At 35.8% G+C, this 134,209-nt stretch overlaps 1 protein-coding gene across 2 annotated transcripts; it reads left to right on the forward strand.

Moving 5' to 3' along the window:
* Positions 1-42,704: 42,704 nt before the first annotated feature.
* Positions 42,705-118,371, forward strand: LATS2 (large tumor suppressor kinase 2). Of its 2 annotated transcripts, none has more exons than XM_031960805.1 (8): positions 42,705-42,775; positions 61,293-61,841; positions 103,078-103,210; positions 107,564-109,095; positions 110,152-110,734; positions 111,626-111,808; positions 113,197-113,303; positions 116,625-118,371. In XM_031960805.1, the coding sequence occupies exons 2-8, from the start codon at positions 61,512-61,514 to the stop codon at positions 117,117-117,119; spliced, it is 3,363 nt and encodes a 1,120-aa protein (XP_031816665.1). In that variant the 5' UTR covers positions 42,705-42,775; positions 61,293-61,511; the 3' UTR covers positions 117,120-118,371. The 2 variants fall into 2 exon arrangements, with proteins under 2 accessions (XP_031816665.1, XP_031816666.1); XM_031960806.1 differs by lacking the exon at positions 42,705-42,775 and adding an exon at positions 42,845-43,325 and having other exon boundaries at positions 116,625-117,119.
* Positions 118,372-134,209: the final 15,838 nt, after the last annotated feature.

Genomic DNA, 134,209 nt, shown 5'->3' on the forward strand with positions numbered 1-134,209 from the left:
ACACATTCCTTTGGGTGTGTGAACTGACCAAACAGGGCGGAGGCTGGCCTCGGGTGCTGTGAAGGGGCTGCCCTTTTGAATGAAGCTAGTCTCTCATTTCCAGTTGAGCCTGATACCAATCTTTTTTCCCTTGAATCAGGATAAAGCCTGACTCTCAAAAAAATCAATTCTCTTCTGTGACTAATGTTAAAATAAACAAACAACACCCCCTCCCCCAGATTCTGAATTAACAAAATTAACAAAATCATCAGATAAGTCACTGGTGGCTCTCTAGGCTTACTGCCCTCAAGCCCACATTTCTCCTCTCATGGTCCTAGAATTAATACACAATAACTGTTTGGGGATCCCTGGACCCCCAGTTTTTGAGAGCTTCAGTTTATTAGTTCTTGCCAAACTAAACAATCATCAGACTTTAAAGTAGCTCAGAATTAATTCCCCAGCTGGCAGTACTGACATTGCCTGGGGCATAGCTTCCTAAGGTTAGGGAAATTCCAGCCAAAGTCCCCAAATTCTTTTAGATCCTTCTGCTCTCACACAGCGTGCAAAATCAAGCTAAAGGTCTTTGAGAAAAGCAGTGTGTTATCTCTGAGCTCCCAGGCAAAATTGAGCCTTCTTTAGTAATCATCCTAAATTTCTTATTTCAGGATTTTAATTTTTTTTTATTATTATTATTTTTTTTTTGCCAAAGACACAATACTGTATGCTGTAATTGGTAGCATATGGTATTAATTTCAGTAGAAAATTCATTTCCCCCTACTAAATTTGAGAAGATAATTTGATTTGTTGTATTAAAGACCCACAGAGACCAAATAGGATTTATCTTTAGTTCTGTAGCATTACTTAACACATTAAGTAAGCCATACTCACAAATTCTAACTAGGGCGGGCCTACCAGTACATTTTCCAAATTCAGAAGGGGCTAACATTTGGAAGCAGCTCAGTTGCTCAGTGGTTAGAGGGCCAGGCCTAGAATCAGGAAAATCTATGTTCAAATCCAACCTCAGACACATACTAGCTTGTGTGATCCTGAGAATATCACTTAAGCTTTTTTGCCTCAGTTTCCTCATCTGTAAAATGAGCTGAAAAAGGAAATAGCAAAATACCCAGCATCTTTGCCCAAAAAAAATTCCCAAATGGGTCATAGAGAATTGAACACAATTGAACAACATCATTCTTTAGTCTTATGGAAACAGTGAGATTTAACATCTGATTATAGGATCATAAAATAATAAAACTAGAAGGAAAGGTCATCTAGTCCCCAGCTTTTTAAACTGGGGCCAATGAAGGCAAATGATCATTTTTGGGGGGGAGGAGGGAACATTAGGATCCCTGATACCTAAGGAGAAAGGGTGGGAGAAAGAAGAATGAGTAAGGAAGTTGGAAAAGCACATAAACACATTTTTTTTTTCTGTTACACTTAGGACTCAAACCAAATTCTCTACCCTGGCAAGCTTGGCTTTACAAATAGGCAAAGAAGGGTCAGTTCTTATGATAAAATTAGATGGGCACTGAGTAGGGACTACCCCAAATGTCTCCTATCACCTTTGAGAAATCCTGAAATTTATGAGAGAGTCATTCTTTTAAAAATATTTTATTTATAGCTTCTGTTTTTTTATACCACAGTTCATTTTCCTTATTAAATTCTTCCCCTATAAAACAGTTAAGCAACTGGCAGGACATCCTTGTATTACAGGGCATGAAAAATTCCTCACCTATAGCCTACTGTCTCTCTAATAAAAGGAAGAAAATGTGCTATATCATCCATCCTCTAGAAACAGAATAGTCATTGATTTGATCTTGGGTGTTACATTAGTGTAGTCACTGTATATATTGTGTATATATATATATATATATATATATATATATTGTATATATTGCTTTCTCCCCCATGTATCAGTTCATGGAAATCTCCCCATGTTCACATTTCTCTGAATTTTCCATATTAATTTTTTTCTTGAAACACATTGCTATTTTATTACAATCATAACCACAATTTGTTCAGTTATCTTGCAAATGATAGGCATCCATTTTGTTTCCAAGTTTTGTTTGGGTTTTTCTTTCTTTCTTTCTTTTGGCCTTTTTGGCTGAATCTGAACTCAGTTCTTCTTGACTTCAGATTTACCATTCTATCCCAACTAGCTGTATTAGTATATTTCCCATGTCTCCTACAGCATTTGTCATTTTCTTTTTCTGTTATGTTTGCCAATTTAATAGGTATGAGGTGGTACCTAGTATTTTAATTTTAATTTCTCTGATCAACAGTAATTTAGAGCATTTTTATATGACTAATGGTAGCTTTGAATTCTTCTTCTGAAAAGTGACTGTTCTTATCATTTGACTACTTGTCAATTAAGAAATGGCTCTTATTTTTATGTTTGGCTCAGTTTCCTATATATTTAAGATTTGTTTCCCACCTACTCTCACCACCCTGCGGTTATCTGCATTCCTGTTAATTTTGGCAACATTGTTATTTTGGGCAAAGATGATCAAAATTATCCTCTTTATCTCCCATGATCCTCAGTATCTGTTGTTTAGGTGTAAAGTCTTCCCTTATCCATAGACTTAACAGGTAATTTTTTCCTATGTTCACTTAATTTGCTTATCATATCACCCTTTAAGTCTAAATCATATACCAATAAAACTGGGACTCTGATGCATTGTTGGTGAAGTTGTGAACAGATCCAACATTCTGAAGAGCAATTTGTAACTATACTCAAAAAGTTATCAAACTGTGCTTACCCTTTGATCCAGAAGTGTTACTATTGGGCTTATATCCCAAAAAGATATTAAAGAAGATATTTTGATCTGTATGTGCAAAAATGTTTGTGGCAGCCCTTTTTGTAGTATCTAGAAACTGGAAATTGAATGGATGCCCATCAATTGGAGAATGACTGAGTAAATTATGGCGGATGAATGTTATAGAATATTATTGTTCTGTAAGAAATGACCAGCAGGATGAATACAGAGAGGCTTGGAGAGACTTACATGAACTGATGCTAAGTGAAATGAGCAGAACCAGGAGATCATTATACGCTTCAGCAACAATACTATAAGGATCAATTCTGATGGATGTGGCTACCTTCGGCAATGAGAGGATCCAAATCAGTTCCAATTGATCAGTGATGAACAGAACCAGCTACACTCAGTGAAAGACCACTGGGAAATGAGTGTGGACCACAATACAGCATTTGCACTCTTTCTGTTGTTGATTGCTTGCATTTTTGTTTTCTTCCCAGGTTATTTTTCTTGTGCAACAAGATAACTGTATAAATATGTATACTTATATTGTATTTAACATATACTTTAATATGTATGGGACTAGCTGCCATCTAGGGGAAGGGGTAGAGGGAAGGAGGGGAAAATTTGGAAAAAAAGTGTTTGCAAGGGTCAATGCTGAAAAATTACCCATGCATATGTTTTGTCAATAAAAAGCTATAATAATAATATTTTTAAAAGATTATCACTCTGAAATTTTAAAAAACCATATATTGGATTATTTGTTATTTAGGAGAGGGGATAGGGGGAGGGAAAAAATATGGAACATAAGATTTTGCAAGAATGAATGTTGGAAATTATCCATACCTATGTTTTGAAAATAAAAAAAGCTTTAATTTGAAAGAAAAAATTAATAAATAAAAATAAATCATGTACCCACTTTGAGATTATCTTAATGTTTAGTGTGAAATGTTGTTCTATATGTAGTTTCTGTAAGACTACTTTCTGGTTTTCCCATTAGCTTTTGTTAAATATCGAGTTCTTGCTCCCAAAGCTTGACATAGCAAACACTAGATTACTGTGGTCATTTACTATTGCATATTACATACCTAATCTATTCCACTGGTCCATTGCTCTATTTCTTAGCCAGTACCAAACTGTTTTCATGATTACCACTTTGTAATATAGCCTGAAACATGATACCTCTAAGACACCTTTCCTCACATTGTCTTCATCAATTCCCTTGATATTCTTGACCTTTTATTCTTCCAGATGAATTTTATTACTATTTTTTCCTAGTTCTGTAAAATAGTTCTTTAGTAATTTGTGTTCATATACTTCATATAGTTCCTGGATGTGTCTTGACAGGTAAGATATATTTTTGTAAACATATTAAGTAAGAACTCTTTCACGCCCATTTTTAGGGATTTTAAATATAATTCAGAGCTATGTTTTGTGAGACTTTTTCTATGTCTATTGACAGAATTCTAATTTTTGTCATTTATGTGACCATGCTCATTGCTTTTCTAATGTCAAACCATCTTTGCAACTATGCTACATAAGTCCAACATTGTCACAATAGAAAAGTTTTTGGCTATATTGTTGTAGTCTCTTTGCTAAAATTTTATTTTAAATTTTTGCATCGTTAACAGTGAAATGGGTTTATGGTTCCTGATTCTCAGCTTTATCCCTCCCAGTTTGGATATCAATTGTATTACAGAACAGTTTGTAAAATGTGACTCCTTTCTTCATATATGGCTTTCACTCCAGGTAGCATAGTAAATAGTGATAAACTTGCAGTTGGAAGACCTGAATTCAAATCCTGCCTTAAACCCTAACTAGTTTTGTGACTGGACAAGAAGCTTAAGTTCTCTCAGTTTCAGTTTCTTCATTTAAAATGGGATAATTATGCTTCCTACTTCACAGGATTATTGTGAGAATCAAATAAGATCATAAAGAGTTTTGCTAATCTTTTAGTGCAATATAAAATTTTTATACCTATTTGTTAAAGCAGGGGCACCAGAGTGCATGGAGTGTTGGACCTGGAGGCAAAAAAACTTCCTGAGATTAAATCTGTCTGCAGGCACTGTATGACCTTGAGCAAGTCACTTAACCCTGTTTTGCCTCAGTTTCCTCATCTGTAAAATGGGCTGGAGAAGGAAATGACAAACCACTCCAGTATCTTTTCCAAAATAACTCTACAAAGAGTCAGACACAACTAAAAAAATTATTGAACAACAACAAATAGCTATTTGTTATTGGTAAATTAACCCGGCAGAGGTAGTAACTGCTCTTCAAAATGTTTGATATAACTAACTTTCGAATCAATCTGAAAAAGTGTTTTTTCTTTGATAAATCATATACAGTTTGCTTAATATAACTGCTGATATTTATACATACTTTGGTATTTGCAAAGCACTTGATACACTTTATCTCACTTGATCCTTACAACAACCATATGAGTTATTATCTATCATGTTTCACAGGTGAGAAAGCTAAAATTTTGAAAACTTAGGCCTTTGTCCTTAATCATGCAGTCAATGAGGGTTTGAAGTAGGAATGTAACAAAGTCTTCTTGCTATAAGTCCAGAGTGTTAAATTTAAAGAGAAATAGGGGCCCCCAATCCATCAGGATCCCAGGCAGGTCCATATTGAATTAGTTTCTAAATGTGATATTATGTTTTATACATTTTTATTTGTTTTATTAAGTATATCACAACTACAATTTAATCTAGTTTGAGCCACATCCAGAAGCCACACATTTGATTCTTCTTCATTATTCAATATATGCTTGCATCTTCTTTCTGAAACTGGGTAACTTAAGAACTCTATTTTTTCTGTTGTTAATTTGGATGTTTTATGTTTTTTGTTGATAATTGTCCATTTCCTTTAAATTCTCAATTTTGCCATCCAGTAATTGTGTATTGTCATTATAGATATCTATTTCCTCCATTTGTTATAAATTTGCCTTGTTCATTTGTTACTTTTCTCTTAAAAAAATACCTAAGATAAAAGGATTATGGATTTAGAGCTAGAAGGGATTTCAGAGTCCCTTTTGTTAATCTTCTTCCTTCCCAAAGCTTTATAAAAGTTTGTAAACTTTGTGGCAGCCCTTAATCTTCTTCGAGGTGTTCTTAGTCATTATTGCCTTCTTAAAAAAAATTGTGTGTGTGTAACCCCAATTGGCTCATGTACACACTTTTTTTTAAAGAAGATAATAATGATGGATTTGAGTGAGGGAGAGCTGTGCAGGGTCACCTGCCTCACTTTCCCCTCCAGAGCCATCTGGGTCTAGTGGTCAGATGTAGATCAGGACAATTGGAGATGGCCCTCAATGATATGGGAGATTTTGGCCTTTTTAAGCTAAGGTCTTCAACAGGTCTCAGTTTGACTGAGGCCACATCCATTTAGTGATTAAGGGTAGGTAGCAATTGAGGCAAAGAATTTCCTCTTTCACTTAGTTTAAAATTTTTTAAAATTAATTAATTAATCTGAGAGGGGAAGACCCTTGGGGTTTCTGGTCAAGGCAGAAATAATTATTATTTACATTCAATTTGAGTAAATTAGGACCCAAATGATGACCAAATGGGAATTGGCCTAGGACCCATTGGTGGACAATTAGAATCAGATTGGTTAGGCACTAGTAGTTGAGGGAAAAGGTTTTGTGCAAAAATAGGAGCTTGAGCTGAGTTTTTTTTTTTTTTTAATAGTATTTTATTTTTCCAAATACATGCAGAGATAGTTTTCAACATTTACCTTTGCAAAACCTTGTGTATCAGATTTTTCTCCCTCTCCACCCTTCTCCCCAAGACAATAGGCAATTCAATATAGGTTAAACATGTGCAATTCTTAACATATTTCCATATTCATCATGCTGTGCAAAAAAAAAAAAAAAAAAATCAGATCCAAAGGGGAAAAAGCGTGAGAAAGGAAAAAAGCAAACAAACAACAAGAACAATAAAAATGCTTTGATCCACATTAGTCTCCATAGTTCTCTCTCTGGATACAGAAGGCATTTTCCATCTTTTCCATTGCAAGTTTATCAGAATTGTCTGGAATCACCTCATTGTTGAAAAGAGCCCTGTCCATCACAGTTGATCATCACATAATCTTGTTGCTATGTACAATATTCTGTTGGTTCTGTTGAGCTGAGTCTTTAAGGAAGTAAGGGATTCTATAAGGTAGTCAGGCTGGGCTAAAGGCAGATTAGCTAGTTTTTGAGAGCAAAAGGCCACAAATCAGAGCTTGATTTATTATTTTGTTGATTGTCTAGACTTAAGAAAGTGATGGAGAAAATGTTAATAATGTAGATGGGGAGGAATGCCTTTTGGGTTTGGAGATATGGGTTGATTTTTTTTTTGGAGAAGCAGTTATTAAACATTTACCAGCGCAGCCCTAGGTAGAGGTGAGAAAGGAATGCATTCCAGGCACGAGGAAACAGAGAGTACAAAGGCAATTGGGAGATGAGTGACTTGTGTGAGGAACAGTAGATAGGACAATTTGTCTGATCCATAGCATGCAACAAGAGGAGTCAGGCATTAGAAAGTTTGAAAGGTAGACTGCAGCCATGTAGTAAAGAGCTTCAGAAAAAAATTATGATTTTATATTTTATCTTGGGAGCAATAGAGAGCCATTGGAGTTTAAAAAAAAAATAAGAGTGTTTTTGATATGATTTTTCTTGCACAGCATGATAATTGTGGAAATATGTATAGAAGAACTGCACATATTTAACCTATACTGGATTACTTGCTGTCTAAGGGAGGGGGTTGGGGGAAGAGAGGGAAAAAAATTGCAACACAAGGTTTTGCAGGGGTAAATTTGAAAACTATGCATATGTTTTGAAAATAAAAAATAAAAAAATAAAAAAAATTTAAAAGAAGAATCGTATAGTATGTGCTTAATAAACATTTGTTGAATTGAATTGAAAAAAAAAAATTAGGAAGCGACATGATAGACCTGCACTGAAGGAAAATCACTGGGCAGTTGTGGGGAGGAAGATTAGAGCAGACTAGAGGTGGACCCACCAATTTAGGTGCAACAGCAATATTCTAAGTGAGAGATGATGAAGTCCTAAAATAAGGCAGCTATAAGAATAAAGAAAAGGGGGAAAATATGGGAGATATTATGGATATTGTAATGGTAACACATGACTACCAATTTAATATGTTAAGTAAGTGAAAGCTAAGACTTGAAGATATTGCCAAGGTTATGAACCTAGAAAATTGGAAGGAAGGCGGGACCCTTAATATTAATAGGGAAATAGGAGAAAGGAGAAAGAGGGTAAGTTCTTTTTTGGATATGTTTCTGGGACATCTTTTTGGAAATGTCCAAAAGGCTATTTATTGGTAATACAGAACTGAAACTCAAATGAGGCACTGGTGTGTGTGTATGTGTGTGTGTGTGTGTGTGTAAATATATCTATGTCTCTATTTACCCAGATTCACATACATATACATATGTATACATATAAATATATACATACACATATATATAATATATGAGTCATCTTCATAATGACATGTTGGGAGCTCATGAAATTACACTCAGGAGAAAGGAAGAGAAGAACAGGTCTGAGAAAAGAATCTTGGGGAACACCCTAAGTTAGAGGGTCTGATAAGGATGATGTTTCAACTCAGGAAATGGAGGAATAATCTGAGAGTTAGGAGGAGAACCAGAAAGGAAGAAATCCAGGAAGCAAGAGAGTACAATAGTGGTCTTAGAAAGACTTGGACTGGTGTTTTTGAGGGACCCCTAAGTGATGTGTTTGAGGTTCAGCTTCAAAAGTTGTAATTGAGGTAAGCACCAAATGATGAGATAGAGAGCAATTAGCACCAAATGTTGGGGTTTGTCACCAAATATTGAGGCTCAACCATGTGAAGAATTTACAATGGCCATTCTCTTTGCCAAAAAAAGGACATTTATTTAGGAGAAGAGGTTACAGACAAAATGAAGAGGTACAATAGACATTGGGAGTGGTAAATATGAAATAGATTTAGGAGAGCATATAACAATTAATAATGGAAAAGACAAGTTTCCCAATGGAACTCACAATTAATCAGGAGAAAGGAAATACTAACAAGGTGGGATTATGACATTGACTGGCTGGCTAAAGCCATGGAGGAGTTTAGGACCCTAGAAAAGTTTGTTTATTATAAGAAGAAGGAAAAACTTTGTGAGTCAGGGGAAGGGATGGGAAGAAAGATACTGAGAGGCAGAACGCTAGTGGAGAGCTAACTCAAGAGGATTCAGCAAAGATGTTGTGGCCCATGAACAGATCTACAGGGGAAATTTAACCTTGGAGATTTAACATAATTGGCTTTTTTATTAGATCCAGGAAGGTGGGTTTACCTCTGGACCTCCACAGAGGGTGGAACTATAAGATTTAAGTTGATCCCCATCTATGTCCTTTCCGGCTTGCCTCAGGGAGTAAACTTATCAATACTTCAGGCTTTCTCTGACAATCCCACCTAGTGACCCAGGATCTCATCAAAATTTGGGAATTGTATTTTGTATTACATATAAATTGTATATATATGCTGGAGAACCATTCAGAAAGTTCTCCCTACCATTTGACTATATCCTTGTCTGCTTGTTTTGTGTACTCATGATATTTTAAAGGACCTTCTTCTCTCAAATGGAACCCATTTTGGTGGGCCACAGTCATTTTATCCCTCAGGCTTAGGAGAAACCATATTCATATACTGCACATCCCTCCTTTTCTTCTCTCATTTCTTCACTTTTCACAGTTTTCCCAAAGTGTGTGAGGGGAGAGTGTGTGTGTGTGTTGGGGGGGGGGGGGGGGGGGGGGGGGGGGGGGGGAGGGTGGAGGTGGGGTAGGGGAAAGAGGTGAGAACCAAACAAAACACTAAACTCCTAGTTATTTTGAGCCAAAGTCTCTAGCAGGGGTCCTCAAACTTTTTAAATAGGGGGGCCAGTTCACTGTCCCTCAGACTGTTGGAGGGCCGGACTATAGTAAAAACAAAAACTTTGTTTTGTGGGCCTTTAAATAAAGAAACTTCATAGCCTTGGGTGAGGGGTATAAACATCCTCAACTGTTGTATCTGGCCCATGGGCTGAAGTTTGAGGACCCCTGCTAGAGGCAGGAGGTAGGGGTAGGTTTGCATGTTTGATTCTCTATTCCTCTATATTTCTCCAAACCTTTCATTTATTCATGAAGGCATGTGATTTTTAATTCAAGACGTATTAACTGAATTATCCCTCCTCCAGACCTTTTTAACCCTTTTATATCTTTTGCTCCTTATATTCTTTTTTCCCATAGTTTTCTCCATTCTCTCATCTGGCCTCATGGTCTCAACCTAAGGAGAGAAGTTTTAGGCTTTTTGTTTTGTTTTGTTTTGTGTTGGGAAGGAGGGGAAGAGACATTAGTTCTGTCCTACCCTAGATGCTCCAGAGTCTAGATTTCATATTTTAATGTTATCTTGCTAACAATGTTTACCTTTTCTTTCTTTCTTTGTTGGATTTATTTGTGTGTCAAATTTCCTTTTCTTTTCTAGTTTCTTTGGAAGGAATGATTTCCTTCTTGAAAAGCCTTTCCATCTATAAAAACTCTTTAGTAAAAGGCAAATATCTGAAAAAACACAGCGTCTAACACCTTTAATCAACAAGAGCTAACACCTTTGTGGGAATTCCTTGGTAGTTGGTAGAGGAACTGACTGGTGAATAATCAGCTTGGAGGTGTTCATCTGTTTAGTGGCCGGCTGCAGAGGGTGGAGGATAGGAAGCACAAAGTTGGCTTTATTATTTTGCCCAGGGTTAACCCAAGGCCTCAATATTTGTGGTCACATTTAACTTCCAAAAAAAGAGTTGTAGCATTGTGCCCAGGGCTCTGGCAATTTTTAAAATCCAGATGTCCTTAACTTTTATTCCATTTGAGGATATACATTAGAAATTCTTTCTGTGTTGTTCAGTTGCGCCTGACTCTTCAGGACCCCATTTTGGGAGGTTTTCTTGGCAAGGACACTGCTATGGTTTGCCATTTCCTTTTCCAGCTCATTTTACAGATGAGGAAACTGAGGCAAACAGGGTCAAATGACTTGCCCAGGGTCACACAGTTAGCTAAGGTCACAGTTGAGCTCAAGAAGGAGTCTTCATGCTTCCAGGCCTGGCACTGTCCACTGCACCACGCAGCTGCCTCTTTTCCTGGTGCCCACTAATTAAAAGACACTGAATCTGTGATCTGTGAAATTTAACCTTATTTAAATAAAAATATACTTGACATTTAAAAGTATCCTGAAAAGATTATTGGAAGGTACATTCTGAGGAAAGGAGTGCAAAATGACCCAGCCTTTTAAAAATGTTGTGTTTCTGGGACATGGTAGTGCTCTCATTATATTGAGCTTCTCATTAAATTGTGAGCTAATTCTTAGCAAAGTGCCTGGTATGTGTTAGGCACTTAATAAATATATATTGGCTGACTCTGTCTCTGTGCCTGTCTCCTGTCTGTCTCTTTCTCTCTGTCTGACTCTGTCTCTGGCCCTGTCTTGCTGTTTCTGTCTGTCTTTTTCTCATATTCTAGTTTTTTTTTTTTTGTTTTTTTTTTAAACATATCCTTTCTCTGAGCTTTTCCTCTCATCATTCTTGGCTTCTTTTTTTGTTCTTCTGTTGCTTCTTGCCTTCCAGATTTTAGCTGATTTTTCCTACTTCCTGTTGCAGTTTTGTTTAGCATTTAGGTTGGAAAGCATTTATTAAAACTTAAAAGCAATCTTTTTCACCCACCCCTAGGCTCAAAACAGGACTCCATGTGCAACATCAGAGAGGTACATTGAAGCTAACATGTTAGTCTAAAACTCAGCAGTATCTTAGGAAGGATGGAACATGACCTGTCTGATTTAACCAATAAAACTTCATTAGAATTCATTATTCACTCTTTTCAACTACTGGGGACTTGGGAAGTTTGATAATATATTTGTTAGAGATGTTTTGGGGAAGATTTCCATTTTTTCTTTTTGTAGTAGAATCTTGTGTCACAAAATTTAAGATTAGTGGAGATAGCCTTTTTTCTATATGACCACTGACACATAGTAAATGCTTAATTAACACCTGCTGAGTGTTGATTAAAGAGTAAGCTCTTAGAGGACAGGGAGTGTCTTTTGTCTTTTTATATCCCTAGCAGTGCCTAGCACATAGTAGGTGTTTAACAAATGTTTAGTGATTGATTGATTATCCTGAGATTTGGAAAATATAGTCTGTAATTCCAAATGAAATAATAGCTTTTCATATGTTTATAATGCTTTATTGAGAGTTATTGTGGCAATATGGAGAGCTCTAAACTCCACCACTTATACCTATGGCATTGTGGGCAAATTGCTTAATTTCTCTGTATCTCTTTAATATATTTAACATGTATTGGTCATCCTGCCATGTCGGGGAGGGGGTGGGGGGAAGGAGAGGAAAAATTGGAACAAAAGGTTGGCAATTGTCAATGCTGTAAAATTACCCATCCATATAATTTGTAAATAAAAAGCTATTAAAAATTAAAATAAATAAATAAAATTTGTTCCCCCTCCCAAAAAAAATTTCTCTGTATCTCAATTTCTTCATCTGTAAAATAAGGGGGTTGGACTGAGATGAATTTTAAGGTCTCTTTCAGTTTTTAATCCATGATAATTGCTTTAGTGAAGGATTTAGAGTAATAAAAACAGTGAGTAATGAATTCTCTGAAGTTAAATTGGATGAATCAGACAAATCCCTCCTCTGGCATTTTGTAATTGTGACCATAGGCAAAACATTCTTTTGTTCAGTCATACCTGGCTCTTGGTGATCCCATTTGGGATTTTTTTTTAAGGAAACATACTGGATGGTTTGCCATTTCCTTCTTCAGCTCATTTTACAGATAAGGAAACTGAGGCAAACAGGCTCAAGTGACTTGTCCAGGGTCATATAGCTAGTAAATTTCTGGGATTGAATTTAAATCGACCTTAAACTTGGTGCTCTATTCACTTCACCACCTAGCTACTTTCAAGTGTCTAAAACAACTATTTTGCTGGAAGTCATTCTGTTCTTGGGCCAATAACAACTCCCAGGGTTTAGGACTAAAATCAACCAGAAAGTATTTGGTTGTTTTATAGTGTATTTAGGTCTAGAGGCTATTCCTGTTTGTTGTGGGCAGATTAAGTACAGCTCCAGAGAGGCAGATTAGTGTAATTTGGAAGACACAGATTCAGATTCAGACACTCAGCCTATTACTGCCCCAGGAAACTCTCTGGGACTATAAAATGCAAGAAAGGGTGACTGCATCAGATGTGATTAGTGCTTCTCTCTGATCTCCCTACAGAGTTTAATCACAGATCCAATTCATGGAAGAAAAAGTACTTTAGGATTTGGGGCAGAAATTGCAGAAGGACATTGATTGTCGGGCCTGGAGGAGCAAGTTAGGAGGACTTCCTTCTGGGAAATTGTGCCATGTTTTTAGTAACTACAAGCTTCTCTCTGAAACAAAGGCTTATTATTGTTGTTTTCTTAAAAACAATAGTCTCATAGTGGTAGTGTATAGATAGCTTCTAGTGATGGAATATCATAAACTGAAAACTTAAAGTTGCAGATCACACAAAAGTCAATGAAAAGTGGCAGAAAGAACATAAGAAAGTGGTGATATTTTATTTTTATGGTTTGGTATTTTATTTTTAGTGGTATTTTATTTGTCCACATACATGCAAAGATAGTTTTCAACATTCACTTTTGCAAAATCTTGTGTTCCAAAATTTTCTCCCTTCCTCTCCTCCTTCACCAAGGGAGCAAGCAATACAGTTTAAACATGTACAATTCTTCTAAACATATTTCTGTATTTGTTATGCTGTGCAAGAAAAATCAGATCAAAAAGGAAAAAAGCATGAGGGAAAAAAAAAGCAAGCAAATAACAACAACCAGAAAAGAGTGAAAATATTATGCTTTGATTCACATTTAGTCTCCATAGTTGTCTCTCCGGATACCTTGAATCACCATATTGTTGAAGAAATCCCAGTCTATCACAGTTGATCATCACATAATCTTGTTACTGTGTACAATGTTCTTTTGTTCTGCTCACTTCACATAGCATCAGTTTGTGTCTTTCCAGGCTTTTCTGAAATCAGCCTGCTTATCATTTAAAACATATAGAACAATAATATTCCAATACATTCATACACCATAACTTATTCAGCCACTTCCCTGCTGATGGGCATTCACTCAATTTCCAATTCCTGCTGGCAATAAGGAATTGTTTGTGCGTAGTGGAAGCAATATTAAGGATATCACCTGAAAAACAGATAACCAGAAAAGGAATGGGTCCAGTCACTTAATGAGAGCAAATATCAAGAGAGATAAAGGGCTGCTGGCATACCAGTGCCCTCATGCAATATCTTAGATGTGAGCTTAACAAGATAAGAAGAAATTGATGAGTTATGATCTATAACCCCTGGGGGATGCAGATCTATATCAATGAAGTCCTTGTATAAGGATACCCAATTACACAGAAAACATTATGGAAATGAATTCTTTATTGCTACTGTTATTATTATTATTATTACTAATTTGCAAAATGGTAATCTCATCAACCCCACCACTAAGTAGCATCTCAGAGTACTAGACCTAAAGTCAGAAAGCTTTGAATTCAGATCCTGCCTCATGTATTTAGCTTTATGATCCTGGGGCAAGTATAAAACTGTATGTTCCTCATTTCAAAAATGAGGGAAATAATAACATCTACCTCTCAGAGGTGTCTTAAGGATCAAATGAAATCTATTTGTAAAGCATTTAGTACAGTGTTTGGTCCACAGTAGGTGATTATTAAATGCTTGTTTCCTTCTTACCTTCCCTATAATTTCAGGCAAGTAACAGAACCTCTCTGGTTCCAGTTCTAAATTTATGGTCCTGTGAATTATAATATGATATAATGTGTACAAAATGTCAACAAATGACATATGGAAATCCAAGAAAGGGGAAATCAGTTTCAGCTGAAATAGAGAAGACTTCATGAAGGAGTTGGCACCGGAGCTGGGCAGAGAAGATAGTTAGAATTTTTGTTGATACAGATGGGGAGAGGTTATTCCAGAGGGATCAAATGGAATAAAGGTGTGATTGACATATAAAATATAATCTAGGTGCTACAATTTGATCCCCTAGTAATTAGCAAATTATTTCCCCTTTTGAGGAATAAGTTCCTAGAAAGCAGAAATTTTTTTTTTTTGGTTTTTGTAGCTCCCATTTCTAGTCCTATGCCTTGCTAATAAATATTTAATGAATGGAATAGAATTTACAGAATTGTGAATTGTCTCATCTGACTATAGTTTACCAAACCTGTAAGAGAATATTAGAAAATAAACTAATACAGGTAGATTAAAATCAGATTGTGAAGTCCTTTGAATAGGATAACAATAGATCTTAGTTGGGAGACAACAAGGAATATTTTTAATAGGGCAGTGACATGGAGTCATAGACCCATACCACTTTTGAGCTAGAAGGAATTATAGAAACTGTGTAATGCAATTGCCTTTGTTTTTTGAGACACCTGAAAACAAGAGAAGTTAGATGATTTTTTTCAAGGTCATGCAACTGGTTGGGGTTAAAGTCAAGATCAAAATTTAGACTTTCTTATTCTTTCTTCTTTATAATGCTGACATGATCAAAACTTGGCATTTTCGAGATTGACCTGGCATGTAGGATAAATGTAGGATAAGGACATTATATTGAAGGTAGGAAAAACAGAAGACCATTTCAATAATACTTGCAAAAAGAAATGAACATAAGTAGTGGCATTACTAAAAGAAGAAAAAAAGGCAAAAAGCTGGTTTTTGGAATGAAGGTGATGTTGGTTGGTGTTTTTAGCCATTTGGGACATCATGTGCTAGGCCAGTGGCCATTTCAAGAGGGAATATTCACCTAACAGCTGGAAATTCTCTTCTGGTAAAATTCAGTCATTATCATTTTCTCTGTATTACTCTTGAATTTCCTCTGAATCCACAGGAATTCTTCCTCCAATTTTTTTCATTCATCTATTCTCTATTTGCCTTGATGACATTGTCTTATTCAAACCTTGAATGGTAACTCATCTTTACAACATTTTTGCTCATTTCAGAAACAAGTTCTTAACCTCTGTGGATTTGCCTTCCGCATATCTCCACCCTTATCCTATTCTTTTCCAAAGTCCATTTTCTACATGCCTTAAATACCAAACTTACCTCCCTACCCCCACCCCAAGCACCCTTCCCCCATTCAAATATCTCCACCCCTACAACAGATCTTTTCACCTAGAACATTCTATTGGCCTTTGATGCTTATCAGCTCCAGGACATTTTTCAAGTTCCATCCTCAAATCCTGTCTGAGATTACTGGCCTTCTAATATTATCATCAACACTGGCTTACTGACTCCCGTACAGCTTTTTCTCCCCCAATTCTGAGACTCTCCTGAAAGTTCAGTACACTTGTCCATTCCAACTTGATTATTGCCCAGTCTTCTCTCTAGATATGATAGCCATTGTTGCTACATTATCATCATCCTCATCAAAAAACATTTACTGAAAATCCACAGATATCAAGACACCTTATTTTGGTCATCTAATTAGGTTGTTACATTCAGCTGCCTAGATTGAACTAAAAAGCAGTTATTTTATTAAACAAAAAACAAAGGACTATGGAGAAAGAGCACTGTACTTGAACTCAGAGAATCTGGGTTCAAGTTGTAGCTCTAGTATTTTCTACCTGCCTAAGTCACCTCATCTCTCTGGGTCCCAGTTTCCCCATCTATAAAATGACAGTTGGACTAACTAGACTTTAAGGTTCTTTTCCAGTACTAAATCTATGTTCTAATGAGCTAAATCCAGAATGATATCCTATAGTGACCTTAAATATGAGGTTTTTAAAAGTACTAGAAAGTTATTGTAGTTCACTCATACCCAACTTTCTGTGGTCCCTTCTGGGGTTTTCTCGACAAAGATACCAGAGTCATTTACCTTTTCCTTTTCCATCTCATTTTACATTTATTGGGACAACGAGGTAAACAGGGTTAAGGGACTTGCCTAGTAAGTGTATGAGCCTGCATTTGAACTCAGGTTTTCCTGACTCCAGGCCCAACATTCTATCCACTGTGTCACCTACCTATCTGCTCCTCCAGAAAGTAGTTCATTTTATATTCTACTAGTTAAATAAATATTATATGAATTAACTTACATTTCTGAATTTTTAAAAAAAAGAAACTAGAGACAACAAGGTGGTAAAGTGGATAAAGCACTAGGCTTAGAGTTAAGAATACTTGAGTTTAAATTTGGTTTACAAACTCACTGGCTGTGTGACTTCTGTTTACCTTATTTTCCTCATCTGTAAAATGAAATTAATTATAGCATCTACCTCCCAGGGTTGTTCTGAGGACTAAATAAGATAATATTTATAAAGAGCTTTACAAAATTTAAAAATATATTATATTTTATTATATATTATTATTATTATTACATATTATGTTATTTTATTATAATTATATAAATAAATAAAATATATATTATATATTAAAACATTTTGCTAACCACCCTCCTCACACTCCCATTATCATCATGATCATCATGAATTTGTCTGAGGCCTTATCTTACGTAAAACTTACTTTTATAAAACCTTACAATAGTAAAAATTTTAAGAGAGAGAAAGGTTTGAGGTTTTGTGTATGTGTGTGTGTTTGTAGTCATAGATTTAAAATGCAATAATACTTCCCTGTAACATCTGGAAAGTGATAACAATGGCATTCAACTTATGCTTACTAAGGAAGGACAATAAAGTGAAGTTGACAATAAACATAATGGAAAATAACGGGGAGATGGTTGATATTCTTGTCACTCCTAATGAAAACTAAATTAATACACAATAAAAAGAGATCAGTCCTAGCAGACCTTTTCCTTTTTATAGTATAAGATATCAACATAGAACTTCTTTGAATACCGTGTGTATATTTGTATCTTGACAGTGTTTCTTTGAGCTTTTCTGGTTTTAAAAAAAAATTTCTCCTCCTTGTGAAGCAATTCTGCCTTATGCAACCACATACTTTGTTACTCATCTGTGAAGCAGAGAAACAATTCAGAGAATGAGGCCCTGCATGCCCAGCTCCCTGGCATTTCATTGTCTGCCCTCAAATTTGCAGGTAAACCAGGATTGCTAAATAGTCACCCGTATCCTGTTAGACTTGTTGGGAACCAAAAGCCTGAAACATTTTGCTCCCATAGATGGAGGGGTTCACCACTGCGTTTTTTCACACTACATTTGGTTTTGTCGTCCTAACATAGTATTAGGAAAAGTACCAAAACTCAGGGAAATGCACTCTTCAATTTACTATCTTAAGAAAGATGTGATAGAATTCATAGGGAATATGGAGGATAGTTCTTCTCCTTCCCTCAAAGTACTTCATACCCCAATTAATCATTTTACTGTGTCTTTAGCTGAAGCTCTTCATTGGAATGAAGCAATCGGATGATAGAGCTGATATAAATTCCTTACTTATCTCTGCAAGTTCCTACTCATATATTTGTATTCAAAATCAAGGACTTTAAAAGGCGATAGCTGCATTATCTAACTACAACTAGATATTAACTCCCTGTATGACCAAGCAGAAGTGAAGAGAGTTTTTAAATGAGATTTTGAACATCAAAATTTTAGAGCATTCATTTATTTATTCAGGAAACAATTATTGAGTGTTTCCTGCATATACAATGAATCAGGGGATTACTGAAAGAAACAGAAGATATGGTCCCTGCCTTAAAAAAACTGACAATTTAGTAAGGAAGGAAAAATGCATGTTCCTAAAACAATTAGAAAATAATATCCTCTGCCTGGTTTTCTTTTTTTAATTAAATTTTTAAATCACCTCCCTCCTCTCCCTATTGAAAAAGAAAAAATAAATCCTTATTATATACATGTATTATCAAGCAAAATAAATTCACATATTTGATATGTCAAAAAAAAAAAAGTACCTCAATCTATATATTAGCGTGCACAAGAGTCACGATAAAACATTCCAAAAAAGAGGCGAATCCATCTGGAATTGTGGTTGGCCATTGAATTGATCAGAGTTCCTAAATCTTTAAGTGTAGTTGGTCTTACATATTGTTGTCACTGTATAAACCACTGGTTCTCCTCATCTCACTCTGCATTAGTTATGCAAATCTTTCCAGATTTTTCTAAAATCTTATTTCTTATATTACAACATTCCATCACAATTACATATCATAATTGTTCAGACATTCTTCGATTGTTTGGCACTCCCTTGGCTTCTAATCCTTTGCTATATATATAGCTATAGTTGCTATAAATATTTTTGTACATAATTAGCATTTATTTTGCTTAATACTATTCCCCCCTTAATCTACTTTTTTTTTTTTCTCCCTTTCTCCCTTTTCCCTCCTGGTTCTCTGGTTCATTTAGTGAAATGTTTTTCTGTACTTAACTATGATGAGTGTATATGTACTTTTCTCTTTTGACTAATTCAGATGTGCTGTTTCTCCTATGCCTCCCTTTTTGTTTACATAGACTTCTTCTACTTGCCCAATCTAATTATGTGAGATGTTTCCCTAACTTTCATCTCCCTTTTCTCCCCCTCCCTACCTAGTGTATTCCTCTTCCTTTCTCTTTCTATTCTTCTATGTTTAACAAAAGATTCCAGGATCACTCCCAATCCCTGTCTATTTAAGGCACCTGACGATTATAAGGTTCTGAGAAGACACATTATTCATCTCCATATACTAGAATATAAGAAATCTATCCTTTTTTAGATATATATGATGGTTTGATCATATTACTTTTTTTTTTTTAACTTCTCTTAATTCGTGTATTTGCATTTCAAAGTTTCTAGATGGCACCAGTCTTTTCATCAGGAATATTTAAAAGCTTTCATTAAAGATCCATGTTTTGTCTTGTAGGATCATACTTAGGTTTTCTGGATAAGGTATTCTTGGTTATAAGCCCATATCCTTTCCCTTATGTAATATTGTATTTTAAGTGGAGACAGTCCTCTATAGTGGTAGCTGCTAAATTGTATATGATCCTGAATGGCTTCTTTCTGGATTCTTTCTGGAAACTTGCAGTATTTTTCTATACCTGAAAGCTCTGGATTTTAGCTATAATAATTCTGAGAGTTTTCTTTCTTTTCTTTTTTTTTTTTTCAACAGACAACTGGTGGCTCCATTTTGCCCTTTGGTTCTGGAAGATCTGGGCAGTTTTTCATCTTGTTTTGTTTGTAATTTCTTTAAATATAATGTCCAGGGTCTCTCTCTCTCTCTCTCTCTCTCTCTCTCTCTTTGTCATAACTTTCATTACAATGATTCCAAAATTCTCTCTCCTAATCTTTTTTCCAAGTGTTGCTTTTGATATGAGATGCTTCTTATTTTCTTCTATTTTTCCAGTCTTTTGACTTTATTTTAATATTTCTTGTTGTCTCATTGCATTAACTATGAAGAAGTAATCTATTTTAATTTTCAGGGATTTTGTTACTTGGGCAAGGCTTTTGTATCTTTTGTACTAAGTTATTAATTCCTTTTCTATTTTTTCTTTCATAGTTCTAATTTCATTTCATTTTTTCCCTCTAGTACTCTCATTTCATTTATTTAAAAAAAATTTAAAGACTTCTTTTTAAACAATCACTTTATTTTTTCCAGGAATTCTAGTTGAAATTGTGCCCAATCTATGTTTTCCTTTGAGACTCTGCTTATAGATGGCTGGGAGTCATTTTTTCCTCTTACTTGAGTATGTGTCTTTCTAGTTTCTGTTGCCATATAAGTTCATTATGATGGAATTGTTTTTTAATTTCTCATTCTTCACACCTACTTCCTGACTTTAGACCTGATGTTAAAGAAGGGCTCTGTGCACTTCTAGAGGAAATATCAGGACTAATCCTACTATTGTTTTCTTGGAGTAGTGAGTGTTGAGTTATTCCAGGATCTCAGAGACCCTTCAGGTTGTGGACTTGCATCAGTACTGACTCCCAAAATGGCCTGAGCTAGAGGCAAAGTTTACTTTCTGCCCTTCTGATCTGAACTCTAAGTACCTGATTTGTTAAGCAACTCCTCTGTAGGCTTATCCCAGTTGGAGTTCTAATAGATTATAGAAAGATTCAGACATTACTAGCCAGCTGGAAAGCTCTGCTAGTTCAGAGTAACAACATTGTAATCTCCCTTTTGGTTTGAAAATCCTGCCATGGTTATTCTACTGCAAGCTTCAGACTGGACCAGAGCCTGGAACTGAGACCCTATTCTGCTCCTGAGGTCAAAAACATTGCTGATACTTGATTCTGAACTTGATCCTTCTCAAAGGACTAAAGTACCTAGACTAAAGCCCAGGATTGCTGCTCACTCATGAGCTCCAGCCCTAGGTGCAGGTCCCCTCCTCAGTCACTATACTGTGACCTGGAACTGGACAGAGTGAGTAACAGCTGCTAGGTGGCATCTATCTCTGCATCTTGCACAAGGTTGGGTCCTTGTTTGCTGGATTTGGAAACTCTACTTGCCCTATGTAAACAGCATCTCCATATCTAGAATGCTTTGTTCAGTCATTCCAGGCCTACACTGTCTCCCCAGGGTCAACAGATCTCTCGACAGTCTCTCTGTGCTGACCTAGGCTAGAAAAATGATTCCCTGAAGTTTTTTTTTCTCAGATTTCCTAATCAGGATTTTGTCTAGTAAATTCTCTAGATCTATTTGCATTATCATAGAACATACTTTTTCCAGCTCTTCCACCTTGGCTCTACTTCTGAGTTTTCCATGCTCTATATGATCTGGTCCCTCTCTAGGCATTCAGCATGCATTATTTTCCATTACTTTCCACTAGTTGCTCACCATTCTGATCTGACAAATCTGCTTTATACTCCACACATAAAATTCATACCTCTGTACATTTTCTTATGCTATTCCCCCTCCTTTCAATGCACTTCTCTCCAGACCTCTATCAATTAAATACTATTCACATTAAAAGGTCCAATCCAATGCTGTCTCTTCCATGAAGTTTTCACTCACTACTCCTGTATACATTGATGTCTTCCTTTTCTGCATACGTGATACTCTCATGGCATCACATAATTTAGAATTGTTTTGCATATACTGTTTCTATTTCCAAAGGTAGAGTGTGTGCTCCTATGTTGGCAGAAACCATATCTTGCCATCATTTTATACTCATTATAGTGAATAAGTCAACAAGAATTTACTGTGTGTCAGACAATATACTAAGTGTTGGGGATACAAAGGCAATAATGACTGTGCCTGCCCTCAAGGAACTCACATTTTAATGTATTTTTTTTTATTTTTTTATGTACAAGGAGATATACAAACAACTAAGTACACACAAAATGTTAAAAGCTTACTCCAAAGATAATTGTAGAGGGAGCAATTAGGGATAAGAAGAAAGGATTTTAGCTGATTCTTAAAGGAAACCAGAGACCAGGAACAACATGGTTATTCAATGTTTATTGACGTTCCAAGACAACTACAAGACTTTGTTATTGTATGTCACTGAGGAAATAGGAAGTAGAGATTTGTAATTCATCATTTAAAAAAAAACTTAGAGGAAACTAGATTGAAGTCAAGTCTTAAAAGAAGTGAAAAAATTTGACTATTGAATGAATGGCAATGGAATCTTTTCTCAAAAAGGTAATGGCATAATCAAGGTATGGAGGCAAGATTATTCATACTGTTATTGAAGATGGAGAGATATGGATTAGACCATAATACAATTAAATAAAGTCAGCACTAGTTGAATAGATGGACTCAAAGGACACTTGTTAAATGGCTCTGTATCAACAATCTCCTCTGGAGTATTCCAATAATCTGTGCTTGGTCTTGTGCTGTCACTGCTCACAGTGACTCAGATAAAGGAAAAATGTCATGACCATCAAATCTACAGATGGCACAAAGTTGGAAGCATTAGCTAACATATTAGATGACAGAATCAGGATCCAAAAGGGTTTTGATAATCTAGAACATTAGGCCAAACCTAAGAAAATAAAATTTAATAAGGATAAATGTAAAGTCTCTTGGATATTTAAAAAAAAAAATCATCTTCATAAGTACATATAAGATGAGGGAAGCATGCTTCAATAACCCTTGTCCTGAAAAAAAAATCTAGTGTTTTTTAGGAACTACTGGTTCAATATGAATTAGTTATATAATGAAAATCAGTCAATTAGCATTTATTAAGCACCTACCATGTTTTAGGTATTATGCTAAGTTTTGAGGATAAAAAGAAAAGTAAAAGCTAGTCCCTGTCCACAAGAAGGGCATTCTAATAAGAGAGGCAACATACAAATAATTATGTGAAATCAAAATATATAAATGATAAATGTAACATCCAAAAAAGTTTATCTGATCTTGGGCTGCATTAAAACAGATATAAGGAGTTTCAATGTAGTCTATTCTTGTCTGATGTCCTCTGGAATATTGTGTTCAGTTCTGGTTGTCATGGTCAAAAAAGAACATTAATAAAATGCAGAGCACCCAAAAGGGTACTTGGGTAAGGAAGGGCCTTGAATCTTTATCATATAAAGATTTGATGAAGGAACTGTGCGTATTTATAAAGCCTGAAGAAGAAAAGACTTAGGGAAGATGTAAGATCCGTCTTCAAGTAGCTGAAGAGCTGTCGTGTGGAGGAGAGATTAGATTTAGGAAGAACTAGGAACAATGGGTGGAAGTGGCAAAGTTTCCATTTTAAGTTTGATGTTGGAGAAAAAAAATTTTTTTCTAACAATTAGAGCTGTCCAAGAGTAGAATGGGCTGCCTCAGGAAGTCATGGATTGCCTCTGCTTGGAAATTTTCAAGCACTTCTTGGAGAGCCCCATAATATATTATATTAGGGCTTTTATTATTTAGTTTTATTATTTTAGTTTTTTTTTTAATATCTGGGTTCAATTGGATGCCAATCACGTCCCTTCCAATTCTCAAATTCTATCAATCTGTAAGATATATGCCAGAATCAGAAAAGATAGTGACTTCATTGGATGAGAAGATATGTGTTGAAAAATAATTAGAAATGAGTTTGAGAATCAACTTTTTCCAATTCAATAGGTTCAGTTATTTCTTATTCATGAAATTTTAAGCTTTCTTCTGTATTTCAAGTTTTCCGGATTCATAGAGAAAGAATAACATCCCTTTACTCCTTCTATATTCATTCTTCCTCTTACCAGATTTACACACAATAACAAAAAGGATAGAGAAGTACTGGAGAGTCTATGATTGGAATTCCATGGAGCCAATAACTAAAGGATACATTGTGGGGAGGGAAGGAAGGGAGAGTGATACAGTATTCATTTGTCTTTGGTACTTTCCTTTGAAGAAAAAATTTTTTTTTCTTCTTACCATTTTGGTACTCTATCATCTGCAGCACTTTTAATCACCTTGGTTCATCTCAACTAATGCCCTCATACTATATTTTAGCTGCTCAGGGTCCCCTGTTGGCCCATTACCTGCCAAAATATCATCCCTTGAAATCCAAGGATGGATTCCCTTGTTCTATATCTCATTTTATTTGAAATAGTATTTGTAAAGCACTTAACATATTTCCTGGCACATAGCACACAATAATAAATGCTTATTCCCATCTTCCCTTTATTTCATCTTTGTAGGGTCAGGTTCTCTGAGTCTTCTAAAAATCAATTAGTTAACCTAACAAAGTAATCTGGGCTAAATGATGAAAGTTAAAAACTATAGCTAGGAGCTTTATGAAAATTGGTTTGGAGGGATTGTTTCTACTTTTTCTTTTCTAAAATGGAAAAGTCATTCTAATGAGAAAATCAGGCAATGTGGAAAGCAAAGTAATATTAAGCCTCAGAAGGACATATTTGAGGAAAAGGGTGGTCTTGTACATACTCTATATATCTAGAATTATATCATCTAGATTGCTATCTCTTTCATCTTTTACACGACCACCACCTTCATTAAGACATCCATCTTCATTTCTTATCACTTCTCAACCACTTAACTTCTTCCCCCATAATTTCCTTTATTCCAATCTCTGATGAAGAAGTGACCCTTCTCAATAAGGCCAATAGTTGACATGCATGTTTGATCCCATATTCTCTCATTAATTTTCTCTATTGGCTTGCCCTAGCTATCATCCCCACTCCACTTTCACTTCAATCTCTCCCTATTTATTGACTCCTTCCTTTCTTCCTGCGCATATGCCCAAGTTTCCCAATCCTAAACAAAACAAAACAAAACAAAAAGCCTATGATTTTATAGCTTTCTTCTCTTAAATAAGCATAATCATTGAAATAGAAGTCATCTACATTTGGCATTTCCTTTTCTCTCCATTTCTTCTTTTTCCACATTATCAATATTTGAGGACAGGGGATGAAAAACTTTTTTCATCAGGAGTCCTTTGGAATTGTGATAGATTATTTTGCTGATCAGAGTTACTAAATCTTTTATAATTGATTATCTTTACAATACTGTAGCTACTATATAAATTTTTCTCTTGACCCTTTTTACTTCATTCTGCAGTCTTCTGAATTTATCCCCTTTGCCATTTCTTCCAGCACAGTAGTATTCCATCACATTCATATAACTTGCTCAGCCATTTCCCATTTGATGAGCATCACCTCAATTTTCAATTCTTGCCCTGATAAAAAGAGCTACTATAAACATTTTTGCATGCATGGGTCCTTTTCTCTCATCTTTTTGGGATAGAGATCTAGTAATGATATTGCTGATTTAAAGAGTATACATAGTTTAATAGCTTCTGGAGCATCATTCCAGATTACTCTCTAGAATGAATAGACCAGTTCACAACTTTACCAACACTGCATCTGTGTACCTATTTTTCTATATCCCCTCCAGTATTTGTCATTTTCCTTTTCTGTCATTTTAACCAAACCTGATAAATGTGAAGTGCTATTCAAAATAGCTTTAATTTGTATTTCTCTAATTATTAGCAATTTAGAGCATTTTATATGACTATTGATCTTTGATTTCTTTGTCTGAAAACTGCCTTTAACCATTTATCAATTGGGGAATTGCTCTTACTCTTATAAATCTGACTTAGTTCTCTACATTTTTGGGAAATAAGACCTTTATCAAAGAAGTTTGCTACAAAGATTTTTTCCCTTCCTGATTTTTTCTAATATTAGTGATATTAGTTTTGTATGTATAAATACTTTTCAACTATATGTAATCAAAATTATCCATTTTACTACCCATGAACTTTTCTATTTCTTGTTTAGCAACAAATTCTTCCCCTTTCCATAGATATGTAAAGTAATTTCTTCCATGCGTCATTATTTTGCTTATATCACTCTTTATGTCTAAATCATGAAACTATCATATCCCAGTCTCCCCTCTTTTTTACCCTATTTAGTCTAGTTTCTGATCTCATCACTCAGCTGAAATTGCTTTCTCCAAAGTCATTAATGATCTTTTAATAACCAAATCTAATAGCTTTTTCTCAATCCTTATCCTTCATAACTTTTTATAGTATCTGGCACTACTGATGACTCATTCCTTTTGAATACTCTCTAGTTGAGTTTTCATGACACTGTTATCTTAGTTCTTCTTTTGTCTGTCTGTTAGCTACTTCTCAGTCTCCATTACTGGATTATCATCTGTTATACTCATTCATTGTATGTATATCCCAAGGCTCTATCCTAAGTCTCTTTTCTCTCAATACTTTCTCTTTGTAAGTGACCTCAACAGTTTCTACCTGATTGATCATTTCTGTACATATGACTCCCAGCTCTCATATCTTTCCTCAGTTCTAGTGCCACATCATGGACCATCTACCAGACATTTTGAATTTGATGTCTATATTAAAACTGAATATATCCAAAACAGAATTCATTATTTAATCATCCCTTTTTCCAAATCTCTTTTTTTAATTTCTTTATTATTATTGTCACCACCATTTTTCAAGATTATTAAACTTTGAATCATCCTTACCTATGTACTCTTACTCAACCCAGATATCTAATTACTAGATGTTCTTTCTTTTCATCTTTTCTCAGATACAGCACCTCATCATTTCTCAGAACACTACAATTATTACCAACGAGTCTCCCTGCCTCAAATCTCTACTCTAATCCAACATCTACACAGACATGAAAAAAATTTTTCTGAAGATCAAGTCTGACCATATCACTCCCCTAATAAACTTCAATGACTCCCTATTACCCATAGGATAAAGATAAACTTCTTATGTTTTGGCATTTGAAGCTCTTCACAACTAATTTTCTTTTTATATCTACAGACCCCTAATACATTGCTCCTGTAATGTGTAATAGGCTTCAAACCCATCAATGAGTTAGGGGAATGCTAATCCCAAGCAAATGAAGATTTTATTACAATTTGTTTCATTTGTGTTTGATTTATAAACATCTCATATGAGATGTCTAAGTGATTTTGCTTAAGTACAAAATTAATTAAATTACAGAACAGAATTAAGATCAGATTTTTTCAATCTGATCATGTTACTCCCTTACTCAAGAAATTCAAGTGACTCCCTATTACCTCAAGAACAAAATATAAATCCACTATTTAGTATTTAAAGCCTTTCACAAACTGTGCTCAGACTATCTTTCTAGATTCATTTACTTTATTCTCACATTCTTTAGTTAGCCAAACTTACAGATAGTGAACTATCTTCTATCTTTGTGCTTTTCAACTGGCTGTTCCCCATGCCTAGAATACAGTTCCTTCTTACCTAGACTATATAGAATCCCTAACTTCCTTCAAGACTCAGCTTCTATGCAAAGCCTTTTCTAATACCCAAACTATAAGTATCCTCTCTCCTTAACTACATTGCATTCTTAGTGCTTTTATTTTGTATATTGTTCCTGTGATAATAAAGCTATAGTCTCCTAAAGGAACTCATTCTACTTTTGGATATATGTATATGTTGTCTTCCCTACAAAGTATAAACTCCTTTGGAATTGATCATCATGTCAAAGAATTGGAAAGTGAAGGGATACCCATCAATTGGGGAATGACTGAACAAGTTGTGGTATACACTTATAATGGAATATTATTGTGGTATAAAAAACGATGAGCAGTATGATTTCAGAAAATCCTGGAAATTCGACTTACGTGAACTAATGTAAAGTGCAGTGAGTAGAACCAGGAGAACATTATACATAGTAATAGTAATATTTCATGATGATCAATTGTGAATGACTTAGCTATTCTCAGCAATACAATGATCCAAGATAATTTAAAGGATTCATGATGAAAAGTGCTATCTCCATCTAGAGAAAGAACTGTTAAGAGTCCAAATATAGATTGAAGCATACTTTTCCCCACATTTTATTTTTTTTTGGGGGGGCTTCCTCTTTTGTTTTATGTCTTTAACAACATGACTAATATGGAAATATGTTTTACATGATTGTACTTGTATAATCTATATCAAATTGCTCACCCTCTAAGGGAAGGGGGAAATAAGGAGAAAATTTGGAATGAAAAATCTTTTAAATGAATGCTTTACATATAATCAGGAAGAATAAAAAATTATTTAAAAAATGAAAAAATAAAGCTTGACACTCCCCCCCCCCCAAAAAAAAAAAAAAAGCAATGAAAAAATTTTAATTTTGTCAGGAATAGAAATCAAGCTTACTGGTCTCACATAATTAGCCAATCTGAGCTGGAAAAAACTCAGAAACTATTTATTTCAATTTATTTCTGGATAACAATCCCATTCATAAAATACTCAACAAATAGTCATCCAACCTATGCTTGAAGACTCCAAGAAGAAAACTACTATCTCCTGAGATAACCCATTCCTTTTAGGATGGAACTAGTTGTTCATAAGTTTTTCTTATAGCAATCCTACCCCTTGGAGCTAAACAAACTCTGCCTGGTTCCCCCGCTTTTTTTGAAAACTGGGATATTTGCCTTTCTAGAATACTGTGTTACCTTCCCCACTTTAGTACATCTCTTTATTGTGACTACCTTTTATTGTTGTATCATTTTTATTTTTAAATCTATCCTCTCCTTTTACCTAGAGAGTGATGCCCTATAAGAAAGCCTAAAGGAAGGAGAAAACTCAATACAAAGAAAACTATCCAACAATCTATTTTCCCCTCCTCTTCTGTTTTCAGTTTAAAGTCCTTTTAATTAGATTAAACCATGCAGTCAGTGGAAATTGGACTGTATAACTTTTGATCTTGATCCAAAGTTCACTACATCCCCAGAGACAGGTAACTCAAAGATCAGTGACCAATGGCTAAGTGATTTCACTCAGTCAGAAAGGTGAGAAAAGGAATGTCATGTTTGCAGAACAGATGATAGAACAGTTTAATAGAACAGAAAGTACATAAAGAAAAATGTTTTGAAGTAAGGCTGACAAGGCAGGTATGAGCCAGATTGTGAAATGTAAAGTTGAGCAGTTTGTATTTTATCCTAGAGGCAATCAATAGTAGAGAGAATCCCTGAAGATTTTTGAGAATGAAGGTAGATGATATAGTTACATATCTTTTAGAAATATCAATTTGGGGGGGGCAGGTAGGTGACACAGTGGATAGAGTACCAGCCCTAAAATCAGGAAAATCTGAGTTCAAATCTGGCCTCAAACACTTAACACTTTCTAGCTGTGCGACCCTCGGCAAGTCACTTAACCCCAATTGCCTCAGCAAAAAAAAAAAAAAAAAATCAATTTGACATTCATTTGTATGGGGATAGATTAAACAAGAAAGAAACTAATGGCAGGGAAAACAATGAGAAGGGATTGTAATAAAAGAGGACTGATTAGAGTCTGAACTAGGTACTCCTCTACAATGTTTTATTTTTACTGTCTTATACTTGCACAATTTATTTTTTGGATCCAGTGTTTATTCTTACTAAATTTCATCTTATTAACTAGCCCAATGTTCTAGGATGCTCAGGTATTTGTGGGTTATGATTCTGTGCTTCAATGAATTTATTTTTTCCTCTGAGTATTTTTGACAACTAGCATGCCACCAGTCTTCATCCAAATTATGATTAAAAATGTTGTGCAGAATAGGACCAAGGACAGAGCCTCATTGCAGTCTTCAACAGCCCTCTTTGTTGACAATGATCCATTTATTACCACTCTTTGCATTGTCAGTCCTTCTGTTCTGAATTCCCCTAATTGTACTATTTTTTAATCCATAAGTATGTGTCATGTTCATATGAATATTATGATATACTTAGTCAAATGTTTTGCTAAAATCAAAACATGCTATTTCCTAAGCATTACTAATCTACTAGTCCATCAAAAAAGAAAGTTAGTATGCCTTAAGTAAAATGAATTTTTAAAAAATTACAATTCTTCTTTTTACTAAAGTGAACTTGACAAATATCAACAAATGTCAGCATTTTCCTACACAAGATAATAAAAAAGGAGACTTCAAATGAAACTGTGAATCTCCATTCTTTGCCTTTTTGTTTTCTGTTAGTATATTTAACATTCACATTTAATATGGTATTTATAACACTGCTCTGCTTCTCTGTGAGTCCTTTTGAAATTTCTTTTGCTTTCTTCTATTTTAAAATGATTTATTGATACTTTTTTCTTTATTTTTGGAATTATCACTACCTTTTGCATTCCTCAAAAGTTCTGCCTTGCAGGGTATGATAGTCAAGCAAAACAAATTGATATAGTTTGTGTCTGAAAATGTGTGTCCATTAGTCCATCACTTCTCTTCTAAAAGGTTATCATCATGCATAATGATTAGTCTTCTGGAGCTGATTGATTATCACCTTGAACATCAGTCTTTCACAGTTGTTTTCAATATTGTATTGATTTGTATACACTGTTCACATATTTCTTATCCCTTCACTATATATATATGTTCATACAATTCTCCCCCAGTTTTTCTAAATTCATTCTTTTCATGATTTCTTTTTTTTCTTTTAAATTTTTTTCCCTTGAAATAGATCTTTTTTTATTATTATGGCTTTTTATTTACAAGATATATGCATAGGTAATTTTTCAGCATTGACAGTTGCAAATCCTTTTGTTCCAACTTTTTCCCTCCTTACCCCCACCCCTTTCCCCAGATGGCAGGTTGACCAATACATGTTAAATATGTTAAAGTATAAGTTAAATACAATATCTGTATACATGTCCAAACAGTTATTTTGCTGTATAAAAAGAGTCGGACTTTGAAATAGTATACAGTTAGCCTGTGAAGGAAATCAAAAATGCAGGCAGACAAAAATAGAGGGATTGGGAATTCTATGTAGTGGTTCATAGTCATCTCCCAGAGTTCTTTCCCTGGGTGTAACTGGTTCAGTTCATTATTGCTCTATTGGAACTGATTTGATTCATCTCATTGCTGAAGAGGGCCACATCCATCAGAATTTTGATTCATCTCATTGCTGAAGAGGGCCACATCCATCAGAATTGATCATCATATAGTATTGTTGTTGAAGTATATAATGATCTTCTGGTCCTGCTCATTTCACTCAACATCAGTTCATGTAAGTCTTTCCAAGCCTTTCTGAAATCATCTTGCTATTTTCATGATTTATTAAGTGCAATAATATTCCCTTATATTGACAAATCATCATTTGTTCAGCCACTTCTCAAGTGATAGACACTCGCTTTGTTTCCATCTCTTTGCTATAACAAAAAAGTGCTGCTATAACTATGTACATATGAGATTCTCTATTTTATTACTTTGGAGTATAAGCCTTATAATCATATGACTAAACCAAGAGATATGCCATTTGGTTACTTTTTGGATACAGTTCCAAATTGCTTTCCAGAAATTAGAGGGGGAATCAATTAAGAGTTCTACCAACATTCCTCTCATTTCCCCTCTAACAACTGTAATATTCCTTTTTTTGTCTTATTACCAATCTTATTTTAATTTACATTTCTTTTGTTATTAATAATTTGGAGCCATTTTTTTGGAGCAAAGGAAACTAAGGCAAAGTAGTTAAAAGTCAGAGAATAATGATACCTGAAAGCAATTACAGTGAAATTGAGACTGCAAAGGAATAATCAAGAGGAGAAGTAGAAGCAGAGAATATAAATAGCTTTATCTAGGAGTTTGACTAAGAAAGGGAGGAGAGCCTTAGGATGATATTTTGAGGGAAGGGTAGGATCTAGTAAAGGTTGGGTTTTGTTTGTTTTAAGGATGGGGTAAATTTAGACATTTTTAAAGGAAGTAAGAAAAGAATCAGAAAGTCGGAGGGAATAGAGAGAGGATGGATAATTAAGACAGCAAGTTAATAATAAAAAAGGTAATAAACAGGATCAGGGACACAGGTTTGAGATTGGTAAGGAGAAGAGTTACATTGGAAGATGTGTAGGGGTTTTAAGTTGAAGACTAGGGTAGAAGAGGAAGTTCACTCTAATGGCTTTAATTTTCTCAATAAAATACAAAGCCAGCCAGATCCTCAGCAGAGGGAAAGGTGGGGAAGGGCAGGGTTTAGAGTCTTGAGGATATAAAAGAAGTTGTAGAGTGAGATAATGAATCAATTAGTAAAGAATAAAGGGATTGCTGCAGTGAGGACCTACTTGAAGTTCAATAAGATAAATTTATAATATATCCAATCATCAAGGATATATGATTTCTTCTAAATCATTCTTTTTCCTATATATTTGTATCAATTCCTTAAATAGTTTAGCTATCAGTCCTTTGTAGAAAAATCTGTGTGCCTTGATTTTAATGAAGTCATGCTGGTTTATAGTGTTTATTTTTGCCTTTCCTCTGTGTTTACAAACTCTTCAGTAATCCACTCCACAATTTTATCAGGAATCAATTTTAGGCTTCCTAATCTATAATTTGAAATAGCTATCTTTTCTCCCTTTTTGACAATCAGGAAGGACACTTATTTGATTTTTCAATGAAATTTCTTCTGTTACCAAGATTCTTCAAAGATTACTGACAATCATTTAACAATCACATTTATGAGTTCTGTCAGTACTTAAGGGACATAATTAGTCTGGACCCTGTGGCTTAAATTAATTGAAGTCAACTAGGAATTCTCTCACCATCTCCTTACTTAGCTTTGTTTTTTGTTTGCTTGTTTTCATGTTACATACTTTTTCCCCCATTTATTTACTATTGTATTTTTCCCAGTTACATGAATAATGATTTTTAACATTTGTTTTTAAAACTTTGAGTTTCAGATTTTCTCTCTTCCTCCTTCCTCACACCACCTGCCCTTGAGAAGTTATGCAAAATATTTCCATAAAAGTCATGTTATAAAAGAAAACATAGATCTCCCTACCCCCCCCCAAAAAAAAAACCCTCAAGAAAAATAATTTTTTTAAAAGTATGTTTCAATCTTTATTCAGGCCTAATCAGTTCCTTTTCTGGGTGCAAATGGCATTTTTAATCATACATACTCCATCATTGTATTGCTGCTGAGAATAGCAAAGTCATTCACAGGTTATCATCCCACATTGCTATTGCTTTATGCAAGCAATTTCACTTTGTATATGTTTATCATGAAAGACTTTCCAGGTTTTTCTGAAAGCATCCTGCTCATTATTTCTTATAGAACAATAATATTCCATCATAATCACATATTATAATTTATTCAGCTATTCCCCAATTAATGGGTATCCCCTTAATTTCTAATTCTTTACTGTGAGAAAAGTATAACTTTGGTTTTAATTCTCCTGTTAACTACTTTTGTCCTAAAAATCATTCTCTAAGAACTCTTTAGACTCTTTAGTTTTCTTTAAAATAGAAACAAAAGAAATATTGAGCAGTTCTGGCTTTTATTGTTTTTTGTCATTGTCCTTTCCATCCCAAGTAGATTTATTTTTTTTCCTGACTCTTGCTCTCTCTCTTTCTCTCCAAACAGCTAAAAAAAAAAAAAAAAAAAGCCCTTTTTTGTTGTCATATTTGTCAGAAGCTTCAATTGGAAATGATCTTTGGTCACAAAGGTCACAAAGCTAATATGTTTCCAAAGCAGGATTTTAGCTCAGGTATTAGTGATGATTTATAGAGATCCAGCTCTCTATCTTTTATGCTATACTGTCTCTCACCCAATATTACAAAGATAGTTTGCCTCTGTGCCAAATTTCTGATTTGTAAAATCTAATATCTCAGCTGAGCTTGTGGCCAATTTTATGCTCTTAACATTACACTGAGTCATCATCAAAAAGAATTTACTAAGTACCTACTATGTCCCAGGCACTATGCTAGGTGCTGAAAACACAAAGCAAGGCAAAAACAAAGTCTTGCCCTTAGGGAGCTGGCATTCTAACGGAGAAGAGCACATGCAAAGAATTATGTCTGTACATGATATATGCAGTGTGAATGGGAGGTAATCTTAGAAGGGAGGCAGTACTAGTGAAAGGGACTAGGAAAGGCTTTCTGCAGAATGTGAGGTTTGAGCTGAGTCTTCTAGGAAGCCAGGAGACAGAAGTGGGGAGGGAGAGTAATATAGGTGTAGCCAAAGTCAATGATGCTGGATCATTGAGTATGTAGAATGTTTTCCTACCTGAAAAGGTAGAAAAGATCCAGGTTTTAAAAGACTTTTAAAAATCTAGTATTTTATATTTGATCCTGGGGAAAACAGGGAGCCACTGGAGGTGGTCATAGTTATATCTTCTTGTTAAACTCTTCTACTTAATTGTTTATTAGCTTTATCAACTGTATTTGGACATTTTTCTCCTTTTTCCTCTTCATTCCCTTTGAAGTTTTCTTCTGTATAGCAATCCCTCTCTAGACAAATTCCCTGGCTCTCCATTCTTCCAGCTTATGCCTTTACCCAGAAAGCTAAATGCTTTTTTCCAACACCATCTCTGCTCATCTCTTCTCTTCTCATACATTCACTTCAGCAGCAATGATTAAGATATCAGTCATGTCCCCCAAAACCTTCAGTTTCCTGCCCAGTACTTCATAATCCCTAGATATTCTTTCCAAGTCTCTTCTCACAATATCATTTCCCTGTCACATAAATGGTCAACCACTAAAAGAAAGTACTGGGTAGTAGTGATCCTCAGATCATGTCCTGAATGCCTAACCTCAGAATACATCACACCTCCCAACTGTTTACATCAGGAGGAACTCTAAGCTACCTCCAGATCTTTTGGCAAGAAGTTATCTACCACCATCACTCAGATCTCCTTGGTGAGGCAGTAATAGATGTCGTTACTCTTGGTGTATATGTACCTTGTACTTTATTTTATCATTCTATGGATTGTAGGGAGCTCCTTGATCCTTAGAAAGTGTTCCATTCTCTTTGGGAAGGATTTTGTAGCTATTGTTTCTCAAAAGTCCTTCTGATACCCTTCCTTCCTGCTGTGTTACTCTACTACTACCCAAACTCATAAACTTCATTTTCCTTTTTTGGATTTGCTTCTGTTGTTCTCAAGTAAGGGTTCTTAATTTGGAGTCTATGAATCTTCTTTTAAATTTTGATGGCTATTTTAGTATAATTGGTTTCCTTTGAAATCCTATATATTTATTTTATGCATTTAAAAACATTATTCTAAGAAGGAGTCTATAGGTTTAATGAGAGCCAAAAAGACCCATGACACACACAAAAAATGTTTAAGAATCTTTGCTTGAAAGTTATTTTTGTGATGACAAAGAATTGGAAATTTAGGGGATGCCCATCAATTGGGCTAAACAAGCTGTGGTAGATGAATGTAATGAAATACTATTGTTCTTACTAGATGATGACCAGTCCTGATGGATCAGGCCATCCTCAGCAACGAGATCAACCAAATCATTTCTAATGGAGCAGTAATGAACTGAACTAGCTATACCCAGAAAAAGAACTCTGGGAGATGACTAAAAACCATTACATTGAATTCCCAGTCCCTATATTTATGCACACCTGCATCTTTGATTTCCTTCACAAGCTAATTGTATAATAATTCAGAGTCTGATTCTTTTTGTACAGCAAAATAATGTTGTGGTCATGTATACTTATTGTGTATCTAAGTTATATTTTAATATATTTAACATCTACTGGTCATCCTGCCATTTAGGGGAGGGGGTGGGGGGGTAAGAGGTGAAAAATTGGAACAAGAGGTTTGGCAATTTAATGCTGTAAAGTTACCCATGTATATATATCCTGTAAATTAAAGGCTATTAAAAAAAAAAAAAAAAAAAAAAAGAAATACTATTGTTCTATAAGAAACAATGAGCAGGCAGATTTCAGAAAAACCTGGAAAGTTCTACTCAAACTGATGCTGAATGACATGATCATTTGTGCAATGATCAGCTTTGATAGACTAAACACTTTTCAGCAATACAATAATCTAAGACAATTCCAAAAGACTCATGATGGGGAAATGCTGTCCACATCAAGAGAACAACTATGGAGTCTGAATGTAGATCAAAGCATACTATTTTTACTTTTTGGTTGTTTTTTTCCTTTATTGTGTTTTTTCCTTTTGTTCTGATTCTTTTTTTGCAACAGGACTAATGGTGAAATATGTTTCATATAATTGTGAATCTATATCAGATTGCTTACTGACTTGGGGAGGGAGAAAAAATAAAAATAAAAATCTTTAAAAAGTAAATGTTGAAAACTAAAAAAAAAAAAAAATAATAATAATTAATTAAAAGGCCAGGATTGCAGGGCAGAAGAGAATCTTTGCTTTAGAGGGTTTTTTCTTCTTTATTTTTTTTTTTTCCCAGAGGCAAATTAGTAGTAGATGGAAGGCTGATCTTAAAATAAGGTATATAATATTTAGGTTCAAATCTATTCTAACTCATATTGGCTCTGTGATCCTGCTTAAGTTATTCAGTGTTCTCTCATACATCTCTGTAGTTCTATAAGATGCAGACAAGGTGGGGACTTGCATTGGTAGAAAGATGTTCATACCTGGGAGTCTCTTCTCTATACCAAGAAAATCAAAGGTCCCTACACACTATCCTATTTTTCCCCTAGAATTATCTTCCTGACAAGGGAATACTTTCGCCCTCATGATGTGAGAAAGAAATGAAATCTTCTTTCAGATCTTTTCCCTTCTCCTTTAGCATGGAGACTAGTTTCAAGTTAGTGGGTGTCATTATTATTTTCCTATGTCTGGAAATATTGACATATGGCACCAAGGCAGCATAATGTAGTAGAAGAAATATTGGGCATGGAATTAGAGGACCTGGGTTCAAATCCCATTTCTGTTACCATAATTGTGACTTTGAGCAAGTTCTTGTCACTTTCTGGGCCACAGTTTTCCCATCTGTAAAATAAGAGGGTTAGACTGTTTTAGTAAAATGATTCTCAGACCTGAGTTTCTGAACTTTTATTTAAATTTTTTTTTTGATAACTATCTCAATGCAATTGATTTCTTTGGAATTTTATGCATTTTAATTTATACTTTTAAAAATATTCTAAGAAAGGATCCATATGCTTCAGCAGACTGCCAAAGGGGTTTATGGCACAAAAAAAAAGTTAAGAAATTTTGGTGCAGCAGAATAAATATTAGTTGTGGACTCAGAGTAGCCGAATTCAAATCCCACCTCAATTACATTCTTTTGCATTGCTCCTAATGGCAAAACTCTTGACCTTTAACCACTTGGCATTTCATTTCCCACCAGCTTGATGTAGTAAAAAAAAGTTTTGGGTATAGAATAAAAGAGGCCAGAATCAGCTCTGTCACTAAATCACTTAGTAGCTTGATGATCTTAGACAGGTCCCTTAATTTTCCTGTCTTCATTTCTCCCATCTATAAAATAAAGAGGTTGCACTCCATGGATTTTGAGGACCCATACAGCTCTAGATCTCTGGAGCTATAAATAAATGAACTCTGAGTATCCTTCACTCTCTAAATCCATGAAATGATCTTGTTGGTCTTTGGAAGAGCTCTCTCAATCTCACTTTACTTACCTAAAAAAAACTGAGATCCTCTGCTATCTCTAGCTACATCTCCTAATTGCAGTCAGGTTCTGAGGAACATAAAATATTTTTTAATAAGTTTTTAATTAATGCAATTTTTTTCTGTATCATAATTTCTCCCAGTATCCTTCCACCTCCTGTATCAGAGAGCCATCCCACATAACAAATCATATTTTTAAAGACATGGAAAAAAAATCAGTTTAACTGATCAAGATATTGAAATATTCTGACAATATGTTAAATGTACATGAGTGTACATTCATAGACCACCTCCTCACAAATAAGTGATTTGTTTGTTTTTGTTTTTTTTTTTGCTGAGGCAATTGGGTTTAAGTGACTTGTCCAGGGTCACACAGCCAGGAAGTGTTAAGTGTCTGAGATCAAATTTGAACTCAGGTTCTCCTGACTTCAGGGCTGGTGCTCTTTTCCATTTCCTCACTTAGCTGACCCTATGGGTTTGTTTTGATGTGTATGTGTCAGTCTGTTGTTCTTTCTATTTCTATTGTAATCATTGTGAACATGGTTTTCTTGACTCCTCTTACTTTACTCTGAATTAGTCTGTGTAATTCTATTCTTCTCTGTATTTGTTATATACATAATTTCATATCATATAATACATGATATATACCATATCATATACCATAATGGCTTAGCCATCCTGTCTTTCAACAAGCATTCATTAAGTACCCATTAAATTCTAGGCATTGTGCTAAGTGCTGGATTACCAAGAAAGGCAAAAGGAAGTCCCTGCTTTTTTAAAGAACTCACAGTGTAAAGAGGGAGACTGATGAGATATAGACCAAAATCGTGTATAAACAAGATCTACCCAAGGTAAATTGTAGATAATCTCAGAGGGGAGGGAGGGGGGGAAGCAGTTAGAAAGCAGTTGACACTTACAGGAAGCTAGGGAAGCCAGGGAAGCCAGGAGTCAGAGATGAGGAGGTAGGAGGTAGCCAGTGAATGTCATGTGTAAGGAACACCAAAAAAGTCAATGTATGGCTTTTTTTTTTTTTTTTTCCAGAATCCTGAAGTATGTAGCAGGAAATAAGACACCAGAAGACTGAAAAGTCAGAAACTGTACAGGTTATGGAATTTCTAAAATCCAAACAGAGAATTTTTTATTTGCTCCTGGCGGTAATGGAGAACCACTGGAGTTGATTGCATAGACCAGATGTATGTTTAAGAAGATCAATTTGACAGATGGAGGATGGGGTAGAATGGGGAGACTCTCAAGGCAAGCAGACCCTCCAGCAGGCCATTATAGTCTATGAAATGATGAGGTTGCATCAAGGGAGTAGCAGTATCAGAAGGGGGAAGGGAATGTATATCAGAATGTTGGGAGGGTGGAAAAGAGAGGACTTGGCAAGTGATTGAATTTGCATTAGAAAGAGTGAGAGAGAATGAGGATTCCAGGAGTTCACCTAGGTTGTGAGCGTGGGATCTAGTCTGGAACATAATCATAATATTCTTCTGGTAAGCTCCCTATATCCCAGCTGTCCTTAGCATTTATCGACTATTTATTCAGTGTTATGCATAGTATTTAACAAGAGCCTCAGCAAACTGAACTTTAGCCTTTCTAACACCAAGGCTGCACATGCTATTCCTTTGTATTCACTTATGTTCAATTTACTATCCTTGTTTCTTTCTGTATAGGTCACCTGACCCACTGAAGTAAGTGAACTCCCTTACTCCTTTAGAACCCAGCTTAAACTGGTTTACATTACTATATGGGGTCTTGTAACTAAATATAGGGCTCATGAAATGATGATTTATTATCATTAAATGTTTTATTTGTATATCTATTTTATATATCTATATATGCAGGGTCACATAAAAAGTTCTTAAGTGAAAAGGGGTCATGAATGGAAAAAGTTTAAGAAGCCTTGTTTAAAAAAAGACTTATAGGATCCTAGATTTAGAGCTAGAAGGCACCTCAGAAGTGATCTGATTCAACCAACCTTCTCACTTTACAGATGAAGGAACTGAGTCCCCAAAGGTTTAAATTACTTGTCCCAAGTCACACAGGGAACAGACTTGGGATTTGAACCCAGTCCCTCTGGTTTCACATAGAGTCCTCTTTTTATTAAAGCAACCTGCCAATGCCAACCTGCCCACTGGCCTTTCAGGAATGCCCCCTAGTTTTTTATTGATCCCTGTCAATTTACATCAGGGCTAAGCTCCAAAATCCCCTCTTCTACAAAGTATTAGTCCATTTTTTGGATGTTTTTTCACATCTACAGGTATAAGCATCTGTACCAGGTGTCAAATAGTGTACTGAAGAAAAGATATAAACCCTGCTTTTGAAGGGTTTACAATCAGATTAAAAAAAAAAAAAAATCACAAAATACACAACAAAGATATTAGTAAAGCAACTTTTAAAAGATAAATCAAAATCATAATTTGAGGTTTTATTATTCATTCAACTCACTATTATACTAATACCTGTTAGAGTAAACAAATCAAAACTTTTAATCTAAATAAAAAGTAGTTATATGACTTTTCCCATTGTTCCTCATCTTGGGAGCTGCATTCACCCATTTGTGCTCTCAAAGTTCTCCATTTTCACAGTGTCTGGAAGCTTTCCTTCTCTAGCCTAGGCAGAAGAAGAAGAGTTTTCTCTGCTGTCCTAGTTAATCCCCTTTCTTTCAGAAAACTAGCTAATCTAATCTCACTGGCAGATTGTGACCTGTCTAAAATAGGGTAATCATATGATAATCTTAAAGATCTAATCTTTACCTAGTCTAACATATCTGGATTCATCCCAAGTGAAATTCCTGAACTCTTGCAACTTCTTGTAATATCCTTTGCCCCATTTACTGAAATTCTTAACAGCAACTATTTGTTGTCTTCTGGATGAATTCCCATCTCTAGGTCTTTGCTTACATGGTTCTCATGCCTAGAATGCTCTACCTTTCCCAACCCCCCCATCTGCACCCTAGCTTTAGAAATTCAAGTCATCCTTTAAGATTTATCTCCAAGAGTAACTCCTCTAAGAAAACTCTCCCTATTGCCTCTTTTGGAAATTATCTTTCTTTTCTTCAACTTCACAAAGTCCCTTGTACCTGTTGTACCTGTTTTCTGTCCCATTCTGCAACATCATTATTGTATACTATTTATACACTGGATTGTAAATTTTTAAAGGGCAGCTACCATGCCTTAATTATCACATCCCCCAATTCCAAGTGAAGTACTTTGCCCGTAAGACCATGAAAAATGACTTTCCCAGGAAATAATTTACATATTAAAAAAATATTTTTGCTCTCCTAATTATGATTCCTTCTCTCCAGGCTCTCTTTTTATCTGTCTGGCCAAATCTTATAAGTAATCTTTCTAATTCATCCATCTATATCCAGTTTCTTTTACCTGTTTTCCAAAGTTCTTTCCTAAACTCTCTCCACTTTCCTTTTCACATTCACTCCCTTCTTGTTCTTATCTGCTCTCCTATATTCAGTTATCACCTTCAAGAAGATTCTCAAATCTACACCTCTGGAAGTCTGGAACTCTGGTCTTAGATCTTCAACTGTTTGCTAGACATCCATATCTGGTTGCCCTATCTCCAAATGACTATGTCCAAAATTGAATACATCTTCCCCCCAGACCTGCCCTTAACCCCCCCAAATTTTCTTATTAATTTTGACAGAACCACCATCTTCCCAGTCAACCAGGTGTGAAATCTCAAAGTCTTTTTCAGCTTTTCCATTTCCTTCAGCTTCCATAACCAAGCTGGGCCCAAGTATAGTCAATTCTATTTCTGTAATTCCACCTATTCTTCTGCTTACAACTTCTACTGGCTCCTTCTCTCTACAAATAGAAGTCTCAGGTCTCTGTTCCTTTTTTCACTAACATTAGGAAAGCCACTGTTGGGTCACCAGGGGCTGGGATGTTGGATTCTTTTCCTTTTATACCTGAGTATTCAGCATGGACCTTTTTCTAAGGCCTAGGAAGCCTCCCCATCCATTTCTCCACCTTCTTCTCTATTATCACTGTTTAACAGAATGTGAGGACACACAGTAAGTGCTTAAAACATGTTTCTTGCTAAGTAAGCACCGAGAAAGATCCAAATACCATAGTTTTCTAACTATATTCTCAGTACAATAGAAATACAGGGAATTACAGGTCAAGGTAACTGGAATAATCTGATGAAAGAGCATAATTTTGACAATTGAAGGAAGAAAGGCAAATGAAGGATAGCATTGAAATAATCCTGAACAATGACTAATTTTATTATTACTATTATTCCCCAGGGAGTTTAAATGACTCAAAAAATGCAGTAATTTATTGTTAAATCAAACTTCACCTCAATTTTCTCCTAATACTCAATGTGGACACTAAGTCCCACTTTAATAGATAGAGGAGTAAGTTAATATTATATTTCATTCGTGTTAGTGCTGCCTCCCTCCCCCTCCACAACTCGGAATGACAACTCCTCTGTAACTTAGACTTTGAAAGTTAATAAATAGTCAAAATATCCATCAAACTCGTGAAGAACCTTTATTATAGTATATTACCGGTTTTAAAATCGGGTATTATATAGAGAGGCTAAATAATTTGTTCAACTGGACCTAATGGAAGATCCAGGAATAGATTCTAGATCTGACTTCCAGTCTTCTCTCCACACCCAGTTTTCCTGCACAATCGCTTCATTTTCATTTGCTACAAAGTACATAGTCCCAAAGTGCTAACGCAGCACTGTGCAAAGTACAAAAAAAAAAAGTCAAACTCAATACTGCCAGCAGAAAGCACACTGTTTTGTGCATTGTGCCGCAGTTATTTAAACAAAATATACGCGATCAAGAGGGAGTGGAGAGGACTAAATTTCGGTTTGCAGAGACGTCTCCTTGGTTCTTCGCAGGGTCCTGCGGATCCTTTAAGGGGCTAGGAGGGGTCCCTTCCCTTGCGCCATATTTCTGGTGCCTGCCAGCGGCGCGGGCAGGGGCAGAGCCGGGGCCCAGGCCGGGCGGCGGGGACCGGGAGGGCACCGGCCCAGCGGCACGAGTCGGAGCGGACGGGACCGACAGCGGCGCAGCCGCCCCGCCCGGGCTGGTATGCGGGCGGAGAATGACGCGGGAGGCGGGGTCACGTGACGCCCGAGGAATGCCAACAATGTAGCGAATGTCCCACTTGGGTCTGCGCGTCGGAGCCGCGGCGTGAGCGCCCGGGGAAGATGGAGCAGCCGCCGCCGCCCGCTGCCCTGCCTCCGCCGCCGCCGCCGCCGCCGCCCGGGGCGCCCTCCTCCCTGCGGGGCCAGCAGCGGCCCGAGCCGCCGGTGCGCGGCTGCTGCGCGCGAGAGGCCATCGAGGCGCCGCTGGCCAGCGGCTGCCCCTAGACCCCGCCCGTCTCCGGAGGTGAGTGGGCGCCGGCTGCGGAGGGCTGGGCGGCGGGCGCGCTTCGCTGAGCGGGGTAAGGGGCGGGAAGGTGCCGTTACGGAAAGCGGCCCCGGGGGCCGAGCTCGGGGTGCCTCCCCCCTCCGGGCAGCCCCCCCCTCCGCCCCGGGCAGCTCCGCGCCGGCGGTAGGCGACGCTCCGCCGCGTGCGGCCGCTCCGGCCGACGACTGGCCGCCGCCGCTCCGGGGCCGAAGCGAAGTCTCCCCGTGGCCGCCCCGGCTCTGCTCACTTGAGAGAGAGCGCTCCCCCCCGACGCTGTGTCGGGTCCGCGTGAGGACGGTCTGGGGGGCATCCTGCAGGGGGGCGAGCTTGCCCCGGGGAGAGGTGTCTCGGAGTTCCCCAAACTCCTCTCCACTGGCCCCGCCGCCGCCGCCGCCGCGCAAACTAAGTTCGGGACAAGTTGGCAGGGCGCGGGCCGCGGGGACTTTGTCCGGGCACTGGAGCAGCCGCGGCCCGGCCAAGCATCGGCAGCGCCTCTTTGTTGTGGGTCCCCGGGAATGGCTTTTCTAGGGTATGTAAGAAGGGGCAGGATCATCCTTCGCTACCAGCTGGAGGAGTCCGGGGACCGTGTCCTCCCTGGGCGGGGGTGGGGAGATGCCTCCCTCCCGAGGGGAGGAGTGAACGAGAGGACCTAGGGATGTAAAACTGGACTTTTCCTTCAGAGTGCCCCCTGGGTCTGGCCGCTCCGATTCCGCCGGGGCACTGGGGGCCCTCGGGACTCCTGACCACTCGGTTCTGCTTGGCTCAGTTGGGCCCGGCTGCACGTCACTGGCCGGGATGTCCCACGCAGGCCTCAATACCCTTGGGTTTAAATCCAGGCTCTCTCCCAGGCTTTTTCCTCTGTAAGCTTCCCTCCCCTGTTTGTTTCTCCTTTATAAGTTTGTCTCGCTATTTTCACCAAACTCAAGTTTCGAGAACACTTTCGCCGCGGTAATTCTGGTGGCAATTGCATAACATGTCTTCCCTGTGTCCTAGTTTAGCTGACTTTTCTGGGACTTGACTTTCTTAACTTCCTAATGCCACGCGCTCGCACTAACCCGGAGCGTTTATTTCCCTTGACTACTGAGGAAAGCAGCCGCTGAGTAGCCTTTACTTTTTGGGGGGTTTGTTTGTATATTATCATTCTACTTTACCTGTCTTTGGAAATAGGGACATGCAACTTCCCCTGGGGAAAAAAAATGCAGCCTTTGGAACCAGATTGTCAGAAGTTTGGAGAACTTGGCTGCAAAGCCTTTGGTGTTTGATTCTTCCCAAGTTTTCTGTATACTGTATTCTGTATGCTCAGTAGTACTGAGTCAGAGTAAGTCTGTATGTCTTGTTGGTATGGAGACAGCATGGTGTGTTGGTTGGAGTAACCTCCTAGGAGGAAATAGTCCCGACTCACCATGTGACCTTGAGCTGGTAAATACCACCTATATATTCCCTGCGGTGAAGTGAAAGCTAATGCTGTTAAAAGCTCTGTATACGAGATGTTTTGTAAGAAGACATCAAGGTATATCTTTAGGAGTTACTTTGTGTGAAGAAAATATAAGGGCAATAGCTGATAAATTATGGGAGTGGGGATGGCGGGGGGAACAACATATTTAGGACAAACTAAAGTGTTCATTTGTAAGCTATATGTAAGATATATATGTCTGTGCTTTGTAAACGGCACTAAGCCAGAGAACATAATATTAATAGAGAATGTTATTAATACATATAAGTAGAAGTGCAAATGAATCTTTTCAGAAATAATCTTTCATGAATTTGTTTATTTTTAAAGCAAGCTTTGTGAATACTTTTTGAAGTAGGAATTTGATTCCAAAATTCTGTTTGGATCTCTAATACCCTGCAAATTTAAAAAATTTTGAGATTAATGGATAATATGAAGCAAATTAAGAAGGTAGTTAATTGTTTACTTTCAGAAAGGTTATATCTAGAAGATTTTAATACTTATTTCAGGATAAATAGCTGCAGGTTGGATTCCCTAAAGTCTGCTTGAGAGCCATTCATTCTTGGAGAGCTACCAGGAATGAGCTACTTCCGACCTTTTTAGTTTGTTTCACAATGCCTATTGTAATTCAAATGTATCACTAAATTAGAACTTCCAAATTCAGCAGAAATGAACTGTTCTGTAAAGGGCCTTTTAAATTTACATGACAGTTTGAGTTGACCTCATAAAATTTGGTCTAATTAGCTCCAGTTACATAGAGAATTCTGCTTAATGAATATATGAGTATTCTTTTGAAATGAATTCTCTAAGCATTTAATCAAGAAGAGTCAAAGTCAGAAACTCAGGAAATTTTGAAATTGTGTCTTGGATAATAACATATGGAGCTATTCAGGTTAATTAGTAGGATCTTACAAACTTGGACCTTAGTGTCTGTCTCTCTCTCTCTCTCTCTCTCTCTCTCTCTCTCTCTCTCTCTCTCTCTCTCTCTCTTTCTCTCTGTCTCTCTGTCTCTCTCTCAATCAAGTCTTTTATGGAGCATTGGGGAGTCAAAGTTTTTGGGGTAAAATGTCATATTATTTAAAGCAGTCTTATCATTTAAAGCACTAATTACTTATGTCTTCCCACAGATCTGAAATCCCAAAAATTCCCAGCATAACAGTAAATTGAAAAGTGGTTTAGAGAGCTTAAACAAGAGATAGGGAATGGATATGAGATTTTATTGATATAAGAAACTCCCATGAGGAAATTCTCTCTATCAGGGGCAGGTCTGCACTTTCTCTGAAACCAGTTCTAGAAAACTTCTATAAGACACCGAGAGGTTAAATGATTTGCCTAGGGTAACATCTTATAGGAGTCAGAGGCTGGCTGCTTGAACTTTAGTTTTCCTAGTTCTCCCTCCAAAATACCAAATTATATATATATAGTTTTAAGAAGTGATTTTACAATTATTTAACAATAAAACTTCACAGTAATATTCCTTCAACATTTTTTCTTCCAGCTATTACTTTCTTGAAAATTGTCAAAGAGAAATATTTCCACTTTGCCCATAGTATTGCTTTTACGGAGAGATTAAGTTATTTTAGGGATCTATCTACCCGAGTGAACTAAAATGATCTTTTGCATATAAAATACTTTACAAGAGAAGACAATTATTGTCTTGTAATCAAATCAAAGCCAAAAAAAATAGCAAATATTGAAAATAGAAGTTGGTTAAGATTTTAAAATGAAGACTGAATAATTTGTTTTTTAATATTTTCCTCTATTTCAATTCTAATGCCTTTCTCTAGTTTGGAGATGAAGCCAGGTTCTTTCATATGCTATTCCAATTTCATTTACAAATAGAGGAATTGAAGCCCAGGAAGATTAAAAAACTTGGTTATTGTCACACGTTTAATGTCAAAGTCAAGGCTTGACCCAGTTAAGTGACTTGTCCAGTCACATACCTGGTATAGTCTGACCATCTATTCCACTGTGCCACCTAGCTGCCTTTTGTGCCATTGTGTTTTTACTACTTTTCTGTTTAAGACTATGCTAATAGAGTAAAATTCTGTCAGTTATTACTCAATTGAGAAGGCTGGAAGTGAGCAATAAATTGTCATAGGCCAGCCCCTGGAACTATGAAGAAGCTCAAAACTAATGATGATTTTGCTTTTTTGGAGGGGAGAGGGAGCAGACTTTCTACTCTTGAAGAGTGTGCCTAAGGCAGAGAGCAGTGGTAATCTACATAGGTAGAAGGAAGGAAATATTTATTAATCACTTACTATGTGCCAGATCTAGTGCAAATTAAATACTTCACAAATATCTCATTTGTTTCTCAAAACACCTTTAGGATATAAGTGCTATCATTATCTTCCTAATGACCTGACTGACCATAGTACCTGGATAGTTAACTACAAGCACTAATTTGAACTCAAGGCTTCCTGCATCCAGGAATTTGCTCAATATAATGCTCCATTTAACTGCCTGCATAGGAAGAAGTATCCATAACAGTAAACTCAAAAAAACATTGAAACTTAAATTTTTATGTGCTCCCCACCAATGGTACTCAACTAACCAGCACAAGTGAACGAACTTACTGGTGGCAATTGCTTTTTAGAATTAATTACTCTATAATCCTTTTTTTGCTAGTTATTTGATACATATAATATAGCATGTTAAAACTTATTTATGGGAAGACATAAAAATGTTATTTTGCAGGTGTGTTTATCAATTGCAACTATTTTTATGTCTTTCAGTAAAAATCTTCAGGTATACAATGATTTATTATGTATAATATAATTATTATATCTGTACATAACAAAAATATGTATAATATAAAATAAATGTGGGGTTCAGAGTCATTAACTGAATAACAGGCACTTTAATGAAATGAAAGGTCAAGAGTTAGGTTCCATTGCAAAATAATGGAACCACACCTCTGTTTGAATATTGGCTCTCTGCCTTCTAAGGATTAGTCCTTAAAATTTTTTTTAAGGTTTATGGGTAAGTGTAATTGTTATATTATGGTAACTTTCTGGAAATACTGCCAAAATTGTCTCCTTCATATTGAACCCTCTTTTGTTATAAAGGAGAACAATTAAACCAAAACCTCTAAAATCTATACAATATTTTATTCTAGTAGAACCATACCATTCCACTATGAAAGCCAGGGACTTCTCATTATCTCTCTAGTCCTGATTGTCATTGGTTTTCCAGTTACTCAAGAGTTAGGTTTTGTTTTAGGGTGGTGGTGTTTTTGCTTGTTTGTTTGTTTTTTGTTTTTAACATAATTGGAGATGTGATTCTCAACTCTTGGATTATTCTGTCAGTTCATACATATTTTCTTCCATATTTTTCTGAATTCCTTGTAGTCATCATTTCTTACTCCACCAGACTTTACGGTCCTTTACATTCATATACAGCCATTTCCTAGATGTTGGATATCCACTTTGTTTTTAGAGCTTTGCTACAACAAAGAATGCTGCTAACATTATTTAGGGTCGTGTTTACCTTTTGTTTCTATCTTTAGCCTCCTGTGTCAGAGGGAATGGACAACTGAGGCACTTTTCCTGTATGATTCCAAATTAATAGCCAGAATTTTTGTTGACTAATTCAGAGCTTCACCAACAGTATTATTAGTTTTCCTGTCTTTCCACTGATCTCTATCCCTAGCTGTAATTGTTTTTGTCTTATTCAGTTTGCTTGGTATAGCATGGGGAGGAATCTGTTTTAAAAGGCATTACTCTGGGGGCAGCTAGGTGGCGCAGTGGATAGAGGACCAGCCCTGAAGTCAAGGAAGACCTGAGTTCAAATGTGCCCTCAGACACTTAACACTTCTTAGCTATGTGACCCTGGGCAAGTCATTTAAACTCAATTGCCTCAGCAAAGAAAATAAAATTTAAAAAAAGGCATTACTCTGGATCAGTTATTCCAAGGTTCTCCACTGAATGACTAAATCCTATTTTATGGACCTTATTTCATAACAGGCTCCTCTTTTTTAGTGAGAGAAATTATCATCCCTGCTGTTCACCTTTCTTTCCTTCATCTTAGTCTGTAACAGTAAGTTCTGTATCCTTGAAACAGCCTAATCACTTATTCAAGCAACTATAGTCGTTAAAAAAAAAATTGGCTCAGGTTTTCAAATGTTTTTACACTAAAAATATCTAAAGAGTCTAATTATGATACACATAAAAACACATATTTAAAACAGCTGTATGCTACAGGTAATTCATCTATGATTCTAACTCAGATCCCAAGGACAATGTTATAATAAGGTTATATTGTATTCACATGCCATTAGGGTAAAAATATGAGATACATACATGGCGATTTCAGTATTTGAAAATATGTCTTGATCACTGTGGATACTCCATCCACTTCTCAAACCACACCTCCTCCTCTACTCCTTGGGGTTGGTTTCATGGGTTGGCATAAATTGGAGTGGGGGGGAGCCAACTGTTTTGGTCTAGAGCCTTTCCTGTACTTAGATTGTTGAACAGTCTATTGCAGGGATGGTATTTGTAGCTTTTATCTATTTTGTGGGATCTAATGGAAATCTGTTTTATTGGATTATTGGAAACCTAACCTAAACTTGGAGGTACCTTAGGCTCTCTTCCATGCCATGGTTAGTCATCAGAAGAGATTTTTAAGAGGTTGAAATACTATTTTAGTTTTCCATTTAGATTGTGAGTTTCTTGACTCATTTTTCACTTGAGTTATATCCAATAACTTAATGCCTTATGTAATGCCATGCCACATTGGGGCTTGATATAATAATATCATAGTAATTATGGCATCTCTTTTGTATTGAGCATTTTGATTACTATATGTTTAAAGAAAAATTATTTACAATTTGCCCTGCTGGATCAAAGATTGGGAGGGAGTTTTGATAAATTCAAGTTACAGAGCATACTTAAAATACTACAAATGTATTGAGTTCTTGGGACCAAGAACAGACATTTATATTCTTAAATAGTGAGTTTGCCATTTATGTCTGGGGTCAGAAGTGGAAAATGATTTTCATTTCTAGTGAGCTGTTTCATACTTTATAACCTGTGGTATTTGGCATTACCCTTTAAGTGTATTTTAAACTAATTGGTGATGTCATCCAGAGAAATGTAAAAATTTAGAATTATTGGCCAGTGGTTTGATTATGTTTTGTTCCTTAATAAACCAGCACCCACTTTTTAAAAAAAGCACATATCCCAAATGCTTTGGAAAGGATAAGGTTTTAAAAATTCCTTTTGGAAAAATTTTCTCATCCTTAACCTCATTTATTAAGATGATAAAGTGTGTCAGAATGTTTTGTTTTTATTCACTTAATCTTAGTATGACTTATTGCATTCCTATTGTAAATCCTTTCAAGAGTTTGTAATTTGGACATTAAATAAATTGTCTCCAAGCACACAAGTTTGTAGCTGAGAAACTATTCTCTATTCTTTATGAAACCAAAGAAATTTGTGTCCTTTCCAAGCAGGCAGACAGGCGTGAGTGCAGCTTACTATTTTGAAAAAAATAGTTGTTTTCTACTTAGCTGTTTTTAAACATTTTTTTTTTTTTAAAGAAAAATACCTGTGGTGTTTTTTTTAGTCCATAGTATGTACATTTCCTACAAGATTATGGTAAAAGGAGGTAGTTGAGCTAAAACAGTGTATAGCACCTCATTCTTCCACCCTCCATATTAGAGAAAGGTTTTAATAGAGAGCCAAGAAGTCTGTTTTGGAATCTGTTTGGGACATATTAACTCAGCACTTAACCCATGTATAAATATAGACATCTACATATTAATGTTGTCTCACTCCTACCTGTACTGGTTAATTTTTATAAATGGAATTTTTGTGTTATATTTGAAGATTCTGCTACAAAATTCCAAGCTATCTTAAAAGAGTTACTTCATTGTGAAGTAATCCAGCTTTCTGGAATTTTCTTGTGTTAAATGGTGAAGACAATCATTAAGACTTGTATATTTAATATCCGAGCTTTCTGTCTTTATAGTTTAACAGTAGGTTTGGGAATAGAGAATTTACCATGTCATTTACTAGTATTGCCCATTGTTTTTTTTGTTTTTTTTTTTCCCCTGATTTTTATAGTTCTTTTCGAAAGAAAAAAAACTATATTTGGGGGCAGCTTAGATAGAGCAGTGGATATAGCACTACTCCAGAAGTCAGGAGGACCTGAATTCAAATTTGGTCTCAGACACTTAACACTTCTTAAGCTGTGTGACTCTGTGCAAGTCACTTAACCCCAGTTATTTTGCAAAAAAAGAAAAAAAATTGTACTAACAGAATTAAATACCTAAATATGACTGATGGATGAGTAGATATCTTGTTTTTGCCTGTAAGTCTGTATGAGGTTTGTTTATTATAACCTTGTGATGTTATTGCCTTTGTATTAAGTTTATAATTTCAGGGTGCATAAAATATATTTTCCCTTAAAAAAGAATGAACCTCACATTTTGGGTATGTTGCTACCAGGAACTTTTGTTACAACACTATGGTTTGAACAGGAGAGGTTGTGGCAGAGGCAAGTTTTGCCAGACATTTATCTTGGAATCTTTCTTTTTTTCTTCCTCCATTTTTTGTTTCTATTTCTGTTTCAAGCCAAAAAAAGAAAGAAAAGAGTAAAAGACCACATTTCAAAAGTATTCAAACACTGAATTTAAAGAGGATAATCTGTATTAAATTTTTAAGGAATCACTTATATAGTTTGGTACCATTTACATTAGTCATTAATTTATCATTATGAGTCAGGTTCTTTTAACCCTGATCTTATTCCTAAACTTGATTGCTTGACTTCTTACTAACTTGCCTAGAACCTTAATGGTTCAATCAGCAAGCTTTAATTTCCTTGTATGTTCTAAGCAATGGAGATGCAAATACCCAAAAAAAAAAAAAAAAAAAAAAAAATTGCAACAGCTGCTAACCTCCTGGAAGATTCAGCATGCACATGTATAAAAATGTCTTACCTCATATTTAAAAATTGTTAATCAACAAAAAATTTATTTTTGTTTTTTAATTTAATTTTTTACATATTTTGTTTTGTGTCATCCTTATAACTTAACTACCTTTTTATGGATATCTATTTCACCTAAATTTCTTCCAGTTATCTCTCTCTATCACCTACCAGAAAGCTATTCCATGTAAAAAAAAATGTTTTTAAAGAAAAAAAGGAAAAGAGGAAAATAATAACAAGAATCCATCAAAACATTGAAAAAGTCTGAAAACAAGGACTATGTAGCACAACTTGTGAACTTTTGATCATTGTAAAGGAAAAGGATAGAGTTACTTTAGAGAGCAGATAGGGGCCCGATGGATAGAGTGGTGGGCCAGGAGTGAGGAATACTACTCTTGTTGAGTTGAAATGTGTCCTCAGACATTTACTAGCTATGTGACCCTAGGCAAGTCACCCCACTATTTGCCTGTTTCCTCATCTATAAAATGGCAAATAAGTTTCACTTAATTTGCCAAGAAAACCCCAAATGGAGTCATGAAGAGTTGGACACTGCAATTTCTAATTCTTTAATTTACTGTCACAGAGAGAACAGCCATAAATACTTTAGATCTTATAAGTTCTTTTCCTTTTTCCCTAATCATCTTTAGACATATGCCTATGTGAATTTAAAAAGGTTCAAGATATATAGTTTCTGAGTAATTTAGTCATTTTATTAGTAAGGCCAGCAAGTTATTAATAAGAGGATGGTCATTTGGCCATCTCTGTTAGACAACAGTGGTGGCAGACTCACAGTTTATATATCTTTCAATAGAGTTCATCGAACAGCAACCAAATTTAATTGGGTGATATAATTTTGGAGGTAGACTATATTACAGTGGAAGAGCTGAATATCTCTTGGGAAAAGAAAGTATTTCTATGCCAGACCACCTACAGCTTTAACGTATCAAATGAAATCCTTTGCAAGGTTAGATGAGTGATCATGATCTAGGAGCATCAATGCAATCTCATCATCAGTACAGTCCTTCAAGAAAAACTGGACTTAAAAGTCAGGACTTTTGTAAGAAGGTGGAGGAGCTCTTAATCTTTCCCAAGATATTGGTTATTAATATTGATTTCTAATATTTGATTCTTGAGAGGCATGAGTTCTTCAATGAATCGCTAACTGAGATGACAGATACTTCAAGGATTTCTAATTATGGAAGTTATGAGGGGATAGAACTTGAGAGGAAAAGGGGAAAGATGGACGAGGCAATTCCCTTTGATAACATTTGATAAAAATCAAAGACATCAATTACCTTGATAAGTAGACCTTATAGATAAAACACAAAAGAAGAGTAAACAGCAAAATAAAATTCATAGATGTGTCTATCTGTTCCTCTGGAAATATGTCTGATGTCCTGTGGTTTGGGTATGGTTTCAGAGCAGTTCTCCAGCTCAAATCACTTGTAGAAATTCTCTTATCTGATAAAAATTTCCTGGGACAGATATTCATTAGCCTTAGATCTCAGCTGTTGCTTCCATTGAGCTGCTGACTGATGATGTTTCTCTTAAATTGAAGCCCACTTAAGCATGGCAAAGTCACAGAAAACTTCTTTTTGTGTTGCTTCTCTTCATCTTTTAGAATCTAGAAATGATTAAATTAGAAGTTTGAGGTTGAGGAGAGTCGATCTCAATTTATAGATCCTCAGCAAAGGGTTTCTCTTTAGGTGAAGAAATCTTATGAAAACTGCCAATGAGAATGGTGTGTTTCCTGGTCTCCCAGGAAATATCTCTATTTTGCCAGATCTGTCTCTTTTTCTTCTAAAGTCCCTTCCTGATTATCATATCTTTAAAAGGGTTTGAGAGATACAGTCTCTAGGTAATTCAATCATTTTATTAATGAGCCCAGCAGGTTATAAATAAAATTTGGCCCAAAGATCACAGCATTCACTTTTGATAATTTTTCTTTCCCCATTTACGTGTTTGTAGACATTGTATATTTTGTTTTCTTGCCTCTGTTTATATCCCTCTACATCAGTTCATAGAAATCTTTCCATGCTTTTTCTGTGCATCATATTTGTCCTTTCTTTTACAGCACTATAATATTCCATCCATTACATTCTCATTTTCAATGACAAGGTAGTCACTATGATTACTGTATTTATGTTTTTGGGTTTGTTCTTTCCATTATCCTTTATATAGCTTGACTTCTAGGTATATGTATGTTGTCTTAATGATTAGATTGTAAGCTCCTTGAAGTCAGGTCTTTGGTCTCTTTTGTCTCTTTTTGTATCCCAGCACTTTAACAGTATCTGGCTCATAGTAGACACTTTGTAAATATTGATTGATTGTTGCAGCCATTATATGTTTTTCAGGTTCTGCTGTGCTTTTCTGAATTTTTCATAGGAATAATTTCTTACAATTCAGTAATGGTCTATTACTTAAATGAACCCTAATTTGTTTATTCATTGTAATGGATGGACATCTGTTTTCAATTTTTTTTGTACGTATGCATGAATTCACACACATGCACACACACATACAATGTGACCTCACTATTTTGGTGTTTGGGGGAGTTTTCTTTTTACATTTGACCTCCTGCTTTACCCATGGAATTATCCAAGTCAAATTGAAAGGCCATTATAATTGCTTTCTTTGCATAATTCCAAGTTACTTGCCAGAATAGTTGGATCAATTCATATCTCTTATCAGTTAGTCAATTAATAAGCATTTATTAAGTATCTACTATAGGCATGATACAAGATTAAGCTCTGTTGATACAAAAAACGGCAAGACAGCCCCTGTTCTCTGATGAACTCACAATCTATTAGTGGAGACACCTGCAAATAAATTAGTACAGATAGGTTTTACATAGGATAAATAGAACGAAGGCACTAAAATTAAGAAAGATTGGGAAAGGCTTCCTTTAGAAGTTGGGATTTTAGCTGGGACTTGAGGAAAACCAGAAGGTTAACACCAATACCTTATTTTTTTTTTTAAATTATTATAGCTTTTCATTTACAAGATTACATGCATGAGTAATTTTTCAGCATTGACAATTGCAAAACCTTTTATTCCAATTTTTCCCCTCCTTCCTCCACCCCCTCCCCCAGATGGCAGGTTGACCAATATATGTTAAATATTTTAGTAAAGTATAAGTTAAATACAATATATGTATACATGTCCATACAGTTATTTTGCTGTACAAAAAGAATCAGACTTTCTTTTTGTACAGCAAAATAACGTTTTGGTCATGTATACTTATTGTGTATCTAATTATATTTTAATGTATTTAACATCTACTGGTCATCCTGCCATCTAGGGGAGGGGGTGAGGGGGTAAGAGGTGCAAAATTGGAACAAGAGGTTTGGCAATTGTTAATGCTGTAAAGTTACCCATGCATATAACCTGTAAATAAAAGGCTATTAAATAAAAATTAAAAAAAAAAAAAAAACCCAAAAAGAATCAGACTTTAAAATAGTGTACAATTAACCTGTGAAGGAAATCAAAAATGCAGGCGGACATAAATAGAGGGATTGGGAATTCTATGTAGTGGTTCTTAGTCATCTCCCAGAGTTCTTTCGCTGGGTCAATTCATTACTGCTCTATTGGAACTTATTTGGTTCATCTCATTGTTGAAGAGGGCCACGTCCATCAGAATTGGTCATCATATAGTATTGTGGTTGAAGTATATAATGATTTCCTGGTGCTGCTCATTTCACTCAGCATCAGTTCATGCAAGTCTCTCCAGGCCTTTCTGAAATAATCCTGCTAGTCATTTCTTACAGAACAATAATATTCCATAACATTCATGTATCACAATTTATTCAGCCATTCTCCAATTGGTGGGCATCCTTTTAATTTCCAGTTTTTAGCCACTACAAAAAGTACTGCCACAAACATTTTTGCACATACAGGTCCCTTTTCCTCCTTTAAGATCTCTTTGGGATATAAGCCCAGTAGTAACACTGGTGGATCAAAGAGTATGCACACTTTGATAACTTTTTGAGCATAGTTCCAAATTGCTCTCCAGAATGGCTAGATGTATTCACAATCCCGCCAACAATAATACCTTATCTTTTTATAATTTTATTGTTTTTATGTTATCCCATTTGTATCTCACAAGCCGCTCTGTGAAGGATGACAGGTGGATATTATTTTTTCCATTTCATAAATGAAACTGAAGAGAAATTAAATGATTTGTCCAAAGTCACATGGACAGTAAGTGGTAAAGCTGAAACTAGGTCTTCTTTATTTTCTCATCAGTGTTTACTGCCTTAAACTCTTTCTAAATTTGTCTCTTCATTGGGAACTTCAGGTTGGCTTGCCTCAAAAGCAGATTTCAGCATCTTCCCTTTAGAACTGTTAAGCTTAATTAAAAGAACAAAGTCCCAGGAACTTTGATTTCCTTTCATCCCATTCCCATGTGACTAAAAAAGAAAAAAAAATTACAATCCTGAATTGATGCACTAAAAAAAAAAAAAAAAAGCAAAAGTACTAGTTACAACAGTAGCTTAAAGTAGCTTCAGACTTCTTTGCAATATTTTTAGGAAAATGTAGGTAGGCTAAAAAAATCAAAATAACTTCCCATTTCATTTGAAGTTTACTTGGTACAAGTGAGATGGGGCAGATTAATAGAAAGAGCAACTCTTAAACATCAACTCTGGAAACATTTAAGCTCTCTGGATGTCAGTTTCCTCATCTGCAAAATGTGGGAGCTAGACTTGATCTGTAAGGATCTTTCAAATCTTAAGTCTGTGGATTCAATGAATGAAATTATGGCGAAATGATATATTGAGAAATGCATTCATTCCATCTTAGAAAACGTTGTTAAAGGCCACCAGAGGGAGATGTGAAAATTAAACAGGTAGCTAGCGGACTTTAATTTTACAGAATCTCAGTTTATGGGGACATTGGAGATCGAGATCCCTCATCCCTTACCTGAATATGACTTATGTTTTCAATTTTTTCAATTCAATTCAATTTCAATATTTTCTGTATCAATATCAATTCAAATACCAAAAAGTAGTCATCCAGCCTTCACTTGAAAACCTCAAACAACAGATAATTTAGCACCTAATCCCATAGGTGAGCCATTATGATAGTTTTTATTTGCCTCAAACCCTAAATCTGCCTTCCTGTAAATCCTACTATTTCTCTTAGTTCTACACTCTTGAGGCAAACCATAAGGTCAGTCCTCCTTTTAAAAAGTTGAAAACATCTAAAATGTACCTTCCCTCTACTCTCTTCTTCAAGACAGAGATCTCTTTTCACTCAAACCCAACAATAAAAAAACAAAACTGTAATGATCCTTGTATGTGATCATTTGACTTCTTACCATCATCCTGGTCAGTTCATCAATGTCTTTTTTATAGTTGTGGTCCCTCTAATGGATTCTGTGTTTGGTCTAAATTTGGGCAGAATATAGTGAGGATTTTAATCTTCCTCATGGATACTGTTGCTGTGAATACTTCCCACGATTGTCATGCTGTTGATTCATGTTTACCTGGCTGCTGTTAGGTGTACAGGATCTGGAGACCTGGGATGTCATTTAGTCCATTTTGTTCATTTTACAGAGGGAAGAAACTCATGAAGTTAAAATGATTTTTCCATATCCATTCAGGGAATTATTACTACAAATAATGTAGTTTTAAATATTTTTGTACAGATAGATCCTTTTTTCTTTCCAATATCTTTGGAATAAAGTTCTTGGAATTATGAAGTTAAATATTATGATCATTTTATGACATTTCTATATTGAGCTGCAAAATATTTGTTTCACTCTACATCCCCACTAACAATGTTTAAGAATACCTATTTCTCTAAAGCCCCCACCAACATGAAATTTTATCATTTGTATTGTTTTGTCAATTTACTAGGCATAAGATAGCATTTTAAAGTTTTCTTGATGTGTAGTTCTCTTATCTTTAAGAAGTTTCTTATCCTTTTATGTGGTTATTAGCAATTGTGTTTAATACTTCAAAAATTGTCTGTTGATATCCCCTGAGAGTTTTATTCCTGTTGTAATTTCTTTATAGATTGATATATCTATTTACTGTGACTTATTTTCCCAAATCTTTTTTTTTTTTAATTTTAGAAATTATAAATTTAGAGCTTAAAGAGACCCCAGGCGCTATCTAGTCCAACATCTTTGTTTTATTGGTGAGAATATTAAGTTTGAAAAGGATTATATGTGACTTGTTTAGGGTCCATCAGTCGTCAGGATTGAAACATGTCTATTTCTGCTTTTGTTGTCTTGAACGCCTTTCTCTTTATAAACAAAATTGCTTGTGTCTCCAATAACCTCACCTGATTGTTTGATTAAAATATTCTTTTTGGCAAATTGAAGCAAATTTCTTAATTCTTCCAGATTTTCACAACAGAATATGAATTCCATGGAAACTTAAGCCTGTTTTGTTTTGTTTTTCATTTTTGTATGCTTATCCCAACAATGCCTCACAGTCATGCGTTATGTTGAATGCTCTTTGAAGTGAATTAGATTTTTTTAAAAATTTAAATTACTGATCCAGTTAGGGTTTATTAATTGTGTAGTAGATTCTATAATTATTGTTTGCCACAAAATTTCTCAACTATTAAATTGTGGTACCACTGGGTTTTATTTCATGTCCTTGAGTTTTTAAATCTCAGTTTTAGGACTTTATATTTAACACTTTGGATCTGTGATTTCATCAGGGTGATACTTCTATTGATTGCAATCCCTCTCCGTTTTTTTATTCTGAGATTCTTGTCTGTATCTTCCTATAAAGCCTCTCTTAAGAGTGAATATTCATCCAAAGTGCAGTAGCCCTTTTTTTTGTGCTTTTGGCTATCTCTACCCTAACTAAGCAATCTGTGGTCTCTCATTTGTGATACATCACTGGATTGATTTCTTTTTCTGTCTTACATCCTTGAAAATGACTTAATCTGCTACTTAGAGATTTGGAAATTAACAGAGTTAAGTGACTTGCCCAGGATCACACAGCTAGGAAGTGTCTGAGACCAGACTTGAATTTAGGAAGAAGAGTCTTCCTGACTCAAAGTCTGTGCTCTTTGCTGTCTGAAAGAGACCTTAGAGGTCATCTTATCCAACTATTTCATTTGATCTACTTCTCTGGGACCTAGAATGTTGTGTCCTGTTAAAGTGAGTGACAGGGCCAAGATTCCAACCCAGGCTCCCTGGCTTCCAGTGCAATATTTTTCTTTCCACTAACTATACCAACTTTTTTTTTTTTTAAAGGAAAGAGTTTTATTTTCATCTTTAGTATGTTACCACATTAAGTATAAGTTCTGTTAATTAAGTTGAAGAAAAGAAGAATTTAAAAAACTTAACCTATGTCTCTGCACAAAGAAAAAAAGGGGGGTCATACAATGAATGTTGTGGAATAGTATTATTCTGTGAGAAATAACCAGCAATATGAATACAGAGAGGCTTGGAAAGACTTACATGAACTGATGCTAAGTGAAATGAGCAGAACCAGGAGATCATTATATACGTCAACAACAATACTATATGAGGATCAATTCTGATGGATGTGGCTCTTTTCAACAATGAGACAATCCAAATAAGTTCCAATTGATCAGTAATGAACAGAACCAGCTACACCCAGCTACTCCCATTTTACTGGGAAATGAGTGTGGATCACAACATAGCATTTCCACTCTTTTTATGTTATTGTTTGCTTGCATTTTTGTTTTTCTTCCCAGGTTATTTTTACCTTCTTTCTAAATCCGATTTTTCTTGTGCAACAAGATAACTATATAAATATGTATACATATATTGTATTTAACATATACTTTAATATATTTAGCATGTATGAGACTACTTGCCATCTAGGGAAGGGGGGGGTGGTAGAGGGAAGGAGGGGAAAAGTTGGAATAGAAGTTTTTGCAAGGGTCAATGTTGAAAAATTACCCATGCATATGTTTTGTCAATAAAAAGCTATAATAAAAAAGGGGGGGGTGTCATTCAGTGCAGTTACTGGACAGTTGCAAAGAAGTGAAATTTCATTTTAGAACAACAAAATCTCTTTAAATTAAAAACATAGATAATTCAGAGAAAATGGTCTTGCAGTTAATCAATATTTTAATTTTTTAAAATAGCAAAAATAACAACTGACATTTATTTAAGTGAAATTATGAAATGCTTCACATATGTCTTCATTTGATCCACACAGAGACCTTGTGAAATAGTTATTGTCTCCAGTTTACAGATGAGAAAATTGAGGCTCTGTTAAAGTTCCCAAAAGTGGAAGTTCTGGGAAAGGAACTTAGGACTTTTGTCTTAAGTCCAACGTTTGTTATAATATATCAGGTTTCCTCTATAAATTATTTTATGAGCTGGACAATAAGGAGAACTAGGATGCCATTTTTTAAAAAAATGCCATACTAATATCTGGTTCTTTGTTATTTCCTTTTTGGTATGGAACTTCTTTTGTTGGAGAGACTTGAAAATTTGTGAGGATCAGAAAAAATGTCTATTCCATCTTGTGCACACATGATCCACCATTTCCTTTATTTTAAAATTAAAGTGATTAGCTGTCCTTACACTCTTTTTTTTTTTGTCTGAGGCAGTTGGGGTTATGTGACTTGCTAGTCACACAGCTAGGAAGTGTTAAGGGTCTGAAAGGGTTTTTCAGACCCTTAAAGCATATTTGAACTCGGGTCTTCCTGACTTCAGGGCTGGTGTTCTATCCACTGCACCACCTAGCTGCCCCTTTGCATTCTTCTAAATGAACAATAATAACCAGTGTTGCTTGTTTCCATTTCTATCATGAACGTCATCAATGTTGTTTCAGCTCTTCTTTTTGGGGTGTAATTGTACATTAATGTGATATATTTCAAATTCCAGCTCCAGTGTTCATTTCCTAGCAGCATGTCCAACTTCTCTGGATTGTTGTTTCCTCCTATATCTTTAAAAAAAAAAAAAAAAAAAAAAAGGTAGATCTGATGATCTCCATGGTCCTGTCTATTCCAGATGGGCTAAGATTCTATAAGTCTCTTAATATTTGAAAAACTGGGGAAAGATTATGATTGGTGTTTTTCTAGGGAGAGTCAAATTATTAAGAGTAATTTCGTAAATAATAAAGGATTTGTTTATAGAGTGGAGAGAGGTGATTAGCAGAAATAAGGTAGGAAAAGGGGGTAAGAAGAGTAGATAGATACTAAACAAGATTTATTGGCAAGAAAAATAAGCATACAATAAAGCAAACTAATAAACTATACATGAAATTGTAATAAAACGTCATTTAATCAAAAGCTTTGATAGATCCTATCTAGGAGACAATTGATATAAGTGTCCAGAGTGTCCCAAAAGGCTTAGCATAGTTTATAAAAGATGGAGCTATAATAGCTTAAAACTGGGCTAAGAATTTTTTTGGAGAGTACCTTAATATAAATATCTAATATTTGAGGACCAGCTTAATTCAGAGAAGTTAACCATTGATTTAGTCTCAGAATTTTTGACTAGAGTAACTCTTACCATCTACTAGGAATACCCACACCAATAAAATCACAATTCCACATTGTGAAATACAATTGAAATATTAAATATTCCTTTTTCTGTCTTTGCAAATGTAATTAGAATAAATGCAAAAATTGACTATATTCCATTTAGTTTGCATATTATATTTTAATAGTCTACTAGTTGGCTAGAGAACCTAACTTTGAGTCAAAAAGACCTGAATTAGTTAGAATACTTCCTCATAATAGCTTCCTGGTGTATGATCCTAAGTAAAGCATTTAAGCACTCAGTGTCATCTGCCTGTGGAGGGTGGAGACCACTCCTCCCAGAAGCTCCATTTTAAGAGAGAGCTCAGGTTGCTATTATTTTTATTCTAAGCAATTAGCACAATGCTTTACACATAGGCATTTAATAAATATTTATTGACTGACTAATTGAGCCTCATGCTCCTCATTTGTAAATGAGTATATTTAGCTCCCACTTCACTGGTTAGTTATTTAGAATCAGATGAAATGATATATGTAAAGCACTTTGCAGATTAGAAATAGTTGTTGATATTCTAGCACACTGTATTTTAGTAACTTAATCACTCTGATTTTCAAGAAATAGAATTTTTAAAAATTAGCATAAGTTTTAAAAAAATATATAACATTTTTCTTTTTCGTTATCTTTTTCAGATCTGCAAAATGAGGACTCGAGAAATTTTTAGGTTCTCTATAGGAACTATGAAGATTGAAGAAAAAAATTAAAAAGGAAATTGTTTTAAAAGTATGTTTACAATGAACTGATACTATTGACAATAGAGTTTTTTTTAATTTTGCTTTGTTTTATTTTGTTTTTAAAATAAAGTATTTTGAGAAGATTGTATTTATGTTAAAAAGGAAACTGGACTAACAATGAGGCCAAAGACTTTTCCTGCTACAACTTATTCTGGAAACAGTAGACAAAGATTGCAAGAGATTCGTGAAGGGTTAAAACAGCCTTCCAAGTCCTCTGGTCAAGGGCTGCCTGTTGGAGCAGGCAGTGACACCTCCTTGGACACAAAAATCTTGGTAGTAAAAGATGCCACAAGGCAGCAGCAGATGAAACCTACTCCAAAGTTTGGACCTTATCAAAAAGCTTTGAGGGAGATAAGATATTCTTTGCTACCTTTTGCCAATGAATCAAGCACAGTGGATGTAAACCGGCAGATGTTACAAGAATTGGTCAAAGTAGGATGTGATCAGGTAGGTGTATGGGTTCCTTTTGGGTCTTTGGGTTGTGTCAAGTATTAATGCATCGGGGATGAAGTGAAAGTTATGTTTCACTACGTGTTGATGTAGTGTGAGATCCAGATTGGTCATTCATTACAGAAAAGATTTCTGAGCTCTATAATTGCTCCTATCAATTAATCATGTTATATATTTATCTTCTTTCCATTGTGAGTCCTTTAGGTAACATTTGTAAAGTTCTCTTATCTTTTCTGCACTTGAGAAATCAAGGAAGACAGGTACTTACGTGATGGCTTCATTTAGTTTTTAGTTAATAGATTTTTCTATTCATGTGTGTTGGTTTGGTCTTCTTATTCTTTCTCTGCCTGTGTACTTTCCCTCTTTTCTTTGTTATGGGAGATGTGAGATCAGTTCCTTTGAGGTGTATGAGAAAGAATAGGGAAAAAAAGTCCAGAAATCTTTAGACATTGCAAATCGCAATGTACATCTACAAATAGACTCAGTACATGCACCTTTTATAATTTCATATGACTGGGATGTGGCCACTGAGAAAATTATTAATTTTGAGAGGCAGTTAGTCTAAAGTAAAACTAGATGTTACTTTGTCAGATCCTCATTAGTAAAAATATTATTTCCTTGTGAATGACTCCTAAAAGTCATTGTTGTACCATCTGTTATCCTAGTCATGGCTGCTCTTTCAGGATTAGAACAAGCTGGGTGCTTTTGCTAACAGTGCCTTGAAAAATGAGATTTCCCTTTCAGAACAAGGAAGAGTAGTTTGAGTGTTTTAGTTTCTTCAGAACATGTAAGGTGAATACTTGTGACATTTCATATGTGATGTGTTAAAAATAGAAATCATTACTATATTTGGATTCTTCAGAACATAGTATGTATTTGTTGCCTTTCAGTTAACATATAACTTAGTTTGGACTGGAACTGTGATTTTATTGTCATAGGAAACCTCCAGTTAGAAAATCAATTCAGACAGTACCTCCTCAGCAATTTGTTTCAGAAATGTCTTGGGGTGCTGAAAAGATAGGTGACTGCTTGCATCACACAGGTAGGACTTGTGGTCAGGATTTCTCTCTGCTAGCTGCATTGCCTTTCTTGGTTATAGAATTTTAATTTTGCTAACTTTTGTAGTTTTGTAAAACCATGCCTACTTTTTCAGTGCCTCCTTCATCAAGATGCTGAGGGTTGTGCAGAGGACCAAGTGTTTTATGGCGCCCTTTGTTGTATAGAAAGTGTTTTACAAAGCATGAAATCATAAATAATGTGGTACAGAGAGTTTCTAGAAGTGTAAAATGACAGCAGAAGGCATGACCTTGCTCACTGCAAAAATATGAAGCTAAATATGCTGCCAAGTGTTATTCCCCGACAAACAAAGCTTGATGGCTTTGAAAGTACAGAGGGAGCAATCTTGGAGAAACATCAGAGTGAGATCATGGAGAGACTTGCAGGTCAGCAGCAGAGTTTAAAATCTGTCCTTATAAATCACTTGCAAACAAAAGAGGTAATTAGAGATGGCATATTGGGTGCAGTTGTGTTTCAGCTGTGATTAAAAAGAAGCAAGTGAAGCATGTGATCCAAAACACAGGTGGAATCCCACTGTATCAAAATCCATTAGTGATAATTGCAATACAAAACATAATGTAGAGGATGCCTTCTTTTCTGTTTCTACTGCGTGAGATCCTCGTACATTCAAATTAACAAGAATGGGCATTCTAGTCAAGTTCTAACCACCAAAAGTACACTCATTTTAATTGCCAGCACAAAGGGACCTGTTTACCTTACTTAATGCTTCTGAAAAATTAATGTTAAAGTCAATTTATTGTATAGTGTTGTTTTGTAACTCAAAACATCTGTACCTCTACTCATACCACCCACCTCAACCATCCTAGCAAAATTTGACTATATAAACCCAAACAATGGGAGATGAGACAAAGTGATTGAACACCTCTAGTTTTTGTCTACTTCTGCTGGGTAGAGCTGGGTATTATTGTAATTCAAATAGGACACTTAAAAGAGAACCTAATTGTATCTGCACATGTCTTCCATCTTCTCTTCCCCCTCCTCCCTTCCATCTGCTTTGAGCCTTATTCCTTTTCTTCATCATGATGGGAAAGAATTTAAACTCTTTTCCCATAATCTAGTAGGCATAGAGTTTTATTTTAATTTGGCTTTGTTGAAGACTGTACCAAAATAATTGCTTTTGCCACTTATTTCATCTGAGCTTATTTCAAAAAGTATCACTCCTACTACTTTTGTTTATTTTTCTTTGAATTAAGTGAAGACTTAAGGTCTCTGCCCTTTCCCCTCTGCCCTTATATTTTCTATGTAATGAGTCTGTGAATTAAACTTCATAGTCCATTTACTAAGGTCCTGTATAAATACTCTAGAGGGGGAAAAAAAAATGACTCTTGTACCAATAAGTTTATTCCTTGAAGAAAGCTTTTCTTCTAAAGCAAAAGTTTGATGTTTTTTTTTAAGGAGTTGGAAAGATAAGTTTTCTGGCAAAAGTGTAATGCATTTCCAAGTATCAGTATGATTATCTTTTATTGGCTTGTAACGAAGGTTTTGGTCTTAGCTTTAACCTATCTTCTTATTTTTCATTTTATTCCAGGTTTCTTGCATTTTTTTTAATCACAATTTTTTTTAATTTTTTTTTTAAAGAAAGAACAATGCTTTGAGCCTTTTCTTTTTCCTTTTGGCAGTCTTTTAAGAACCACTAATTTGATTATACAGAAATTGTAGTATGAAGAATGTTCACATTTTTCTGCAACTAATACTTTTATAATTCATTTACCAGCTAGTTATGTTACAAATTGCATATTACAGCATGTGCTATGTAGCTTTTTGGTTAAGCATAGTACATTGAAAATGAAGTGTTTCTTGAAGATAAGTGGCTTATACAGAACTGGAGAAGTTAAGGTGGTTTGTTTATTAAGGAAGGGAAAGGAATTCTTTGCATTTTCTAATCTGAAAGGGGAAAAAATTATCTTTCTAAAACGTAAGGAGTACCAAAACTTGAAAAATTAATTAAATAAGGTCCCCAGAGACCCGATTTTCTTACTTTGTATATTATCAAGAAATCTCCAAATGAAAAAGAACAGAAGCCAAGTATAACAAAAATCTAAATCATTCAACCAAGTTTCCTATGACCCCTGGTCTCAGTTCTCCCTTTTATATAATCTGCCTTTAAGACTTATTAATATTGTGTAAAAAATTAAATACTTCAGGAATTGTAATAAACTCATAAACATCAGCTCAGCTGAATTTTTGCATCATCTAGAGCAGAGCTACTTAAGCTTTTTCCACTCGCAATCTCTTTTCACCTGAGAAATTTTTACATGATCCTTGGTATATTAATATAGGCATATAAAATAGTAATACAAATCAAACCTTGATAATAAATCATAATTTCAGGAATAAAACATCTTATATGGGGTTACAAACCACAGTTGAAGAAGCTGGGTTCTAGAGGAGGGAGTGGTTAATCTGTAATCACTTGACCAAGAGTTTATGGATATATTTTAGAGGGTCTGTGAACTTGGGGGGAAATTAAATTTTTATTTTCACTAATCTCCAATTGAAATTTCCTTCAGTTACTTTTAAAACATTTTATGCATTTTTAGAGGTACTTTATATCCAATGTCCTATTTGATTGAAAGCAACCATGTAAAAGTGGTATCACATACACACCACACACAAAGATGAATAACTCCTGACCTAGAATAACTTTGCCTCTGGGTCTCATATAATCTCATGCCTATCAAACTCCAGACTCAGAAGTATTCCTGATACCATTGGGCTTCTGTGGTTTAGTCTCAATTCCAGACTTTATACTTCCCATCCAAAGTGTACCTGTTCTGTGCATAACACCTATACCTGCCCTGGTCTTTTCTCTTCAGACCACTAGTTTAGGAGCTCATTTGACTGCAGTGATGTTATTATTTCTGAAAGGCAAATTTAATGTTCTTAAATTACTTCATTTTTAGTATTCTTTCTTTCAGAAAAAGCAGAATACTATCAGTAGAGCATCAGATTTGGAGTAAGGAGAGACTTGGAATTAAATCCTGTCACTGCCACTAACAAGAAATGGGAATTATAAACTTATTTTTTCATCTGTAACATAGGAAGAATAATAACATTTGTATTTAATAAGATTGTTGTGAAGATCAAATAAGATAATGACATGCCTTAAGGAAAACATATTTGCATTTGGATTTAGAGGATCTGAGTTCAGATTTTAGCTTGCCTCTTCAGATTGTCAACCTAATCACAACCTCCATCTCATCGGTAAAATAAGAAGGCAAAAGAGACATATCCTTAAGGTCCCTTCAATTTCTAAGATTCTATATCAAATGCTTTGTAGATTATAAAGAGTTAAGTAAATGTTTATTTTTTTGTGAGGTTTTGATTATTATTATTCTTAGATACCTCTTTTTCAAGTCTTGGTTATCAATGATATACCTCATTCCAAAATGTTCTTCATTTTCTGGTATTACTTATTAATACAATCACAGTATTTATTCTTCATCATCTTTAATCTCTTTTGCCACAATCTTAGTGTCTAAGTGGGGCTACCTGATGATCAGAAGCTTTAGTAGTTATAAAGAGATAAAATAACTTGTAACTTCAGATACAGGTAGACGGGGTGGTCTGCTGGACACTTTGTGTCTAGGCTTGGCTGCCTGGGAGCTTCTATTTCTCAGAAAATTTTGTACCTTTATACTTAGATATAAAATAAATAAAGGTGAATTTAGTGGAAAGGACATTGGCATGGGGGTGAAAGGGATCAGGAAAGATCTTATGCAGAAAGTCATGCTAGAACGAAATCTTGAAAGAAATGGCTTAAAGGTACCCGTACCACCTATTTTCAGGTCCCCTTATTCATGCTCTCTCTTTCCTATAGTTATCTCATGTGTATGATAATTTACATGTCAAATTCCCTCAATAGGTTGTAAACTCCTTGAATTCAGCAACTTGTCAAATTTGCTTTTGTAATCCTAGGATTTAGCATATGGTGTAGCTTTAGTGCTCATTTTGGAGAGGCTTTCTTTGTCCCTATCTTATTCCCATGGGCCTTCCTTCCTGCAACAAATTAATATGCAGGTGTACCTTGAGTTACCTCTGCAAACATTTTTCTCGGTAGAATTGTTAACGAATAGTTATGAAATACAAGATTGCTAGGAATACTTAAAAGTTCCAGTAAGTCCAATCAAAATAGAAGCCTTATTTAAATAATGAAAGTTAAACAAAATCACTGTGTGTAAATTGACCAATTTTTTCTTTGTTTTGGAGTTTAATCATTAGAGTTTTTTAGCTGTGATACATGTATACCTTATTAATAATAATAGCTAGCTTTTATATATAGCACTTTAAAATTTGCAAAGCATTTTTGTAAGTTGTGTATGTATGTATTATCTGTGCTATATGTAGTTGTTTAAATAGTTATGAATTTATAAATCTATAGTTATATTTATATATTTGAGATTCATAGTAATCCAATGAAATGTATGACATTATTCCAGTTTTTCAGATGAGAAAAATGAGGCTGAGAGAATTATAGTGACTGGTTCAGGATCATATACCAGCAAGAGTTGGAGGCTAGGTCACATTCAGGTCTTCTCTATGCACTGTCACCTGTCTCAATAAAGTAACATTGGAAAGTAGAGAAAACAGTTCACTCATAAATTTATACAGAATCACTGTTTCTTTGTGCTTTGGTAATAAGATTTTATCTAAAAGTTATTTCATTAAAGATATTTTGCAATAATGAATTTAAAATCATTCAGGTAATAATGTTGTTTCTTTGCTTGTTAAAAAAGGAAAGATCTTTGTGTCATTGTCATTTTGTCATTGTCAACTCAAGATTATTGTTAAGTCACCAGTATTGAGGGAGGGAGAAAAAGAAAACACACATAGTGGAATTGTCACTAATGAAAAGGAAATTATGTTGCAATGATATTTGGAAGAAATAGTCATTTCTTCCCCTCTCCCTCCCCTTTTTATTAATAAAAAAAGATAAAAGCTGCACTTGTTCTGCAAGTGTGCTTTAGCAAAGAGTATGTAATTTCATTTTCAGGGTTCTTGTGAAAAGCTGTGTAATAAGGGGGAAAAAGCATTCATCTGAGAGTCAAAGAATCTCGTTTCAAATTCCATTTCTACCACTTCTGTTACTCAGCAAGAACTTATTAAGTGCTTACTGTATTCCAGGAACCTAAAGTAAAAGACAAACCAAAATCAATCCCTGTCCACCAGGAGCTTATATTTATACTATCATACATCCAGAGGTGTTCTGGAGCCAACTTGAACTCTGATAGAGTTGATTGTTAAATTTTCAGTGTGAACATTTACATTTTGGAGATCAGCAGTCACTACAAATCAAAGCTTAATTTATTGTTCTGATGATTAAACTTAAAAGTGTGCCCTGTTATATGTCTATACGAATTTAGGTTTTTAAAAAATCATGTAGTTTTTGTTAAACCTCCCAAGGCTTCTCAGTTGGATATAAAAGCTAATTTGAAAACTGTCCTGTACTCAGCCTTAGTCTCACCCAAGAATTTGCTTGTCCTCTTCTGTCCCTTTCTCCCCCCCTTGAACTGTGTTGATCAGGGAATAAAGCTCTCACGCTTCTGGGTGGTAAAGATTAAAACCCAGGGAGAAAAAGACATTAAAACTGCCTTTTGATGGGATTATGATGTTTTAAATTAGCTTTTAAAATAGTAATTTCCCAATTTCTCTTTTCAGTTATGAAGTATCCCTGTAAGGTCCCTCCTCACTCCAAATCTGTGATGCTGTTTTAACAGTTTAGCATAATATTAATTTGTCACATAAGTTTAGGTGTGAATTGATCCAGTGCAACAAATACATATTAAAAGCAACTACTGTGTATAAGACACTGACTAAATAAAATTCAGGGGATAAAAAAATGAAAAATAGTATACTTTTCCTGTCTTTAAAATTTTTTTAATTTTTAAAAAAGTAAACACAATTCCCTACTGCCTTCATAACTCTATACAAAATCCCTTCTTTATTCTCTTGTGGCATATTTATTAATATTTTTTTGGCTGGCATTTTTGTGTGTTTTTGGTGGGGGGGGGGAAGGTCAGAGGGAATGTCCTTTTCTTTTGTCCATTTATTCTCTCCTTTCTTTCTCTCTTCTCCAAAAACCAGTATTGTGTTTTATACTCAGTAAGTGTACAAATTTGGATTTGGGTGACCAGTTTTCTAAAAAAAAAATAATATAACTGTAGTTATATTATAGAACTATGCTAAGTACTTGAATTGGTGTATCGTGGATAGAATATTGGGGCTTGGGAAACTTGGCATAGCTACTTGAAAAAATTCTTTTGGATAGTATCATTTTACTCTTATGCAACTTCATTTCTGTTCCTCCTGTCCTGTAGAACTGCATGTATGGAATGCATTAATCTCTTAGTGGTTTTGATTTATCATTTGGAGAGTTAGGATGTTAGAAAAAGAATTAGTCATGTGATAGGAATAAAGGTTGCTTTATCCAAAAATGTGCTTTCTCAATCAATAAATATGCCATGTGAATTTAAAATGACGTCGTGTTCTAAAAGCTTTTATTCACGAAAAAAAGCTTTTTATTCATCATAGAGCTAGTCATACTTGGCATCCACTAGGCCAAGAGAAGTGAGAGAACATACTGGAATGAATTGAGCTAGGTGGAAAACTTTAACCATAAATTACTTTGAAGAAGCTTGGAGGACACTTAAAAAGGAAGTGTGTATTTGTCTCCACTTCCAATCCTGCCTTTTTACTAAGGTAATAAAGTCAGTTAATAATGAAGTCATCCCCATAGGAAATCTCAGAAGCTTTTCAAATTCAATAAATTTGATGCAATTTTTTTTCCATTTGACCTTTTCCCTTCAATTCTTAGATACATTGATTTTGTTTGTGCAAAAGCTTTTCAGTTTCATGTAATCAGAATTATTTGTTCTATCTTTTGAAATTATTTCTATCCTTTTTTGGTTAAGAATCTATCCCCTATTCATCATCTACAGCTTGATTTTCAGGGCAACCTGGCATCTCTGTGATATCCTCCCATCACCTTAAAGTCACCCTAAGGAACCCTAGGATATCTGTAGTACTATATTCCAAAGACACCTTAAAATGCCCACTTTCAAGGATTACAGAACCCCTATGATCCTGAGACAATCCATTTCCTGATTCATTTTGAATTCCAAAAGCCTAAGGAAAGAATTCTCTTATTAAAGAGTTAGACCATTAATGCATACTATCACTCCCAGCAAATGTTTCATGAGTGCAGGTTCTAAATTCATCAGTCTTTTAGGAAAGCAAATGAAAGCTTAAAAATTGAATCTTTGCAGGCCAGCAGTATCTATCAGGTTTCAGTATTACTGTGTAAAGAGACACCAGATGTTTCTCCCCTTCTCCTGTTGTCTTCCTTTTCACCTTTCTACTTGTTCTTAGTTTTTTTGAAGACGTGGACCAGTCTTGTTAATGTGGAGTAGTATTGCTTGGAAAAATGTCCTGGAATAATAAAAAACTGAAATTCAGCTCACACTTTATTTTTTTTTTTTAATTATAGCTTTTTATTTACAAGATATATGCATGGGTAATTTTTCAGCATTGACAATTGCAAAACCTTTTGTTCCCATTTTTCCCCTCCTTCCCCCCATCCCTTTCCCTAAATGGCAGGTTGACCAACACATGTTAAATATGTTAATGTATAAGTTAAATACAATATATGTATACACATCCAAGCAGTTATTTTGCTGCACAAAAAGAATCAGACTTTGAAATAGTGTACAATTAGTCTGTAAAGGAAATCAAAAATGCAGGCAGACAAAAATAGAGGGATTGGGAATTCTATGTAATGATTCATAGTCATCTCCCAGAGTTCTTTCTCTGGTTCAATTCATTACTGCTCTGTTGGAACTGATTTGATTCATCTCATTGTTGAAGAGGGCCGCGTCCATCAGAATTGATCATCATATAGTATTGTTGTTGAAGTATATAATGATCTCCTGGTCCTGCTCATTTCACTCAGCATCAGTTCATGTAAGTCTCTCCAGGCCTTTCTGAAATAACCCTGTTGGTCATTTCTTACCAAATAATAATATTCCATAACATTCATATACCACAATTTATTCAGCCATTCTCCAATTGATGGGCATCCAGTCAGTTTCTAGTTTCTGGCCACTACAAAGAGGGCTACCACAAACACTCTTGCACATACAGGTCCCTTTCCCTTCTTTAAAATCTCTTTGGGATATGAGCCCAGTAGTAACACTTCAGGTCATTCTTTTAACACTACATGTGAATAAATATGAAAATAATGGGGAGGTAGAATTGCCTCTGAATTTTCAGATTGGCAAGGAGATGGATTGACCATCCCTTTTGGTGGTACAGAAATAGAAACTGGCAATCAGCTTCAGGTGGAATGCTTTCATTTCTTGTTCAGATTAAAGGGGTAAAGGTAAAATAACACTTCAGGAGGAGCTAATTTTTGCCTTACCACCTCCAAAATTGGTCTCTATAGGTAACATATATCGTAGATCACCTTTAAAAAAAATGTTTAAGAGACTTTGGTTTTTTCTTGTCAGTTTGTTATTTCTACTGCTTTCAAAGTGATATGTAGGTTATATCTGTCTTTATGTCTTTGTAAAGACGGGTTGTCATATCAGCTTTCTATGATTGTTGGTTTTTAAAAATTAATGCATGATCATATGGTAAGTGCCAGCTATGTGCCAGCCACACAACTTTGTGTTGAAGACACAAAGACAAAATCAGAATAGTCTCTACCCTCAAGGAGGAGAAAATTACATGTATATATAAAGAGATACAGTCAATCATAGTAGATGCTTAATAAGCATCTACTATCTCTCAGGTGCTGTGTTAAGTGCTAAGGAAACAAAAATATGTACAAGACAGTTCCTGTTCTCAAGGTGCTCACAATGTAATATTAGCTAGCATTTATATTTTCTTTTTTTTTTTCTTTTTTTTGTTTTGTTTGACTGATTTTTGAAGTTTCATTGAGTTATTCACTTCTATTTGTTCAATTCTAATTTTTAGTGAATTATTTTTTTCAGTTAGCTTTTTAGTTTCCTTTTGCATTTGACCAATTGAGGTGTTTTGTTCATTGCATTTTTTTTTTCCATTTCACAAATTATGTTTTTCAACGAATTGGTTTCTTTTTCATACCTATTTTGTAAGGAGTTCATATGCTTTTCCTATTTTATCCAATCTATTTTGTGGAGTTATTTCCCATTTCATCCAATCTTTTTTTAAAGGAATTTTCTTCAGATAATTTCTGTTGTTCCTTTTTCATACCTTCGTGCAAAGATCTCATTTCCTTTACCCATTTTTCTTCTAAGTCACTTTTAAAATCCTTTTTGAATTCTTCTAAGAGAGCTTTGTGAAATGGGAACCAACTCATATCATCCTTGGGGTTCATCTGGAGCTGATTTGTCTTTAGTATCCTCAGGATTTGAGATTTGTTCTTCCCTTTCTCCATAAAAGCTCTCTGTGATCAGAGTTCTTTTTGCTTTTTTTGTTCATTTTTTTTTTTTTTTTAAGGTTGAGGTCTGTTCTTAAGGCAAAGGGGCTACAGCTGCCTTAGGTTGCCCTGGGACAGGTGTTACTGACTGACTTCTGGTGCTGGATAGGCGTGGCCAAATTCTAGGATTCAGTGAATCCCAGAGTTCACAATTTGCCTTTTGTATTTCCTTTGAGTATCTTACAGCTAATCTGCTGAAACACTGGCTTGCTGCTGATCCTCTGGCTTGTAACTGGACAGAGTAGCCTAAGAACCTCCCAGTGGATTCTTCAGTGGGTGGACATAGCAACATCCTGGCTCCCTGTCTCAGGCTCAGTAGCTTCTCCCTCTGCCCAATTGAAACAGACCTTTTCTTCTGGAAATTTGTTGTACCTTAAATATTTGTGAGTTCTGCCACTCCAAAACCAGTTCAGAGGCTTAATCTATTATTGATTTGAGGGAAGTTCAGAGGAGGTCAGATAGAGATGGGTCTACTCTCCTTTCTAAGCCATTTTTGTTTTATTTCTGTCCTTTTTCTCTGTTCTCTGTTTTCTTTGTTTCTCTGAGTAGGATATTTGCCAAAATCATGCATGCTATAAGGGATAGACGCTCATTTCTAAAGTGTTGGTTTGGGGATTAGTGAATCCTAGGAGCCATGTTTCTGAATGAGAATGCTGACGTGTTTGTGTTAAATATGATAAATATGAGAATAAAAATTATCAAGTGCTTGTTTCTTGTCTATAGGCATAAGTGCCTACAGGAATCATGTTATTGTCTATTTTAAGTTTAGGCGTAAGGATGCATGAGAATAATAATAATAGTTCTTATATAGTGCTTAAAGGACAAGTATTTCATTTTATTCTCACAACATCCTGTGAAGTAGATATTATTGTTATCCCTATTTTACAGATGAAGAAACAGGTCAAATGACTTGTCTTAAGTCATGCAGCTTGTAAATGTCTGAGATAGGATTTGAACTCAATTCCTTCTGATTCTAGTGCTAATGTTTTATCCACTGTGCCAGCTAGCTGCCTATAGGATCATAGAATATATTGCCATCTGCTCTTGGAAAATATCAATTTATGTAACCAATTTACACAAACACTTCCATTTTCAAGTAATATGAAAACTCTTACAAGATTGATGATAATAAAAGGGGCTTTGACAAGTATAAATCAGATTTGCTTCTTTTTCTGAGTGGTTTTGGAATAATAGTATATAAACAATAGATATAGCATGTCCCAGTTTTTGGTTATGTACTATGTTTCATATTCTGTTATGTCTGTCAGAATCAGCAGGTATTGAATCAACTACTTGAGATCTTACTATTGGGGGAGTATGGTGCTCAAAATTTAGTATGGACAATTTAATTTAGTCATTGAAGTCACAAGTGATTTTCTAGGAGCAGCTAAATTGTACATATAATCCATGCTTTTCTCCTATCCTAGTTTATGACAACTCCTCAATCTCTCTACCAGAGTAATCTCCCTGCCTTTAAGCTCCCTCAATTTCAAATTTCCATCATTCAAAACTGTAGATTTCATAGTGGCTCTGGTGATTGGCCCATGAAGCAGAACCCCCGATTATTCTTGGCTCCATTCCATTGTTGTGTGCTCTCTCAAGCTATGCTGGAGATAAATCTGGCAGAATACAGAAGAACTCTATATTTATTCATCTCCTGTACATTCATCAGCAGTGACCTGATAGTAAGACATTCACTGAACTGGAAGTTTGTAGTTTTTTTTTTTTTTTCTCCCCAGTTTATCTATATATTAAAATGATTATAAACTTTAGAACTAGAAGAAAAACCCAGAGTTAAATCCAATTTAGCAAGCATATAAAGTGTTAGGGGTACAAAGACCAAAGCAAAATAGTTTCTGCCTTCACAGAACTTATATTCTACTAACAAAATATACACATAGGTAAATAAAAATATATAGCATTGTGGAGGGGGGAACACTATTGATGGATAGATCAGGAAATACCTTAATGTAGAAAGTGGTTATCTAGTACAGTCCTCTCATTTTGTAAATGAGAGAACTGATACCCAGAAAAGTTAAGGTACTTGGCCAATGTCATGTAGGTATTAAATAATATACATTGAATTCTAACTCAGGCTTTCTGATTTCAAAGCCAGTGTGTCATATTGGCTAATAGATGATTCCGTGTTGACCCAGGAAAACCTGTCTTGTGTTATTCTTACATTTATTTCTGGGCTTGCCATTAATTATTTTTTAAAGTTTGTTCAGTGGAAATATGGATATTATTTTGTTTTTAAAAATAAAAGCTATTTTGATCCAACTTATTGCTGATGCCACATTGAGTAAGGTAGCAGATCTGGAGAATGAAATTGTAATTTTTCAGTGTGTGTAACAAGTTGGGGGAAAAACGGATTGGAATATACAGAGAATAAAGTTGATTGGAGATATAAGCAGAGTGATTCACTTGCAGATAAGTAACTGAAAAAAGGGAAATCATTTCATTACTATAACTGATAAAAGATTAGGGAATCTTGCTTGATCTTTTGAAATGTCAGCAAAGTAATGTTCTTATATTAAAAGCAAATCAGATATATTTGGATATATGTCTGTGATCGAAAAACAAGTACTTAACTCACTTGGATCATAAAATAATCCAGATATAATCAGGATCAGGTCAGGGCACTGTGTCCTGATTTGTAATCCCTATCTTCACACAAATGTATTTATAATCCTTCATTCAGAACACATTTTCTAAGCACTTCTTGTGTGCTATGATCAGCACTATGCTGAGTGCTGAGGATACAGTGAAAAAACAAAAACATACTTTGTCTTCAAGGAATTTATATTCAAATAGGGAAGTCATTAACATAAGCTATCTCTCCGGTAGGTAAAAGGTAATCTTAGAGGAAAAAAGAATATTGGGGGAGGGGGGTGGAGAAACAACTTGGAAAGACCTACAGAAGGTTGTATTTGAACATTGGCTTAAAGGAAGTCTGGTATTCTGATAACAGGTGATGAGGAGGGAGAGCATTCTAAGCTAGGAAGGGCTAGGCACAGAGGGCAGAATTGTTGGAGTATCATGTGAGGAAAAGCAAATGGGCCACAATAAGTGGACCATATGGAGAAAAGTAATTTATAAGGCTGGAAAGCTAGGATGGTAGTAGGTTCTAAAGAGCTCACATGCTACTCAGACATTTATATTTGATTCTATTGAGTCACTATAGTGATTCTAATGAGTTTATTGAGTTAGGGGAACAGTATTCCACTTGTACTTTAAAGAGTCATTTTATTGGTTATGTGAAGGATGGTGTGGAGTGATGAGGCAAGACCATTTAGTAAGCTATTGAAGTAGTCCAGCTTACAGATGGTGAGGACCTAAACTATGTTGGTGTCTGGGTGAATAAAGAGAAAAGGATGGATCTATCTATATCCATCTATGGATGGATAATTGTTGGAGAAAGAATTGGCAGCTCATAAGTTGATGCCTAATGGGAAATCAGAACTTGGGAGAAAGACTAGTCTTTTTGGGACACCCTGAATAAATATGGGAGTCATTTACATAGAGATAATTAAATTCAAAGGAGAACTGATGAGGTCATCAAGTAAGACGATAGAAAACCCAAGAGCCTTGGGGAATGCCCATAGGTACTTGGCTTTGACATTGAAGATCCAGCAAAGGGTGCTAAAGGTAGAAAGGCAAGCTAGGAAGAGAATCAAGAGAAACCAATGTCATGAAAATCCAGAGAAGAGAAATGGAAAGAAAAAAGGCACAAGATTAAGTTAAAAGAGCAGAGTTCAAGTTCTGGTTCTATAGTTATTACTTGGGCGATTTTTGGATAAAGCACTTTATCTCTTAATGCCTCCGTTTCCTTTTATGTACAATGAGAAGTTGTATTAGATGATTTCTGATTCCCCTATCAATTTAAAATATAAGAACGTGTGTTATGTGTCTCATATGTACCAATTTATTTACATTGTGTCTCTAACTTTTAGATTGTAACATCCTTGAGGGCAAGAACTGGTTATGGTTTTTTTGTTTGTTTTTGTCTTACCTTTTGCTCCCTTGCATAATTCCTGATACCTGTTAGTCTCCTGATAAATGCTTGTTGATTTATTTCATTGCTCCTAATATTCTATCTTATTTAGTTTAAGTATGCATGTTTCTGACTATGCTCCTTAAGGGTATGAGCCACATTTTCTTTAACACTTATATTTACAATTCCTAATATTTAGTAGGAGCTGCTCAAGAAATGCTTTTTGAATGGAACTGGAAAGGAACAAAGATTGAAAAAAAAATTAAGAGGATTGCAATAGAAGAAGAGGAAGGAGACTTGAAGAGAGAACCTGGGAAGGTTTAAGATAGGAAAGGAAAGAAGATGGAGAAAGTGAAAATATGATTAAAGAGTCCACAAATAATTGATGCTTAGTTTAACATCACTTCACTCTCTCATGGCAAGCTGTGAATTGTAGATCCCTAGAAAGGAAGGGGGAGGTCTTTTCTCCAGGATCTAAATTAACTATAGTAGTCTAGAAGGTGTTTGCTTACTTGAGACTACCTTTTGTTATTCTCTACATGAAAAGTTAACCACTGGGGAAAGCTTTGTTCCTGAAAGCTCTTCACCTGAATATTGGGACCATTTGAGGAATTCTGGTGTGTTTGTAGATAGGATGTCCAGCAAGAAAGGCTTGACTTGCAAAAAATAGATTGAACATGTTCCCACATAGAGAGCCCATCAGGTTAAACTATTCTAATATTGAATCTCAAATCTGTCTTAGTCCTTACTCAATTTGGTGAAGCTCAAAGTTGGGAAGGGACTTTTAAAAGCCACCTAGCCCAATATATATTGAAATGAAAAAATCCCCTGTACTAGCTTATGGGATTAGCACTCTTTTGCTCTATTATTTATTATTTAGCTTTATTTGTTAGGAAGTTTTTCCTTGTACTAATCTCAAATTCACCTTTTTGTAATTTCTACCAATTGTCCTTAGGCCTGTCCATTGAGACAAAGCAAAACAAGTCAATTTTTTTTTTAGATGCATATCATATTTCTCAAGTTATCTTTTCTCCAGGCTAAACATTCTTATCCTTTACAGCCTATCCCCTCATGGCATGAACTCTAGGCATTTGAAATTCTAGTTGACCCCCTGGTCAGTCGTCAGCTTATCAGCATCCTTAGGTGGTGCCTAGAATTGAATGCAATCTGTCTTCGACCTTTGAAATTTAAAGCTTTGAGGTTTATATCTATTCAGATTACATTTTCCTGGTTTCTTTTTTGATGGAAAGAGACAATAATAATGGGAAAGGTCACTTGCCTCTTCTCAGCCCTGGCAATTTTCCTTACTCTAGTACCCTTCTAAGGTATGCTCTCAGGGAGTAGAATGAACTAATTGACTAACCTAAGAACTATGCTTTAAAAAATCATTGAAATCCATCTTATAGTTGGCTCTGCTGGCACTGGAGCAACCTATCAAGCATTCTTTGTTTTAGTATTGGTTCAGGATTAACTCATTGAGGATAGTGTGATATGACAAATTAATAATAAGTCCTTTTATAGTCCTAGACTAATGCTGGCTCTGCTTGAAACAATAGTGTGGGGGTAGCACTGTAGGAGTGCATTACTGCCTGTTGTGAAATAGTTCACATTCATGAGGACATAACATTGTTGCAGGTTGACCCATTCTGCTTCAGAAGCATGGGAAACTCTCCTCCCCCACCTTTGTTGCCTCTTTTATCCTACCTATCCCAAATCAAACTTCCTACTCCTTCCTGTAACTTACTGGGAGTATGGATATGTAAATCTATATGGCTTTCTACATCCTTTCATTCATTCATTAAACAAACAATTGTCTCCTATGGATTGGTTAGTAGGAAATATAAAGATGAACAAGATGATCCTTACCCTCAAGGAACTTAAAATTTAGTTGGGATAGTGCCAAGGGTGTGTACTTATAAATATAATAATACAACTTGTACTTATTTGTATCTATCCTATTACCTTACTAATTTTGTAAATTCTACGAGACCAAGGCTTGCCATATTGAAATTTTTTATTTTCCCCACAATATTCTATACAAAAAGGTGATTATTAAATTTTTATTGAAAAATAGAAGCATACATATCTGTGTGAGCAAGAGAAAGACTTCATTTTTACTGAGGGAATCAACAAAGACAGGATAATTTGAGCTGTGTCTTAAAGGATTGATAGATTTCAACAAATAGAATTTGGACGAGAAATCTTTCTGGGATGTGAGTAAATGGAGGATATATTTAGAGTATGTTTTAGTAGTCCATTTTGGAGCACAAGGTATATAAAAGAGAACCTCAGATACTAAGAAGATTGGACTTCACCTGATGGGCAATAGGGAGCATCTAAGGAATTTTGAGCAATGGAATGCTATAATCTGACTTTTTTATTTGGAACACTAATCTAATAGTGCACATAAAATGAATTAGTATGGAGGAGGGAGAATGGTAAGGAGACCCAAAAGCCTTTGGGTAGTTATAATAACAAAATTTTAAAACTCATTGAATGGGGAATTCATTGAAAGGAAGATGGTAGGCCAATATATTACTGCAAAGTCAGAAAGAGGATTAAGTTTAGGAATATTGATGTGTGATAAGGTTATGTGGTTATTAAGAATCTGACATGACTGAAATGACTGAGTAATGACAAAAACCATCGAGGTCGCTTTCAGATATTTTGAACTTTGAGGTGCTAGTAGAATATTCTAATGGAGCTTTTCTACTAGGTATTTGGAAATATGGGAGGCTTGGAAAAGTGGATTAAAAATGGAGATTTGGTGATGCTTTATATAGAACTCTTTGTTAGAGTTGTGGGAGTGGATAAGATCATCAAGGGTGTATAAAGAAAAAAGAAAAGAAAGCTGAGGACATAGTCAAGAATGTGAATGTCAAAGGTATGGGAAGAGGAATAAGAAACAACAAACAAGAAAAGAGAAGTAGCTGAAAGAAGCCAAACTTCTAGTATAAGTATCCTAATAATTACAATAGTGATAGCTGGCATTTATCTGGCATTTTAAAGCTTGGCAAATTCTTTGCTTGGGTTATCTTATTTGAGCCTGACAATAAACCTGTTGTGTAAGTATTACAGGTAGCATTATCCTCATTTTAGGAATGAGGAAACAGGTTCAGACAAGTTAAATGACTTAACTGTGGTCACACAGGTGGTTAGTTAGGTGGCAGAATTCCTACTAAGGACTTCTTATTCTGAGTAGAGCACTTTTTTGCTGGACCGTGCATGTCATAAAAGGTACCAACCTATTTTTTAAGTGTATAGTAAAGGTGAGGGCAAATTTTTTTTATTTTATGTCTATGACTTAAGGACATATACAGACCCATAAAGGAAAAGTCCTGCTATTTTGTAGAATTACATAAGAAATGGGCTATAGAAATTTCAATTTTCTTCAAATCAGGACCATCTGTATTTTTTAATAAATCAAAGGATCATTAGTAAATCCCTGTAGTAAGGTAAGGAACATGTTTTCTTCTCTTTGAACCATAAAACTCAAAACCTATATTAAGCCTTAATTTCTCAGAAATGTGTACATAAATATTCATATATGTATATATACACATATATAAAAGCAAAATAATTACATCAAGAAAATCATGTCCTTCTGTTCCATCCCATGTCTTATCGATTTTTGCCTCTCTAATTTTTCACACTCTTTTTCCTCACATACCTACCACCCTAAATTCACCTCTCATTGCCCCTCATCACCTTTCACTTGGACAATAATCTCCTAATCAGCTGATATGCATATAGTCATCTTCTCTAATTTATCTTTCATATAGCTCCTAAAATTTTTTTTTTTTTAAGCACATATTTGACTATGTTATACCTCTGCTTAATAAACTCCAGGGGACCCTTATAACTTTAAGGTTCAAATACAACCATCTCTGTTTTGCTTTTAAAGCTATTCATAACTTGGATCCAATCTACCTTTTATAGTTTGTTGTACAAATAGCCCCTTTAAATATTTGTTTCTCATCTCTGCCTCTTAGAATCTCTAATTTCCTTCAAAACTCAGTTCAAACATTTTTCATTTTTTAAAAAAATTAACAAAAACAGGTTTTTCTCACCCTTCTATTTCTCCTATTAAAAATAAATAAACTACCTTGTGACAAATGTGTACTCAAGCCAAATTCCTCATTGACCATATCGTGTGTGTGTTATTCTGCATCTTTCACCTCTCTATATGGAGATAGGCAACATGTTTCATCATTAGTCTTCTGTGGTTCTTAAGTTTTTAAAATTTGATTGTTTTTATAGGATAATATTGTATTAATTGTTCTTCTAGTGTTGCTCAATTCATTCTTTGTTGGTTCTTAAAAGTCTTTCCAGATTTCTCTGAAATAGTTTCATAATTTTTAATGGCATAATAATATTCCATTATATTCATATACCTTAATTCCTTCAATTATTTCCCATTTTATTTAATTTCTGATTAATTTGTCATTATAAAAAGAGCTGCTCAAAATATTTTTGCAGTCTTTTTTCTTCTGTGCATCTAGATGGTGCAGTGGATAGAGTACTGATCCTAAATGCTTAATAGCTCTGTGATCCTAGGCAAGTTATTTAACTGTGCTCTAGTTTTCTCATCTGTAAAAGGAGCTGGAGAAAAAGATAGCAAACTAATCCGGTATTTTTGTCAAGAAAACCCCAAATGGAGTTAACAAAGAGTCAGACTTGACTGAAAATGATTCAACAACTTTTTCCTCTTTATTTAATAAAGAGACTTTTCCTGATTCCTTACTCGCCAAATACTAGTGTTTTCCCCCTAAAGTTGTTTGTATATATTGTATATATTCTTATATTTTCTACTATGCTAGAATGTAAGGCCTTTGAAGGCAAGCACTGTTGTATTTTTATCTTTGTATCCCTATAGTCCTGCCTGACACATAGTAAGCACTTACATACTTGTTAAACTGTTGTTTGAGATATTACTTTTAAACTTTAAGCAGCTAGACCAGAATCTTCCATCATTGGAAAAGAATGAAGAATTTGTGGAGAAGATTCATAACTCTGCTTTATAGTCTGATGCATATCTGTCCTATTCTGTTATAAATTCCTGCAAGGTAAGGACTATTACTTTTACATCCCCAGCACCTCATAAAAGGGACTATAACTCTCAGCCTTTTGATGAATTCATTTACATTCTCTGTGCTAAGAAACTAAGAAAATCTAGTCAGAACAGTACTTTTTTGTTTATGGATTCTATTACTTTTCCCTACCTCTTAAATAACTGGCAGCTAAGGCACTTTTAAGGAAACTCCCTGTGGTTAAAGATTGCTGCCGTGGAGGAATGAATATACTTTTATAAAGCTAGTCATGCGGATTTCTGGGCTAATATATAACTCTCATAATAATTGCTAGCATTAGTACTTGAAGGCTTATAAAGCACTTTACAAATATTATCTCATTTGATCCTTCCAATAACTGTGGGGGTTGGATGCTATTATCACATTTTTTCAAATGGGAAAACAGGCAATCAGAGGTTGTGACTTGCCCAGGATCAGTAAGTCTAAAGCCAAATTTGAACTCTGGTCTTCTAGATCCACGAGGTAGGACTCAATACACTGTGCCATTCAGTCTGCCTGTATGATAACAGTATGAGCAGATAGAGCACCAATTCGGTGCATAATTTGGCTACAGTAAAAAATGTTAGGTCAGATTAAAAAACTGCTCCCATTGAACCTCAGTATTGCTGGTTTTCTCTGTGTGTAGGAAAAGGAAGGAAGGAGCCAAGATGGAAGAAGATAATGAAGGGTGGGGGCAGGGTATTACTCAATCTTTTTTTTGAGAGGTAGTAGGTATTTGCCAAGTATAGTTATGACACAGACAAGTTTTTCAAACATCAGCCAGATTCTTAGAAGCCAATTGCAGTATTTCAAAATCTTTATAATTTACTAGTACTTGGAAGACCTTCCTTCAAATCCCAGTTCTGCTACTTAATATCTAGATTCTCCCCAAGGTTCCTTCCAGCTATGTTTTTTGTGCCATCCTTATTTTAGAATACACATTTCAGGAGAGACTTAAAGGCTAGTATGCCAAAGTGTTGGGAAAACTAATTCCTCTTCTAGACTTTGTTGTTCAGTCATTTTTTTAGTCATGGCCAACTCTTCACGGCTCCGTTTGGGTTTTTCTTGGCAAAAATATTGGAATAGTTTGCCATTTCCTTCTCCACCTCATTTTACAGATGAGGAAACTAAGGCAGACAAGGTGAAGTTTCTTATCTAGGGTCACAAAGCTAGAAAGTAATTGAGGTCAGGTTTGAAATCAAGAGAATGAGCTTTGCTATCTGCAGGGCTGCTACTCTATCCACTCTATGCCATTTTGTTACCAACCTTAGTGGTTGTGCTTTCATGGGCAGTGCAACCTCTCAGGACTTCAAAATCTTCATTTGTCTCTGCAGGGGTAACAGTACTCTATCTCAGCGATTGTCATAAGGAAAATGCTTTGAGAACCTTGAATGTCTAGGTAAATACGGATAGTCATTTTTGGATTTTATTTTCTTTTATGGCATTTCTGTGAGCTTTTATGAGTTTGGGGGGGGGGGGTAATGAGGTTCCTGTTTATGTGGATTTTAGTTTAGTTTCTATTCATCCCACATATACAACTCAAATCTGTCCCCCATCCCAGTGTATGATGTTCTGTTGATCACTATTTCTCATGCTGATCACTATTTCTCATGCTGCATGGGAAAATTAATTTTTCATTTCTTTGTCATTTATTCATAGCAACTTTTAGTGATGTCATATTTACATCCTTGTGAGTGCTGATACCTACCAGTCACCTGGTGAGTCCCTGATATTTTCTGTAAGATATCTTCAGGGATGAGTAGCCAATTGTATATCCAGATCACAAAGATTCCTGTATTCTATAGATGCCCTCTGATATGACCAGTAATCTGACAGTAAAATATATGGTTTTAAATACTCCAAGCATTACATACTTCTGAATCATTGATGGTTTTCTATTATTGGAACTTGGGAAGAATGGGATGGTGGAGTAAGTGAGAAGAGAACAGCACAGTTTTCTCTGGCTCCCAGTTTGTTTAAAAATTAAAGAGAAACATTGGTTTGTAATAGAGAGATTAGTTAATCAATAGATATTTATTGAGCTGCCTGCTCTGTATTAAAAACCTATAAAGGATTATAGAGAATTAAAAGGGACTTCAGAGCTAATCTAATTCTATACTCATTTATAAATGAGAAAGCTGAAACATTAGGTAAGTGAATTACCATCAGTCACCCAGGTTTTAAGTAGCAGAGCTGGGATTTCAATCTGTGCCTTCTTGACTTAAATCATTACCAAAGATTATAGTTATAGCGGGTGATCTCAGAGAACTTGCAGTTGAATCAGGAAGGTAACATCTGAAGAGAGAACTCATAATTATTGTTGTCCAGTTGGTTGGTTATTTGTGTCCTACTGTTTGGGACCCCACAGACATTTTTCCTTGGCAAAGATATTATAGTGGCTTACCATTTCCTTCTCTAATAACTCATAATACCAGGCCATAAACAAGTATGTTATAGAGAAAGTGTTGGGCTGGAATACAGCTGTGGATGGAGCCCTAGGCCTGCAGTCAAAAAGATTAGAGTTCAGATTTGATCTCCCACACTTACAGCTGTGTGACACTAAACAAGTCACTTAACCCCTGCCAGCATAAAAGGAAGGAGAAGGAAATGGTAAACCGCTCCAATATCAGTTTGCCAGTTGAAAATCTCATGGACAGTTGGTCACAACTAAACAATTGAACAACAACATAGTATTACTGGAGCTCAGTGGAACAAAAGATCATTTCCAGTTTGGGTGCATAAGGAAGGCCCTTTGGAATGAAACAAGATGACTTGATCTGATAAGAGTTGACCAGATGTTTGAATAATTTGGTAGAAAAAAGGAAAAAAAAACCTATTTGGGAGTTTCTAGTGTGAGAGTTTTATATTTCATTATATTAGTTTAGGACTATTAGGTGGCATGGTGGGTAGAATGCCAACCCATACTTAGCTATTTATGTAACTCTGGGTAATTCACTTAGTCTTGTTTACCTCAGTTTCCTCATCTGTAAAATGAGCATGAGAAGAATATGACAAACCCCTCCAGTGTCTTTGCCAAGAAAATGGCAGAGGTCAAAGTCAGACCTGAACAACAAAATATTAGTTTATTTTTACATAGTACTGGAGGTTGACAAGATACCTAGAAACTTTAAATCACTTGATATATATTTTCTTTTCAAGCATTGTATACCTTCACTTTGAAATCTTTTGAGGTATACTTTTGTTTTCCACATTGGACTTTGAAAGTGACAATAGTGAAATACAATTTTTCCCAGGCCCAATAAATCATGTTTTAATTACCTTATTATTAATGGCATAATTATTATTATTAGTGAGTACCTTGGAAGCTATGTGACTGAAGATATTCATGATCTATAGAATTTTTCTAGTCAACTTGCCACACTGCTTTTATATGTTTGTAATTTCTGCTAGATCTCAAATATTTCTTTGTATTCTTTATATTTAAAATGCTTCCTCCTTAATGTATCTTTGTCAGAATCATCCTTTATCTAGATGTCAGTATTTAGCTAATTTTTAGCCATATTATAAAAGGCAGCAGAGATTAGGTTAAAAAAAAAAAAAAACTGTCATTTATCAATTTCACCAGGCCAATGAAGAATGGAAGAATGTGTATGCAAGGTGATTCATAATTCAAGTGCTTACTATGTACAAAGCATACCGTTTTTTAAAAAAATCTAGTCAAAATGTGGCAAATTGATCTATCCTCAGTGATGTTATAACTGAGGTTCACATTCCACTTTTAATGTTACCTCTGTGATATTGGGCAAATCACTTCCCTGGCCTCAGTTTTCTCAGTTGTAAAATATTGGGATTGGACTAGATGGCTTTTGAAGTTCCTTCCCAGTTCCAGATTGATCATCCTTGGACTAAAATTCGATGATAGCAGAATATCTTGCTAAATCTCATCTAAAATAAAACAAATAAGAAATAGAGATGTACTGGCTGGTATTATAACCTCCAAACTTATTTTCTGAGGTGTGAGGGAGGGTGGCTAAGGAAGCAACATTCCATCTTCATCCAAGTATAATGAATTTTTGTGCCACTTTAGACTATTTCCCCTCAGTGATCTCCCCTTGTCTATTTTCTCCAAGCTATTCATATAGTTATAAATAGCTTGATTACTTCATCTGAAAACTGTTTATATCTTCTGATCATTTCTCAATGGAAAAAGACTTATTTTTTATAAATTTGATTCAGTTCCTTCTACATTTGAGAAATAAGGCCTTCATCTCTCTAAGCTATTCTACATGTAAATCCCAGTTCCTTGCTACATTTTATATTTCTTTCAATCAAATTTGTCTATCAGATGTTGGGAAAAGGAACAAGAAAGGAATTTTGAATATGTTGCAGGCATACTAAATGTCAAAGTACAGAAATCATACTAGTGCACAGTAAAGTAATAAAGTGAGGTAAAGAAGGCAATTCCTCAAAAATTTGAACTTGTTCTCTTAACATATAATTAATCAACAAGAGTTCATTAGGCACTGAATATAGGTTTCAAAAGACAAAAATTGAAACATTCCCTGTCCTTATGTTTATATGTTTACATTATTTTAAGGGAACTCTGTGTGTGTGTGTGTGTGTGTGTTTTAAATTTTATATATATATATATATATATATATATAGGATGGGGGTATGTATGTCTTATCCATCTGAGGCCCCCTGGCATTGGAATTGGGAGACCCCCGTATGTAACTATATTGATACTCAGCAGCCATGTGGTCATGAACTCCTCACCTACTATAAGGCTCGAATGAGATCTATGTGGAGTGCTATTTAAATGTTAGCAACCACAACTGTCACTGTTATTGTTACTCCCTTCTTTGTTGCCCTAAAACCTTGCACATGGAAGTTTCTGTTAAACCAAAATAACCCAATTTTCATGGCTCTTTGGGAATCTTTAGAGAAAATTTTCTTATTGATATTGTGAATTAGCATGTTAATTCTTTTTCTTTTCTTTTCTTTTTTTTTAAATTAATGACCAAAGCAATTCTCTCAAGCACACTACTCAGAAAAAAAAAAATAGAAGAAAGTTGTCAGTAGGCAAGAAGCCATAACAACTGATTATAGGCCAATTGGGACTTGCTGAACTCTGAAGCTTACATAACTCTCCAATGAATAAATTGTTAATTTTAACAAGAAACAGTCATGCTTCTACGTATGACTATTTGCGATTGTGTTTGACTAGCCCAATGTTAAAAAAATATATAAGGATTAAACATGATATAATATCATAAGAATTTACTATATTGAAATATTGCAGCTAACAAAGCACCAAAGTGAGAGAATTTAAATACCTTGTAACATTCTAATTGTATTTCAGTGTGAATACTAAATCTAAGTTTATTTTTCATAGTTATAGTGATAATAGGAGTTCTCTTGATAATAAATATATGTTTATAGTCAATACTTAGAGTAAATTCACTGTCTTAAAATTAGATTACTTCAATATATCAGCCTGTCAATTGACTTGCTATATTTTTTGAGGACCTATTATCCTTCTGTTTGAAGCACAAAGTTCTAGTGTTGAAAGTAGGTATTTCTTGATCAAATGGATACCAGCATCTGGAATACATCACAAGCCAGTGGCACTATCCATTATTTCTATATTCTGGCAATCCTACAATAGCCAAACGGAATTTTACCCCAAGATTTCCATGGGACTGGATTTCTTAAATTCCTGTCCTGAGGGAAAACCTCCCAACAGTGGCTTATAATGAGAATACCTTTTCAGCCATCCATCACAGGGAGTCACTCAACCTTGCAAATAGCTGTTCTTCCAGAGACTATAATGATAGAGACCAAGGAAGCAGTAAAGCTTTTGCTGATCTTTATTTTAATATTTCTCTGACACTTACAGACACTAAAACATTTGGGGAGGAAGGGTTAGCTGGGGGCAGAGGAAAAGGAATTCTTTTTGGCAAAGCTTCAGAAACCATAATGCCAAAAATGTGAAATACTGTCTTCAGTTGTATGATGTAGTAGGAGGAAAAATGGGATTGGAATCAGAAAACTCTTAACTGAGGTCCTACCTCTGCCACTTACTAGCTAGGCTCTTTGACCATATATGTCACTTAATTTTTTTTGAACTTCAGTTTCTTCCTCTGGAAAATGGAGATAATGCTTTTGAGGTTTCTGTGAGATGTGTGTGGGAGGGTGTATAAAATTCTCTCTCTCTCTCTCTCTCTCTCTCTCTCTCTCTCTCTCTCTATATATATATATATATATATATATACACACACACACACATTCATTCATTTTTTATATTTAGGAATAGAACTGGTCCTGTAAATTCATTAATACAATAGAGAGTACTCCTGGGTGAGGAAATTTCCTACCACTGCAGATCAGCACCATTTCTGAAACATGGTCTTAGAGAGTGCCTATAAAAACCTGTGTTAGATTCAGATGCACAGTCCTGGGCCTGGAGTCAGAAGATGCATCTTCTGAGTTCAAATCTAACCTCATATACTTAGTAACCATGTGGCTTGGACAAGCCTTTTAATCCTGTTTGCCTCAGTTTCCTCATCTGTCAAATGATCTGGAGAAAGAAATGGCATACTACTGCAGTGTCTTTGCCAAGAAAACTCCATTCATGAAGTTATTAGGATCTCTTCAGGCTGGGTATTGACTTAGAAAACCACATGTTAGCATTATCCATGTTCTATTGTATAGTATATATTTATTTATTTTGTTAAGTATTTTCTAATTATATTTTTACCTGGATCTGGCATCCCTAAGTGTTTGATACTTGTGGCCTAGAAGAGTGACTTGTCAAAAGGCCTGTGTATATGAGGGTTAGGGCTTCAGTCCAGGTCTTTCTGGCTTCAAGGCCAGCTTTCTATTTTGCTTGCCATACTGCCATTGTCAATATAAAAGACTGTAGAAATGAAGTTATTCATCTGTACGGGTTCTTACTTTTTTTTTTATTTGTCCTTTTTTTTTATCTAAGTACCTATGTATATATCCTGTAAATAAAAGGCTATTAAATTAAAAAAATAAATAAATAAATAAATAAATATTAAATTTAAAAAAAAAAAAGAAATGAAGTTATTGTCAGTATGAATGTTAGTACATTATATGAAGGGGGAAAATCTGATTTTGATTAGTTGCATAACCTTGAGCAAACCCTTTCAATTCTGACTTTCTTCTTTTGTGAATATGAGAGTTCAACAAGATGGCCCTTAAGGGTCCTAAGAGCTAGGAAGACTAAGCTTGAGCGATTCCCTGACTTGCAGCCACAGCTTGCTTTTTTTGTTGCTGAGGATGACCTCTTCTGACAACCAGTTTCAGAAGAACTTGAAAAGGGAAGGAGATACTGAACTCTTAATATTGTCAACAGAGAGGGTTAGGGAGAGGAGAATGAAGCAGATTTTAGTGGGTTTCCCTGTGTATTTCTGCTATAGTATATCTCTCTCTAACTTCCCACAATGAATAAATTCCTTATTCTTCCTTCCACTTGGGAAGCAATTATCTCAGCCAGCTTCTGAACCTTGAAGATGAAAATAAATAACTTGTTTTAAACTTGGTTTTTGGAGGGGGTTTATTTGTTCATTTTTTTAATCATATATGTAGGCTTCCAACCAAAGAAAGTGGGGGACTGATGCCATGGAGCTGCCATCCAAGAGCTGCAGTTTATATAGCTTTTTTTTTTTTTGTCAAAAGAAATGGCAAATACAAAATAATGTAAGAACTCTTATAGGAAGTAGTAATGAATAAAGCAGAACCAATGGACAAACCAAGACTTACCAAGCTCTAAAGTCTGCAAATGATAGAGGTAGCTCAGTGAGTTAATTTAATTCTTGGCAAAATTCTAGAACTTTAGTATTCAAGGTATAGATAGCAAACACCTGGAAAAGGAAACAGGAACCAACATTGTATTTTTTTTTTCTTTTTGCTGAGGCAATTGGGGTTAAGTGACTTGCCCAGGGTCACAAAGCTAGGAAGTGTTAAGTGTCTGAGGCCAGATTTGAACTTAGGTCCTCCTGACTTTAGGGCTGGTGCTCTTATTCACTGTACCACCTAACTGCTCTCACTACTACCATAGTATTGTAAAGAATCAGTCATGTCTTACAATCTCATTGGTTTTTTCATAGGCCTACTGGAATGCTATAGAAATAGTTTACAAATTTTAACCGAGGATTTTTTTATGAAGTTTCTCAGACTTCAGAAAAGATTGAAAGTTAAGGCCTAGATAACAATTCAGTTTATATGCAAACTAAAAAAAAATATTTAAATTTTATGAATTCAGAACTGATTGACTGTTCATACTCAAGTGTAGTCGGACTAAATAAATGTCAGCTGGGAGAAAGTCCTATGAAGTGCCATAGGGATCTATGCTTGACCCTATCTCCTTTTTATCTTCTTAATTAATAATTTGGCTAAAGATATAGTAACATACTTAATAAATTTGAAGAAGACTATAAAGGTGGGAAAGATTGCTAATATGTTGAGTAGCCTCAGGATCCAAAAAGATGGTAATAAACTAGAATGTTAAGCTGAATCTAATAGGATGAAACTTAGTAGGGATAAAAGTAAAGCCCCACACTTGGGTTTAGAAAATTAATTTCACAAATACAGGATGAGGAAGAATAGCTAGGCAGCAGTTCATCAAAAAATCATCCCGGAGGGGAGGGGGAGAGATTGGTGGACTGTAAGTCCAGTGGTATGTGGCAAGCCAAAAAGCTAAAGTGATCTTATTCTGCAATGAGATACCGTTTGCTGAATCAGAGAAAAAATGCTCTGCTTTGAAGGACTATTGGTCTCTTGGCAATCTCTACCCATGGCTACTAGTTCTTTCATCCGATGACAAGCAGAATGTACCTTTTTTTTTGCCTGCAATTGGGAAAAGCTCCCTAATAATGAGAGCTAATTAGAAATGGAGTGGGTTATCTTGGAAAGTAGGTAATGAGTGGTTTTCCAGGCAAAAGATAGATGAATGGTGACATGACAGAAGTGTAACAAAGTGTTCCAATTTGGTTTGGATTAGCTGCTGTGAACTTCTATGTACCAGAGATTCTATGACAATTAATGTCTTTGTTGTTTAAAGAAGTTCGGCAGCAATTTATTTTATTTATTTTTTAAATTTTTAAAATTTTTTTTTAATTTTCTTTTTAGTTAGGTAATAAATGGCAGGACTTGAAAGTCAACTCATTTACCTTTGTTACAAGTAACAAAACCAGGATTAAATGAGTTTTTCTGCCCCCAAATTCAGTCATCTTTCCACCATATATACTACTTAAACTTATTATTTTAAATATAATTAAAAATATAATAATCCCAGAGTGGCAAGGACTCCATAATGATTCTTATCCTTTAGACTCGGAGCTGTAGCTAACTGAAACTTATAAGAGACAGCACTGAAGTCATATAAAAGAGGTACATACTTTAAAAGCATTTTTGTCTTTCTTTGGAATCAGTATTTAGAAATAATTTTTTTTAAAAAATCCATCAGGTTTTATAATAAATATGTTGCTAGGAGAATCTATTCAATATATTTTTAAAGAAGGTAGTATATTGAAATATTTACATGTGAATTCTTGTCATTTTACAAGCAGCAATTAATTGTCTAGAGATGAATACCTCCTAATCTTCACATATACTCAATACATTTAATTTCAGGTGCCTGGATTGGCCTATAGCCCAAATGGTTTCTAAGTCTGTTCTTAATGCATATTTCAGAACCACATTTAGATTGTTCCTGGTTCTGCTTTGATGAATGCACTGTTTATTTCTTGGCTAGCTTAAGTGGTTACTTACTGTACTGTACAATGCCTCAACCATAGAGGCATGTATAAACTCCAAGCATATGTTTTTGTTACATCACAAGATATTGACTGGACCATATTTTTCAGTGTGCATGTGTATAAAAGAATTGACATGCAAATGGTGACTATTAGTTATCTGCTTTGGGTAATTCACAAATGTTACTGATGACCCATTTTTTCCCTAACAAAGGAAAAGGATTCTTTCTCGAAGGATTGATTTCCTTGGTACTATTTGAAAATCTCTGGCATCAGTTGCCCCTCACAACTTTTACTGTTATTTCCTTGCTCAGGTCTCATGCAGAGAGACACAAAATGGACTCTAGCTTTATGAACCTCTTTTTTTTTTTCCACCAATCATTGAGTATGAATTAAATTTCCCCTGAAACTCCCCAAGTCCTTCCTTTTTAACTAACATTTAGTTGATGATCTCTAGGTTTGGCACTACCTAAATATCTCTGTTATCCAGAAGGTGAATTGTCTTTATATTCTGCAATCAGAGTATTTCATATTTGTTATCTCTGAATTTCTGCAACATAAGTAAAATTGAGAAAATTTTAAAATTTCATATATTTCCTTGAAATATCTAGTTTGGAAAGTTTTGAAAAACAACAGTATGGGGAGTCTCCAGTCCCACCTTTGAACTAGATCTGTGGCTACACTTCAAAAGGAGTGTTCTGGCTCACACAGTGTGGTCCAGTGGAAAGCATGCTGTATTTGGAGTCAGAGCAACTGGATTCAAAACGGGGTTCTTTTTCTTGCTACCTGAGTGACCTTTAGCAAGGTTTAGAAAATTTCAGAGCCTCCATTTTCTTTTTCATGTGTAAAATGAAAGGGTTAGACTACACAGACCTCTAAGTCCCTTCCAGATCTAAAGGTAGATCCTAATTCTCTTGCCACCTAGAAGACTTTTTTAAGTTTTGTATTTTAAGTAGAACATCATTTGGATCAGACTCTTTCAAGAAGCAGGGGCATTTTTCATTTGTTCTCCTTTTGTTTTTGCCTTTCTTTTTTGAGAGCAGTTTTGTTACCATTTGTCAAGAGATGTACTGAGTTCTACTTCCATCTGTCCTGGCTTCTTTCTGTTCACTCTTTTAAAGTACATTGTTTTGTAACCTAATGGTATGTTTTCTTTTGTTTTGGAAAGCAGGACCTCTACCCCAGCCCTGATGTCAAACTAGTTCCCAGATTTTTTCCTAGAATTCTGTCTTCTTGGGACTAACATCTTTCGTTTCCATAGATTGCACTATTTCTTTGTTTCCAAATAATACATCTGCCAAAGGGCCCCTTTTCCCCCATGACTCACAACACTGGTGCTTTTCTCTGTCTCCTGAAATGCTGATTGTCTCCTGGCATGATCTTGATTGCCTTCGCTATTTCCTTAGGAAACAGTTATTGTTTCCATAGTCTCTGTGGAAGGGGAAGGCAAATGGTCATTTTTTTTTTTTTTCTTGTGCTGTGACTTTTGCTGGCCCATTTAAGTGTACCTGCTGTCACCCTCAGACATGATGGATCTTTGTGGGCATGAGAGAGCTTTTAAATTCTTGTGCAATCTTCTCTTTGAATAATTGTGCTTTGGCTTTTTCAAGTTGATTGGAAGAGAAATACTGCCAGCTAGCTCTCTGGTGCACTGAGAGGATAAAGTATTGCTGCCAAAACTGATGGATGTTGGCCAGGTTAGAGACTGAAACTGGGAAAGCCTTCTGCAATCTTGGATTGTTAAGCACAGAAAAGCAAGTTAATTGTGTGTGCAAGCATGTTCATGCCTACACAAACACAGTCATCTTTACCATGTAATCCTTCATGGGAATTGGAGTTAAGAAGGGATGTTGCTTAGGGTGATTCCCCCCACCAAGACTTTCTCCTATGCAGCAAAGGGGTGCCTTCCTTACTTTATGTAAACCCCAGGGGGCTAATCACTGGGAATTACTCTGGGGCTCCAAGAAGCTATGCCCCTGGGAAGTAAACAAACTCTCCTGCACTCATTGAAAGCCACACCCACCATAGCAGCACATCTCTGCTATTACTGTGCAGGGGTCTTCAAACTATGAGGACGTTTAACCCTCTCACCCAGTGCTATGAAGTTTCTTTCTTTAAAGGCCCACAAAACAAAGTTTTTGTTTTTACTATAGTCCGGCCTTCCAACAGTCTGAGGAACAGGGAACTGGCCCCCTCTTTAAAAAGTTTGAGGACCCCTGCTGTAGGGACTGAAGGAGCATCCAGGTGTTGAAGAGGAAGAAACTCTGAAAAGGAGCCAGGAGTCTTTCTCATCAGCTGCTACCTCTGTTGGAAAGCAGGAAGACTGAGCCCAATAGAACCTGCATCAGAAGGTCCTCTGATGTCTGGGGATCGGATCTGGCTTCCTTCCCTTCTGGTCTTCCTCTGAGTGCCTTGACCCACGAGGTTGGTGCAAAAGAAAAATAGTAGAGTTTCACAACGGGACAATTACACGGTTCCATATATGACCCAAGAATTAACCTTTCTCCTGGTGTTTGAGAGATCCTTTCTTTGACTGGGTTATTCATGTCTCCATGTTGAAGAATGTAGTAAACATATAAAGGAAAAGATTTAAAAGAAAAAAGATAATTTTACTAATCAGACAAGTTAATCAAGCAAATATTTCAGTGATTCTTCTGTGTATAATAAGCACTTTTTTAAAACCTGTTTTAACACTGGGGAAAATCTGTTTTTGTTTTTGTACTTCTGGTTCCCATGAAGCTTTGTGTTGCACACAGGAAAGGTGGTGATTGGGGGAAAAAAATTGTGATTGAGGGAGACAGGCTGGTCACTGGACCAGCTCCTTAAGAGCTGGGACTGTGGCAACAAGCAGGTAAATGCTTATTGACAGATTGATAGTTTTTCCTGCCCTCTATCCATTGCCCCATCAGCTGCCTGTATTCAGGTTTAATTTATATAGGAGCACTCTTACCATAGTCAGTTGTTGTCCAAGGTATGTTAAGATTGGTCCTTTTAGCAGATAGTGATAGAAACAAAATTAGGAATTCAAGGGTGCTTTAGATTCAGCTCATGTGGGAAGTGCTAGTTTCCTTTTTATTGTTATTTTAACACTATTTGAATTTCAAAATTTAGTTCATTTTCTCATCATTTTATTCTCTCGACTATAGGCAAGTTTGAGCAGAAACTGCTTTGGAAACTCTAGGCTGAACTATTTGAATCCTCTTTGGGAAATCAATAGAATGCAAAGAATGGTTTGTGGCTGGGCCTGCAAACTTTGCTTATGATTTATACGTATTCTGCCAGGGGCTTGTGTTTCTTATTAAGGTTTGACAACTGGCTGTATTATTGGTTAAAACATTTTGTGGAGCTATGCTTTTAAAACATAACTTTCCTGGAATCATTTTGCCTTGAAAATGACTAACAGTAGAACCTATGAAAAAATGCCAGCTTCATAGACATCCCTTTCAGTATCCAGGAAGTGTGATTTATGAATGCAGATTCTCTATCCTAACCTCAACAGCCTTTCCTCTCCCTTTACAAAAGTGCTTTTCCACTAACATCATTTATTCATTTATTGAATAACAAACATCTCCACTGTGTGATGTACAGCATTAGTTCTGGAGGGAATAGAAAGATGACTAAGACATAATCCTTGCTTTCTATGGAGTGCAAAAGCTAAGGTCTTTGAGGACAGGGACTGTCTCATTATCACCTTTGCAACCAGAGTATCTGGTGCATGAGAAGGCTGGGTTGGATTTAATTAAGAATGATAAGTCTCACACACAAATTACTACAACGCACTTTAGGTTGAAATAAGTTGTTTCCGAGTTCACCTTCACATGGGAAGTGAAAATGGCTTTATGGAAGACTGTGTTACTTGAAATATGCATCAAAAGATAAAAAATTGGGCAGTAGGGACCAATGTTCTGACTTGGTAGCAACAACTTATAATAACTGCTTTATGTTGCTAATCTTAATCATTTTGACAGAGGTGTTTTATATATATATATATATATATATATATATATATATATATATATTTTTTTTTTTTTTTTATTGGTTAAGCACAGGGGATCATATAGCTAGAAAATATCTGAAGTTTGGATTTGAACTCTGATCCTCCTGGCTTCCGAGCTAGTTTCCCCAGAAGGAATTATTTTTCAAATATTGATATTTTAAAATTATAAACGTAGAGAAAGTGTCATTGCAATAGTTCTTCCCTTTTTTCCTTCATAAGCTAAAGATTTTCAGTTTTGTAGTCTAGTAAGACAGTGAGAAATAGATTTGTCACTGAAAATATGGTGAAGCTAGTAAACCAAACTGGATTATAAATTGTGCAGTTGGCAGAGATTCCAAACATGGTCGCCATGTGAGGACCCTCTGTCCACTGGACCCTCTGTCCAGTGCCCTCTTTATCTCTACCTTCACCTATCTCCTACTTCTAAACTCAATAATAAACCTCTTTTATTAATCTAGCTAAAAAAAAAAAAAAAAAAATTGTGCAGTTGCTTTGTTACCCTGTATGACTGGACAGTGACCTCCCCTCAAGTTTTACTTCGAAACCTAAATTAGTGAATGACGAGATAAGAGTAGGGTGGAGGGAAGATCAACCATACAGATCCAGGAATAAATCCTAAAATGACAATATCTCATGATATAGAAAAGTTTTTCAGCCAAGTTTCCATTGAGAATGTTAAAGTATCAGGATGTAGATTTGCTAACATTTAAGAAATGCTGCTATGCCAGAAAAGAAAAGGGAGAGAGGGGGGAAAACCCTTGTGGGAAATTCTTTCCTTCATACATAATCATTTTTCATTGAATTTAAATTATTCTCAGTACTGTGTTGATGCTATTGAAATAGCTTAGCTATCTAGAAAATGTGAACCATACTATCACCTAACTATGAGTTATGAGTCATACATTTTAAAAGAATATTCAGAATTACTATACAGCCATTTCCCCACATAAGATCTTTGAGTAATGGGGGGGAAAGGCACTATCGTTGGAAGATGACAGCATTATATAGTAAAGCAAAATGTAAGCAGAAATATTCATGATTGGTTGATCTACGTCAAATATCTTTTCATATGCATAGAAACTAGTGCAGGATGCCTCAGTGTGCAGTGGATTTCCATGGAATATTTCTGCTACAAATATATAATGGATAGAGATAATATGAATGATGTTAATTTAAAGTCAACAAATGGAACATAGTAAGTGTTTAATAAATGGTTGAGTAACAGATTGCTTACTGTGTGGCAGGCACTGTACTGAAAATACAAATACCAAAGTGAGATAATCCATGCTCCCAAGAAGCTTACATACCACTCTTAGTTATCTGTTATGAACTATCTCATTCTCCAATAACAATAGAAACAAGTTGGAGTGAGAGGGGGTAAACTGTATAAGCACTTAGATTTATCTCTGTATGTATCTGTTTCCAAACAAAAAGGAAAATAATTTTTGTATCATCCATTGTGTAATATTTATTGTCCATGCTTCTTTCTATACTCTGTTAACATGAATAGTCAAAATTTGGTTCTCAGTGCCTTTTTCTGCAGACAAGTACATAATATTTCACATTGTCATCTGGGAAACTCATATTAGGTCATTTTTCTTTTAGTGTGAATGGGAAACATAGGCTCTGCATGAAATCACAATGAATGTACATTATTTCATTACAGTAAGTTTTTTTTAATTAATATTTTATTTGTTTCCCCAATTTTGTGTAAAAACAATTTTTAACATTCTTTAAAAAATTTTTTTTGAGTTTCATATTCTTCCCCCTCTCCCTCATTCCTCCATTGCTGTGAGTCTTCATGCTGATTAAGCTCATGATCTCTCAATTATTTGTCATTTTATGGGACTAGTAATCTTGTTCCTGTGTTTTATTTTTGTTTTTCATAAATGATCCAAGTACTATGTGGGAAACCTTTTATTATTGATTTTTAGTATCTAGGTAACTAGTCTACAACTCAGATTATCAGTATCATGCAAAATAGTAGTTTAATAAATGTTGAATTACATTGTTCCTCATTATATTATCTATCTACCTTTTCTGGTCATCTGTTTTTTCTATAAGGTCCTTGATATCATTTGTGTTGTACAAGAAATCATTAGTATGTGGTCTACTCTTATCTGTCCTGCAGACCAGATGCTTTGTGTTTTTTGTTTTTGGTATCTTAGGAATTGTCTTAAGGTCATTATTAGTTTAATTCTCAGATTTGATGTTTCATGTTTTGAATATATTTATGTTATTGTGTATATGTCTAAATATGTGTGTATATACATCTCTACATGCTACACATATGTGTGTTATACATACACACACTCAGAGGGTCTTTTATGCTGTGATTCCCATTAGCTATTAGCTGGGACCTGTGGACCCCTTCGGAATAATGTTTTATATGCATGAAGTAAACTACATAGGATTACAAAAGAAATCAAAAGTTGATGAAAATAAAGCTATAATTTTTTTCCCATCCAGAATCATCGATCCAGGAATCCAATCCAGGGACTACTCATATGAGTGGGAGGGGAAAAGGAGGGAAGTACAAATAAGAAGAGGAGCAAGCAAAAATATACACAAATATGTATTTGGTAGAGAGAACAAATACAGGTGTAGTTGGTGGAAAGGGATGTAGAAATATATACAGATATGTATTTATGCTCTTTAAATATGGATTTTTGCAGCAGTGAACAGTCTGAGAACTTGGAAACCACTGTGTAGTTTCCCAAATATTCTCAAGCTGGATTTCTTTCTGCTTAGTTCTGTACATCCCTAGTACTTGTCCACTTAGTGTCAGTCTGAATAAAATGCAACTTTCATCCATTTTGTTTTTCCAGTGTTCTTTCTATATGTGGTGGCTTATGAAAACGGCTCAGTGTACCTGCTATTCCCCAGCCTCTTCATAAAAACTTCCCAAATGTTTTAAAAACATTAAAAAAAAATGTTAAAAGAGAAAGTGAGAAGCAACCTTTAGCTGCTTCATCTGTCTTTCACTTTTCCCAGAACTCCATAACTATCCCAGGTTATTCGAAAATGTGCATCATTATTGTGTCTTTAGAGCACTTAATTTCATTCATCTTGTCATCTAGAATTAAATGTCTCTAAGTTATGTCAATAAAGTTCAATCCTAGTCATTCACAACCCAAGTCAGATAACCATTTGATTTTAAACAGAATTTAAGGCCATGCTGTTGATAATTTGAATATTTTGTGTCTTCATATTCAAGTCAAGAAAGATTTATTAAGTATCTGCAGTGTGTCAGATCTTGTGCTAAGCTGTTGGGGTTACAATTAAAGGCAAAAATAAAATTAATTCCACCCTTACAAGTACTTATTCATGTGGTAAAAAATCGACAGTTTATGTTCAGAGTAGTAGAACTGTATTTAGATTTCCTTAGGCCTGTTTTTCTAAGTTAAATGCATTATGGAGTCTTTTAAAATGGAATAGTTAGAGACTAAATGAATTTGTCAAGTACATTATGGTATAGGGAACAAAACAAGACTAAACTAACATGGTCTTTTATTTGGAAAAGAAGTTGGCTCATTTAGTGTTAAAAGGTTTTATGATTTGAAATGTCAGTATAGACATTTGTGCATTCTACATGTGGATTTTTTTTTTTTTTTTGCTATCCTTCTTTAGACCCAAAATGAAAGAAAAGCACAAATTAATAAAATTGTATTAATCAGTATTCTTCACACTTTTTTGACAAAATACAGCCTCCATTCCTGTTAAAAACATTAGAGAACTTAGGGGTGAAGAGAGGTTTCCTTAAAATAATAAGCAACATTTATCTAAAATCGTCAGCAATCATTATTTGTAATGGAGAGAAACAGGACACATTTCCAATAAGATCAGGGTTGAAACAAGGATGTCCATTATCACTACTGTTATCCAATGTTGTACTAGAAATGTTGAGTTTAGCAATAAGAAAAAGAAATTAAAGGAATTAGAATAGACAATGAGGAGATAAAACTATAACTCTTTGCAGATGATATATTCAGAGTATCCTAGAAAATCATCCAAAAACCTACTTGAAACAATTAACAGAATATTGCAAGGAGGGTCAGTGTAGCTCATCTTGCCAGGGGCTAATTTGTGTTTCACAAATTCCTTGAGGTCAGTGTATGGTCAGTTAGTGCATAGTTATCATTGTAGGTATGGCCTTCCTACTTGGGAGGCTGCTGGTCTAGACAGTGAAAAAGTTTGAGTTGTTAGTTGAAAGATTTTATTTTGAATCCTTGTGACACAGTTCAGCTAACATCTCACATTTAAGCCAAATTAATGCGTTCTGGTGATTGCTCCCCAGGGAAAGGTGAGAGAGGTGACAGCAAACTTGTTAGTATTATTTTCAGACTAGACAGATTGGACAGTCAGCTCTGAAGAATAAGGATCATCTTTCAATATAGTCTTAAGGGGGAAAGAATGCTACAAGGTTATCTTAATAATAAATATCTTGTATTTATGTAGTGTCTCTTTCCAAGATGTTGAAAGTACTTTGCAGACATGATCTCATTGCATAACATACTTGTGAGGTAGGGAGGTTGCAAGTGGTATCACCTTTTTACAGGTGAAATGGTGAGAATTCATCTCATTCTGACATGAGAATGAACTATTTTTGCTTTCCTCTATTGCCTTCTCATATTTTAAATTCAATCCAAATGCTGCTTTAAAAAAATCCTGACCTCCTTCTTTGACTGCGACATATTCTTCCTCTGTTGCTAACTTTTCATGCCTCTTTATATCCATATCAATCTGCCTAAAAAGACCTTTAGGATTCTTGACCAGTGTGCCTCTGTGTCCTCTGCTTTCTCCAATGTCTTGCTACCATCTCAGTTCCCTGTGGTACTCAAGGAAAAAATTTAAGATAGTCGAGTTTCTGTTCATTTCCTTCTTCCTCACCAAGCATACCCTGACCAATTCCCATTTCACTAAGAAATGTACATATACCCTATATAGTCAGTCCCTCCATATCGAGGAATCTGACAATTTTTTGTTTTAAATCTGGTTAGCCTTTCTGCTTTGATCTGGTTTGTTCTTGATTATCTCTTCCTGTTACATAGTCTTACTAATATTTGATTAGTAAGTGGACAGAAGTTTAAAGGGCTTTGATTTCATCAAAGTATATAAGTACAAACAGATCATTTGGTAGCCAGTCTTTAGTGATGAGACACTCTATACTTAGCTAGGCTGGTCCTTGAAATATTTTTTATAATGTAACCTATACTCATAGCCTTTCCAGCTTAGTAAAACTTGTCAGAGTTTTTGCTACTTTTGAGAACTCATGGTCACCTCCATGTAAGTAAAAAATAGACATAGAATCAACAAGACCTACTTGAGACTAAGTTTGTGACCCTGAACAAGTCACTTAACCTCTTCTTCATTGGTAAAATGTGGGTAATAATAGAACCTGCTTTGCAGGGTTGTGAGGATCAAATGAGATAATGTGTTAAAATGCATTGGAGTATGATGTTAGTGACAGGACCTTGTGGTAATTCTGTGGAAAGAACCGGTATCCAAATTTCAGTTCTGTTGTGTGACATTGAACAAGTTGCTTAAATTCTCTTGTCTAATTTCCTGATCTGAAAAATGAGGAGGTTGAATCTTTGTCCTAGATAACTTTGTCCTAATGATGAAACATACCACCCTCTTCTTTGTAGAGAGGGAAAGGACCACAGTAACGGGTTATTGTATTATTACAAACGTAATTTTGTTAGGTTTGCTTTTTAATAAGGGAGTATAGTGGCAAGGGTGATATATATATATATATATATATATATATATATATATATATCAATAAAACTCCTTTGAGAACAAACTTTTTTGATATTAGCCACATCAACACTGAAATGGCAACAATAAAACTTGTTCAATGATTTGTGATTCTTCATGACCCATTTGGGGCTTTCTTGACAAAGATACTGGAGAATAAATGCTGAGGTCTCTTTTGTTTGTCATTTCTTTCTGCAGCTCATTTTACAGATGAGGAAACTGAGGCAGGCAGAATTTAGTGACTTTCCCAGGGTCACCCTGCTAATGTCTGAGGCCAGATTTGAACTTAGGAAAATAAATCTAAATGATTCCAGGTGCAGCAGTTTATCCACTGTGCTACCTAGATGCCCATTTTAAGATCTAAGGGTCTAGTTATAGTGGTGCTATGGAAATGAGTAATTTCATTATTGTATAGTCTATTTTAAATAAGAACTACCTGTTTCACTAATTTCCTTCTAAAATGAAAGACCTCTCTAGTATCTGCTCCTAAAATGATATCTTATTTATTTAAATTGCTAGATGGGGGGGGGGGGAATGATGGATGATATAATGGATAATTTTATATATGATTATACTTATATATTTGTCTACATTGAGAGAGATAAATATAAACTTCCACATAAGTGATTTTTCTGGATAACTGAAACATCACTTTGATGCAGAAAAACAAATTTTAAACATTTTAGGAGAAAATTGTCTAAAAGTCTACATTTCCCTAACTTCTTAAAGAGATACACAGAGTGTTGTTTCTTTTTCTTTAACTTAGGATCATCATAATGAGCATTATAAGGTCATAGAACTGGAGCTGAAAGAGACCTCAGCATGTATTTTCTAAGCCTTTTATTTTACAGATGAGGAAGCTTGAGGCCCTGAGAGGTTGTGACTTAAAATGACCTCAGGGTCTTGAGGCATTCTTGCAGGGATTACTTACCCCCCATGTTAAAAGGCTTCTGCATACCATACTTTTAATTCTTATAACTATATTTATAGTTTATGTATTCTCAGTCAGCCTAGCTGTTGTCATCACCTTCTAATTTGCTGCTTGTCTTCTCTGTGCTAGGGAAACCAGATGATTGTAGCTTGTGGGAATTGTATATAAATTAGAGTAAGCTCCAAGTAAAGATCTGATGTTTTTCCTTATGGAATAAAGCTGCATAGAATTTGATGGCCCTTTCAGTAATTTGGAGGGTTTTAAATATGTTTTCGAGTTCATAATTACCTTTCAGAGGATTGAAATTACTATAGATCTGACTCCCATAAAAGTGGAATGTTATTATCACTTATTATCAAAGGTAAAACATTATGCTTTGAATATTCTGTGCTGAATCTCTTCTTCATTAATGCGGATATTCAAAATTTGACTTTTAAAAATAAGATTACCAGGCGCTTATGTAGTATTTTCTAAAGAACACAAAGTAGTTTCAGAAATAAGGCCATGTATCATCATCATATGCCCATGAAGTGGATATAGGAGTAGGTCTTAAGGGTCCCCATTTCACAACTAGAAATAGAAAAGTGTTAGCTATCTTTCTCAAACCCCTAGTTATTGAGACACAAATCTTTTGACTTTGAGAATACTGTTATTTCCATCAGCCTTTGCTGCTATTAAGTTTATAAATTCATGTATATCTCAACCAAAAAGTAGAATTTATGCTGCCAATTTGTTGTAGTTTATTTTAATGTGAAATATATACATGTATAAATAGGTATGTTGAAATGTGTGTAATCAGATGTGGTTATTGATAATCATCTAAAAAGTCTATAGAGAACTGAATTTGGAGTCAGAAAGCCCCATCTAACTCTTTGTGGGACATGGACCTCTTTCAGCCTCAGTTCACTCATCTCTGAAGTGGAGATAATATTAGCTTTACCTGCCTCTCAGTGTGTGGGAGGAAAATGCTTCATAATTCTTAAAGCTTTTCTTCAATGTAAGTTGTAATTGTGTGAGTTCATTGTAATGGTGCTTAGGGTGGAACTTAGAATAACCTAAACACAACAGAAAATGAAGATTGAGAATCACACTACAAAACCCGGGAAGAGCCAAGAATTAAATATTATTAAAAAGGCTTTGTTAAAAAATGATCGGCAGACTTAACATTTCTCACTGATTCATATTTGCTTTTCCTTTTGTTCCAGGAGATGGCGATAAGAGCACTCAAACAAACAGGCAGTAAAAACATTGAAGCTGCTCTGGAATATATTAGCAAAATGGGTTACGTGGACCCGAGAAATGAGCAAATTGTGAGGGTCATTAAGCAGACCTCCTCAGGTGAGCACAGGCTTCTTGTGTTTTATCTAAAGAAAATAATTTTGTGTTTTAAATGTAGGATTGTTTTGGGGGCAAACAGAGCCAAATCTATCCATCATCAATGGATTTTTAAACATTTTTGTTATTTGTTTTTCTGAAATAGACAGGTACTAACGTGAACATTCTCATATACAAAGAACAAAAAGAGGATTACATATAAAAGCAAAATCTTCACTACATCCTGCTTGTTTCCTTTTTTAAAAGAACATTGTAAAGTTCATATATTAGTTTCAAAACTATTCTGCTTGTCTTTGCCTTCCTTGTAAACCTCCTAGTCTTCTGTTCATTCTTTTCAGCACCTCATAGATCTTCTTTTCTTCTTGCTTTTTTTTCCCCATTACTTGCTCTTTTTGATTTTCATTAAACCCTCTCTTGTGTACAGATATGCATGGTCAAGCAAAACAAAATCCATATATCACTCATAACCCAAAATATATATGTTCCCATCAACCAGTAATCCATGTCTTTTTGGAGATCAGATGCATCCTCATCAGCCCTTTGGAATCATGATTAGTCATTGAATTAGTTCGAGTGCTCAAGTCTTTCAAAGCTCTTTTTCTTTACAGTGTTATAGTTGTTCTTTTGCTTCTTTTCATTCTGTATCCTGATCATTTAAGTCTTTCAGGTTTTCTCTGACTCTATCCCTTGTACTCTTTTTAAAGGCAGGATAATCCACTACATTCACATACTATAATTTTTTTTTTACCTTTGCCCTAATTAATGGGCATCCCCTAGTTCCTGATTCTTTAATACCATAAAAAATGTTTCTATGAATTTTTTTGTCCTTATGGGTTCTTTTTCTTTCATCTCTTTAATTTATATACCATGGTATGCTAAATGTTTAATGAGGTGTGAGTGGAATATGTATACACATTTTAAAGTTTAATATATATTAATACTTTCTTAAATACAGATAATCAGAAAAGTAACCAAGCCCTGATATGTAGTATTATTTTATAAGTGTTCATTCTGAAAATTTAATAGTAGTTAACCATTTCAATTCCAAATCCAGTACTGGAACCATGTTCAGCTGACCCCAGGGCTCCTTGTATGTCCTAATATTAGTGTTATTGAATCCAGGAGTATTCACACTTTATTGACTTTTTGGTTAGAATTGCAAATTGTTTTCCATAAGCTCTACCAGGTGTTTATTTGCCTGTCCTTCCCTAGCCCTTTAACATTTAGTTGTCTTTTGTCCTTTTTTTGGTCATTTTTGTCACTGTATCAATAGAAGGTAGGTAAATAGCATAGTGGATAGAATTGGATTCATGAAAATATGAGTTCAAATCCTTCCTTAGATATTTTCTACCTTTGTGACCTAGATATGTACTTCTCTGTGCCTCAATTTCTTCATCTGTAAAATGAATAACAGAATCTACCTTATAGTGGTTTTATGAGGGTCAAATTCAATGAGATGATGTGTAAAGCATTTTATAAACTAAAGTGCTATACAAATTTTAGCTTTTATTAGTAATTTGGAGAATTTTTCAAAAGGTTAATAGCTTCCTTTTCTTTTGAGAACTGCCTATTCATATCCTTTCACCATTTTGGGGGGAGAAATTGTTCTTATTTTTATATATTTGAATCCGTTCCCTATATATCTTGGATACACAGACCATTATCATAGAAACTTGCTGAAAAGATTTTTCCCCCAGTTTGCCCTCTACAATTAAGGAATTATCCATAGCAGATCATCAGGGACCACTTTACAATGTCGAATTTATTCAGATAATGGGTACATTAGGGGTACTCTACCATCCTAACAGTTGTTATCAGGAGATAAGAGAATGGAAAAAAGCAAGAGACAGCAGTCTCAGCTAATGCCCTATTCATGCAAAAAAGAAAAAAAAGTAGCAGAGTATACCTGATGTCTTTCTTTATAGAGAGAACTAAAAGTTCAGGACATATTTTAAATTTTCAGTTAGAAAAGGGAGGATTTTTTTGTTGTTGTTGTCAAATCTTTTTTCTTTCCCCCATGGGCTTAGGGATGTTGACTGACAAGTTATATTCTTCTGAATATTAGTAATTAATAATTTGCTATCCTGAAGAATGAAGGAGATACATTGTATTTAGGATAGGATAAAATACCACATCTATTCTCTAGCAGGAGACATCTGCTAGCATGCTTTTAAGCTAAAGAAATTTGGGGGGCAGCAAAGGGCGCAAGGGATAGAGCACTGGTCCTTAGGTCAGAAGGACTTGAGTTCAAATCTGGCCTCACACACTTAACACTTCCTAGCTGTGTGATCCTGGGCAAGTCACTTAACCCCAATTGCCTCAGCCAAAAAAATAAAGAAACTTGGCAATCCTTAAGATGAGATTTTAAAATGACATGGTACCTGATAAAGAAGCTATGGATAAAAGAGGTTTTCTACAGTTTTATTGACTGAATTTCAGTGATGAAAGATCCTGAGCAAAATTTGATGCATGTGATGGTATAAGAAAATCATGAGGATTGTTAGAGATTTTGTCTTTAACATTTTGGGGATTTTTTTTTAAGGTTTCTACTAACAAAAAGCATAGATTGAATCATACATATAGCAATCTTATTATACCAAACCAAAGAGGAGCCCCAGAGGGAAACCTCCTTCATATCAGATTGTTTGGGCAGTTTTTGTTTCATATTCCTTTGTGTCACAGCAACTTATTCCTTTATCAAGTGTTTAACATGACTGCTTTTTTCTCCACCCTTCTTCCCCCCTGAAAATATAACTTGTCTCAGTATTATTTAAAATCCTTGGATCCTGCTTTTAGCAAACCACTGACATCCTATTGGTGCATTTTTCAAATACAGATAACATTTTTCATATTATTTATAAAGAAATTTAGCTGCAGTGTGATGCACATGGTTTAATGCGTAAATACTTTAATCTGGGCTTGAACCTACCAAAGCAAATAGAAGACAATACCATATAACGATGGGAGGAAATTACTGGATTTGGAATTGGAAAACTGCCATCAGGTTTTAGTTTTAAAACCTTTAACAGGTCTGTAATCTAGAATATTTAGTCCTTTTGTGTTTATTTATTTTAGCTGTGTCAGATTTTTTTCCCCTCCATGTCCAAACTGTAGTTCTATAGCTTATATATTGCACACCAAAAGTATTGACCCATGACATGTCTGCAAAGGCATGGCAGAGACCCCATGGCATCTCTTTGCCAAGTGATATGGAGTGGTAGATGCTAAGTTTTTTGTAGCTACTGCAGAGGAGAGCTTTAAGGGGAGCAGCAGCAGAAAAAAGTCATGATAGCAGTGAGAGGGCCTGCTTTTTCTTTCTTTCCTTCAAGGCAGGGCCCCCAGAAATGTCTTCTTTTGGAGGAGAGGCAATAGATGATTGGAAGCTTAGCTAGTTCTCCCTCACCTGCTTAATAATGCATTGATACTTTTAGACTTCTTAAGTGCATAATTAGGGCTACAATGACATTTTTCTAAGTAACTTGGCAATGCATCAAAGATGGGTACTCGCAGAAAGTGCTTCTTCCATGGCTTCACCGCAGAGGCAGATTGGTATTAGACATTTCTCCTTTACTTTCTGTATGTCCTGATATCTCTTTCACATATTCTTTAGCTTGTCTTGTGCAGCAAAATAATTGTATAAATATGTGTACATATATTGGATTTAACATGTATTTTTAGCATGTTTAACATATATTGGATTATTTGTCATCTAGGGGAGGGGGAAAGGGAGAAATTTGGAACACAAGGTTTTATAAGAGTCAATATTGAAAAATTATCCATGCATATGTTTTGAAAATAAAAAGCTTTAATTAAAAAAAAATAATAAAGATATTCTTTAGCCTGGCTCTTCATTACTATTTCTTGACATTTTCTCCTCCTGTGCTTTTTCTAGGGTCTAGCAAGAGGAAATAAATGTTTTTTTTTCTTTCTTTCTTGTTTATTTATTTTTTAAATTAAAGCTTTTTATTTTCAAAAAATCTATCTTGATAATTTTCAACATTCACTCTTATAAAACCTTGTGTTCTAATTTTTTTTCCTTCTTTCCCCCTATCCCCTCCCCTAGATGGTAAGTGGTCCAGTATATGTTAAACATGTATAATTCTTCTATACATGGAATATACACCTGGCCTTCCCCTCCATGATATGCAATATGGTAGAAAATAGGTCTTTTCTCTATTTTCAAGGGGGGGGTTCATCACTTGAAAGGGGTTTCTTGAATTTTATTCATATGTGGTGATGATTGCATCTAAAAGCTAGAAAAGCAAAATAAAAATAAAAGCCAGAGAAACTCCATCTTTTTGGATAGAACAGATAGCTCCTAATGCAGTGTCTTTGTTCTTTCTCCTCCCTGCCCAGGAAAAGGAAGTGTGCCAAATAATGTCACTCGGAGGCCGAGCTTTGAGGGAACCAGTGAATCTTTTCCATCCTACCACCTCAGTAGTGCAGCCTATGAAGGGACGGGCTTTGGCGTGGAGGGGGCCAACATGCTGAGCGATGTGCCTAGACAGTACATGGATTTTCTGCTCTCCGCCCCTCAGCCGTCGGCTCTGACTCCTACAGGACCACGGCCTCTTGGGGTCAGCCCTCACAGCGCCCCTGGTAGCCACCAGCATCAGTCCAAAGCCTATTCTGCCAATTTGGAGGCTCCAGGCATTAATTATCCAGTTGCTAATCACAGCAACCAGGCTCTGCAGCTCCCTCCCGCTCACAGTTCCAACGGTCCCCACTACGGCCGGCCACACATGACAGTCCAGGGAGAACCGATGGGGTACGGTATCCAGCGAAGTCCATCGTTTCAAAACAAGATGCAGCAAGACGGGGGATATGCAAACCTTCCCAGTAAAGGGCAGGTGGTTCAGAGTAACTCTGGTCACACGTTTCAGCCAGCGGCCCCGGGCCTGTACATGACGCATTCTCATCACAAGCAGAGCAGCCCCTCCTCTCACCAGATGCACATGATGGCCGCCCGGAGCCCCGCATTTGCTAACGACTTTGCAGAGAATCCGCCGCAGAGTCTCCTCACCCCGTCTCGAAACAGCCTGAACATGGATTTGTATGACATGAACAATCAGGGCTGGCAGCCCTCTACTCTGTCACGGCGGGACTCTTTACAAAACCCAAGCCTGGAGGCTGCCCCTCGACCGCACGTCTCCTTCCGGCCGGACAGCCACGTGCCAAGTAGAACTAACTCCTTCAACAACCATCAGCAGCCCCCAGTGGCTGTGTCCATTCGGACAGGACCCACCGGCAAAACAGAGGCCTCTATCCCTTCCCCCAACACCATCACCGCCGTCACTTCTGCCCACATTCTCCATCCGGTAAAGAGTGTGAGGGTCTTGAGACCTGAGCCTCAGACTGCCGTGGGCCCGTCACACCCTGCCTGGCTCCCCCCAAAGACCCCAGCTGTGGAAGGCCTGGAAATGATGGAGCAGCACCCTCTCCCCAAGGGAAGCCCAAACGCCTACTCCCTGGATGTTGATTATGGCTCTCAGGAGCCAAGGTGCCCCCCGCCTCCATACCCCAAGCATCTGCTCCTTCCCAACAGTCCAGAGCAGTTTGACATAAATAGCCTTTGTGCGGGGGTAGAACAGAGCCTTCGAGGGGTTCCTAACTCAGTAAGCAGTCAGGCTGAGGACAGTGTTGAAAGGAATGACAAAAGCAGCAAAAATTCCAAGGTGGAAAAGCCAGGGAAGGACATAAAGCAAATCCAAACCTCTCCTGTCCCTGTTCGTAAGAACAGCAAAGATGAAGAGAAGAGAGAATCTCGAATTAAGAGTTACTCCCCTTTTGCTTTTAAATTCTATATGGAGCAGCATGTGGAGAATGTCTTAAAAACCTACCAGCAGAAAATTAACAGACGATTGCAGTTGGAGCAAGAGATGGCTAAAGTAATTTCTTTTTATACCTATATATGTACATATACTATTAGAATCATACACACAACATACATGCATATATACTTAAAGTTAGTTTTATGTCAGTAGTTAATAGGTCAGGACTGTGGAGGTCAAGGAATTAGAAATGTGTCTGTCACGTCATGAAACATGACCTGAGTAGGGTATTTGTAGGGCTGCCATCTGTAAAGAAAATTCAAACTTTCTAACTAGCTCCTGAAAACAGAACTAGGGACTCCAGGTGGAAGCTTCAAAGAACCACATCTAGATGTGACATCAAGACAAATTTCCCAGCAGATAATGTCCAAAAATGGAAAGCACAGTCTGAAGGAATAGCAAGTTCTTCCTCACTAGAAGTCTTCTAGCAAAGCTCAGATGATTTAAGTGTTGGAAATATTTTCTTATTGAGAGTTGAATTGTTTTCTCAAGGTAACAACAAGGGTTATATAGTTGAAGTACTTTGTTAATGTTTTAAAGCATCAAAAAAGTAAAGTTTCTGGTTTTTTAACTTAGACGTTTGAAAATTAGAAAAATGACTATATATTATTTGCCTAGTATTGGTGTGTGTCATTCATGCGTAGTCTCAAAGTATCATATGTTTAAGTATAATTTACCAGCTGATGCAAAACAAACATCATTCATTTAAAAATTCTGCCATTTATAATTAGCAAAAGCTGCCTGCTGCTCCATGAACCTGGCAGCTTCAGTGAATTAGTCATCTTTCTTTTTTTCCTGAACTATTGAAATATTAAAGAATTCTTGGAGTTTTTAGGTATTTCATGGAACATTTCCCATTCTCTAAACAAGTAAAAGAAAGAATTTTGTATTTGTCTTATCTTTTGAATTTTAAAATCTCTGCAGTATTAGACTGGGGTCCAGTATATAAAGGGAAAAAATACATTCTTACTTAGAGTGAACCTCAGAACATATCTTTCCTGCATCACTTTATCAAAGACATGACTTTTGTTGTGTTCTCAATTTGTCCCTATACTTCATGTTCCATTTCTTATGCTCTTTAATATCACTCTTGTTTTTTCTTTCTTGCCAAAGGCTGGTCTCTGTGAAGCTGAACAGGAACAAATGAGGAAGATCCTCTACCAGAAGGAGTCTAACTACAACAGACTGAAGAGGGCCAAAATGGACAAATCTATGTTTGTGAAAATTAAAACCCTGGGTATTGGTGCTTTTGGAGAAGTTTGTCTTGCTTTCAAAGTAGACACTCATGCCCTGTATGCCATGAAAACCCTGAGGAAGAAGGATGTTCTAAATCGTAACCAGGTGGCTCACGTCAAAGCAGAAAGGGATATATTGGCAGAAGCAGACAATGAATGGGTGGTTAAACTCTACTACTCCTTCCAAGACAAAGACAATTTGTATTTTGTGATGGACTACATCCCTGGTGGGGACATGATGAGCCTGCTCATAAGGATGGAGGTCTTTCCAGAGCACCTGGCCAGATTTTATATTGCAGAGTTGACTTTGGCCATAGAGAGTGTTCATAAAATGGGCTTTATTCACAGAGATATCAAGCCAGATAACATTTTGATAGATCATGATGGTCACATCAAACTGACTGATTTTGGGCTATGTACTGGATTCAGATGGACTCACAATTCCAAATATTACCAGAAAGGTATTGTGTTTACTTATATTATGGGTTGTGAAGGACATTCCATGACAAAAAAAGGTCTAATAATCCCTTATTGATTAATTAATTGATTTTTTAATAAATAGTTTTTTATTTTCAAAATACATGCAAAGATAATTTTCAACATTCACCTTGCAAAACCTTTTGGTCCAAATTTTTTTCCCTTTCTTCCCCTTATCCCCCATCCCTAGACAGCAAATAATCTTATATAGATAACTCCTTATTTAAGTCATTATTGTTAATCTTGAATCTTGGCTTTATGTCCCAATTTTTATTTTTTTTTGTACATTCCAAGATCACGTTATCATTCAAATGAGCCATGAGGAAATCCTACCCTAGCATCTCATTCTGGCATGGAGATGATCCTGAGCTTTCAAAGACTGTGCCAGAGCAGTACAAGTTCAGGCAGGCCCTAACCAAATGGGTATGAACCTAATGATGGATTGCACTTGTCTTTAAAGAACAAAACAAGTTGGTATCACCAGAAAGCATCACTACCTTCTGGTAGGATCACCAGCAAATTGTCCATAGGTGATAAGTTTTTGGCCATAACAAGTCATGATGACATATGCTAAAGCTCAGAAATTTCTTGAAGGTAAAACATTGAAGGTAGTAATAGATAGTTAAATCTGTGTGACCAGTGGTTTACTATGATTCCCTGTCTTCTTTTCTTCTATATCTCTGTCTAGCGAATCCTGTTCTCATATTTATTTAATTTAACTTTAGGCTTTAAGTTCATTACCATATCCTTAGTGAACTTTTCTAAGAATTATTTCTTGTACTTATCAAGGCTATTTTAAAACTCCCCTTCCCGTTTCATACTGTTTATATCAGGTTGTTAAAAAAATTTTTTTCCCCTTTTTTTTTGGGCAAAAGGGAGTCACATCAGACAAGATAGCATGGAACCTAGTGACCTCTGGGATGACGTGTCAAATTGTCGATGTGGAGACAGGCTAAAAACTCTAGAGCAAAGAGCTAAAAAGCAACATCAGAGATGTTTGGCACATTCACTTGTTGGAACTCCGAACTACATTGCCCCTGAAGTTCTCCTTCGTAAAGGTATAAACTTCTGAATTTCTTTTGCCTTGAATGTTCAAAAACTTCATTGGGTTGGTGGGTAGGCCTTGTACTAAATGTTGATTGTTCTTTTAAAACCATTAAATACTGAATGGTTTTCATGCCTCCATTGGTACATGTCCCATAGGAAAGATACTGTCCACCAGTGTCTGTTTAAATGAAGCCTTGACCTAATTAATAGGAAAGAATGATCTTCCTCATAGTTGACTTGCCTTAGTTGTTTCTGCTTTATAATGAATAAAGCATTGGGTGAGGTAAGTGATTCAGGCAGCAGCATGAAAGGAATAATCCCCAAACTTCTTTTAACTTTGACAGCACAGAAGATAAATTTGGTGTGATGATAGCCTTTCCCTTCTATAGCTGCATTAATAATAATAATTCATCTGTTGAAGTTGGAAGTCTCTAGGTCAGGCCCAGATATGATTACATAGCTTGGAAATTTCTGAAGCAGCATTCAGACTGGGTCTTTCCAGTTCAAGTACAATGCTATATCCCTTATACCAAACTGCATCTCTGATGCTTGCCTTCTGAAGCACCTAAGACCAGGGCTGGCATCACCATTCGCTATATGCTTTAAGTCAGTAGTGTCAAGCTCAAAACAGAAATGAGGGCCAGTAAGGACCTCTGGGGCTGAAAATTGACTTTAAAAATTACTTACTAACATTATCTGTGTTCTGTTACAGTATTATTTATTTTGTTAAATATTTCCCCTCACATTCTAGTCTGCTCAAGTTCTAGGTTTCATTCTGTCTTTTCTGATCCAAACTACCAAAGCTGACTCCACATAATTTTGTTATCAACGAGTGTTCATGTTGCCTTGGCTACAAAACATTACTCTCGTACCATCTCATGACTCTCAAAATCAATTCAACAGCATGACGTCTTATCGATGTCTTGGCACTCTGTTCACAGTAACAATTGTTTGTTGATCTGACTCAATGAAATTTTTAAAAAATCATTATTTATTAAGTGCCTCCTTTTTATCCCTCCCTGCTTGCATGTATTGATAATTGTTCTGCCCCAAGGCAGCCCCCAGAGGGACTATCTGTCCCCTCTTTTTCTAGTCCTAGCACACTTAGCACAATGCTTGGCACATAACAAATGTTTATTGACTGATTGACAGGTTTATATTATCTCTTCAGAAATAGGAGCCAGGGAGCGTGTCTCCCTGGCAAAATGGCTAAGGTCTTTGCCTGCACTGGGCTATTACTCAGGCAATAATCTGTACAGACCAGGTTAAAAAGACTCAAACCCAGCCCTGTTGGCCTTTAGAGTCTCAGGGAGTGATTGTTAGGTCACTGAATTTGTGAGTGCTAATGACAGTGTCTGAGATCGTTAACTAAGAGTGACTTACTTATCTTACCTTTCAGGCTACACTCAGCTCTGTGACTGGTGGAGCGTCGGCGTGATTCTCTTTGAAATGCTAGTGGGGCAACCCCCTTTCCTGGCCCCAACTCCCACAGAAACCCAGCTGAAGGTCAGTAAGAAAACAAGGTCATTCTGGTCTAGAACATCTACATATTCATATATATATGCAGATCATTTGATCAATTATTTAGTAAACAGGAAAATTTGATCTCTTCTCTCCCTCTATCCTCAGTCCCCTCCCTCCTCCATTCCTCTTATGTTGTAGTGGGGAAAATGTGAAGCATAGTATGCTTTTATCCCCGAGCTTGAGTTATTTGCTTTTTTCCATGTTTATTTTTCTCGTTTTTATTTTAAACCTTCTGCATTCTATTTATCATTTTTGAAACAATGTGATTCCAGAGAACTGATGATGCCATGGTTCTGTACTGCCCACTTCCTGACAAAGAAGTGATGATTGCAAGATGCAGAATGAGACACATGTTTTGACATGGATGGACACTGTGGGAACTAGATTTATTTGGCTTTATGAAGAGGTTTTGGGGCGGGAGAGGGAAGAGAGAAATGTTAATTGGAAAATAAAATGAAAAAAAGAAACTTAATGTGAGAACTAAAAATAAGGAAAGGAACTACTCCCTACAAAGTTATAATCCTCCAGGGAATAGATTTTTTCTGAGAAAAATCATATGCCCAAAGAAAGAGATTTTTGGCATTAATATGAATATAGTGGAAGGGACCTCAGAAACTATCTAATCAAATCCCTTCATCTTCTAGGCAAGGAAATTGAGACACAGAGAGGTTTTAGAGGCTTGCCCTATGTCACACAGGTAGTAAGTATCAGTCTTGAGTTCAAATATGAAGACCTCTGACTACAGAGCCAAGGATTAGCACTGACCATGCTACCTTATTATGATATTGCCTGGACAGTTTTCAGCACGATGGCAGGAAACTGAATTGCTTCCATTTGAATTGTCTTAGGAAACTTTTGAAGATCACCTGGTAGGATACCAGACACCAAGATTAATTAAACTGCTAAGTATTCCAGCTCTGTGGCAGAGAACACAACTGCATTGAGTTGGCCACATTGTTCAATTGCCAAATATAAGATTGCCCAAAAAAACTACTTTATGGAGAACTCTCACAGGGCAAGAGCTCACAAGGTGGTAAGAAAAAGCGTACAAGGACACTCTCGGGTCTCTCTTAAGAATTTTAAAATCAATTGTTTGACATGGGAGACATTGGCACAGGACGCCAGCATGGCGTGCCCCCATTAGAAAAGGTGCAGTGCTCTATGAGCAAAGGAGAATTGAGTTAGCTCAAAAGAAATGTGAGATATGTCTGTGCAACCTGTGGCAGAGCATTCTGATCAGCCACAGTCAGACTCATTGTAACCCGACTCTGACACACTGATGTCAAACCGCTAGTGTATTGCCATTTCTAGAGCAGCACATGCACAGTCAGTCAGATTAGATGTCTATGTTACTTGTAATTACTTTAAAATGTACAACAAGACATGCATTTCAGGCATACTTAATGTGAGGATAGGTTTTGTTGGACTCGTAGATACAGATAAATTTGTAAGTATCAAAAATGTAGCATTACATAAATACATCAAAAGATACGTTATTTGATCCATGTGAGTACCCCCTTTTTTGTTGAAAGTCCCTCCAAAGTCTTTCTATTATTGTGTGCAAAAAAGGGGGGGGGGGAGGCAAATGCACTTAGTGACCAAATTATCCAAATTTCTTAGGAATGACTGCTTTTTACACAACAATAGTCTTACCACAAGACTTGTATCCAAGGCCATTTCAGGGATCATTGCTGAGTTAACTATTTGCTTGCAGCCCCATTAAGAACCCAGAGTCACCTCAGTGCCTCTGTGAAGCACGGGAGTCAGATACCTCCCAGAATGGAAGTTGGGGAGGATTTGTTTAGTGACATGATGAAACTGTTTTGTATTCTACTCCTGTTTTTTGGTATCTAAAATTACATATATTCCTATAGAAGCCATTATATAGAAACAAGTTTTATCTATGGTCATAGATACCCAAGCATTCTCTTCCCTAACACAAAAGACCCATGACCACTTAATCTTAGCAGATGAAAGGGATTGGTCCCACTTCAAACATAGCACCAATATTTTCTTAAAGGATTTTCACCCCAACTGCATAACACTATTGTGTCACCTCCTGGTTCACAAGGAACCTTTAGAAAAGTTGGCTTCATTTCTTAATTTAACAAAAAAAGCAACATTTTATAGTGGAAAGACATGAGTTAGGAATCTTGGATTTGGATCCCAACTCTAACTTTACAAGATGTGGGATTGATATTGTGCAAAGCCCCATAATTTTTTCTGGGTCTTCATTTTCCCATCTGTTAAATGAGGGAATTGAATTTATTTGACCATTTAGGTCTCTTTAAAAGTTGTGATGCTCATAAAAGTCACCTTTATCTTCTTTATGTAATAAAATAATTACTTTCCATTTGCCCCCCCCCACACCTCCCTAAAAGACCTCAGTATTAGTGTTTTCTGGGACACTTGCGGTTACACCCCACACAGGGTCACACAACTAACATAGTTAGTAAGAGCACACAACTAATATAGTACACAATTAATATAGTTAGTAATGAGAGTTAAATTCAAGTTATACTGGCTCTTAGGCCAGCTCTCTCCCTACTACATTATCACTTGCTCTGGTCTTCTCCCATCTCACCCACCCCCACCCCCACCCTCACACACATAAATAGATTTAAGGTTAATAATCTGAAACTTTTCCTATAAAACCATTAGCAACATAACCCATTTTCTCAGTGTCCTTACTGACCTATTACTTTCCCCACTTCTATGGTTGTCCATATTTACCTTTTGTCTCTGGGGCAAGAGAAATTTCCATAGTCCCAAATTGCATCTAATCCCGACTAGCCATTTGACACAAATTCTGGCAAGAGGACTAAGAATGTTGATGAAAATCCGTCACTTAAATCAATGCAACTGTTCTTGCTCTCCTCTCCTCTCCCTCTTCTCTCTCTCTCCTCTCCCTCTTCTCTCCCTCTTCTCTCCCTCTCTTCTCCCTCTCCTCTCCTCTCTCAAAGATTGCTTGTTTTTGCTAAGTAATTTTTTTCCTTTTGAGAAAAATCACATCCCTTAAGCACCACCCTTAATTTCCTGCCTATTGGTGCTTCTTCATTATTCAGCATCTGTTTCTTTGGTAGCCTCCTTAAAAATTGTCTTATAGTTTCGTAGAAAATGTTACAATTTCCTGGGAGGTAGACTCTGAAGCTTCCATTAAAGAACCAGGATTTTTGCTTTAGAAAGTTTTAATTATATCAACTTATTCCTGCTTTAAAAAATAATAATAATATGGATTGGGCCTTGAATCTGCTGAAAAAATTGAAGGAAAAATTCACATTTTGGTTTTGTCTTCCCTTTCAGGTCATAAACTGGGAAAGCACACTTCACATTCCTACCCAAGCCAAGTTGAGCCCCGAGGCCAGTGACCTCATTACTAAGCTCTGCTGCGCTGCTGAGAACCGGCTGGGCAGAAACGGTGCTGATGAGATCAAGGCCCATCCATTCTTCAGCTCCATGGACTTCTCTGGGGACATCCGGCGACAGCCAGCCCCCTATGTGCCAAAGATCAGTCACCCAATGGACACCTCCAATTTTGATCCCGTAGAAGAAGATGGCCCCTGGAATGATGTCAGTGGAGATAGCACTAAAGCCTGGGACACTCTGACTTCTTCGAACAGCAAACACACAGAGCACGCCTTTTATGAGTTTACTTTCAGAAGGTTCTTTGATGACAATGGCTATCCATTTAGGTGCCCAAAGCCTTCAGGGATTGAAGGCACACCGTCTCCGAACTCAGACGTGGAAAACAAAGAGCTGGTGGATCCAACTGGGGACTGTCAACCTGTGTACGTGTAAATGATCCCTACTGTGTCTCAGACAGTCTGGGTATTTAGGTATAAGGAGGGCCTCAAAGCTGATCCATCTCTTGACAGATGTGCTTGGAAGTTGAAATCAGTTTTGTTGTAAATAAATACTTTGATTTCTACACTTGAAATTCTGATCTTCACGGAAAAAAAAATATAAGTCAAGCAATTCTTCTTGATTTCTAGACTCTGATTTGTGTGAGATCACCACCAATCACACAGATAGGCATGTAAAGACAATTCACAGCATTAAACAATATTTTTTAAAATTTAGTACAGTTTAGAAAGAGCACTTATATTTTGTTTATATCAATTTTTTTCCTACTAAATTATAGGGATTAACTTTGACAAATCATGCTGCTGCTGTTATTCCTTTTTCTACATTGGTATTTTAGCCATAGCACTTATTTCACATTTAGGAAAATGCATTAAAAACTGAAGAACATGATGGGAAATACTCTGTGCAATAATGTAAAAAAGGAAAAGAGATAAAGCACTCTGGGCTGATGTTACTAAACCCAGTTTTATTCACACTATGGTTTTGTTTTTTTGGAATTCCTTCCTCTCCTCCCCCTCATAGCAGAATTGTGACATCACCTTAAAAAGCGGCTTTTGTTTCCTTTTGCATATTGGTGTGTAATAGAAAGTGTGAGCAAGGTGACAAGTTGGGTGTGATTTCAGTGTCTGGTGTGTGAAGAATGTTGCATGAGCAGGGTTTTTCTGTTCAATAAGTAACCATATCTTGCCATTCACGGGCAGGTCCTGTGAATCTTTTCTTAACAAGTATCTTTAAATGAGGTATTCTAAACAATGTGTTGATAATGTATTGTGTGGATGATTTCTTGTTATGATTGTATACCTTATTGATTTCTTATTTTTTAAAATTTCAAATGTCTAACTGAGAAGTGATTTTTGTGTCTGTGATTGGATTATTTTTTGTTAGGGGTGGGTAAATTAAACACCTCCTGTCCTTCTAAACTGAGATTAATTAATTAGCAGTACCTCTTAAAGGTTAATTATGAAAACATTTTGATCCTTATTGTCTGTATCCTGTTCCATTCATGGAATGATTTGTATGTGGTATTAGGTAATTATGACCTTGGTAAATTAATATTTTCTGTTAACATTACACACAGTGAAAAGATTTAAAAGTGTGTTCTCCTTTGTCTCAGACAGTTGAAGTATTGCCCTGATGGAACACAGTTGTCCTGTTTCTAACAGATGTTATTGGTCTGCTTTAAAATGTCAAATCTTAACTGAGTTTAAAGTGTGCATTTAAAAATTTTTGTTAAAGTGAGGCTTATTCAAAGTGATATTGGAATACTAAAATAATTAAGCCATAAATATTTTCATATAAGTATAGGTGTGTATATAACTGAATAGATAAACACATAAAATATTCCTTAATTCAAATTAGTATTACAGTCCTATTTAAAGTGATTTATATTTGAGTAAAATTCTCAATTTTTTTTTTTTTTTTTTTTTTTTTTTTTTTGCTTTTTGAAATTCTGGCGCTTTGTATTTTTCATTATATTATTCCATATATTATTCCTTAATTTTTTAGCATATTATATCCATTGTTATCCAAGCAACAGTTATAAATTTATCATTGTCTAAACTAAAAAAAATTATTCTTGTGTACGTGTTTACATTTGTATGAATGGCATGTTCTGAGGTCTGCTGTGCTTGTATTGTGACAGTCCACGTAAGATTCAGTATTACTGCTTTTTTTTTTTAATTAGTGATGCCTTTTTTTGTTTTTGTTATTTACAGCTATCTGACATACTTTCATGTGGTAGGTTCTTTCTCAGGAACTCAATTTAACTGTTATTTATTGATATACCATTGCCTTTGAAAGCTTCTACTGGCACAATTTATTATTAAAACTTTGGATTCCCAAATCAGCAGTTGGTGTGGTGTTTCCCTGGAATGTCTGACTTTCTGCTTACAGAGTCTATGTGTGTTGGTCTAGTTGTGGCTGGAGGGAAAAGTCCAGAGCAGCTGTTGATGACTGATTTTGTAATGGGGGAGGGGATGACATAGGAAAGAGAATGAACACAATTCCTCTCTGGCCGCCGTTTTATAAATGGATGTTGTTATTTTGGCCATCAGAAAAAGGAAGTCATTTTTGAAATGTGATAGAGGGTAGGCTAAAATTTTTATTGAGGCTTTGACATTTGATTATAACTTTAAATGCCATGTAACAAGGTGAGGTATGATCATTTGTAAAGTCTGTCCTGATTTTAAATTCCCAAGATAATCTTGAAAGTTGTTGGTTGTTTTTTTTTTTGTTGTTGTTGTTTTGTTTTTATTTTTTCTTTTATTCCCTTCAGCTGCTCCTCTTGCCCAGCCAAAATGTGAATTGTTTAATTAGGCTAATGGCCAAAGAGCAGATTCCTGAGAACAGACATAGGCAGTGTTTTTTGACAGACCCTGAAATGGATGAAGGCTGCACCCAGACCGTCATGAGGTCACAGCCAGTTCTGTCTTCAGCTTGTTTGTGGTCATTGTTGGGTGTGATTTGGGATCTGCTGCAGGGACAAATATCTTAGTGCATTCTTTCTAATTTGCTCCTGCCCTGGTTCAAGTGACATATGAAATGCTGTCTTTGAATGTAATTCATGAAATGAAAACCATCAATATTCCCTGTCTAAGCCTCCTGTAATTAAAAAAAAAAAAAAAAAAGTGTCTCCATTTTGGTTTTGAAATGGGAAGGACTTCTGGAGGTCATCTGGTCTATCCCCTTCTGCCTGTAGGCAAAATTATACCTAAATAAACCAAGCAAGTCACTGAGGAATCTCTATGACTTCAGCAAGAAGCCAGCGCATGTTTGTTCCTGCGGGAACAATAGAATTTATTTAGTGACTATATGCAATCCTCCTGGTGCTAAGCCTTGTAACCATCCTGTTTTTCTCCTAGATTAAAGTACTGTCTCCTTTGGAAAGTAGGGAGTTTCCCATATCTAAAAATGACAGATTCATTTGAAAGTTAAGATGAGCTTGTTAAATTGAGAAAATGTTAATAAACTCTTAGTGCTCTTGGACCCTGAGAATGCTCACAGATTTAACTGGAAGCTAGTCTACTTCCGAGATCCTGAATTCTGAAATTGCTATCTTCCTCCTGCTGCCTCATTACTCTTTTTTTTTTTTTTTAAATTTAATAGCCTTTTATTTACAGGATATATACATGGGTAACTTTACAGCATTAACAATTGCCAAACCTCTTGTTCCAATTTTTCACCTCTTACCCCCCAGATGGCAGGATGACCAGTAGATGTTAAATATATTAAAATATAACTTAGATACACAATAAGTATACATGACCAAAACATTATTTTGCTGTACAAAAAGAATCAGACTCTGAATTATTGTACAATTAGCTTGTGAAGGAAATCAAAAATGCAGGTGTGCATAAATATAGGGATTGGGAATTTAATGTAATGGTTTTTAGTCATCTCCCAGAGTTATTTTTCTGGGCATAGCTAGTTCAGTTCATTACTGCTCCATTAGAAATGATTTGGTTGATCTCGTTGCTGAGGATGGCCTGATCCATCAGAACTGGTCATCATCTAGTATTGTTGTTGAAGTATTTAATGATCTCCTGGTCCTGCTCATTTCACTCAGCATCAGTTCGTGTAAGTCTCTCCAGGCCTTTCTGAAATCATCCTGTTGGTCATTTCTTACAGAACAGTAATATTCCATAATTTTCATATACCACAATTTATTCAGCCATTCTCCAACTGATGGACATCCATTCAGTTTCCAGTTTCTAGCCACTACAAAAAGGGCTGCCACAAACATTCGTGCACATACAGGTCCCTTTCCCTTCTTTATAATCTCTTTGGGATATAATCCCAGTAGTAACACTGCTGGATCAAAGGGTATGCACAGTTTGATAACTTTTTGAGCATAGTTCCAAACTACTCTCCAAAATGGTTGGATTCGTTCACAACTCCACCAACAATGCATCAATGTCCCAGTTTTCCCGCATCCCCTCCAACAATCATCATTATTTTTTCCTGTCATCTTAGCCAATCTGACAGGTGTGTAGTGGTATCTTGCCTCATTACTCTTGAATCTGGTCTTTATCCACATCCTGCCTGACCTGTCACAGTTCTCTCAATCTGAACACTTCCTTCATATTGCATTCATTTGTCCCAACCAATTCCTAACCCTGGGTAATACCTACATTCACTTTCTCCATTCTTATTCCCAAGGCACTTAATGCTGCTGGAGGAAGTCTCAAAACTGATAAATGGGATTAAAAACCTTACCTTCTCCTTTAATACCTTTCAATGCCTCTGATTTACTACCTTCCTTACCTTAGTCCCCACAGCAGCTCTTCCAGAACTGCAATCCCCCAATTTCATGCTGTTTTAGGAGATGATTTCCTTTTGTAATCCCACATGACCTTTTGATCTCCCCTCTCTACATCAAAACTTCTCTATGAAGGCTTTCTACCTGGCAAAGGCTAATTTTGACTCTTGGGTTTTTTGTTCATTCCATCCCCACCTCAGGACTTGTCTCTATCCATCATGTCTTCCTTTCTCATCTTCCATTCTTTCCTCCTTACTGGTTCTTCATCTTATAGATGGCTTAAATAACCCTTCCTCTTTTACAAAACAAAAAACAAAATATCAAAAACAAAAACCTTCCCCTTAACTCTACTAATTCACATTATTCCACTTTGATTGTTTTAGGGATCAAATGAGATAATATCTGTAAAACATGTTGCAAAAAAAAAAAAAAAAAAAACCTCATTATAAATGTAAGAGCCTTTCCCAATTTTCCTCAGTTTGAATTAAAAAAAAATTTTTTTACTTATCTGTGAATATGGTAGTTCCCCCCTTCCTTTGAATGTAAGTTCTTTGAGGACAGCATCTGCGTTGGTTTTGTTTCCCAATCTTTAGCATATAGTTTTTAACAAACATTTGCTGATTTAATTGATTTGACTATTCAAGCTAATACTTTGTCTCCCTTTACTCCCAGACTTATAGTTACTTGACTAGCAGTCCTCTATCTCATCACTCCCAACTCAAAATCCTGCCACCTAACTGACTCCATTATTCTACTGAAATTACTTTCTCAGGTAATCAAAGTCCTCAGCTCAGTCCTCATCATCTGTGAATTTTCTGCAGCATTTACACTTCACCACTGCCATCCCCCACTCCCTATATTTGTTCATTCTTTGGATCCCATCTTCTCCCCATCCACCTCCCCTCCTCCCCTATCTGATTGTTCCTTCTCTCCTATTCATAATTTCCATGGTTTCCTCTCCCTACGAATTGTTGTTCAGTCATTTCAATCTATTGTACAAGTTAGTGGGTACCTACTATGTGTCAATGATATGGTAGTGATTGCCGGTTACCTGGCCTGGGAGGTAGCTAAATGCAGTCCAGACCCCAAAGTCTCTGGGAGAGAGAGAGCGCCCTTGGGGATGAGATGCAGGAATGCTATTTCTCTGCCTTTGGATTATCTTATCAAAATTTGCATTTTATGGCCAGAATGTGGCCTGGAATGAGATGCCTAACCTAACCACTCCCTAACTCCATCAGTGACATGAAGCATCTGGTTTTCTCCCACATTTTCCTAGAAAAAGTACCTATTTGGGGGCAACTGGTTGGTGCAGTGGATAGAGCACCAGTCCTGAAGTCAGGAGTTCAAATGTGGCCTCAGACACTTAACACTTAACTGTGTGACCCTAGGCACGTCACTTAACTCTGCCAAAAAAAAAAAAAAAAAAAAATACTTATTTGTCCCTGCATTTTTCAGTATTTCCATTTTGGAACTTAGGTTCAGACTTTATCAATAGTGTTATAATAATAAAATCTTTGCCTCTTGATTTGAAGATGTTCTGAGCCTACAAATTCTTCTGAGACACCTGCACAGGTGTGAACCCCCCCACCCTAGTATTTGTAGGGTACAACTACCTGCCCCTTAAGAGTGGATGTTATTTTTTTTTTAATCTTTGTAACCCTGGTAACTAATGCATAGTAACCTTAATAATTATATAATCAATGCTAATTGAGTAGAACTGAACCCTCTTATCTCATAAGAGAAAATAAAAGTAAGCAGCCCGGTTTATTCAAACTGAACCAAATGGATTTAGATCTTCAGTACTAGCAACTCTGAAACCAATTACTAAAAATTAGTCTTTAAATTTAATTAAAAAAAAAAAAACTTGCTGAAATATTTTTTTATCCGACAGTGGCTGTGGACATATTGATGTCCTGGATAATTCTAAGGTCCATGAAGTCTGTAGAATGGAACAGTCTCATGTAGAATACTAGTTGATCTACATTATTAATAATGAATAGGTAGTATTTGTACAGCACTTATTACATGCCAGGTTCTATGCTCTTTATAAATGTTTATCACATTTGATTCTCACAACAATCCTACATGGTAAATTTTGTTCTTAATCACCATTTTACAGATGAGGAAACAGGCCAGCAGGTTCAGTGACTTTCCCAAGGTCACACAGCTAGGAAGAATGTCTAAGATCAAATTTGAACTCACATCCTCCTAACCTCAGGGCTGATGCTCTATCCACTGCACTATCTAACTGCTCCCAGCTAGTATCTTTTTAAATACTTTAAAGTTTTTTTTTTTTTCAAATACATGCAAAGACAGTTTTCAACATCCAACTTTGCATAATTTTGTGTTCCAAATTTTTCTTCCTCTACTCCCCCCAGCAAGCAATCTGACATAGGTTAAACATGTGCAGTTCTAAGCAGATTTCATTGTATGGAGTTAGTAACTGAGGCAGAATTTGAATTCACATCTTGACTTTAGGCCCAATTCTCTATACAGTGCACCACCAGAAGGAAGTTCTTTACAATGATTAAATTATAGGTCCTAATTCAATCGCGAATAAAGAAAGGCCTACAGGTCCTATCTGAAGATAAGCACAAAGTTGAGAAGGACATCTGAAACACCGAAAAATCCTGGAATCAAGATCCAAAGAGAACGACCATTACATTGGGCCAAATCTAATAAAATGAAATTGACTAAGAATAAGTGACCTCAAAAAATTAAATTTCTCAAGTACAAGATGGCAAAGCCCGAGTAACAGTCAGTAGCATAAGGCAGCCAAGAAAGCTAATATTATTTAGAGTTTCATTAATTAAATAAATCAAGTTTTTCCATTGACAACCTCCTTTTGCCTGAGAAATTATTACATGGCCCCAGCCAAATAGGAACACAGAACCTCAGAGCCAAGAGGACAACCAGAATTGTGAGAGGCCTAGAAGATGGAACAAATGGTTGTTCGACAAAATCAGAGAAAAGGAAGGTGGGCCATGACAGCTTCGAATATCTGAAAGGTAGCATGTAAAAAAGGGATTTATTAAACTCGTTCTGCTTAATCCCAGGGCAGAGGAACTAGGAGTAACAGGTAGATGTTATGAGGAGGCAAATTTAAGTTTGATGGCAGTGTCTTGAGCCATTTCTGATGACTTAAGGACAAGAACCATCTCTGGAGGAATGGAGAATTATTCTCTTCCTTCAGATTTCTGAACTTCAGACTAGTGTAGCCTACCCAGAGGGAGGGAATCTGTGCCCAATTAAATCAATACTGTGCTAAATATTCCTCTTGCTATGGCTAAGTGAATCTCTTTTTAACTTTTAGGTGATCTAAGCATTTCTTTCAGTTCAAAATGGAATCTGAAGTACCAGATCGGCATGAAACTGGCATAACCTAGAACATGTACTCAGTAATGCATCATATTATTTGATTTTTCATGTGCTTGCTTTGTCTTGTGTTTTTGGAGGATTGAGCCCAACTATACGCCATCCAGCACCCATGACTGCCCTATCCACATGATAGGCACTTCTTTTGTAAGGAATCAAAGTTAAAAATCCTGCTCCCACACTTATCTGTGAATGGGCAAGATATTCTGTCTCTCTAAGTGTTAGTTAGTTCTTCATAAACAGAGAATAACACTGGGACTATCTTCTAGGTTGGTTGTACTTTATAGACCTTCAAGTACTGAATAAATAAGGGGTCAAACCAGTTATTAATAATGATGAATATTTTGAGGAACACAGGCAATAATCCATGTCTGGGTTTCTCCCATGATTAGGTACCCATTGGACCAAGATGGCATTCAAGACTCAATCTAATCTGGACGCTATCAGATTCATTCAGTAGCCCCCCAAAAATATGTGTATCCCAGGGATTCTGGAGATGGTGCTTATGTTAGAATAAATCAGAATCAGAGGATTTTAGAGCTGGAAGGGATATTCTGCCTAGTTCAGTCCTATGTTTTTTTCCTAGCAAGTTGCTGCAAGTTTCTTTTTTTTCCTCTAGGATACATGGGGATTACACAGAAGACTGAAGAAATTTATCTCCTTTGAATAAATGGGAGAGACAATAGGTGTGGAACATTACTAATAGTATTGATGTATTGGTTTGCTTTGCTGAAATCTCTTTTTTATTCTGTGATAGAAGGAGTGGCTTGGTGGGAAGGAATGGAGAAAATGTTTGTGGGTATATGTATTTGAAAATGAAGCTGATAAATAAACCAAAATATCCATTTCTTGAAAAACTTTTAAGGACTTATGTTCTTAAAAAGATTACCAGAGCTCAAGGGTCAGCCCTTCTACTCCAGCCAGAGGTGAAGGAAGAAACTGCTCAGATTCAATTGCATCTGAAATTTTAAGGAAAATTTAGTCTGTAAAATGGGGACATTTTTTTCTTCCCTTCTAGATACTCAACTTAGTCTTCTCATCACAGCACCCGTGTTTCAAAACAAACACCCACTGCTTCAGAGGCAGGAGTGGATATACAGCAAACAGCAAAATAAATATTGGTAGATATTCAGTGTCCTTACTCAAATGTATTTTTGTTTTGCCCCCGCCCAACTGCACAGTAAAAATAAACAGTAAACTTTGGAGTCAGGGACAGGACAGGCCCCTGCTGAGGAAGGAATAACAAAAACACCATCCATTCCAGCTGTAGCTAAGGAGGGAAAGAAGGAGAGGAATGGTGGTGTCCCAGTGAGCTGGAAAACAGACACGCCTTCTCAGCTAGCTGGGAGCAAAGAAAGCAGTGGTTCCCAAATAGCTTTAGTGAGTGTCTATATGGTGTGTGTGTGTGTGTGCATGTGTGTGTATACACACACCCACACACACCTATATGTATAATCGGTGTGTGTGTGAGTGTGAGTATATAAGAATGAATCACTGAAGCTTACTTTGTAGGTGTTCACTTCTGATTTGCTCTACAGTTTATCCTTTTGGCACATTCTATTACAACTTACTCACAGTCATTCTTTTATGTCAATTCCTAGTTTTCTATGGAATAGTGGGCCACAGAAGTACCCCATTTAGCCCTATTTCCTGATAGAAGGATCTATGACCCATTAAACACAAATCAATTGCCATTCTCATTTCCTTGACACAATATCTGCCATAGAGTAGGTGCTTAACAAATGTTTTTTGATTCATTAATCTGATAGATAGACCTCTTTTCCATTTTCTCCATCACTGTAATTTGTATCATTATGTCTTCTTGAATCCCCAGGTTGAGCAACCTTCAGAGTCTGTTTTTCAAATTTTGTTCTCTTTTTTACCCAGCCCTACAGTTAATTCATCGTCAAATACAAATTCTTTCTCTATAAAATTTTCTTGGCTTGTTTCTTTTGTGTTCCCATTTATACTGGAGTTTAGAGCCTGTTCGAATTGTTCCCAGAGGGGCTGAATCTAGCACAGATGCTTTCACCAGGGCAGGGCTCTCAGTTCCCATTTTATTCACTTGGAATCTTTGTTCCCACTATCTTTTTCACTAATACTTGTCCTTCATTTCCTTCAAAACTAACTTCAAATATCATTGCAATTTATTTCACCTAGCATTTATTAAGCACTTCTGAAGAAGCTTACTTTCTCCTGTAATGGAACAACACATACATGAAAAATAAATGCAATTTTTGGAAAAATGGAGAAAAAATTGGGAAAAACACTAACAACTAAGAAGATCAGAAAAATTCTTGTGTAGGAAGTTGCACCTGTAGAAGCATGCTAAGGGCTCCTTTTCTTTTAGGAAATATTGATATAGATACTACATCAGAATTTTGAGCATTTACTCTGTCCTGAAATGAAAAAAAAATTATCGTCCTTTTGAAGCAGTTTGAGGGACCACTCAAATAGCATCACTTTGACTGGAAGGCTTAATCATTACCAAGGAATGGGTACCCTGGCTTGAAGTCTTTAGTTTGATTTTTATTTAAATCTTAATGAGTTCTTACAGAAGATAATCAAGTTCAGGGAGGAAACTTGATTTCTGGTGCTCAGACTTGAAGTAGTCTTTGTTTAATTAAATTTAAAGAAGTATCTCTTGAATTCAACCTTAATTAGACTGAAAACTCTTAAGAGGAAGCGGTGAAAAAAGAGTGACCTTTTATTAAACAAAGAACTAAATCAAGAAAGGTGATCCTTTTGCTACCCTGGAGCTGATCTTAGTTTTTCAGGAAGATAAGTTATCTCCATAGGTACACATCTGAACACTGACGTGTGGGACGGGTGCTAGACCCCGTACCCAAATTAACTAATCAGAGACATCTTCAGATGCAAAGAGAAACCATTTATTCAGTCCTTGCAAAGGGAGGCCCAAACACACCTGAACAGACATAGAGCCTCTTCAGCTCCCATATTCCAGCATCGTGCCTGGCTCAGCAAGCCGGAAATAGTAAAGCTGGTTAAATAACAAAAGATCTAAGTCTTTTTATTGGATGGACTAAAAAGGAAGTAACCATCATTGAACAATGATCTACAACGCTGTGTGTTTCTCATCACTTCCTGTCACTTCCTGAAGCTTAGACCTAGGGTCCGACCTTTCTTGCCCTACAGAACGTTAGGTCTAGAGATCATGTGACTTCTTACAACTTGGACTTAAGGTCTGACCTTCCTGCCCTGCAGACCTCTGGGAATAGGGATCACATGACAGGCCTAAGGTCTGATCTACTCCATCCCATAGACTTTTTGAGAAATCTTCACCTGGTCCCATTCATTGATATTGTTATTATTATTCTACATAATCAAATTAAAAAAAAAAACCCTAGACCTTTATCTTGGTGGGTTAATTTTGTTTTTTTTTTTCCTTTTAGCATATATATATATAAAATAAAATGTAAAATGTAAAAAAATACTATATCAGAGAGAATCCCAGCATAAAGGAGGAAACACTACACTGCCTTTCTAAACAGCATTAATTGAAGCAAATTAATAATATTTCTTTGATTGATTTGTGCTAAAAAGAATAGAGTACTGAGTTTTTTATTCCACATACATGAGGTGAACCTTTAAGGGAGATAAGGATGGTGAGAGTCAGGAGTTAGAAAGAAGCATCATTCTAGGAACTGAATTTCAAGAATCTATGCATAGGTATAAAGGTAGGCGCTGAAATGTTGTATTTGAAGAACAAAGAAGGAAATTTTACTTTATTGGGATGTAGAGTATGCAAAGGGAAGGAATGTGAAATAAATCCGAAGAAATGAATTCGAGCAAGATTGTCAGAGAAATGTATATTGTAATTAGTAGGTAGCCTTTCAAGTTAAGCCAGCAATCATTTATGTGGCAGACTATGGCTTATGTGGCTTACTATGTGGCAGACACTGTAACAAGCTCTGGGAATTCAAAAAAAGGCAAATACAATCCCTGTCCTCAAAAAGCTTAGATTCTAATGGGGAAGACAATGGCAGACAAAGATGTACATATAAGATATAAAGAATGTAAACAGGGAAGAGCCTAGCATTGAGGAGGATCAGAAAAGGCCTCTTGCAGAATGTTAGATTTAAGTAGAAACTTGATAGAAGCTAGAAGATGGAGACAAACAAGTAGAGCATTAGGGATATAGGGGACAATAAGCGGCAAGGCATTAAGTACAGATAAGTAGTGTTATATGTAAGAATTAATAAGAAAATAAGCCAAGATGATGGAATAGCAGGAAGAAATATAGATAATTTTACCCCACAATCCCTTCAACACAAGTCCTGATTGAGAAATCAAGTAAAATGTTATAATGAGTCATTTTTCCAATCCAGGAAAGCACAGGGGAACAGAGGTCTGCAGACACTGAGGACAGGCTGTGGCCAGGAACAGTCAGCCATGTGGAGCATGCTGGTTCAGGGAAAAGGTACAAACCAGCTCAAGAAGAGGTCACATGTGACCCTTTTCAACAATGAGGTGATTCAGGCTAATTCTAATAGACTTGTGATGGAGAGAGCTATCTGCAACCAGAGAGAGGACTATGGGAACTAAATGTGGATCATAATATAGTATTTTCCACATTTTTTTTGTTGTTGTTTGCTTTTTGCTTGCTATCTCATTTTTTTCATTTTTGATTTAATTTTTCTTGTCCAACATGATAAATGTGGAATTATGTACAGAAGAAGTGCATATGTTTAACATACTGGATTACTTGCTGTTTAGGGTAGGGGGTGGGGGGAGTAAGAGAGAAAAATTTGGAACACAATCTTTTGCAAGGGTGAATATTGAAAACTATCTTTTTATATATTTTGAAAATAAAAAGCTTTTATTTGTTAAAAAATTTTAAAAAGAAGAAAAAGCCCCAAATCCAGCAGAAAAAGGTCTAAATTTGTGCATAGTTCAGGAACAGGTGCAAACTGATAGCTCTGTTGCTTACTGACTAGTTCCAGGTCACAAATCCAGGGCAAACAAATGAAGGGATTTGCCCATAGTAGTGGCATTCCAGGGTAAGGAGCAGGCCTGAGCCCTGGACTGTATACTGAACAAGGAGCAAGTTCAAAAGCAAGCAGCAGCTGGATGGCTCTGATCCCAGGCAGGAGTAGGATTTCAGTTCCAAACTCCAGTCCAGTCCAAAGCCTACAGTACAATAATCTGGACAGGAATTCTAGAGCAAAGGGGAGCCTGCCATTTTATAAATTTGGATCAGCTGAACTTTCTAAATGGCTGACAGTGACTGAGTTCAGCAGCAGTCTACTGGAACTCAAATTGGGGCAAACCTAGAGGTGCGTTTCTCAGGCAAACACCTAGATCAGAAACTTGGAACGTCCAGACCAGAAGGTAGAAATCAGACTTTATCCTGGGTCAGACCACATTGAAAGCACTTAAAATTTACAGGTTCCCAGCACAAGCTGGAATTCCTGAGATCCTGAAATATACTTATTCTCAAGAAAACAGATGTAGGAATAGTTCAAACATACTCTTTAGAAGTGCCAGAATTCTGCCCTGATATAAAGATTGAACATAGGAAGTAGGCTGGAAGAATGAGCAAACAAAAAGAATCCCACTATAAAATATTATTATAGTAGTAACAGGAATGCTTCAGACACAAACCCAGGTGAGAATGACTCAAAAATATTTATAAGTAAAATCACAAAGAAAAATGCCAGTTGAGTACTTCAATAAGAAATCCCAGAAGAGATTAAGCAAAATGGGTTTTTGGGTTTTTGGGTTTTTTTTTTTAATAAGAATTTTAAAATCTGTATAAGTAAAATGAGACCAGTTTAGGAAAAATTTGGAAAGTTAATGAGAAATAAGAAAGAGAATTAATAGCTTAGCACAAGGGATACCCAAGCAAGAGGACTGGAAAATTAGAAGAAAATGTAAATTTTCATAGCAAAAAGCACTGACCTGGAAAATAGATCAGAGAGATTGTTTAAGAATCACATAATACCTGAAAGTCATGATACCCCCCCCCCAAAAAAAAAGCCTACACATCATATTTCAAGAAATCTTAAAACTGTCCAGATCCCTTAGAACTAAAGGGCAAAGAAAAAATTAGAAAGATTCTACCATCTACATGTTTAAAAAAACAAAGAAAAGAAAAGAAAAGAAAAGAAAACTCAAGAATATTACAGCCAGAATTTTGAACTTCCAGGTCAAAGAAAAATTTTGCAATGAATCAGAAAGAATTCAATTACTGAAGCTCTAATCAGTATCACATGATTTAACAGCCATCATGATAAAGGAGTGTAGAGCTTGGAATATAATATTTCAGAAGATAAAAGACAGGGGCTTACAATCAAGAACAATTTAGCCAGAAAAATTAAGAATAATCCTGTAAGGGGGAAAATGGATTTTTAACGGAATAGAGGCCTTCCAAACATTCTGGACAAAAGGACTAAAATGCACAGAAACTTTGAAATGTAAACACAGGAGTCAGGAGAAACTCAAAAAGGTAAACATATTCAAGCAAGCATAAATGACTAAAGAATAACCGTTTACTTTCTAATATGGGAAGGTGGTACATATTCTCCTTAAAATCTCTCATCAAGGGTTATAGAGGAAGATTATTAGGACAGCCTAGCAGTAGAAAGGAAGAGAAATATACTGGCAGTGATTGGCAGAGAGAGAGGAATGAAAAAGAAAGGGAAAAAGAAGTGGAAAATAATCTCACATAACTGGTGTCCTCAAGTAGAAATCAAGATAAGGAGTAAGGGTGGGAGGAGTGGGCTGACACTTTCATCTGAACTGGTCACACAAATAAAGAATACATATAAACACACAGAGTTGTATATAAAAACACATTTCACTAAATGGGGAATTAAGAAAGAAAGGGGAGAAGTGAGAGGGAAATAAGAGGGAGCTATAATAGATTAAGGGAGAAATTCATCTAAAACAAACTAAAGACATACAAGAATATAAAGAATACAATAATACTTATAGAAGCTGTGTATGCTTGTATATATGTATGAATGTGTGTGGTGGCAAAGAATTAGAAACTATCCGTCAAAGGGGGATTGTCTAAAGAAATTATAGAATATAAATGTGATGGAATCTATACTATAAGAAATCATGAAAAGGAAAATTTCAAGGGGGAACCTGAAGAGACTTGCATGAAAAAATGCTCAATAAAATGAGCAGATTCAGGAGAATGGTTTATATAATATTCTAAAAACAAACAACTTTGAAAGACTTGGGAACTCTTTTCAATGTAATGACCAACAAGTATTGCAGATGAACTCAGAATATACCTTGAGCCAATTTTTTTTTTTCTGGGATATGACCAATAGGGGAATTTCAATGGCTTGATTATTTATGTTTGTTAAAGGAGTTTTGCTTTTCTTGCTTTCTCAGTGGGAGCAAGGAAGAAGTGGGAAGGAAAGAGATTAATTTTCAATTGAAAAAAATAGTTTAAAAAGAAACACCATGAAGGCCATTGTTCATGAATCATAGAGTACATGAAAGAGAATTAAGCATAAGAAGACTATGGAAACATAAAAGATGTTTGGAATGTGGAAGGCTTTACAAGTTAAATGGGATTTTATATCAAATAATACTAGAGGGACATAATTAAACTTGCGTGTAAATAAAATCGTTTTGGTAGCTGAGTGGAGGATAGAATGGAGTGGGGTTAGACTTGAGGAAAGGCCAATCAGAAGACTATTGGAATAATTCAGGTAAGAAGTGATGAGATCCTGCAGCAGAACAGCTGTCAAAGGCGAATAGAAGAAGTATTTGAGAAGAGATGTGTGAGAAATGCTGAAAAGTTGGGTTTCCACAGTTTTGCAAGCTTTAAGATGGTGCGGGATAGTAGGTACTACTGACCAAGAGGTTTTCATAATGTTCATAAAAGAATATATGTTTCATAAAAGAGGCTGAGGAAGGTTAAGATTCCACAGAACAATTAAGAGATCAATAGAAGCTTTGAGCAAACAAGGAACTGGGGAGCTGGGAAGTTACAGGTGGATTCAGCCAATCAGAAAGAGTCTTGTGGTTTTGAGAAAAATCACAAACTTAAAGTAATAGCTGATCCAACCCAAACTAGTTGGAGTCAATGACCTGATTTGACCAAATCACTACTGTGCCTGCTTAATAGGCAAATTGAATATTAAACAACACACCCTCCTACAGCAGGAGTTTTCCGCCATTTTTGAACATGGGATGTATGATGAGGGAGGGGGAACAGGTTTATACATATTTAGGGGGAAACTCGTAGCAAGCGTATCAGAAAGATTATACCCTGGAAGGAACAGACCATTCCAGTCTCTGAAGGGAGGGACTGCACTGAGCTAACAATATAAAGCTTCTTCCACTTCTGTGCCATGGGATCCTTCCCGAAGATCAGGGCCTCTCCCACCCCCTTCTGGCCAGAAACATTAAGATGATTCCTTAAAATTCTTCTTTAATAAATTTTCCTCAACATCTGATTTTCAGTGTCAAGAGTGTATTTCTAACATATGTAAAAGTAAAGTTAGCAGAACTTGGCAACATATTGAATATGAGAGGCAATTAAGAGTGAAAAGTTGAGGATAGTACCTAGGTTGTGAGCTGGCTCACTTTGACAGTAACAGTGACATGATAAGAGAAGAGAGTTTGGGGAAAACTTCTGAGCTGAGAAATTGTCTTTTTCCAAAATTTAGCAACTGATTGAAGAGCAAAAGATGATTAAAAGTAAAAGTATGGGTGACTTGAGTTAGAATCAGAGGTAGGTTACATGAGAAAAGTGATGAGTTCAATTTTTGTTGGATTACATTATTTGGGGAAAAATATTATTCTAAACTTTAGCATCCAAAAAAAGAGCATTTTCATATACACAGAAAAACATAAAAAGAGAATTTCTACATGAAATATAAATCTCTTTTAAAAAGTATATAATAAATTCTACACATTACTTTCAAAATTATCTTGCTTTTGCCTTTTTCTGAACTTCTTACTCTTCTGTTTACTTTTTTTTTTTTAAGTTACAATGGTCTTTTTTTGGAAGGAAAAGGTTATTACAGATCTCTTTCCTCTCAGCCTATACCCAAATTAAAAACTAAGTAAAAAACAAACAGGTTGTTTACAAATAAACCTAGTCAAGCAAAATGAATCTACACAGTGGCTATATCTGAAACTGTATATTTCTGCACCTCATATCTATCACTTTCTGTTGTGATCAATATGCTTTATCACAGGTTATATAGAACCATTTCATCATTTTGCTAATAGTAATAATAATAACTAACATTATATAGCACTTTAAGGTATACAATGTGTCTTAGAAATATTTTCTCATCTGATTTTCATAACTCTGTGATATAGTTGATATTATTATTCTCATTTTACAGATGAGGAATTGGAGACTGAGAGAAGTTAAGGGACTTAACCCTCAATCACA

This window comes from Sarcophilus harrisii, chromosome 3 (genome assembly GCF_902635505.1).
Source record: "Sarcophilus harrisii chromosome 3, mSarHar1.11, whole genome shotgun sequence".
In the NCBI taxonomy this organism is placed as follows: Eukaryota; Metazoa; Chordata; class Mammalia; order Dasyuromorphia; family Dasyuridae; genus Sarcophilus; species Sarcophilus harrisii.

Coding starts and splice junctions, on each gene's coding strand:
- LATS2 (XM_031960805.1), top strand. CDS start 61,512: ATGAGGCCAAAGACTTTTCCTGCTACAACTTATTCTGGAAACAGTAGA. Junction 103,211..107,563: donor CATTAAGCAGACCTCCTCAG/GTGAGCACAGGC, acceptor CTCCCTGCCCAG/GAAAAGGAAGTGTGCCAAAT. Junction 110,735..111,625: donor TTCCAAATATTACCAGAAAG/GTATTGTGTTTA, acceptor TTTGGGCAAAAG/GGAGTCACATCAGACAAGAT.